Source organism: Pelobates fuscus, chromosome 2 (assembly GCF_036172605.1).
Source record: "Pelobates fuscus isolate aPelFus1 chromosome 2, aPelFus1.pri, whole genome shotgun sequence".
Lineage (NCBI taxonomy): Eukaryota > Metazoa > Chordata > Amphibia > Anura > Pelobatidae > Pelobates > Pelobates fuscus.
The window spans coordinates 237,711,376-237,855,554 of record NC_086318.1 but is presented as its reverse complement, the minus strand read 5'-3'; the positions used below and the strand labels follow the sequence as shown (position 1 = coordinate 237,855,554).

Genomic DNA, 144,179 nt, shown 5'->3' with positions numbered 1-144,179 from the left:
ATTCAATAGCCCTTTCCTATTGCACAGATTTTGAGCATTCCCTTTAATATAAATGCTGTCAGTGAATGAGCAATTGTTTACCCAGGTTTCCCTAGAAGAAGCCACGGTTGATTTGGATAGGTTAGCCCCTATTATTATTTTTTCACAGTCTAAATGCCCACAGCGTTTGACTTAGGCACCTATCCATTTGTAGCTTTAGTTCATCTACTAACAATTGCTAGATGTAATTGTTTCTATCACACAAAATCGATGACACATTATTGTCTCCCTATAAGTTTTTAGGATCGGAATTCTAATAAAAGTAAATTTTTAATCACACTACAGAATTGTAAATTATAACACAGATCCCATAGGGATCTTTTCTGTGACCCCTGGCAGTTGTTCTTTCCCTCCAGGGATCATTCGCTCTATAGTTTATCACACATTTGTGAGGGTTACCCCCTGTTGTGTTCCCTACACACACCCACTGGTTCCCTTAGGGGCACCAGTATACTCTTCAGTTTGAGAGGGGGCGTGTTTGTCAATAATGATGACAAAACACACCCTCTCTGCCCTGCCCTCTTCTTAGTGGGCCACTGTAATAAAAAAATACCCGGGCCGAATTTTTTTCCCAGTCCGGCCCTGCATACTGGTGATACTCGAAAAATTAGAATATCGTGCAAAAGTTAATTTATTTCAGTAATGCAACGTAAAAGGGGAAACTAATACATGAGATAGACACATTATATGCAAAGCAAGATAGTTCAAGCCATGATTTGTCATAAGTGCGATGATTATGGCTTACAGCTCATGAAAACCCCAAATCCACAATCTCAGTAAATTAGAATATTGGGAAAAGGTGCAATATTCTAGGCTCACAGTGTCCCACTCTAATCAGCTAAGTAAGCCATAACACCTGCAAATGGTTTCTGAGCCTTTAAATGGTCTCTCAGTCAGTAGGAATCACAATCATGGGGAAGACTGCTGACCTGACAGTTGTGCAGAAAACCATCCTTGACACCCTCCATAAGGAGGGAAAGCCTCAAAAGGTAATTGCGAAGGAAGTTGGATGTTCCCAAAGTGCTGTATCAAAGCACAATAATAGAAAGTTATGTGAATGGGAAAAGTGTGGAAGAAAAAGGTGCACAAGCAGCAGGGATGACCGCAGCCTGGAAAGGATTGTCAGGAAAAGGCCATTCAAAAGTGTGGGACTTTCACAAGGAGTCGACTGAGGCTGGAGTCAGTGCATCAAGAGCCACCACACACAGACGGATCCTGGACATGGGCTTCAGATGTCGTATTCCTCTTGTCAAGCCGCTCCTGAACAACAAACAACGTCAGAAGCGTTTTACGTGGGTTAGAGAAAAACAGACCTGGTCTGTTGCTCAGTGGTCCTCTTTTCTGATGAGAGCAACTTTTGCATCTCATTTGGAAACCAAGGACCCAGTCTGGAGGAAGAATGGAGAGGCACACACTGCAAGATGCTTGAAGTCCAGTGTGAAGTTTCCACAGTCTGTGTTGATTTGGGGAGCCATGTCATCTGCTGGTGTTGGTCTGCTGTGCTTCATTAAGTCCAGGGTCAACGCAGTCGTCTACCAGGAGATTTTGGAGCACTTCATGCTTCCTTCCGCAGACAAGCTTTATGGGGATGCTGACTTCTTTTTCCAGCAGGACTTGGCACCTGCCCACACTGCCAAAAGCACAAAAGCCTGGTTCAATGACCATGGGTTTACTGTGCTTGATTGGCCTGACCTGAACCCCATAGAGAATCTATGGGCCATTGCCAAGAGAAAGATGAGACATGAGACCGAACAATGCAGACGAGCTGAAGGCCGCTATTGAAGCATCCTGGTCTTCCATAACACCTCCGCAGTGCCACAGGCTAATAGTTTCCATATTGTTCTATGTACACTCCTTGTTTTATTGATTGCATGTAATATTCTAATTTACTGAGATTGTGGATTTGGGGTTTTCATGAGCTGTAAGCCATAATCATCGCACTTATGACAAATCACAGCTTGAACTATCTTGCTTTGCATGTAATGCGTCTATCTCATATATTAGTTTCCCCTTTTACGTAGCATTACTGAAATAAATTAACTTTTGCACGATTTTTCGAGAATCACCTGTACACTCTTTGACTCTAACCCTAATCTTAACTTCTATCTAACCCAAAACCTCCCTTACTCTAAAAAGACTTTTTGACCTAATCCAAATTTTAACTTCTCTCTAATCTTCAACAACTTCTTGAACCCTGATTTTGACCTCTGTAGTCCTAACCTGCATCATGCCTAAACCTTCCAACCTTGGACTTCGTTTTACATTTTTCAGTGTATATTTTTTATTAAGTGTAATCAAAAGTTTACATTGAATAAGACAATAAATAATCATACAGCAAACAATGACTATGGTACAGAGAGTACAAATTTGCCATGCACTGTAGTTTACAGCAATACATTCACAATCACTGTGTCCTTTGTACAATGCAAGAGAAAAACAATGCTACCGAATGCATAGGATGCTTCCTTGTGTACAGAGGCGTAACTACAAACCATGGGGCCCCGGTGCGAAAATTACCCTGGGGCCCCCATGGGTCTACCCCCCCCCCCAAACTACCCGTCTACTCAGTGGCGTATACACAGCGCATGGGGCCCCAGTGCGAAAACTGATCCGTGGGCCCCCGCCCCCGCGCTTACTCTGCGCAGGCCGGGGCCACAACTCATGGCGGCGGGCACATGGTCGCAGGGGTCGCAGGGCTGCGACCCCTGCGACCACGGTATGTACGCCAGTGCATGCAGATACACATACACTTAAAGGACCACTACAGACACCCAGACCACATCAGCTCAATGAAGTGGTCTGGGTGCCAGGTCCCTTTAGTTTTAGTTAATCCAGCCTCTAGTGGCTGTCTCATTGACAGCCGCTAGAGGAGCTTCCGCGATTCTCACTGTGAAAATCACAGTGAGAAGACGCTGAACGTCCATAGGAAAGCATTGAGTAATGCTTTCCTATGGGCGTTTTGAATGCACGCACGGCTCTTGCCGCGCATGCGCATTCGGAGCTGAGAGGCGGAGAGATCCCTAGCGCCAAGGGAGTCCGGAGGTGGAGAAAGGTAAGTGCTGAATACATACACACACACTCTCACGAACAGACGCATACACATTAGCTAACAGACACACACATTTACTGGCACACTCAGTGACAGACATACATACACACTCACTGACAGACCGACACATACACACTCACAAAACACACACTCACTAACAGACATCTAGCAGACTCACTGACACACAGTAACACACACACACACACACTCTAACACACACACACACACACACGTTTTTAAAAAAAAATTAATCCCCCCAGCCTCCCTACCTTTGGGAGTGCTGAGGGGATTCCCTGGGATCCAGTGGTGTCACCCGGCATCTTCCGGCTCCGGTATCAGTGCGGTGTGCGAGGGAGCTGAAGAGGGAGCACACGGGACAGTGCTCCTTCGCGAGCCAGCCAGCCTGCCTGAGGTGACAAGTCCCTGGGCCCCCCAGGAGAAGAGGCTGGCCATAGTGGGTACATACCGGTGGGCCGGGCCCGGTCGCAGTCGCGACCCCTGCGACCCCGGTATGTACTCCACTGCCTACTTCTCCCCTCCCACCATACATTTACCCCCCTCCCCGCACATTCGTGCAGACAAACAGATACACATGCAGACGCACAAGTAGACACACAGACATACACACACAGAGACACATACACACAAATACATGCAGACACACATGCGCACACACACACATACAGAGAAACATACATACATACAGACACACATACACAAATACACACACACATATAAAGACACATACATACAGACACACATACACTTACACACACACATGCAAAATGTTTAAAGGGACTATCTAGTGCCAGGAAAACAAACCGTTTTCCTGGCACTGCAGGTGCAGGTCCCCTCTCCCTTTCACCCCCCATCCCAAGTTGCTGAAGGGGTTAAAACCCCCTTCAGTGACTTACCTGTATCCAAAAAATACAATCTACAAATAAACATAAAAGAACATAGTGTAGTTGGTTTTAACACCATATAATGCGCTAGTAAAATTGCACTCACAGAAAGGAAGCGCAGTATAGGCGTATAGCAATCTTTGAGGACTTGACGGAGTCTCTGCAATCTTCTTTAAGACAATTTTCTGGAGCTTATGATCAGCTCCAGATTTATGCGCCTGGACAGTATGATCCCCGTCTGTGGATATGTTGATGGCCCTTGTGCGTCTTTGGGAGCGTCTTTCCCTGTTGTTGGAGTATTCTTGTAGTATGTGACAATCAGATATTCTCAGTATATAGGGAGGGGAATAAAAACAGAATATAGTGCTCTATGTCCGTAAGTAAAGGGAGCAAATTGCTCATATCCTAAGGGCTGTAGGACAGGAAAAAGACTTTTTCCTGTCCTACAGCCCTTAGGATATGAGCAATTTGCTCCCTTTACTTACGGACATAGAGCACTATATTCTGTTTTTATTCAGATTGTGTAGGAGATTGTGTGTGTGTTTGTGTGTGTGTGTGTGTGTGTAGAGGATTCAGAGTGTATATTTTATATGTTTGGATGTATTGTATGTTTGAGGGGTGCAGTGTGCTGGGTGTGTGTAAGACGGGTGCTGTGTATGTGTGTGTGTGTGTGAGGGTGTTCTTATCTGCCGTCACATTCTTTGTTTCTAATTGTCTTTGTTTGTTAACTCACTGAGGGTTAATAAATATATATATATATATATATATATATATATATATATATATATGTGTGTGTGTGTGTGTGTGTGTGTGTGTGTGTGTGCTGTATATGTGTGAGAGTGTGCTGTTATGGGCATATGCAAATATTGTATTTCTCAAACTGTGTTCTTTGTCTTTAAGAGATATTGCAAACTGACAAGGTGTTAGAAATGGAACATGTTGTTTTTCATACATATTTATTTACCCCTTAAGGACACATGACGTGTGACATGTCATGATTCCCTTTTATTCCAGAAGTTTGGTCCTTATGGGGTTAAGCAATAACCTCTTACTTACCTGCAGTGCATAATATGTTTACTCCATTCCCAGACAAAATACAATAACAAAAATGCATAAGCAAGCTTCAAGGCTATGCTATGACTCTTTCAGTGCATAATATACTGTGCTAACCCTAAGTAGATAAAGATGTTCAGACTTTAAGATGCCATCTTGTCTTAAGTCAGGGAACTTCCCATGACGTGTGCACCCTTACGTTTTTATGGCCTTGTATTTTTGCCAAGTTAAGAGAGGTCCCTAGAATGAACAAAAACAAAATAAGTTTTACTTTTTCATACATGAACTACAATAACCGTAAAATGAAGACACCTAAGGTATAAATAGGTGTACTTTTAAATGTTAAGACACAGAGAGAAGAGAGATTTGGAGACAGACGCTGCTCCATCTAAAAATGACAGAGAGGCTGACATGATGACATGTTCAGGAGGGTATGTTAATCTATTATTGATATTTGCAAGCATTTAGTTAATTTTTATAAACTCTGCTACAAATTATTGTAATGGATTTTGTATGTCTATATTCATATTTTTATATAATAAATATTTAAAAAGACAAAACTTTATTGCTTCCAAGGCAATCCTTATTTTATATTGTATTATCAATTATTTATATATGTTAATAGAGGATCTCTTACTAATTTTACCACATGACAGGAGGTTTCATATTTGCATAACTCTCTTTACTGAAAATCTCCAGCAGCACAGAAACAGAACGACCAATCAGAAAAAAATTAGTAGGTATACAAAAGGCCCTGTCTATGACATCACTTCCTCTTTCTTTGCTGCTCCAGCCTGACACAAGTCAGAGTATTTTGTCTCTCCTGATTACTTATCATTTAAAAGATTGTTTGTAATAATTTTTTCCTATTCTCTATTTGCTCTATACCTCCTGGCTTTCCTATAATTTAGTAATATATAGTGTTAGTAATATTTTAGGGTTATTTATTTATTTCCATTGTCTCCTTATTTTACACTGCCTGGTGTTTTTTTTCCCTCACCTTTTTAGGATCGGTTACTGCATATCACTGACTGTATGGGGACGGGTTGGAGGGAGGCTGGGACGCTTCTCTGCGTATTTCAGCGGGCCCGCGACTAGCGAAAGCTTTGCTGATATTTGCACTTGAACGGCGGCCATCTTGGATCTCGCGGGCATTGCGAGATGCACAGCGGCCATTTCTTCCCCTCTACTTTTACAGGTCGGCAATCAACCGATCTGCACCTTTAGCAATGTATTTTATAAGGATTTTGCTTCACTGTACACAGCTCAGATAAACTAAGATTCTCCCATACATATATGCTGGATGATTAAACACTGCCTGTCAGTTTTACAATACAGTACTACAATACCTCTCCACTTGCTGGATATGGTTTGCAAGCAGAATCATTACGGAAACTGACTGTATTACAGAGTACCCTTCACAGGGATACATATCTATTTATTGTACCTAGTGTACATTTTAAACGTGGGTGTCCTCTGGTTTTTTTTTCATGGCACACCACCTGGGGTGACCCCCCAGATATGCATGCAATGCCTGTAATGTGCCAATAATTATAACGTGGGTGTCCTCTGGGTTACCATGGCACACCACCTGTGGTGAACCTCAGCCAAATGCACGAGGGTCCTGCGGATGCAGAACTTAAGGGGACAAGCCCCCACACGCTTCTAGAATACCTCTGATGGTTAAACCCGTGCATACAGCTCTGGCGTACAACTGTGGTGAACCCAACTGACCAGACTAACACCACTACCAGACAGTCACGCCTGCACCACGGCTCTCAGTAGCCAGTTTAATCCCTTCAGGACGGAGTCAATAGTACACGTTCTGATCAAAACAAAACGTAAACAAAAACTGGAATTTGCGCTATATGTCTGTTCACCCGTAGTTCCCCTCTTTCATATTAAATACACCCACACTTATTATATATCATTTTGTTCAGGAGAAACAGGGCTTTCATTTCATATAAAATATTTGTATATAAAACAATTTATTATGAATAAAATTAAAAAAAACTGTGAGAAATTTAATTTTTTTTTTTAAATTTGTAGTTCCGCCTCACATTTTAGCTGTAAATGTCATAATACTGTTAGGTTTTACTGCAACAAAATGCACATATTTGTAATCAGCGATGTCTCACGAGTACAACAGTACCCCCCATTAACAGGTTTTATGGTGTTTTGGAAAGTTACAGGGTCAAATATAGAACGTTCCATTTTCAAATTGAAATTTGCCAGATTAGTAATGTTACCTTTGAGACGGTGTGGTAGCCCAGGAATGAGAATTACCCCCATAATGGCATACCATTTGAAAAAGTAGACAACCCAAGGTATTGAACGTGGGGTATGTTTAGTTTTTTTTAGTAGCCACTTAGTCACAAACACTGGCCAAAGTTAGCGTTCATATTTGTTTTTGTGTGAAAAAAGCAAAAAACTAATATTTGGCCAGTGTTTGTGACTAAGTGGCTACTAAAAATGACTGGACATACCCCATTTGCAATACCTTGGGTTGTCTACTTTTGCAAATGGTATGCCATCATGGGGGTAATTCTTATTCCTGGGCTACCATACGGTCTCAAAGGCAACATAACTAATCTGGCAAATTTCAATGTCAAAAAAATGAAATGCAAGCCTTATATGTGACTCTCTAACTTTCCAAAACACCATAAAACCTGTACATGGGGGGTACTGTTATTCTCGGGAGATTTCACTAAACACAAATATTAGTGTTTTAAAACAGTAAAACATATTACAACAATAATATAGTCCATAAAAGTGCTGTTTGTTTGTAAAAAAAATGCAAAAAACGTCACTTTTACTTAAAATATCATCCTTGTAATACAATTTACCAGTTTTAAACACTAATATTTGAGTTCAGCGAAGTCTCCCGAGTAAAACAGTACCCCCTATGTACAGGTTTTATGGTGTCTTGGAGAGTTATAGGGTCTAATATAGTGCTTGCGAATTAAATTCTCTGCACTTTCTCCCTGTGTTGTCAGGCATGTCAATCAAATTTTAATTAATCAAATGACATAATTATGTTAAAAAATTACTTAAATATACACGTATAATTTTAATATATATGCATTTATAGGTATATAAATTCTACGTGTATACTAATGTAATCTTTTATGTAATTATATGTATTTATCTCTATATATATATTTGCGGTTATTTGTATTTTATATATAGATAGATATATATAGAATGTCATTCTAAGTGTATTCTGTTTCCAATATATATATATTAATAACAAAATACAGTTAGAATGAAATTACATATGAATATATAATTTATTTTATATTTTGTTTCAATATTTTATTTATTTATTTAATTATTTTATTTATTTATTATTGTAATTATGCGTATATATATATAATATATATATGTAGATCTATTATATATATAATATATATACATATTATATATATGTAACGTCATTCTAAGTGTATTTTAATATTAATATATATACTTATATTAATATTAAAATACATTACGTATGACGTTACATATATATAATATGTATATATATTATATATATATATATAATATATATACATATTATATATATATAAAAAGGCATTTAATTTATTTTAGAACATTTTAATATTTTTTTTTTACACTACCTACCAGCAGGGGGACTGTCTAATATTTTAGACAGTCCCCCTGCTGGCAGATCCATAGCCAGCTATAGGGGGCCATGTGATCGCTCTTTGAGAGCGATCACATGGCCCCCGGGGGCCTCATTTGCCGGAGGGGGGCTGCCTGGGCTCTCAGACAGCCCCCCAGAAGAGGATCGCGGCGGAGGTGAGTACACCTCTGCTCCTGGGGCTGCAAGCCGTTACGGCGTTCTATGCCGCCGCAACGGCTTTAAAGCCCTTTAAAGCCGCGACGGCATAGAACGCCGTAACGGCGTTAAGGGGTTAAACTGATAGAGGCGATCCCTCTATACTTGGCACAATTCATACACTCAGACAATTTAAAATACAGGCAATTCAGGCCATTTAACCTAGGCGATCCCCAGTTGTACCAGGAGTATGGCACCCAATTGTGAACTTATTCACGCGCCCCTACTGGAAGAGGGTTTTTGGGGAGGGCTGGTCGGCAGCGGAGCCGAGCCACCAGTCGCTTCTGGGTGACAGGTTCCAGATCATACCCACAGTCATCGCACTTCTTCCCATCTACTGCACAGAGGACCGCCCCCTACAGAGGTGCAGATAGAGCCAGAGGCTTCAGAGGACGGGGACGCACTCGCTTCTCTAATGGTGAGTCCACCTACCTACCTGTCTCCAACTTTATAGCTGGCAGCCTGTCTCTTTTTTTTTGCAGAATTGGGACATGATTACCAAAGACGCCTGGATTCTTCAGACAGTACAAGGCTACGTCATAGAGTTTTACTCACAACCCATTCAGGTCAACCCTCCACCTCCAATACACATGTCGGCAGAACAGAACCACCTCGTAGATGAAGAAATCCGCACCCTCTTCAAGAAGGGCGCAGTGCAATATGCTCCCAGAGGGGAAGGCTTCCTCAGCAATATCTTCCTGGTCAAGAAGAAGACAGGAGATTACAGACCGGTCATCAACCTACGTTAACTGAACTCCTACATGGTATACAGACACTTCAAGATGGAAGGAATTCACCTTCTACAAGACCCCCCTTTCTCGAGAACGACTGGTTTACACGTCTGGACCTCAAGGACACATACCTGTCAGAATCCGTTGCCATAGACTGCTGGCGTTTCCTCCGATTCCGGTGGAGAGGACAAACATGCCAGTTTACATTTCTGCCATTTGGCCTCAGTTCGGCTCCATGGTGCTTTGCGAAGCTGCTGAAGCCAGTGATGGCTCACATCTGGACTATAGGCATGCAATGTTTCGTATACGTGGACGACTTGCTGATTTTTTGCGAATCCGCTTCCAGGCTACGATTGCAGACGAAATTTGTCGTTCACTTTCTGGAATCTTTGGGTTTCATAGTGAACAGACGATAATCGTCTCTCTCTTCCTCCCAGTTGGTTCAGTTCCTCGGTTTCGAGCTTCTATGTGGAAAGAAATCATACGTGCCCTAATTATGGATACGATGCCTCTCAGAATGCTTGCTCGGATTGTGGGACTCCTCTCCTCCATACAAGCGATATTTCCAGGTGCACTACACTACAGGGCCATGCAGCAACTAAAGGCGAGATACCTATGCACCGGTCACTCGTACGACCCCTGGATTCCACTTTCAACAGACGTAAGGACGGAACTCCAAAGGTGGCTACTTCACATACAAGCTTGGAATGGCAAAGCGATCTTTGGCTCTTCCCCGGATATCATCGTGGAGTCGGACGCCAGCCTCTGGGGCCTCCACAGGGGGTCCTTGGCATGGCGGGGAGACCGATCTACACATCAATCGTCTAGAATTGAACGCAGGATCCTTCGCCATCCACAGCCTAGCCAAAGACATGTCGAACTGCTGCATCCTACTCCGCATAGACAATATCTCAGCGGTACAATACATCAACCTCCTGGGCGAGGCCAGATCCCGGGCCCCACAGAGGCCACGAAGACATTTACAAATTTTGCCTATCTCGGAACATCAAGCTACGGGCGGAATACCTACCGGGAATCTCCAACCTGACGGCGGATTGGTTCTCACGCCACTGGCAAGACAACAGCGATTGGCAACTCAACACCTCAATATTTCAGGAATTAAAACAGTGGATCCACTACTGCTAGACCTGTTCGCCTTCAGGACCAACCACCAACTTCCAAGATACTACAGCTGGCTCCCGGATCCAAGCTGCGAAGCGGTGGATGTGTTCCTACAAACGTGGTCGAGCCACGGGGCATATGCGTTCCCACCGTTCTCCATGATATCCAGGGTGCTGCGGTACACGCGCACTCACAGGGTATCACTCCTTCTCATAACCCCACTCTGGCAGAGTCAAGCGTGGTTCACAGACCTCCTGGAGATGTCCCACGAGACTCCACTTCTACTACCAACCTTCCCTCTACTTCTGATGGGGCCATGAGGGGAACCTCACACCCTCGTCCTAGAGCTGAAGCTAGACCTAGTGGCCTGAATGATTTCAGGGGATCCCGGTCAGTTCATGGTCTATCACAACAGGCTAGAGACCTCCTATGGGATTCATGGGCTCCTGGCACCAGGAAGTGCTATATCTCCGCATGGTCCGCCTGGAGTAGTTGAGATTTCGATCCCTTTACTGCCCCTATCCCATTGATCCTCAACTACCTGTCACATCTGTTTTCGTTGGGTCGATCATACCGATCCCTCAATGTGGTTAGATCAGCCATATCTGGGGCAAACGTCCCAGTACAAGGCATTCCGGTGGGTCAAGATCCACTGGTTTGTCGGCTACTACGAGGTGTGAAATTGTCGAGACCTCCAGCACCGAAATATTCACACCTATGGCATGTGGATGTGGTGCTGAGTTTCCTTAGGGACTGGACGGATAACCCGTACCTCTCGCTGAAACAGCTTTCAGCCAAACTTACCATCTTATTATGTCTCGTCTCGTTCAGGCGGGTGGCAGACGTTAGGGCGTTCAACATGGATGGTATCTCCCTCACTCCAGAAGGTGTTACCTTCTCCATATCGCGTCGTACTAAGTCAGACTACTTTTTGGTTTTCTATCCATATTTTATAACAGACCCCAGATTATGTGTGGTCAGGACATTAATGAGATATACCGAAATCTCAGCCCCCCTCTGAACTACCTTGGTAGGTCAGCTCCTGATTTCATACGTAATACCTCATGGACCAGTGTCCACGACGACACTGGTCAGAACGGTCCGCTGGCTACTATCCCTAGCCGGCGTTGAATTTTGCTTTAGGGCCCACTCGGTCAGAGGTGCGGCCGCCTCACAAGCTTTATCGGCAGGAGCCTTTCTTGATGATATTATGCGTTGTGCGGATTGGACACGCGAGAGTACGTTCAGGACGTTTTACTTTCGTCAGACATCTCATGCTTCTTTCACTTTGGTTAATCCTCATCGTTAAAAATGCAAATATGAAGCCTCCTGTCATGTGGTAAAATTGAATATTATGTTAGCTTTAGTATACCAATAATCTTAATTTTAGTAATGACAGGAGGCGAATATTTCCCACCCTACTTGGCCCTCCCATATTGTAGGTTCTTTTAGACTATGATGGTGTTAATTAAGTTTTTTCTGAGGACTATATCTGAGCAAATTATTGTATATTTCATTGCCATAGTTGTAGGACTAATTGAATCAATTTTCTATTTCATATCATGCATAATGTGTTGTTTCATGCTTATAATTTTCATTATATGCGGGCAACTTGCCATTCCAGATACCTTTCACTTTTTTCTTTTTCTTTCAGTGTGATTGGCTTACACTCAAGAGAAATCTTTGCTTCCTGTGTTTCTACACAAAAGATCTATCGGGAATTGGAATACTGTTTTATTGAACTTATGTTTATGGTTATGTTACATGTGTTTATTAACTGTTGTTTTTCGCTACAAAGAAAGAGGAAGTGATGTCATAGACAGGGCCTTCTGTATACCTACTGACTTTTTTCTGATGCTGTGCTGTGTGTGTCTGAGGGTGCTGTGTGTGTCTGAGGGTGCTGTTAGTGTGCGTATGCTGTGTGTGAGGGTGCTGTTAGTGTGAGTGGGCTGTGTGTGTCTGAGGGTGCTGTTAGTGTGAGTGAATATGTTTATTTAAATATGTGTTTTTTATATATATAAAAAAAGTTGCCCCTCCCTTCTTACCTTTAGCCTGGGAGGGGGGTGGGGGGTGTGTGCTGCCATCCCTTAGTGGTGAGAGTGAACTCTAGCCTGCAGGGCTAGAGTTCACTCTCGCGAGATCTGAGCGTTGCTGGGGTAACCGTGGCAACGCTCCGACCTCGCGAGAAGAACCCGGTGGAGCCAGGGCCAGCTTAAGAGCCCAGTGGGCCTGGTGCTGAAAATTATGATGGGGCCTAACAGAATCTTATCGACCAAAAACATTAAAACAGTCATACCTCTCAAGTGTCATGTATCTGATGGAGATGGTATTGGAGGGAAACTCAAAGGATGCAGTTTTAAGAAAACACATACTCTATGCTAATTTCTTTCTAATATGCTTTCATCTTTCAAGTGAATCCGTACCACCTAACAGCAGTGTCCAGTGAAGCAATGGGGGCATGTCTGTCCAAAGAATTGGAAGGCCAGCCTGGCATTAGTGTCCCTATGTATCACAGTGTCAATGTCCCCATGTCGCCCAGTCCCCTAGTCTCCCAGTGTCTCAGTGTCCCCATTTCTCCCATTGTCCCCATGTCTCAGTGTGTCCTGTGTCACAGTGAGACATAGGGACACTGAGAGACCCAGGAACAATTAGACACTTGGGGACACTGGGAGACATGGGGGCACTGAGACACTTGGGGACACTTGTGGATACAGATATGGGGACACTGGGAGCCATGGGGGCACAGACACTGGGAGATATTGTCATGATCTTGTGCAGGTCAGATAGGAGACTTATGCCAGGGTTACTTTAGGTAAGGTACTTTATTAGAGTTTTTAGACATATTATGAAACTTGAATGAAAACAGACTTTAGGCAATATGCCACCAAACAGGATACTTGCCATAGAACAGGTTACTTGCAAATAATAATGAATGTCTGTAATTTCCAGGTATCAAAGGCAGGCTGGTAACAGTTGAAGGCTGGTTACAGAGGCAGGCTGGTTTGAAGTATAGGTAAGGGTGGAGCAGGTTATTGTTAGGAGCAGGTTTGAATGTAAGTCTGAAGCAGGTTCACAGGAGCCAGGATATGAAGTATTTCAATAAGAACAATGTAAAGGCCTTAAACCGGAGACTACAGGGTTAACCAACATTCTAACAATCATTGCTGAAAGTCTCTTGGAATTATGCAAAACTGTTTCTTTCTTACCTGCATATCACCTGAGAAAAAGACTGAGACTATTTTACCATCCAGGAAAAGCAGGAAACGAGAGCCGTTAACAAAGGAAGAAATACAAAAGAGACTTCAGTTCCTGGCTCCAGATTTACCTTCAAACCTGCTCCTAACAATAATCTGCTCCATCCTTACCTATACTTTAAACCAGCCTGCCTCTGTAACCAGCCTGCCTTTGTTACAACCCTACCTGGAAATTAGACATTCTTTATTATTTGCAAGTATCCTGTTTTTTGGCATATTACCTATGTGCTGTGTAGCTGCTCCCCCGCAGATAGAGAGAGGCAGGGAGGTATAAGCTGTAACTTCCTATCCCTGCCTCTCTTCACACACAGTGACCCCTACTGGCTGGTGCTGGTATTGCAGAGTAATCTCCTTTTATACTGAGAAAAATATCTGCATTTGTATTGCCGGTATTACTGCAATACTGGCACGGCCAGGCAGCCTCAAATACTGTCTGTGCTGGTAAAATGCAGACCTAAGAGTAGTGTGTGAAAAAAAATATATATTTTTTTTAAATGGGCCTATTCCATGGGCCTGAAGCTGCAGCTCCATCAGCCCCTATGTTAATCCGGCCTTGGGTGGAGCTGCTGGCTAGCGCAGTCCTCTCCTGCCTCCCTCTCCAGCCTCTCCTGCCTCCCTCTCCAGCCTCTCCTGCCTCCCTCTCCAGCCGGATCTTTGATCTCCACACCTGCCCACGAAGACACACAGCAGGGCCGGCGCTTGGTTAGCGCTGGCTCTGCATAAGCCGACAGGGGAGATCCTTGGCCCATGGCCATCGCGGCCCAACCGGCATTTGCCCGGTATGCCCGATGGCCAGTCTGGGCCTGATTGACACTTATTTAAACCTGTAGCTATAGTGTAAGGCAAGCATACCAATGAATATATTTGCGACCCACCTGCCCTGCAGCCACTTTGTGTTGTGGCTGCAACCAGCTGCAAGACAGGAAAGATATAGCCTGTCTGATCCTTGCCTTCCCTCCCAAGGCTGATCGCGTACTCCCGCAGGCCAGCCATTCCCCCTTCCCTTCTGCTCGCTGTGCCAGAGGAGTTTCTGGGGGGCAGTTTATTAGAATGGGGGGAGGGGGCAGTGTATTAGATTAGGTCTGCATGGAGGTGCTAAAAACTCCCAATGGAGATGCTGATTGGCTGCATAGGCCAGCATACATTCACAATTTCAGTCCCATTACCAAACTTTTCTTAATATTTCAAGGTAGTTGGACTGAAACATGGATTATATGCAAATGCAGGTCTCCTTAAAATAAATTCGCTCTTTTGTTTACTTTGAAGCTGTACGAGGACGTCTAGTGTCATTTAGTCAACTTTTTTTTTATACTGTACTTTTCTAAATAAACCTAAGTTTCTATAAAAACTGAATTTTTTTTTTTTTTTTTTTTTTGCAGACTACGTAAACGTAAACCTTGTTTATTTGGCCGGTATTGACCTTTGAGTTTGACATGCTTGGTGTAAGGCATGGCTTTGCTTAGCTCTTTGGCACCATCTAGTGGTTTCTAATGTTCCTTTCAGCAATAGTAAATGTATTCATGCTTACAATTGTTTGATTTTCCTGTTTTTTTCCTGTGGCAGCAATCCATGTAGATAGATCCTCCCCCCAGTCATAGCAATATCAATTATTTTGTTCTAAAAACTGACAAGTCAAGGAAGTGAATATGCTGCTATGGCAAATAAACAAGAACATGCTCTGTTTTCTTAGTTAACCCTTGCTGTATTATTGCAGTACCCAAGATATAAGGTGGGAATAGGCAAAGAGAACAATAGTGATGCAAACCAATAACTTTTATTATGAACATAGAATAACATTAGATAGGACCCAGGAACACAAATCAGGATGGAAGGAGATTGTGATTTAAGGTTGTAACATCTGATTAAAGTTTTAAGAGACTTCCAGGACACAGCTTGCCATATCTGAGATTTACCCAAGTTTCAGAGACTGACTTTCGAAGAGTGAGTGAGTTCCAAAGCTTTCAGGAATTCGTAATACTTTGACATAAGCTTTGGAAATAATGAAAATAATCAGTAGCCAGTGTGGAAGTAGATGCTGCTGTAGTTCAGTAAATACAGTTTACTAAACTCAATGTGTACATTCTTCTTCTGTGAAGAATACGTCTTCAACATACACTGAAATGTCCGTGTTCGGGTCCGGGGTCCAAAAATCGTAATGTTCGGTTTCGCTCAACTCTACCCATTACTACTGGGCGGCAGCAACGACCATAGTACACATCAGCCCAAATATATACAGTAAAAAACAAAGAAAAAAGTTACCTGTGCTCTTTCCCAAATCCCTATGTATATTTAAACAAATTGAGGTTTTTAGTTACCTCCAATGGCCATGAGAGGGTATGCCCACCTGCCACATCACACAGCTATGTTACAATGCTGCTGCCCATCCCATGTGTTCCCTATTAAGGGTTAATAAGCATGTAGGGATGTATATAAAAAATACCCCTTTCTGTCTTATTAGAGATATCTTTGCCAGAAGCTCAAGGAAGCAAGGTGAATGGTTAGAGTTAGGACCCACCTAAGAGGTCTGCCTTGACGTGGCAGGTGGGCATACCCTCTCATGGCCATTGGGGGTAAATAAAAACCACCATTTGTTTAAATATACATAGGGATGTGGGAAAGAGCGCAGGTAACTTTTTTCTTTGGTCAATACTAGAGATGCCATTTTTGACTAAATGACTGTACCCTGGAACAATATATCGGGAAACAGAGATTCCACTTCAATGTACCACAGAAAGGGAAACCAAAGTTGTAATCGCTAGAAGAGTAGAAATGACCATTTTATGCTTTAGCTTTATTGTTCTCAACAGGTAGGAAGATGTAACAAGATTGAATTTCTAATAGTTTGTCTGGGCATCTATGCCCAAAGTTTCTGGCAGATGAAGTTTGCAACAACCAATAATCTTTGTACTCTTGTGCATGCATGAGAGTACATAAAACGAAAAAAATTCTAGAGCATAGAATACTTCATAGATTTTCTCATTCTTGTGAAATAAGGAGCCACAGCACAAGAAAATGCTTATTCCCATGAACTGCCATAGATGGCCACTGATAAAAATTACAAGATTGGCTAATTAGAGCTTCTCCTACATGTTGTTAATAATTAGCAGGTATATAGACCCTATTTAGTCTGATGTTTTTTTTTTCTTCATAAAAACTGCATGTTTAGGAAGAACTAACTAGCGACAGTCTCACTTTAAGGTAAGAAATACATGGAACCCTAAGCAGTGTAAAGTCAGGAGCAGGGTCAAGCTGGACCACCAGGATACTGGGAAATTTCCCGGTGGGCCAGTGCAACCATAAGGTGGCACATTCGTCTGCCTAGGTTGCTCCAGCCTAGGGGTTCAATTGCTGAGTGACTGGCAGGAGGGGAGCGCACAGTACTCTGAGCTTCTGTATCCTCTCTCTGGTCTGACAGGAAGTGCTCTCTGGGAGCAACAAACAACTTCCTGTCAGACTAGGTAGGGGAAACAAAAGATCCTCTACCATGGTCCACCTGGATACGCTACAAGATGGAGGTCAGCGGGCACAGAGAGGGGAAGGAGACACATGGGGGGATGGGGAAGAGACACACAGAGGAGCTGGGGAGAGGGAATGAGACACACTGAGGGGATGAGACACACAGAGGGATTGTGGGGACTGAGATCCACAGGGAGCTCAGGGTGCTGATACACTGAGGGGCTTAAGAGGAGAAAGAGACACACAGAGGGGCGTGGTGGAGAAAGACACACAAATGGGGTGGAGGAAGCAGACACATAGAGGGGCTGGGGGGATAAAAAGACACATAAAGTGGATCGAGGAGAGAAATAGGCGCAGATGGGAAGGGGAGAATGAGACACACAGAGGGGCTGTGGGGAAAGAGACAAAGAGAAGGGCTGAAGAATCGTAAACAGAGACACATAAAGGGGGGGGGGAGGGAATGCATATTTGCCTGTGTCTCCTGTTCTCCCTGTACTCACTTCTTCAGTGGAGTATATGCTGGTGAGAGAAAGACAGGTTTTTCTTCCTATATATACATTTTGCTACCAATCTTGCTAACACATGTACAGATAGAAATTGAAATTGATGTGATTTTGACAGTAATATATATACCGTATTTATTCGAGTATAACGCGCACACGTGTATAACGCGCACCCCTAATTTTCGATTAAAAATCGGTATAAAATTTTATACCGATTTTTAATCTAAAATTAGGGTGCTTGTTATACTCGAATAAATAATACCGACCGCCGGGCTCATTACAAGCCCGGCGGTCCTGGGGGGGGGTGGGCAGCAAGCGTTTACTCACCTCCGTGCAGCTCCTCCAGCTTCCCAGTGTAAATCTCGCGAGACCCGCGGCCAGCTCTGATGACGTCAGAGCGTCAGAGCTGGCCGCGGGTCTCGCGAGATTTACACTGGGAAGCTGGAGCGTCAGAGCTGGCCGCGGGTCTCGCGAGATTTACACTGGGAAGCTGGAGGAGCTGCAAGGAGGTGAGTAAACGCTTGCTGCCCACCCCCCCAGGACCGCCGGGCTTGTAATGAGCCCGGCAGTCCTGGAAGGTATATTTATTCGAGTATAACGCGCACCAGGGCTGCCATCAGAAATTTTGGGGCCCCTGACACAGCTCAAGGTCTGCCCCCCCCCCCCCGAGTCCGCCCACAGGCATGCAGTGTCTGCAGGGCCGGTGCAAGGATTTTTGCCGCCCTAGGCAAAAGTAAAGTTTGCCGCCCCCCCATGTGACATCACAGTGCGCCACCCATATGATCTGCCATGTTAACTAACACAGTGCTGCAGTGCCGCCGTGTTTACATTAAAAGGCCTGCAAGGACAGGCTATAGACACCAGAACCACTACATTAAGCTGCAGTGGTTCTGGGGACTATAGTGTCCCTTTAATGTGAGGTAAATTAGAGATTAGTGCCACGAATAATATACTAGATTGCCTACTTACAACCAGATGAGGATGATGATGGGCTTCAGCTGCCGTCTGGCTCCACTGGTCTGGTGTAGAACAGGCTCTCTGGAGGCGGTTTGTAACTGTGGTCACTAAAATCAATGTTCTGGGAGAATGGGAAACAGCTCCATTTTTTGAGGGCCCTTTACACAGGGGGGGGGAGGGGGGATGTCCTGATGTGTGTAAGGAATGCATTGTGTGAATCTGTGTTTGTATGTGTAAGGGCTGCAAGGTGAGTTTGTGTATGTATGGGATGCAGTGTGTGTGTGTCTGTAAGGGATGCACTGAGTGTGTGGAAGGGGTGCATTGTTTGTTGCTGTGTGTAAGGGATGCATTGCTTGTGTATGTGTGTCTGTGTGTAATGCATTGTGTGTTTTTCTGTGTGCAAGGGGTGCATTGTGTGTGTGTGTGATGGATGTCAATCTCTCCCCATACCCCCGTCAATTTCCTTCTTCTCCCCCTCCCTCTCATTGCCTTCCTTCTTCCCCCTCCAATTTCCTTCCTCTCCCCCTCCAATTTCCTTCCTCTCCCCCTCCAATTTCCTTCCTCCCTCCCCCCTCAAATTTCCTTCCTCCCCCCTCAAATTTCCTTCCTCTCCCCCTCCCTCAAATTTCCTTCCTCTCCCCCCTCCCTCAAATTTCCTTCCTCTCCCCCCTCCCTCAAATTTCCTTCCTCTCCCCCCTCCCTCAAATTTCCTTCCTCCCCCCTCAAATGTCCTCCCTTCCTCTCCCCCCCACTCCCTCAAATTTCCTCCCTTCCCTCCCTCTCCCCCACTCATACAAATTTCCTCCCTCCCTCTCCCCCCACCCCCACTCAAATGTCCTCCCTCCCTCTCCCCCCCACTCACTCAAATGTCCTCCCTCCCTCTCCCCCCCACTCACTCAAATGTCCTCCCTCCCTCTCCCCCCCCACTCACTCAAATGTCCTCCCTCCCTCCCCCCTCACTCAAATGTCCTCCCTCCCCCCTCACTCAAATGTCCTCCCTCCCCCTCACTCAAATGTCCTCCCTCCCCCCTCACTCAAATGTCCTCCCCCCCCCCTCACTCAAATGTCCTCCCTCCCTCTCCCCCCTCACTCAAATGTCCTCCCTCCCCCTCACTCAAATGTCCTCCCCCCCCTCACTCAAATGTCCTCCCCCCCCCTCACTCAAATGTCCTCCCCCCCCTCACTCAAATGTCCTCCCCCCCTCACTCAAATGTCCTCCCTCCCCCCCCTCACTCAAATGTCCTCCCTCCCCCCCTCACTCAAATGTCCTCCCTCCCCCCCCTCACTCAAATGTCCTCCCTCCCCCCCCCTCACTCAAATGTCCTCCCTCCCCCCCTCACTCAAATGTCCTCCCTCCCCCCCTCACTCAAATGTCCTCCCCCCCCCTCACTCAAATGTCCTCCCTCCCCCCCCCTCACTCAAATGTCCTCCCTCCCCCCCCCCTCACTCAAATGTCCTGACACCCGGCGCGCGCGCGAGGGAGCACTCTCCCTGGCTGAGTGCTTCCTCTTCAGCTCCCTCGCGCGCCGCGTACTGATGCCGGAGCCGGAAGATGACGTCATCTTCCGGCTCCGACATCAGTACGGTGCGCGAGGGAGCTGAAGAGGAAGCACTCAGAGGAGAGTGCTCCCTCGCGCGCCCGCCGGTTGTCAGCAGGGTCAGCCTCTGGGGGGCCCTGAGGTGACCGGCTGCTGGGCCCCCCAGGAGAAGAGGCTGGCCCAGTGGGTACATACCGGGGTCGCAGGGCCCCCTGCGACCCGGTATGTTCCCACTGAATGTGGGGCCCGGACGACCTGAGCAGTCCGGGCCCCCCAGGACCGCCGGGCCCATGACAACCGTTGCGGTTGTCATGCCCTGATGGCGGCCCTGACGCGCACCCTTAATTTTAAATTAAAAATCGGTTAAAAAAAATGCGCGTTATACTCGAATAAATACGGTATGTATATCTATATATATATATATATATATATATATATATATATATATATATATTTGCGGTCAGGACATACCAGCCAATAGAGTACAAATATGTATTCATACTATACATTTAATATGAAAAAAGTTTGTTGAAGTGATTGTAGTGATTGTTATAAAGGGGATCGGTGGGAGGGTCACTTCACGCTGATTCTACAGGTAAGGGGAGGGATTGGTAGGGTTTTTATAGAGACTAAATCCCTCCCACAATTCAAGGTTTTCCACCTTTTATTTGTGGTCGGGACATACAAGCCGATAGAGTATAAAAATGCATTCATACTATACATTTAATATGAAATAAGTCGGTTGAAGTGTGCCGGAACCACCGAGAGGTTAGGCCTGAAATAAAAGAGGGCAAAAAAGATAATATGCAAATCAAACTTTATTTTAACACTTCTTAATATTACATTGCGATATTATAGAAGGCCAACCTAACTTCTTTCTCAGGTTGTGGCACATACTTGCAATAGACCAAAGATTTCCACCGTGAGGTACTCCTCACTTACCGAGGAGAGCGAATTGGTCAGTAAGTGAGGAGTTAAGGGATTCCCTGCTCTGGTCCGCTTGTCTATGTTTGGGGAAATTTCCCCGGTAAGTGCGAGCCGTCATGGAAATTAGAGGGATTCCCTTCTCTGCTGCGTTCGTCTATGTTCCAGGAAATTTCCCCGGATATAGACGAAACCAGTAGAGCAGGGAATCCCTCTAATTACCACGGCGGCTCGCACCTACCACTCCGCGAGAGAGCTGGTCGTAAGTATGAGCCGTCGTAAAAAAGGTAGATCGCAAAACGAGGACCACCTGTACACAAAAGTTTCATTAATATATAACATATATGTAATGAGTATGTATTTGCCCAGTCTTGTTGCTCGGTGCATACTCCAGCACATTAACATATTCAAAGTGAAGAGCACTCTCATAGGACTTCAAAATAAACAAGATAACGTCATTTTTTACAGCTGTGCAACCACATACTTTCACCATTTCAGTCCTATTACCAAACTTTCCTTAATATGTCAAGGTAGTTGGACTGAAACCTTGATTCTGTGCAAATGCATGTCTGCTTAAAATAAAATCTGCTCTTTTGTTTATTTTGAAGTCTTATGGGTGCTTTCTTTCATTTTAGAGTAATTTCACTTTTAAGTTATCTTCTAACAAGTCCTTCCTGATACAGATATAAATATGACATCAGAAATTATTATTATTATTAAATACATTATGTGCAGGGTCATCAAAGACACAGCTCTATAGCTCCAAACTTTCAAATGGCCAAAGAGGGACACTTTAGGGTTGTGAATAAAGGAGTGGCAAGGGGCATAGCTGTTCTGAGAAATGTTAACCCCTTAAGGACCAAACTTCTGGACTAAAAGGGAATCATGACATGTCACACATGTCATGTTTCCTTAAGGGGTTAAAGGGACACTATAGTCACCACACCAATTTTAGCTTAATGAAGCAGCTTTAGTGTATAGAGCATGACTCTGAAGTTTCACTGCTAAATTCTCTGCCATTTAGGAGTTAAATCACTTTCGTTTTTATTATTTACATACAAGAGGGTCTAGCGAGCTATTACCTGAACAGGAGGTAATAAATTCTAAAATAAACAGAATTTGCAGCAGAGGAAGTATAAAAATGAGATGACTCTTTACAGGAAGTATTTATGAAGACTGTGTAAGTCACTTGGATGGAGGTGTAACTTTGACTGCATTTTTAACTCATAAATGGCAGTAAAATGAGCAGTGAGACTGCAGGGACATAATCTATACACCAAATCTGCTTCATTAAGCTAAAGTTGTTTTGGTGACTATAGAGTCCATTTAATTGACTTACCGATAACTATTTATGCAACTAAAATGTAATTTAGTACAAGAACAATGTATCCTCTTTAAACAGACTGATTTCTAAACACATTTATTGTAGTCTGAAAGCACATTACTGTGAGTATTATTGTTGTAGAGCTCTGTTACACACTCAGACAAATATACAGCTACTAGAAAAAAGGGACCATAGAATAGAAAAGAGGGACAGATGGATTTGGGTTCAAAATAGGTACAGCCCTTCTAAGTTCGGAGCTATGCAATTCTCCTTGGTAATAAATATCACTTGGCCTGCCCTGTAGACCAGTGTTCCCCAACCCTCCGTGGATCAAACGGTACCGGGCCGCCCGGATCCAGGGGGGGGGGGGCAACGGGGCAATTGACCCTTCCCCCCCCCCCGAGATTCTCCCCTGCCGGGTAATGCAGGGCTGGCATTGCCCAAGTGCCAGCCCTGCAATGTGCCTGCGGACCGGAGGGAAGATCAGAGATCTCCCTCCCCGGTCTGCAGGCACTGTGCTGACAGCCGGCAGGGGAGGGAGTGAGAGAGGACCCGGGAGCTCTTACCTGCAGCTCCTCCGGGTCCTCCTCTCGCGAAATTTAGAGCGTTGCCACGGTAACCACGGCAACGCTCCAAATCTCGCGAGAGTGAACTCTAGCCCTGTAACTGGGCTAGAGTTCATCTCACCACCACTGGGACCACCAGGGATTCCCCACCGGACCACCAGGGACTAAGAAACGTCCCCCCTCCTCCCAGTAAAGGTAAGAAGGGAGGGGGGACATGAATATATAAATTTTAATAAAATTAAAAAAAAGAAAAAGCCTCCCTACCCTCCTTACCCCCCATACACACACTGCCCCATGCACACACTACACACATTGCCCCACAAACACTGCCCCCATACACACACTACACACACTGCCCCACAAACACTGCCCCCATGCACACACTACACACATTGCCCCACAAACACTGCTCCATACACACACTACACACACTGCCCCACAAACACTGCCCCCATGCACACACTACACACATTGTCCCACAAACACTGACCCATACACACACTACACACACTGCCCCCATACACACACTGCCCCCATACACACACTGCCCCACAAACACTTCCCCCATACACACACTGCCCCACAAACACTGCCCCCATGCACACACTACACGCACTGCCCCACAAACACTGCCCCCATGCACACACTACACGCACTGCCCCACAAACACTGCCCCCATGCACACACTACACACATTGCCCCACAAACACTGCCCCACAAACACTGCCCCATACACACACAGCACACACCACCCCACAAACACTGCCCCCATACACACACCGCCCCACAAACACTGCCCCCATACACACACTACACACACTGCCCCCATTTTTATTAACTCTCACATGAACATGCTATATACATTCAGTCTGCGTATGTGTGGGACCCTGAACCAACAATTTTGAGTCTATGTCTTTATGTGACTGTGTTTGTGATTTTCTGACTATGTATGTGTCTGTGTGTTTTTTTTAATATATGTGACTGGTTTTTTTTTGTCTTATTAAATCTAAACAAGTGGGCCACGGAAAAATTATCAAACGTTTACCGGTCCGCGGCGATAAAAAGGTTGGGGAGCACTGCTGTAGACAACAGAAATGTATTTCATTTTTGCAGAGGTAAGGTGGATAACATTTGATATCTTTACCCTTTAGGCATGTATAGTCTTAATCTGGATTTACTAGCAGGATTTATTGAATTGCAGCAGCAATTTGAGAGCACGATTCAGACATTGTAAATATTTTCATAGGAAAGTGGATATTTTCCTAGGATGCACATCAGAGAACAAAAGATTTTAAGCAATGCCCTAGTTTTGTCATTAAATTAACATTTGTGCAGTTGATGTGGGTCATCATCTTAACATCGTAATGACTGTTAAAATCTCTCTTTTTATGTCCAAACTGAACAAATGTTTCTGAGAGGGATCATCCTTCTTAAGACAGAGACGGAACGGCAGGATAAAGGACAGGCGTAGAAACAGCCAACGCATATTTTACATCTGGTTTTATTAATAAGAGAAGAATGCGTGCAGATGTCTTGGTTGAAAATCCAATTTTCAAAAGATTTGAGAGAAGAATTTTAGATTTTCTTTTAGATTGTTTTTTCTTCAAGACAATAATATCAGTACTGCTTAGCCCTTTTCAGAATTAATTGTGAATGCACCATTATGCAGGAACCTTTAAAAATCGCTACTTGCATGGTTCTTAAAGGACCACTATAGTGCCAGGAAAACCACATACATTCAATCAAAGAGTCAGCCTTAACCCCTTAAGGACCAAACTTCTGGAATAAAAGGGAATCATGACATGTCACACATGTCATGTGTCCTTAAGGGGTTAAAGGACCACTATAGGCACCCAGACCACTTCAGCTCAATGAAGCCCTCTGGGTGTCAGGTCCCCCTGGTTTTAACCCTGCAGCTGAAAAGGGGTTATTAGGTGTGGGTCCCCACCCTCGTGGCCCCCCTCCCGCTGGGATAAAGGGGTTAAAACCCCTTCAGCCACTTTCCTTAATCCAGCTAGAGGCTGGATTAACGCTCAATGAAAACATAGCAGGTTCTCTGAAACTGCTATGTTTTCAGCTGCAGGGTTAAAACCAGGGGGACCTGACACCCAGAGGGCTTCATTGAGCTGAAGTGGTCTGGGTGCCTATAGTGGTCCTTTAAGGCTGACTCTTTGATTGAATGTATGTGTTTTTTTTTAAGTATTACATTTTCGAGAAATAGTCTGAAATTCCAGTGTAAACCTGTAATAATTATGCAATACAGGAGTATGGATAATACATTGACAACTTCTAAAGATTAAGAAGTAATATAGACTCTGGTGTCTTATAAAAAATATATACACCCATAAGCCTGCCCATAATACACAACATATTTTACTTGCCTTACTGTTTTAGATTTGTGTATTAGCAAATATTTTTATATAATGCCTTATTCAGCATGTATGGCATGGTTGCATTATATAAAAGTAAAGGAAGTCACATATCTAAAATTTGATAAATTGAAAATGTGCTCTTTATGCAATGAAGTGTAAAATCTATACAGGGAAACTAAATAAAATTACAAACAATAATACTCTAAGAAGGTTGATTTTACTATAAGAGGGGTGTTGACATGCGAATAAAATTAGTTTACATTTTTTTAATTTATTTTTTTGTGCAAAGTAGGTACGGTACATACAGGGCCGGTGCAAGGATTTTTGGGTACATAGGCGAATATGTATTTTTCCGCCCCCCCATTCAAAAATAACATCTTCACCTATGTGCCTCTTAACCAGCCCCTCTCCCCGTCCATTATTGGTCCCCTCCCTTCCCTGTCCCTTAGTGTTCTTCTGACAGTCACACACACTCAATGACAAACACAGAGACTCACTGATCTGACACACACACACTGATTGACACTCATTGACAGACACACTGATAGTCACACACAGACTCAATGACAAAGATACTCTCACTGATTTGACACACACTGACAGACACACACATACACTGACACACTCACATGCAACACTCATACAATCACTCACAGACACACATACACTCACTCACGCACACGCTCACAGTCACTCACAGACACATACACTCACTCACGCACACACTCACAGACACACATACACTCACTCATGCACACACACAGTCACTCACAGACACACATACACTCACGCACACACTCACAGACACACATACACTCACTCACGCACACACTCACAGACACACATACACTCAGTCACTCACAGTAACACATACACTCACTCACGCACACACACATACAGACACATACTCACAGACACTCACTCACACACAGACACTCACACACTCAGACACTCACTCACACAGAGACACATACATACTCAGACACTCACTCACACACTCACTCACACAGAGACACACACACTCACAGACACTCACTCACTCACACACACAGACACACACTCACTCACAGACACACACTCAGACACACAGACACTCACTCACACACACACACACACACACAGACACACTCACTCACAGACACATACACACAGACACTCACTCACACACTCACACAGACACTCACACAGACACGTACACAGACACGTACACAGACACTCACACATACACTCACACACACAGACACTCACACACACAGACACTCACACACACAGACACTTACACACACAGACACTTACACACACAGACACTTTCACACACACAGACACTCACACACACAGACACTTTCACACACACAGACACTCACACACACAGACACTCACACACACAGACACTCACACAGACACTTACACCCACAGACACTCACACACACAGACACTTACACACACAGACACTCACACACACAGACACTCACAGACACTCACACACACACAGACACTTACACACACAGACACTTACACACACAGACACTTACACACACAGACACTCTCACACACAGACACTCTCACACATCACATACATATCACATATTATTTTAATACATAAATAATATCCACCCAGCCTCCCTACCTGGAAAGCTGGTGTGGATCATTCCCTGGGGTCCAGTGGGGCTGCTGGGCAGCGTGCGGCAGGGCTGCGATCAGGCGCTGCGAGGGATCTCCCTCGCGGGCTGTCTGCTGATATTCCGTCATATTCCGGCTCCCGCGGCATCAGCAGACAGGCAGCGCGCGAGGGAGCAGAGCAGAGAGGTTAGAGCTCCTTCGCAGCGCCTGATCGCAGCCCTGCCGCACTGGGGGCGGAGATGGTGGCCGGCAGGAGGGAGAGCTTCCCTCCTGCCGGTCACTGAAATCTTGCGCCCCCGGAGCCGGTGCGCCCTAAGGCGGCCGCCTGTGCCGCCTTATGGACGCGCCGGCCCTGGGTACATACAATCCGGATATGCCACAACAGCAATGCCAGGCAATATAGGATAAACATTAGTATGGCACAGAGTAAGATTGTACACATCTTTAAATATTTATCAGGCTTATGCAAAATACAGTTGCATGAAAAAGTATGTGAACCCTTTGGAATGATATGGATTTCTGCACAAATTGGTCATAAATGTGATCTGATCATCATCTAAGTCACAACAATAGACAATCACAGTCTGCTTAAACTAATAACACACAAAGAATGAAATGTTGCCATGTTTTTATTGAACACACCATGTAAACATTCACAGTGCAGGTGGAAAAAGTATGTGAACCCCTAGACTAATGACATCTCCAAGAGCTAATTGGAGTGAGATGTCAGCCAACTGGAGTCCAATCAATGAGATGAGATTGGAGATGTTGGTTACAGCTGCCATGCCCTATAAAAACCACACACCATTTCTGGGTTTGCTTTTCACAAGAAGCATTGCCTGATGTGAATAATGCCTTGCACAAAAGAGCTCTCAGAAGACCTACGATTAAGCCTATCTCCAAAAGCCTTGCTGTTCATCAGTCCACGGTAAGACAAATTGTCTATAGATAGAGAAAGTTCAGCACTGCTGCCACTCTCCCTAGGAGTGGCCGTCCTGTAAAGATGACTGCAAGAGCACAGCGCAGACTGCTCAATGAGGTGAAGAAGAATCCTAGAGTGTCAGCTAAAGACTTACAAAAGTCACTGGCAAACGCTAACATCCCTGTTAGCGAATCTACAATACGTAAAACACTAAACAAGAATGGATTTCATGGGAGGATACCACAGAGGAAGCCACTGCTGTCCAAACAAAACATTGCTGCACGTTTACAGTTTGCACAAGAGCACCTGGATGTTCCACAGCAGTACTGGTCAAATATTCTGTGGACAGATGAAACCAAAGTTGAGTTGTTTGGAAGAAACACACAACACTATGTGTGGCGAAAAAGAGGCACAGCACACCAACATCAAAACCTCATCCCAACTGTGAAGTATGGTGGTGGGGGCATCATGGTTTGGGGCTGCTTTGCTGCGTCAGGGCCTGGACGGATTGCTATCATCGAAGGAAAAATGAATTCCCAAGTTTATCAAGACATTTTGCAGGAGAACTTAAGGCCATCTTTCAACCAGCTGAAGCTCAACAGAAGATGGGTGTTGCAAAAGGACAATGACCCAAAGCATAGAAGTAAATCAACAACAGAATGGCTTAAACAGAAGAAAATACGTCTTCTGAAGTGGCCCAGTCAGAGTCCTGACCTCAACCCGATTGAGATGCTGTGGCATGACCTCAAGAAAGCGATTCACACCAGACATCCCAAGAATATTGCTGAACTGAAACAGTTCTGTAAAGAGGAATGGTCAAGAATTACTCCTGACCGTTGTGCACGTCTGATCTGCAACTACAGAAAACGTTTGGTTGAAGTTATTGCTGCCAAAGGAGGTTCAACCAGTTAGTAAATCCAAGGGTTCACATACTTTTTCCACCTGCACTGTGAATGTTTACATGGTGTGTTCAATAAAAACATGGCAACATTTCATTCTTTGTGTGTTATTAGTTTAAGCAGACTGTGATTGTCTATTGTTGTGACTTAGATGATGATCAGATCACATTTTAGGACCAATTTGTGCAGAAATCCATATCATTCCAAAGGGTTCACATACTTTTTCTTGCAACTGTATGTCAGTATATAGGTGAGGAGAGAGATATTGTGAGCCATGTTTGCATAAAAGGATAGAGTAGTAGAAGTTCAAGAGTAGTGATGCAGTGCTGGGATTAAAGAACAAGAGACAAACGCAGAGACTTGTAGATTTACCATGCAAAACATGTGCACTGTTGGCTGGATTAACTCATTTGTAAACATAGCAGTTTCTCTGAACCTGCTATGTTTACAGCAGGCAGAGGTAATCCTAGAGGGACCTGGCACCCAGACCACTTTATTAAGCTGAAGTGGTCTGGGTGCCTATAGTGGTCCTTTAATGGTGGGCCTGAGGACTCTCTCTTTTAAGTCTTTCTTTTATATTTATTGACCTTTTAATTATTGCTTTTTTTCTGTTCATTCAGCTGCATAAAGTAGGAATTAACAGTTCCTGTGACTACTGTCTAAAATGTAATACCTTAAAGGGCAATTCTTACTTCACGTAAGTTTTAATATTATGTTATCCCTTAATTTGAGCAATGATGTATTTATGTAGTGTAAAAATTAAATAAAATGTAGAAATCTCTATCTCTTTATCTTTCGACTGGGCACCTCAATTAAAATATAAAAAGTGGTGAACTTCAATAACGCACACCTCACAGCTAGGAGTGTCGGTACCTCTACCTTCCTGAATATAAAAATACACATAAATAAACATTATCATCAACACATCTTTCGCCGTCATCCTCAGTCTTCGTCCGTGCGAAGGCACCTCAGCTTCCAGGATGTAAGGGCTGCAGGGACTTTCCCTGGCTTATACACTATACGTCGGTGAGCGGACAGGCTTTATTATGGCCGTCTAAACACTCACTTCACCAAATCTCTAACAATAAAATTTTGTAATCCACAAAGTTCCTCGTTACTCCGACTGAGTCGTGCGTTTTAACCGGATCTTGCAGGGATTCTCTGGATCTGCTGTAACTTGCCAAGAATCGACTGCTGCTGGTTTAACCCTGGAGTGATGTATCCACGGAGTCACTTCGGCTACTTTTATCGCTGTAGGAGTAGACAAAAGAACAACATAAGGACCTCTCCACTTGGGCCCTAACGGTACATTATTCCACTCTTTAATCCACACTTGGTCTCCTGGATAGTAACTATGAACTGGGGGATAAATATTCACAGGTAATCTATCTTGTACCCATTTCTGTACCTCCTCCATAGTCTTACCCAACTCTACAACCTGCTGCCGGGTAATTCCTTCTCCCAACTGACTCAAATCCCCCCTTAAGTTACCAAGTACGGGAGGTGGTCGCCCATACATGATTTCAAAAGGAGAGAGGCCCATCCTTCTGGTAGGGGTACTGCGGATTCGCAATAAAGCTATGGGTAAGAGAACGTTCCATTTAAGTTGGGTTTCCTGACACATTTTAGCCAACTGATTCTTAATAGTTCTATTCATTCTCTCTACCTTACCAGAACTCTGGGGTCTATATGCCGTATGAAGCCTCCACTTTATACCAAGCATATGAGTCAGTTGTTGTAGGCACTGATGAACAAAAGCTGGACCATTGTCCGATCCTATAGAACAGGGTAGTCCATATCGGGGTATTATTTCTCGTAGCAGGAATCTCACAACTTCTCCTGCTTTCTCTGTACGAGTAGGACATGCTTCTACCCAGCCTGAATAGGTGCACACAATTACCAGCAGGTAACGATGTCCACCCGATTTAGGCATCACTGTAAAGTCAATTTGTAAATCGGACATGGGGAGTCCCCCCATAAACTGGACTCCTGGTGGCTTTACTGGTCCTTGTCTTGCATTATTTTTAGCACACGTTACACATCTTCGTACAATGGCCTGAGTCAAGTTGGACAATCTTGGTATGTAGAAATGTTTTCTGAGAGATTCTTCTGTGCTGTCTCTCCCAGAATGTGTCCCGTTGTGATAATTTTGGACAATTTCTACCGCTAGTGATGCTGGTATGACTATTCTTCCATCTTCTAGCTGATACCACTTGTTCTCCAAATACTTTCCTGGTTCAGTCTTTAACCACTCCTCTTCTTGAGCTGTATAAACTGGAGTCCATTGGGACAGTGGAGTTGGTACAAGAGCAGCTATATGCCCCACATATTCCTGTCTTCCTGATTCAGCAGCACGCTTAGCTGCACTATCTGCCATCCGATTTCCTTTGGTTACATCACCATCTCCTCTCAGATGCGCTCGACAATGTATGATACCGACTTCTTTCGGCTCCCACACTGCTTCCAATAGTTGTAGGATTTCAGCTGCGTACTTGATTTCTTTGCCTTCTGAATTCAGTAGTCCTCTTTCTTTATACAAAGCTCCGTGGGCATGAGTGGTTAAAAACGCATATTTGGAGTCCGTGTAGATGTTTACTCTTAAACCTTCAGCCAATTGTAACGCTCGTGTCAGTGCTATCAATTCTGCCTTTTGTGCTGATGTTCCTTTCGCCAGTGGCCGAGCTTCTATCACCTTGTCTATTGTTGTTACTGCATATCCTGCATAGCGGATACCTTCTTTCACATAACTACTGCCGTCGGTATAATATTGAACATCGGGGTTCTGGATGGGAAAATCACGAAGATCTGGTCTACTTGAAAATACTTCATCCATTACTTCCAAACAATCATGTTGACTTTCAGTAGGTTGTGGCAAAAGGGTAGCTGGATTTAAGGTGTTTACAGTCTCTAAATGCACTCTTGGATTTTCACACAACATTGCTTGATACTTGGTCATACGGCTGTTACTAAACCGATGATTTCCTTTGTAATCCAACAACGTCTGTACTGCATGTGGGACTCGTACATAAAGTTCTTGACCCAGAGTGAGTTTATCGGCTTCAGCTACTAGCAGGGCGGCTGCAGCTACGGCTCTTAGACAAGGTGGAAGTCCGCTGGCCACTGCATCCAGTTGCTTAGACATATAGGCAACAGGTCTTTGCCATGATCCCAAGTACTGTGTCAATACTCCCACAGCCATTCTTCTTTGCTCATGTACATACAGGTAGAATGGTCGTGTGTGATCAGGTAGACCTAATGCTGGGGCACTCATCAAAGCCTTCTTCACATCTTCAAATGCCGTTTGCTGTTCTTGAGTCCATAAGAAGGGGTCGTGCTCTGTACCTTTGATAGCTGCATACAGAGGTTTTGCCAGTATCGCGTAGCTGGGAATCCATATCCTACAGAAGCCTGCTGCCCCCAAGAATTCTCGCACTTGTCTTCTATTCTTGGGTATCGGTATTTGGCACACAGCTTCTTTTCTCTCTGGCCCCATAATTCTTTGACCTTCAGAGATATGGAATCCCAGATATTTGACAGTTGGCAAACACAACTGAGCCTTCTTTCTAGACACCTTGTATCCTGCCTTCCAGAGAATGTGTAGTAGATCATGCGTTGCTTGCTGACATATTTCTTTTGTAACTGCTGCTATCAACAAGTCATCTACATATTGTAACAATACACACTCTCCTGGGATGGACTCGAAATCCAGTAGATCTTGACTTAGAGCTGAACCAAATAGGGTAGGTGAATTTTTAAACCCTTGGGGCAGTCTTGTCCAGGTAATTTGGCGTTTTGAGCCCGTTACAGCGTTCTCCCATTGGAAAGCGAAAATACATTGACTTTCTGCGGCAATTCGGAGGCAAAAGAAGGCATCTTTGAGGTCTAAGACTGTAAAGTAAGTAGCCCCGCCCGGAATTAAAGCAAGCAGGTTATATGGATTGGGTACAACTGGATGTATACTAACAACTGCATCATTGACTGCTCTCAAGTCCTGCACAGGTCGATACTCATCTGTACCGGGCTTTTGAACAGGCAGCAATGGGGTGTTCCAGGGGGAAGTACAGAATTTTAGGATACCATACCGTATGAACTTATCCAGATAAGATTGGATGTTCTTCTTAGCCTTCTGCGTGATGTGGTATTGTCTTAGGCTTACTGGATAAACCCCAAGTTTTAATTCAATTTTAATAGGTGGAATATTGCGGGCCAGTCCTGGTGGGTTGTTCTCTGCCCAAACTCCTGGTATGTTGAATAAGGACTCATCACTCCTAGGGTTTTGGCTAGTCAACGCTGTATAAAGTCGCCACTCTTCTTCCTTTGGTACAGATAATGTCATAATACCTGAAGGTCCATTAAACTTTAAGGATGTTGTTCCATTTGGTAGGAACGTAATCTGCGCTTGTAATTTTGATAGCATATCACGTCCCAGCAATTGGACTGGACATTCAGGCATATAAAGGAATTGATGTTTTACTACGTGGCCTCCCAATGTACAGAGTCGACTTTTAAGAACCGTTTTTTCAGCACTTCTTCCAGTTGCTCCTATTACAGTAATAGTCCTTCCAGATGGAGGAGCAACTAGATTAGTCACCACTGAATGTTCAGCACCAGTGTCGATCATGAACGCACTCCTTTTTCCCCCTATTGATACATCGACCATAGGCTCCGCTCGACCAAGGGGGATGGAGCCCGGTCGGTATCAATAGTCCTCCATGACCGTGTCAGCCAATCCTACAAAGTCCCTGCCTTCTCTATCGCGGGACCTTTGCGCTGCTGGGAAATACCTATCTTCCCTAACACTTCCTCTGTTCCCATTGCTCCCTCTATTACCATTACTCCCTCCGGGGCCTCCTCTACCTCTCGCTCTGCCTCTAAAGTTTCCGTAACCTGCCCTGGGTTGGTCTCTCTCGTACTGCACTCTTTGTGGACACTCGTTCCTCCAATGCCCTTCTTCCTTGCAATACGCGCACTGATTCCTACTCAAAGGCTCCCTACTTCATCTACTATCGCCTCTATCTGGGCCCCGTCTATCTACGCCTGCGATCGCTACCGCTAGCATATCAGCCTTTTTACGCATCTTGCGCTCTTCCTCTTTCTTACTTTCTGTTTCCCTATTCATATATACTTTATTCGCTACCTCCATTAGTTGGGTGATGGACATACCTGCAAACCCTTCTAACTTCTGTAGCTTGCGCTTAATATCTCCGTAAGCTTGGCTGACAAAGGCGGAGTTCACCATTCGGGAATTATCTGCGTCTTCCGGATTAAAGGGGGTATACAAGCGGTATGCCTCCAATAATCGGTCATAAAAGACACTGGGCGCTTCATCACTTTTCTGAATCACCTCAACTGTCTTCGACATATTAATGGCTTTCTTTCCTCCAGCTTTCATGCCAGCAATTATAGCGTCTCTATAGGCTCTGAGTTGAACCATATCAGCACCGTTTACATTCCAATCGGGATCGGTGTTGGGATAATGTGTTGCAGCCCATGCTGATGGATTGGCTTGATTCAAAGTACGGGCTTTATCCTCTAGCGCTTTAATGGCCGCTTGATTAATTCTTGTCCTTTCCTCATTGTTAAACAAAGTCATTAATAACTGCTGGCAATCAGCCCATGTCGGGTTATGTGTCTGTACTATTGAGGTGAACAGATCGGTCATAGCTTGTGGTTTCTCAGTATACGAGGAATTGTGGGTCTTCCAATTTAAGAGATCGGTTGTCGTGAACGGGACATATACGAAGACTGGGTCTGCATGTGCCATTTGACCTGCGGCATCGATATAGGCTGACCCGGGATTCAGACGAAGAGGCATCTGATAATGTTTTAATTGTTGGGTACCGGTCAGTTGTCGGGTTTGTATGGGGCTACGTGGAGGGGCGTCAATTATGGGTTCCAGTCGGGGAGAAATAGGGCATGAGGATGTGGGAGCTTGGTTTTGGGAAAAGGTAGTAAATAAAACACTTCGAGCCGAGCTAGAAGAAGCTTGACCGGAAGTCTGAAGTGGCGCCAAATCAGGATATTCGGATCTAATGGGGGTTGGCTCTGATTCCGGAAGGGGAGATTTAGTACGAGAGGGGGTGGATTCTGTACTGGAGGAGGAAGCGGAAGTGGATGAGGGCAATGAGGGAAGGGTTGCAGGACTTCCTGCATTTGCGTCACTTCCTCTTAAAGGAAAGTAAGGGGGCGGCAAAGGGATCTCGGACTCAGGGGGCGTGTCCAAAATGGGTCGAACACCAGTCCTAGTGGACAAACAAGTCCTAGCCACCATGAGGCGACATTGCTCCTCGTGGCATGTCTGGATCCATTTTGGCGAGTCATTTACGGCCTGTCTCCAACAATCAATATAAGGAAACTGCCCGTAAAGTTCAGGCCTACCCGATACAGCCACGTGTAAGCGCTGTACCAGAGTTGGATCCAAACTGCCACGTGGCGGCCATGCCGCAACCAAAGTAGGCCACTCCCTAGTACACAAAGTGACCAAACGTACAGGAGACATTTTAACCCCAAAATCACAAGTTTTGAATCCCTTTTTAAAATTCTTCACCATACAACCTAAGGGATCCGGAATCGTTGACTGCGACGCGCCCATACTTATCAATGGAACGTCGTTGACAACGAATACTATGCACGCGTACTATTCAACAGTCACACCCGTTTCCTCTGGCAACAGCACCACGTGGTACAGTTACCAAGTGAAACGTATACAATAACACAATAAACACTCAGGGAATTCCCGTACACACACAGCTGTTACACCAGTCACTAGATAATCAATATTATGCCCTTTGGCGAAACTATACAGTCACCCACGCTATAATTCTCTATATACGAATTACCCGTCTATAACACACCCCAGTAACATCGTCTTTTACAAATAGCGGTTACAGTACGGTTAGCATAGGTCAAAGCACAATTTAAGGTCACAATACAATTATTAGTGGTTATGGTGTTAAACATGCAATGGACGACAATGATTAGTACTTATATACAGTGTCAGTAAATATACAGGGTTATGGTACCGTGCACTATAATACAGCAACACACTATTAACACTCTCGCTAGACGGCTGAGCTCGCGCTATCTAAGAAGATATGCACTTTACTAAACAATCTTTAACACATTTACAATTCCCAACTAAACTATTGGCCAGTACCTTGATGGACTACCTAAAACTATGTACACCCGTTTTGGTTAGCCACACTGCCCAAGCACCACGTATAGCGAGCTAGAGGACCGAATTTACACAGGCGCCTCTTAGTCGATTACTATCAAAAATCTAGTGGGTTCCAAATTTACACGCCTTCCCACTTAGCCAAGATAAGTTGAGAGCTAGCGAACCGAATTTACACAGGCGCCGCTTAGTCTCCCGGTCCCTCCGACCTAGCGAACGTAATATACACCCTAGAACGCTAGTCTAGACAAGACACCGGTGTCCGGCTAGGGCTATTTACACAGGACCCCGCCTGACTAACCAAATCAAACGGTCTGACTAAAGAGCGTTCGATTGAGCGGTGCGCCTTCGCTCCTTCCCTCCGACAGAGGGGGCAGATTCCATACACAAATAACCCCTTATGGGCCTACCGCACAATCGGTATACCCCTAGTGGGTCTGCCGTCTAAAACAGCAGTTGTCTTACCTCCTCGTTCCTGAACCTGAGTTCACACTCATCGACGGGGACACCCCAGCACTTCTTACGTAGAGGCCGATGATCTCCTGGACAACAGACCAGTGGCGCCGAGACGAAGGGAGGTCCACGCAGAAGTTCAGGGGTGCAGCCGTAGAGAACGTGGGCAAAGATAGACCGTCTCACGCCTCTGCCTCTCAGCTACCGTTGAACGATGAGCTTCCCGGCCAATGCACCAAATGATACCGGAGAAACTGGCGGAAGCAAAGCACAGAGAGATGGACACAGGTTTCTTCAGGAAGGAAGAGATTCTTTATTGGATCACCGATCGGGACTCAGAGGGACTAACGTCACCAAAATACAACAAGTTCTGAGCCCCGGACAATAGTGCAGGCTCCTTATATAGGCACATAACTCCTCCCATATTAAGCTCCACCCGCACATTCTCTTGACCAATCAATACAAGTAAGAATTAACTTCCTGCTTGACCGCATGGCCTGTCCAGCACAATGGAGGAGGGGAATACTACATCCTGTATTCTTGCACATGCTCCGTACACTACTGATCGTATCTTGCCTCGTGCAACCAACTGATCGATACGTCAGCATATGCACGTACACATGCCACGTGGTAATCTCGGCCTACTAAATTTATTTTTACCGAGATTCCACCACAACAATGCCACCAGGTGGGAGGGAGAGGGTTATAGCTTTTCCATTTTCTTTTTTTCTGTTTAGACTGTGGCCCGGAGAAGGGGGGTCCTCCGTCCTCCGAATTGGCTCATAATGCTTGGAGAGGGGAGGAATGACACAGCTTGTTTTGCACTCTCCCTGTATTCAGGGAGCTGCTCTGCATTTCAAAGAAAAAGAAAGAGAAAGAAAAGAGCCACCCTCTCTAAAGGAGAAGCATGTAATTAGAGGGTGGCTGAGGCTGATAGGGAGCTGGAATACTATAAATCCTGACAGCAGCAAACATACAGAAGCATGCTCTTCCCTATTCCATTACTATGGCAAGCTATGCTTTATATTGTAATAGAGCAGGGAAGCAGCATGAACTGCCTGTGTGATGGGTGCTGTGAGGAGTTACAACACACTATTACCACTACACCACCAGAGTAAATAAGTACGTGCTTCTAATATTGTGTGTGGGGGTATGTCTGTCTGCCAGGATTGATATGCATGTATGTGTCTGGCAGGGTGTGTTACTGGCAGTGTCTGTGTGTGTGACAGCGTGTGTATCTGCATGTATATGTGTGTATGTGTCTGACAGTGTATCTTGGTATCTGTGTGAATGTATATATGTCTCTGACAATATGTATAAGTGTGTGTTATTTCACTTATACCTTAATAAAGTTTTTCCACCTATTTTTTTTTCATTTTACCATATTCTGCAGCCCAACTAGCTATTAACCCCTTAAGGACCAAACTTCTGGAATAAAAGGGAATCATGACATGTCACACATGTCATGTGTCCTTAAGGGGCTACACATACTCTTTAAAAAAAAAATTCAACATGACATGGCTATTTTGTCCTACAATTTTCAATTCCTCCTTGAATAACCTCTTTGAACTGAAAAAAAAATCAAGCCAAGTTCTCTGTCAATACTGTGCTTGTTTGGTTTTGATGAAGTTATTTAAAAGGAACACTGAGTGTCCTGTTATCCTGACATAGTGTCAGGATTGCAAACATATATTCCTGACACTATAGTTCTTATAGATCTAGTTAGGTGCCCTGTCAGGAGTGTAGAGTGTAGAAGATGTTTGTCATGCCTAGTCCGTCTGCATCTTGTCTATAAGTCCACCACAATAGGGAAAATAGGTTAAATAGTAGTGTGGCATTACTCTCCATCGCTCTGTTTTTATTTTCTGGAATAAATAGCATCTGCATTTACAATAGTAAACATCCTCTACTATTTTTCCTTTGAGAAATAGATGTTTTTTCTTGCATAACTTATGTACGGTAATTGCATATAACAAGTGTATAAAATACAATACAAAAACAACAGTACACTGTTAAGCACCTAAGTGTATATAATGTTTTCACAGTGGACAGAAAAGTGTGATACTTCATTATGTGGAGTCGACAACCATAACTATTCTGATTACACAGATGCTACCTTCTTGGCTTTGTACGCTGCCTGTAAAACTGAAACCAAAATTTACAAGGCTGCATCTGCTGAGTAAACAAAACCATGGGTTGAATTTGATGGTCATGGGTTAGATTAACAACTATCCCCATTTATCCCATTAATATCAGATTATGAAAATATAGATGGGTCTTATGAAACCATGAAAAGCTGTGTTGCTAGGTGTGCATCACAATAGAGTTTTCAGGAATCGATGACCTGCAAACTTTCTTTGTTCTGGGGATAAGCATGTGGCGACCTCCCGGAAAAATATTTTGCCGCGCTAAAAACGCGTATACAGCAACAGTGTTTTAGCCAATCAGGTGATCAGGACAGCCGTGTAGCTCGCGGCAGCCCTGATCACCTCAGGTTTTAAAATCTGGATACTGCAGATGGTTAACTCATCCAGAGACAAAGAACCCCCTAATGTAGGATAGATATCAATGTACACAGTACTAAACATAATAAAGGAAAAGAGCACCAATGACAATGTAAGGGGGGAGGGGGTGGCGCTGGGGGGGGAGGGGGTGTAACAATGATTTATTTACTCAACCAAACATAAGCTTACTCCTATGAAAGGGTTATGTCAACAGAGTGGAAAGGCAATATAATAAAGTAACAATAAATAAGAAACATTTCTGAAGAACTGACAGTTAATAGTAACATATGAAAATGTAACAAAACAATCTTTGATCATCAAGGTGAAAAAACAAACCGTCTCTGTGAGAAATATTAGTATTGTATAACTCATAATCAAAGAGCTTCTGGAGGAAGTTTCTTAACCTCCAGAATTATTTAGGAGGATCCTTGGCCTGATGATCTTGTCTGTGTAGCCGGTTGTAATCTGTAAAGATAAACAAAATAAATATAAATAAATATAGGCGAAAAAGAAAACAAACACACAAATTTACTTTAATTAGAAGATTCCCAAACCTGGAACCTGGGGAGGGAGGGATGGGATCTTTACTAGGTGGTTATACTTATCCCTAAGACAAAGAAAGTTTGCAGGTCATCGATTCCTGCAACTCTATTTTGTCCTTCCGGGAGCTAGTGGGTTGAATAGCACGCTCCTGGTGGTGGTCCTAAGAAACTGTAAACGTTCCACTTCAGTTGGCCTCCAGTAAAACTTAACGAAAGTCTTACTGGAAGACCATCTTGCAGCTTTAAGGATAATAGGAAGAGGAAGGCCCCTCTGATAGAATGACCCTTAAAAACCGTGACATCAATACCCGCTGCAGACATAGCAGATAGCAGACAGTATCCAACCCCTGATTGTGTTAATCTTAACTGGTCGAAAAGATTTTCTGGAGGTGATAAGTAATTGCGTAAGTCGTGTCTGACTGGGGCAGAAAGATTCAAGTATGAATTTAACAAATTAACTAAATATAAACTCGGCTCAGCAGAATTCTGCACCAAATCTAGTTCTACAGGACCCGGGAAAATATGGGAAGTCTTCTGTCTCTAGCTAAGGCCGTCATCAGGGGGTGACAACCATAACAGTTGTCACGGGCCCAGCGGCCCTGGGGGGCCCGGCCGCCCGGACCCCACGTAGAGCGGCAAAACTGCCGCAGGTGCATCTGCACCAGGGCCCATCAGATGACCCAACATTTAGGGCCACCCCATGAGCCCTATATCTTCAGGGGCCCGGTCAGCGCTGCGGCCATGTAAATGCGGCTTTAAAAAAAAATTGCGGCTGTGTCTGTATGTATGTATGTCTGTTTGTCAGTATGTATGTCTGTGTGTGTGTGTGTATGTATATATCTATCAGTATGTATGTGTGTATGTATGTCAGTATGCATGTCTGTGTGTGTATGTATGTCAGTATGCATGTCTGTGTGTGTGTGTATGTGTGTATGTATCTATCTGTATGTGTGTGTATGTCAGTATGTATATATGTATCTCTGTGTGTGTATGTCTGTATGTATGTATATATCTAACAGTATGTATGTGTGTATGTATGTCAGTATGCATGTATGTCTGTGTGTGTGTATTTCTGCGTATGTATGTCTGTGTGTGTATGTTTCTATCTGTATATGTGTGTATATCAATATGTATATATGTCTGTGTGTGTATGTCAGTATGTATGTATATATATATCAGTATGTATGTGTGTATGTATGTCGGTATGCATGTATGTCTGTGTGTGTGTATGTCTGTATCTATCTATCTATCTGTATGTGTGTGTATGTCTGTCTGTATGTATATCAGTATGTATGCCACTATGTATGTATGTCAGTATGTATTTATGTGTATGTATGTCTGTTTGTATGTATGTGTGTGTGTCAGTATGTGAGTATTATGTATGTCAGTGTGTGTGTCTGTATGTCAGTATGTGTGTCTGTTAGTATGTGTGTATCTTTCTGTGTGTGTGTTTGTGTCCTTTTGTGTCTGTGTATTCCTGTGGGCGGGATTTGGAGGCGGAGGCCCAGACCTTGAGCTGTGTTAGGGGCCCCACAATTTCTGATGGCGGCCCTGCCTCTAGCTGCCAGTGCTAAAGCTAGAAGGGATGCCAATTTAATCGCTGTCCATCTTAGGTCATTCTGGTCATTGTCCAAATAATTAAGGTAGTTTAATAAAAGGTCCACGTTCCAAGTGGAAGGGTATCTCAGAGTAATAGGCCAGCAGACTGATAGCCCTTTGAATAACCTGAGGTAAAGGGCGTCTTGGGTCAGATTAGGCATTAGAAAATTTAATGCAGAACCTTAATCGTTAGTCTTAATCGTACTGACTGCTAACCCTGAATGATATTTGAGCATGAGGAATTCCAAAGCTAAGGGAATTGTGTCAGATTCATGGGAAAGGGTATTAAAGGAAACTTCCCATGCTTTAAATTCCTCAATCATCTGTTTGTATCTAGCCCTGGTCCTGCGCTGTAATGAAGAATTAACTATGTCTAAAACCTGGTCAGACAGAAGAGGAAGCGTTAAAAGCCTACCAGGGCTGCCATCCATAAGTTGGGGGAGCTTGGTTAAGAGATCCCTGGACCCTAGGAAGCAATATGCTGCCCAGCCTAATGGAACTGTAACGGATACCTTCCATTAATGGACGCTTCCTAGCTTGCGCCGAGGACCACAAGCACCGCACTGGACACCACAACCACCGCAGACTCAACAACCGCCGTAGCTTAACTGGAGTCTCGCTGTCTTCCTTCCAGCATCCAGGACCGTGTGGGGAAGACCTCTCCTCCAAGGAGAGCGTAACAGGAGCAAGCTCTCAAAATAGCTAAGTGATTAAAGCTCAAGGGAGTATGCAGCGCATAGCAATCCCCAGTGTGAATATAGCTGTCCCCTCCAATCACAAGACAAGGCTACGTGTTGAGGGTCAAGAAGAACTGATGTTTAATGGCAGGTACTCTGTTTTTATGCAGTGCTCCCCTGCAAGGGAGACGCCCACAGGCAATTAAGCATTAACCAACCAAATAATGGTTACATCCCACAGATTCCCTCCCCTCTGCTTGGGAGATAATTGAGTTTCTTACTGTATCTACTCAATTATCTCCAAGCTAAAAACTTATACTTTTTATGCATTTTTATAACTTTCTGATTTTTCATCACACAGGAATAAAGCTTATATTTTTATGAACAACACAACTTGGGAAAAAACATATTCAAAATTCGTACAAATCCGTTCAGGGGTTCCAGAAATATTAAAAAGTCTCTGTGGACCGACTGCACGCCTGTTTGCATGCCCAAAACAGTTTCACAGATTCAGGCTGTGCGGTCGGTCTAATTCTGCCCTGAAAAGTAACAAAGTCCCATGCAAAGGCGGCGTTCGAATCGTTGAACGCACTTCGACTTGTGTATGAAGTGTCGAAGTGAAACCGGGGTAGCGTTTCCGTGGTGTTCAGTTGTCTATTGGAGGTCTCTTTTACACCCAAAATAGTAGTGCGCTCTGCCACTGGGGAGTTAAACCAGTGTTCTCTCCTCCCTGTAATGTACTCTGCCGCTGGGGAGGGGAGCGGCTGGTTGGGGCTGCACGAAGCTGAGCAGGTGTTGGTAGTCCTTCTCCAGCTCCCACTCCCTTGTTACCAGGTGGGTCATGTCTTTGCTCACCTTGCATTCATCAGCCCATCCGGTAGTCGTAGATGTCCTAAAACCTAGACCCCTCCATGCTGCCAAGATCAATGTCGTCCTCCAAGGCATCCCATAATAAACCCGGGCTATCATAATCATCCCCCTCCGGTAAGTCGTGCTCGGCCGTCCAGGGGGTAAGTCGAACGGTATGCCACCAGAGGGCCTTGTATGCGTTGTCTAGCCAGATCTCTCGCCATGTGATATGATTACTGAACACAATGGGTAATATAATTATCACAGGCAGAGAAATACAGTTTTATAAAACATATCACAGTGACCCCAAAACATGCAATAAAACTACTGCACGATGTCTTTGTGCACCAAATACCGGCGAGGTGGCACTGTGTAGTAGTTTTAAACTATACAACAGGGGACACGTTATACAGTAATTATTTTTTATATAGCCTGTATATGTTCTGCGGAATCTGCATTAAACTGTATCTTCTAAACAACTGAACGGATCTGGGTGAATTTTGGATATGTGGTTCACCCAGATAAGTTGGTTCCGAGGATATACTTTTTATGGGGTTATTGTATGTTTTGGGGTCCCTGTGATATGTTTTATAAAACTGTATTTCTCTGCCTGTGATAATTATATTACCCATTGTGTTCAGTAATCATATCACAGGCAGAGGGGAGGATTTTGTGTGGGAGTGTCTGTGTGTATTGTACGGATTGATTGGTTGTATTTCAAAACCCTGTGAGCAGTACTATGTTTGTGGAGTGTGAATAAAAGAGGCTGTATGTGCCAGTACAGTCAGTTCTGCTTGACTTCAAAACTAAGTGTCTCGTTATTGGGGGAATTGGATTGTATGCTTTTTGCCAGGAGTGTAAGCTGATTGTATGCTTTTCCTGTTCAGCTGTTTACAGCATTCATATGCTTGAGAGCATTCAAATGCTTCTCCGGTTTGGTGTTTGTGGTGTCTGTTGCAGTGCTTGGAGTCCTCAGGAAGCACTAGGAGCACCCTTCAACGGAGGTACCCATTCGGGGTGCCAGGTTATCCGTTACAGGAACCTTTGGTTCCCTGATTAGAGATTGGATCAGGGGGTACCATGGTCTGGATGTCCAAATGAGGTACACTAAAACCAGATTGGGCACCCTGTCCCTGCGAAGTTTCTCTAACACCTTCATCAGAATAGATGGAGGTGGAAAAGCGTAAAGGCCCGGAATGTCATCCTTTGGAAGGACATCGCATCCATCTTCCAAGCACCTTTTGCCCAAGTCCTGGTTACAAATTTGGGAGTCTGAGCCGAGGTCTGAGATGCAAAACGATCTATCTGTCTCTTGCCCAGTCTGTGCTCTATCGCTGAAATAAGGCACTCTTTAACTGGACTGTAGCAAGGGACAAACGCTGGCGGGACAGGGAATCCGCCAGTTCGTTTTCCTCTCCTGGTATGTGAACTGCCAAAATTCAAACTTTGTGAATTCATCCTGAACCTTTTCCACTTTAGGAAAGCATTCAAAGCCTTGATGTTTAGTACTGGTCTCCAAGTGTCATCTGATTTTGGAATAGGGAACAAGGGACTGATCCAACCTGAAATTGACAAATCTGCCAATTCTATTCTTTCCTGAGCAAATGCCTGGGTAAGAGAGGAATCTAGAACTGGAGTTACCTCTCTGTCCAGAGCTTGACTCTGAGAAGGAAACTGAATGAGTTGTAAACCATTTTTGAAAATCTGAAGCACCCATTTGTCTGAAGTTATATCTGACCAATTTTCAGGGAAGTGAGGTAAACCACTTACTTGACTGCATGGGTCTTCGGTTTCCTGATGAGCCACATCTGGCATGGGCTCATCTGCTACTGCCTGGGGTTCTTGACTTTCCCCCATGGCGACGAAAGTGAGCTTGCTGAGTAACTTCCCAGCACAAACCTGTAGCCCTGTAGGAATGACCCTCGTCCGAAAGGGCTTATTGTAGCTTGGAAAGCTCATCTTTAAATCAGAGAAAGATCTCCTAGCTTTATATCGTCTTTTCACTACTTGTATAAAAGAGGGGTCAAATAGAAAGGAGTTTTCAAAATTAGGGAACTCTTGTGGCTTCGGTGCTAAATCAGACATCCCGGCTGCATGCAGCCAGCGGGTTCTGCGAATGTTAGAAATATAGTTCAAGGATTGACCGATAATAAGCACTGCTCTACTGGAAGCTTTTAGAAGTGCCATCTTGCTCAATGTTGCTCAACTTCCCTCGTGCAGTGGAAGCTGCAGAGCGAACCACCTCATTGCACTCCCAATCAATCTCCGGTGATCCATGTCTAGAGCAGGACTGGCTTAGGGAGGATGAATGAGCAAACGCGCTTGAGGTGGACAGTGAGGTACTGACAGCACTCAAACGAGTATTGTCCCTTTTGTGTGAAAACTGCTTTGAAACCTCAAACGAGGGAAAAGCACGTTTCACTTTTGGAGGTACTGTCCCTTTAAAACGTTGACTACTCAAACGAGAATGAGGGGAAAAGGGACCAAAATCAAGTTCATCCTTAGAACTTGAAGAGGAAAGGCAAGCCTTCTTTTTTCTTTTACTAACTGGGACTATATCCTCCTCAGAAGATGAAGATGATATGTCCCTAGCAAGGAAGGCTCTGTTATGGAGCCTTCTAACGTTGATGGGGCTGTCTCTAGGAGAGACATCCACCATATCTGTGGCAGATACAGAAATGGAGTCCTCCATCAACGCTGCCATTTTAAAATCTGAGGTGATCAGGGCTGCCTCAAGCTACACGGCTGTCCTGATCACCTGATTGGCTAAAACGCTGTTGCTGTGCAGGAGCATAGCACAAGCGTTTTTTAGCACGGCAAACTATTTCTCCGGGAGGGTGCCACATACCCACCAGCTTTGCTAGGTGGTTATACCTCCCGGAGGGACAAAAGGTAGCAGTTGCAGTCCAATCACCTGGCTCTAGAACTTTTTACCAGAAGGTGGAGGTGCAGATAAATATATCAAAATTTACTGAGTGTGATGGACAAACTAGCTACAGCAGGGCAGTTCCTGAATGATCAGTTAATAAGAACTAAATCCCTCAGACAAGAACTAAAGCCCTCAGACAAAGAAGGCAAGATGAAGGAGAGATGGCTTCTGGAACAAACTTCATGGGCAGCGGAAGCAAGCTCAGCAGCTAGTATTTTAAATACCAATCAGCAAAAAGAGGCTACCCTAGAAAAATGAATCATTAAAATTATTCAAATGTATTAAAAAGACCATGTCCAGAAGGAATGCAGGAGCAATTTCAAGCCAGCTAACACAGAACTTTTAACACACTTCCTGAATGAGGAAGAGGTTTTTGTGTCAAAAACACCCAGTAATCACTGGATTACCAATATCAAGGCATCAACTGATATAACGTTAAAAGAATGGAAAAATGAGACAGCGCTTACTTAACTTATAGGCAGCAACCTTAAAAGGAATACCTCAAACCCTTTAGAATAAGACAAGTAAAAACAATAAAAAAGGATGCGCCACAATCAGTAATAAAAAGTCCAGTTAAAAGGAAAAAGTCAAAATATTTTATCCTTACAAATGGTCTTTGGTGATGAGGTCTTCTACTATTGTAGAGGATCCGCTTTATATGAAAGATAAAAAGAGAGAAGGACAACCAATGGTGCAGAATGTAAAATTCAAATGTAGACGTAAAAGAGTAATAATATAAAACTCACATTTACCAGAGCTAATAACCAGCTCTGGGGTGAAGCGCATACAGCGGTTTAATCCCCGCTTGCAGGATATAAATGGATTCCTCTCCGTCACTAGTGTCCAATTCTCGGATAAAAAGAGACAACCAATAGTGCACACTGTATGGTAATGTTGATAAAAGAATAAAAGAATGTACTTACAAGGCAAGAGCAGACCAACTGCTCTGTGATGACAGCGTGGGTGGATTTATCCCCACCTAAGGATTTCTTTAGGTACAGGAAACTTCCAAAGATGTATTTCAAAGGTTTTACATAAAACCAATAAAAGGTGAATAAGATAATACTAAAAAGCCAGGGTAAAAAAGATTGTGTCTATAAAAAAGATAATTGGCACAATAAAATGACCAAAAATACTTTAATATATATAAAAGAACACAATATTAAATATCCATAACGTGTTTCGTCAAAAAGACTTTTTCAAATGGAATAACTTTTTCCATTTGAAAAAGTCTTTTTGACGAAACGCGTTATGGATATTTAATATCGTGTTCTTTTATATATATTAAAGTATTTTTGGTCATTTTACTTGTGGGCAACGGTGTAAAACTTGCGTTGTGGGGAAAGCGTTTGAGGTCCTCAAACCCAAGCAAACCCACATTTCACTTAAGGAAGTCCTTTAAGTTAATGCATACTGATTTATGTGGTGCCAGCCAGCATCAACTGGAGGGAATCATTATTTATTCTCTTTTATGGATGATTTCTCTAGACGCGCCATGACCTACAAGTATATCAGAATATAGGGCCCAATGTCCATCAGGTTAATATTTAGGGTGTAACTTGTCTGGTCACAGGTGAAACACGGGAAGTTTCTGTGTTGCCTTTACAATTTGGACATGGCTTCAGATAATTTTTGTGTACACAGACACGTTATTGATGTTTGTGGTTCCAGATTATAGTGTCACTATTATTATAATTCCAGCCTGCAAATTCAGATATGAACAGGCCCTAGGCCTAGAAAACCAGGTGTGTGTCTGTGACATGTATTTGAGCTCACTGTCTGATTTTTGATAGTGCTTAGTAAATAGTAAATGCATATGTATGGTTGCTCAAATAAGTAAAAATAATAGGAATTAGAATGACTAGTTCTGTTGCTATTTAGAAAATTACCCATCCATTTTAAAGATATTAGTTGAAAAAAAACCAAACAATTGGAAATATAGAGGATACAAAGTACATTATCCATACTTAAAACCAGTTTGTCTAATGCTGTCTGAAGGCAGCCTTAAAACGGATAACAATAAAAATCTAGGCCATGGGATAAAATGGAAATGGTGAGGCACCTGCTTCATCCTTAACGATGAATATACTCTACAATTATTCCAGTTAACTTGTTGGTTTTGTTATTTGATGTTACATACAATATTATAGTGTAAATGGATGTACTTAAACCTCCTCAGAAGCACTATTTACTGTATTATTTTTATCTATCTATCTTCCATGTTCACACAGCATCTTATTTGATTGTCCCTCTGAGAGCTTTATGCTTATGCATTTCTTAATGGTTTAGTTTTGTAATATTCTTTTTTTGTTACTCTTGGGCTTTCTTTATTGGGCTGCTTATGGGGCTGGAGAGCGGGCATATAGTTAGGCAAAAGAATATGGATGGAACCTTATGCTTCCTTTTGATAAGGTCAATATACCTTGAAGGATGTTTAAGTGTTCGCATTGGGATCAAGTTTATCCAGCAGACTATTTACAGAGCTGGGAATAAGAAATTCCAGATACAACAGCCTGTGAAAAAATAGGAAGTTTAAACTTTAGATATCACTTTACAGGAGATGTGTAGGGAGACTGTGAAGGTCACATTCAGAGAGATGTGACTATAAACAAAGTGATTTACCTCCTAGATCACAGATAATTGAGCAGTGAGACTGTAGAGACATGATCTCATGCAGGACCGTCTTTAACGCAGGGCAAAGAGGACAGCTGCCCTGGCCCAGTTACTCCCGGGGGGCTCTAAGCAGCTGCACCATGGGCCCCGCTGGCCTCAACCATCCCCCCCCAGCTGGTAACACGCACACTAAGGAGGCCCACCGGGTGACCCATGCACAAAGGGCAACCTAGTGGGCTTCTGTCAGCAGGGACCCGGTCGTGCGTTGAGGTGCTTTAACAGCACGACCGGGCCCCTTGCTTTTTGGCAGCCGACTGGGAGTAAATGATGGCCGCGCGTCACTTCCTCCCACAAAGAGAGGAGCGCGCGCTGGACAGAAGCGTAGGCAGAGTGGTATGAGTTTTCAAAGTTTCCCACAGAAGCAAGTCTTCTTCAATCTGTTTGTCAAAATTATATCTCACAAAAACCAACAAAACTGAAAGTCCTGCAATATCTGTGGACTTGTCTAATTGCAGTTAGTACCCATCACATTGATGCAGTTGAGAAATTAGTTCAGTATGAATGTCATCGGCAAGATCATGAATACGGCGCAAAACTGTGTTGTTGGAAAGTGGCACAGCTTAAATTTTTTTTACACATCTTCTCAATTAAAATACAAATATGTGTGTGCTTCTCCTGCAAGTGCTATGCGGTAACTCACTCTGTAAGATGCCTCTGTGTTTTTTTTTAATTAGCAATTTGACATTTTTTTGCTCATTAATTGTTTACTCTTCTGATACTCCTTTAGCTTTCGCTTTTAAAAAAGTCAATGTCTTTATCTTTGTACTCTGCGTGGTTTTGCTCAAAATGACAGCCTAATTTAGCAGGTGCTAATGAACTGTTTGGCAATATTTTAATGCAAAGTGCGCATTGTGCTTCAGGACAATCTTCATTTCTGGCACTTGTGAATCCAAATGACAAGTAGCTGTCATCATATTTTATTTTCTTTGTTTAACAAGAAGAATGACTAGCATTTTTTTTTTTTTGACTGGTCACTTGTCTCTGCTATTTGAGGAACAGTAGATACAACTATTTCGGGCATGTTTTCTGGATTTTTAGTTGTATCGTCTTTCTCAGTTTCTATAAGTGCCGAACAGGTAGAAGTAGTAATACTTTTTCTCTGAAGAGTTCCCTGCTTTAACCAGCTTTCCAAATTCATAGTTGTTTATTGGTAAAAAAATAAAATAAAAAAACACTTTGAAAAATAAAAATCTCACAACCTGAGTGAAAAGGATGGTGATTTTGATAACTCTCAGTTTTGAGAACTGAACTTAAGCAGGATTTTTGAGTTAGACGTGGAGCAAAAAGATTTGAACACTTTGAAAAATACAGTTAACAGTTTTTTGCCCCTCACAGAGTAATTCAATGCCCCTGACAGAGCCTTTTAATGTCCCTAGCAGATAATTTCAATGCCCCTGACAGTCTTTCAATGCCCCTGGCAGAGCCTTTTAATGTCCCTTACAGAGCCTTTTAATGTCCCTAGCAGAGAATTGCAATGCCCCTTACAGAGTCTTTTAATGCCCCTGATAGTCTTTCAATGCCCCTAACAATCTTTCGATGCCCTTCAAAGAGTCTTTCAAAGAGCATTTCAAAGAGTCTTTCGGTGCCCCTCAAAGAGCCCCTGACAGAGAATTTCAATGTCCCTACCTAACAGAGCTTTCTATGTCCCTACCTAACAGAGCTTTCTATGTCCCTACATTACAGAGCTTTCTATGACAATAACAGAGCTTTAACTATCAGCTCCACTCTCTTTCACTCCTCTGCCACTAGTGATAGAAAATGGCTGATGGCTGGGCGGGCTCTCACAGCCAAACTAAGTGGCTGGCTGATGGCAGGGCGGGCTCTGATGGCAGGGCGTGCTGACGGAATAGCAGGTAGCGGCGTCCATCTTGGATGTGGCAAAATTGGGAAACGCTGGTGTATGTCTGTGTGTGTCAGTATGTCTGCCTGTGTGTGTCAGTACATCTGTCAGTGTGCGTGTGTCAGCATATCTGTGCGTGTGTCAGTATGTCAGTGTGTGTCAGTATATCTGTGTGTCAGTATTTCTGTCAGTGTGTGTGTCAGTATGTCTGTGTGTGTCAGTATATCTGTGTGCCAGTATGTCTGTGTGTGTGTGTCAGAATGTCTGTCAGTGTGTGTGTCAGTTTGTCTGTCTCTATATGTGCCAGTATATCTGGGTGTATGTGTTAGTGTGTATATAATTGTGTGTTTCGGTGTATCTATGTATGTGTCTGTGTATTTGCATGTGTGTCAGGTTGTGTATTTGTGTGTCAGTGTGTACATGTGTCTGTATATCTAGATGTGTTTCAGTGTGTATATCTGTGTGTGTGTGTATATGTGCATACATCTCAGCATTCACACACTAACCCTACACACAAATACACCCCTGCATTCAAACTTCAACACTACGTACAAACACAAGTCTGTGTTACACAGCAAAATTATATGTAAATACCACCCTGCATTCAAAAGCCAACACTACACATAAATACATGCTTGCAGTCACGCCGACACCACATACAAACATATTCCATACAAAAACCTGTTTACATCCAAACACACAAAAACTGCTTAGTACATGCAAACATGGGTAAATGGTAGAGCCCCAGCTGTCAATGCATTTCTGGAGTTGCACAACAGATGGGGATCTACCTTTTAATCACCCGTGCGATAGGGAGGCCCCCAAAAAATTCTTGCACCTCTCTACTTTAGGTCCGCCATTGTGTTGGGGTGAAGGACGTGATTGCATGCCTGGGGAGGGGGTACAGAGTCAAGGGGGCCCAAGCAAATGCTTTGCCCAGGGTCCAGGCAATATTAAATACGGCCCTGATCTCATGGGCTGCAGTGCTTATAGTATTCCTTATAGTTTCCCTTAAGGTGTCCCTTTAAGTAGGTTTGTATCTCGTGACTCGTCCAATCATTTTGCTGCTTCATGCAGCAGGTGTTGACATTGATCATGATCATACTATTGATCTCATTCATGCTATTAAACACAATTTGGATCATTGCCACTCGTTGCTCGAGACTTAACTGTGATATGGTCAGTTATTCCTCACTCTGTGTGGAGATTGTTGCATCATACATTAAATTAAATTATTAAAAAGGAATAGACATAAACTCAACCTAGCTCTCATTTTGTCAGGAGACTTAGGGGTTCTACTATTTTCTACAGGGAGATGGAGGGAGAGTATTCTGATCTAATCAGGGTAGATGGAGTTAATTTCAGTTTGATTGGTTTGGATATGAACTATCTAAAGCTGCAAAGAGGTATTGAAATTGTGCTGGCACAATCAAGATGACTGTCCTCCTTGCCAGCTCAGTACTGAATTAAAAATGAAGCTTTGCCTTACAATGGCTTGGGGAGTTGCAGGCTGATGGCATAATGCAGACTGCTTTGGACTCTTGGTCACTGGTGACTAAAAACTGTCTGCCATTTGTATTGTAGCTGGTGAGTTACGCATATTGATGTAAGCTATAAGCCAATGCCCTTTCCAATTTATTGTGTTACTTGTTTCATTAGTTGGGTGAGGCACCAAGCCTGTTTTTGGCAACATTTTATTTGTTTGTTTGAAATAAATGCTTTTACATTTATCCTTATTCCGGTCATCTTCTGATTCCTGTATCCTATCAAGAATACAAGGAAAGAGGTTGTTATAGCCCCCGCCCCCCAACGACACTGCAGAGGCACACTTTAAAGTGATTTCATACTCTGTATTTTGTGAGTGCAAAGTAAAAGCTTGTATATCTTTTATGTTAAATATTATCACACTATGCATTCTTAATTGTATATTTTTAGGTTATACGGCTGTATCCCTCTGTTTTCTACTTTGTTTCATGTGGTATCCATCTGAGAAGGCTAACCTGGGAAGCTGTATTTCAATTTTATTTGTTTGTTTTTACCTAGCACTTTTTTGGGTGTTATGTTGGTGTTTTTCAGTATATTTAAATGGTAGGGTCAGAGTTTGGTGTAAACAACATAAACTCTTGGCTCTATTTTGTTTTGAGGCAATGATTCATGCTGGTGATATCAGTGTATTGATGTATGGCATATTTTATTGTCACTCATTAGGCTTCTTAATACTATATGAGCTGAGCATAGCTGAATTGGGTGTAGCTAGTACCAACATGTTTATAAATAGACATTACTGTCCCTATATCTGCTAATTTTGAGTTTACTGATATACTGAAGTGACTGTTACCTTACTTTTTAGTTTGCTACCTGCATCATACCTATATCATGTCAGGGTAAGGTGGAGATGGTATTTTTTATTACATACAACTTCTAAAAAAATAAATAAAGATGTTACTTTTACATTTTTAATAGTACTATAATGTTCCTAGACCCATATATATTTCCTACTTGTAATTCAAAACTGAAATGTCAAAAATTAATATATTTATCTAAAGTTTTTTTTAATAGAATGTATGTCGACAGTGATATGATTTTGGTATTGGTAATGCATTATGATATTGATCTCAAGCTTTCAGGCAGTGACATAAAGAATCAACTGACAAGTGGTGTCATTAAGCAGTTCCTAAGTATGGTTCTTTCATGAGTAAAAGGGGTGATTAGATTAACTTGAACTCTAGATTACAAGATCTGATAGTATGTTTTATGCACAATATATGTTTTCTGATCGATTCTCTGTATCATTCCCCTTCCCCCTTGCCTTTATTGTTCCCCCTCGACTATATCTGCTTTTGTCTGTCATACATAATATGTTGTTATTCCTTTTTTATTGTAATATATATCTATAAATGCCCAATGTCTTGCACTCTCTTCTCCCTAACCTGTTTGTGCCTCAGTGCCAAACTGTAGCCTTTCTTTATAAATCCCCCAAAAAGTGCACGCAAAGGACGTGTAGTCAATCAATTTTTGTTTATCTGTGCAGAATATACAGGTGAATGTTTTGACATTTAAATCCCTGATGGACCTATTTCAAGTAAATACATTTTTTTAAATTAAAGTGGCACTGTCACACTGAACTTACCTTTCTCTAATTGCTTCCTCTTCTCTTCCTCTCTCTGTATCTGTCCTTCTTTTCTTCCTAACTGATCTAGACTTTGTCTTGTGTATTTTTCCTGCGCTTGACCAGCTTTGACCCAAGGAGGAGCTTAAGTCCATTTCCTGTTGTCAAAGAAATGTTCCCACCAAACTCACTCTGTGATCTTGCGATGCCTCCTTTCACTATTCCTGAACGACCTGTAATTTAGACAGGGCGCCAACGAAACTAGTGAATTTAGTTCCAGCAGAATGTGTATAGTTTGTTTATGCCCTGCGAGTGGGGGCTATTAAACTAAATTGGGGACCTATTGCCTCCCCCCAGCCCCCACCCATGAGTGGCGGTTGGGGGCCAAAAGTAACAAAAGAGGAGGCCTATTGTTTCCCACCAGCCCCCACCCATGAGTGGCAAGTGGGGGCCCTCAGTGACAAAAGGGGCGACACCTATAGCCAGCCCCCCCCCCCCCCCACAGTGGCAAAAGGTGGGGGCCCTCAGTGACAAAAGGGGCGACACCTATAGCCAGCCCCCCCCCCACAGTGGCAAAAGGTGGGGGCCAAATGTAAATAACCCCCCCCCACCAATGACTAGGGGTCCCTAAGTAACCCTCCCCAATAAAATAAAAGCCTACCTATCCCCTTCACCATGAAAAATAGTGAGGGAGGGGAAGAAAAAACGAAATGCCTGTAAAAAAAATAAAGCTATCTTCACCCAGCAAGGGCACCACACAGACTGAGCTCCCCAGGGCTGGGAAAGACTTATAAAGCCTCCCCATGCCCTGCAATTTGACCCAGAGTGCTTTGATAAACCAACAAATAAGAGTGCTCTGATAGGTAAATCTTGAGCCTTACCTGATTGGTAACTTGCAAGGCTCAAAATGTACCTATCCAGAGTTCCCCCTTTTGTTACTAAGGGTGGGGGCCTAGGGAGAGGGAGGAGACAATAGTCCCCCCATACAGAATCTGTAAAACATCCAATTTAGAAAGAAAATTCTACATCTGTTTTTTTATTCTTTTCAGAAAGTAGACCCACGCATGGTAAAAAGATTTGGTTCACCTGATAATTTTTCCCTAAATTTAAATTTTGTTTGGATATCCGATGCTCATTCTTGTAAATGTTCAATCCAATATCACTCGTGAAAAAATATTTAGGGAACCCAAACCAAACCAAAAAGGGACTGAAAAACAGGCCCATCAGTGTACTGCATAATATGTACATAAAATGTGTACATTTTTTTGTCATTTTGTTCACAGGTCAAGTGAGAAAATGAAAATAGATATACCGTATATACTCGTGTATAAGTCGATCTCATGTATAAGTCGAGTGCAGTTTTGTGACCAACAATTGTGAAATATGCAATGCCTCGTGGATAAGTCGAGGGTAAAACTTGGGGCTATGAAATTCTGTGAGTTTTATAATTATATACACACACACTCATACAAACACACACTCTGCATTATATACACACACACACTCATACAAACACACACTCTGCATTATACACACACACACTCATACAAACAATCTGCATTATACACACACTCATACAAACACACACTCTGCATTATATACGCACACTCTGTGTGCATATATTGAAGAGTGTGTGTATTTGTGTGAATGCAGAGTGTGTGTGTATATAATGCAGAGTGTGTTTGTATGAGTACGTTTGTATGAGTGTGTGTGTTTGTATGAGTGTGTGTGTATATAATGCAGTGTGTGTGTGTGTGTGTATGAGTGTGTGTGTATATAATGCAGAGTGTGTGTTTGTATGAGTGTGTGTTTGTGTGTGTGAACTGGGTGATGGCCAGGGAGCGGGGCACTCACTCCCTGGTGGTCCAGTGGCATTGGCTGTGTAGGAGGGGGGCTGGCAGAGAGCTGTAACTTACCTTTCCTGCAGCTCCTGTCAGCTCCCTTCTCCTCCAGTCCGGTCAGCCCCACATGTCAGCTCCACTGTAAGTCTTGCGGTCTGAATGCCGCGCGCAGTGTTGCTACGGTAACCCATGGCAACGCTCTGACCCCGCGGCTCTCGCAAAACTTACAGTGGAGGAGAAGGGAGCTGACCACAACGGAGGAGAGAGAAGGAAGCTGACAGGAGCTGCAGGAAAGGTAAGTAACAGCTCGCTGCCAGACCCCAACAGGAACGCCGGGCTTGTAATAAGCCCGGCGGTCCTTGTCTGTATTATGGCAATGTAAGTTGCCATAATACAGACATTGTCTCGCGTATAAGTTGAGTGGGGGTTTTTCAGCACAAAAAATGTGCTGAAAAACTCGACTTATACTCGAGTATATACGGTATCTATATCTATATTATATATTTAAGAAAAATCTATGAGTTTAGATTTTTTTACTGCTCCTCACAACTTGTGGAAGAATTTGTGATACAATTTTCACAGACATTTTCTAATGTCTTTATATTATTATTATTGCCATATATGGAGCACAAGCAGATTCTGTAGCGCTTTACAATATTATGAGAGGGGGGACTTAACTATAAATAGGACAATTACAAGAAAATGATCTTATAGTCTATAGGAGGTGAGATATAAAACACATTAGTACATTAGGTTATAATTATTCGGTGTAGATTGGGAGGAAGAATCTTAAATTACCTTACTTGTCTCAAATGTTGCTAGACTAGAATGTTACTAGGCTCGAATGCTAGGCTAGTGGATATTGTATATTAATAGTTGTAATAGTAATTCCAGGAAATATATAATCCAATAGTGTGTAATCGTGTACTGTTTCCTTAATGCAGTTATTATTTTCCTGCTCTCTTTTCTCTGTATTGATTGGTTTTCTTCCCAAAACTGAATGGAGGTATTGCATATTTCATTCTATTTATAGGATAACAGAGTGCATATATCCAAAATATACACAAGTAGTGTTCACTATTTTCAGCAGTAGCTACTCCATGGCTCTGGTTTATAGCTGTCCGTTCCCAGAGATGGAAGGCATGTGCTCATACCATTATATTGTTGATGTATGTACTAATGTGGGACTTTGTACCGTCATGCAGGGCCGCCATCAGGGGGTGACAACCATAACGGTTGTCACGGGCCCGGCGGCCCTGGGGGGCCCGGCCGCCCGGGCCCCACGTGTAGCGCATGCTGATGGGGCCCATCGGGTGGCCCACTCACTTAGGGCCACCCCATGGGCCCTGTATCTTCAGGGGCCCGGTCAGCGCTGCGGCCGTGCAATAGCGCGACCGGGCCCCTTTAAAAAAAAATCCCAACCGCAAAGTACTGCTGGGAGGAAGTGGCCGTCACTTCCTCCCAGCTCCCTCACCTCCCCTCAGCACCGCGCGGGAGGCAAGAAAGACAGGCCGCAGCCCGCAGGAGCCACGCCGACTCCCATCAGCCACAGCCTTCCACCTGCAAATAAAGGTAAGAAAAATTAGCTGTATTTGTGTATGTATGTCTGTGTGTATGTTAGAATGTCTGTATGTATGTTAGAATGTCTGTGTGTATGTTAGAATGTCTGTGTGTATGTTAGAATGTCTGTATGTATGTTAGAATGTCTGTATGTATGTTAGAATGTCTGTGTGTATGTTAGAATGTCTGTATGTATGTTAGAATGTCTGTATGTATGTTAGAATGTCTGTGTGTATGTTAGAATGTCTGTATGTATGTTAGAATGTCTGTATGTATGTTAGAATGTCTGTGTGTATGTTAGAATGTCTGTGTGTATGTTAGAATATCTGTGTGTATGTTAGAATGTCTGTGTGTATGTCAGTATGTCTGTGTGTATGTCAGAATGTCTGTGTGTATGTCAGTATGTCTGTGTGTGTTAGAATGTCTGTATGTATGTTAGAATGTCTGTATGTATGTTAGAATGTCTGTATGTATGTTAGAATGTCTGTGTGTATGTTAGAATGTCTGTATGTATGTTAGAATGTCTGTATGTATGTTAGAATGTCTGTGTGTATGTTAGAATGTCTGTATGTATGTTAGAATGTCTGTGTGTATGTTAGAATGTCTGTATGTATGTTAGAATGTCTGTGTGTATGTTAGAATGTCTGTGTGTATGTTAGAATGTCTGTGTGTATGTTAGAATGTCTGTGTGTATGTCAGTATGTCTGTGTGTATGTCAGAATGTCTGTGTGTATGTCAGTATGTCTGTGTGTGTTAGAATGTCTGTATGTATGTTAGAATGTCTGTGTGTATGTTAGAATGTCTGTGTGTATGTTAGAATGTCTGTGTGTATGTCAGTATGTCTGTGTGTATGTCAGAATGTCTGTGTGTATGTCAGAATGTCTGTGTGTATGTCAGTATGTCTGTGTGTGTTAGAATGTCTGTATGTATGTTAGAATGTCTGTATGTATGTTAGAATGTCTGTATGTATGTTAGAATGTCTGTGTGTATGTCAGAATGTCTGTGACTGTCTGTGTGTGTATGTCAGTATGTCTATATGAATGTATGCCAGTATGAATTAATGTATGTCTGTGTGTATGTATGTGATGTCGGTGTATGTGTGTGTAAGTCCTCATGCATGTGTGTCTGTATGTATGTATGTTAGTATGTGTCTATCTGTCACCAGTGGCGTACACATGACCCATGGGGCCCGGTGCGAAAATTGATCCATGGGCCCCCCCCAACCCCCCGCGCTTACTCTGGCGGCCTGGGGCCGCAACACATTGCGGCGGGCACCTGGTCGCAGGGTGTGCAGGGCTGCGAACCCTGCGACTGCGGTATGTACGCCAGTGCATACAGATGCACACACTTAAAGGACCACTACAGACACCCAGATCACATCAGCTCAATGAAGTGGTCTGGGTGTCAGGTCCCTCTGGTTTTAACCCTGCAGCTGAAAACATAGCAGTTTCAGAGAAACTGCTATGTTTCACTGAGGGTTAATCCAGCCTCTAGTGGCTGTCTCACTGACAGCCGCTAGAGGCGCTTCCGCGATTCTAAGACACTGAACGTCCATAGAAAAGCATTGAGTAATGCTTTCCTATGGGCGGTTTGAATGCGTGCGCGGCTCTTGCCGCGCATGCGCATTCGGAGCTGAGAGGCGGAGGGTTCCCCTGCGCCAAGGGAGTCCGGCGCTGGAGAAAGGTAAGTGCTGAAGACACACACACACTCTCACGAACAGACGCATACACACTAGCTAACAGACACACACACATTTACTGACAGAGACACACTCAGCGACAGACATACATACACACTCACTTACAAAACATACACTCTCACTGACAAACACACACTCACTAACAGACATCAAACAGACTCACTAACACACACACAAACACACTCAGTAACAGACACACACAGTAACACAGTCACTGACACTCACTAGCAGACACACACTCACTCACTGACACTAGCAGACACACACACTCTAACACACACACAAACACACACAGTAACAGACACACACAGTAACACACTCACTGACACTCACTAGCAGACACAAACACTCACACACACTCACACTAACACACACTAACACACACACTAACACACACTAACACTCACACACACACACACACACACACACACACACACACACACACACACACTCACACACACTAACACTCACACTTACACACACACACACTCACACTAACACTAACACACACTAACACTCACACACTAACACTCACACACTAACACTCACACACTAACACTCACACTAACACACACTAACACTTACACACACACACTCACACTAACACTAACACACACTAACACTCACACTAACACACACTAACACACACTAACACTCACACACACACACACACTAACGTTTTTTTGTATTTAATCCCCCCAGCCTCCTTACCTTTTGGAGTGCTGAGGGGATTCCCTGGGGTCCAGTGGTGCTGCTGGGCTCCTGGGGGTCCGGTCACCCGGCGGGCAGTCAGGCTGGCGGGCGCGCGAGGGAGCACTCTCCCCTGAGTGCTTCCTCTTCAGCTCCCTCGCGCGCCGCGTACTGATACCGGCGCCGGAAGATGACGTCATCTTCCGGCGCCGGCATCCCTACGCGGTGCGCGAGGGAGCTGAAGAGGAAGCACTCAGGGGAGAGTGCTCCCTCGCGCGCCCGCAGGACCGGCCAGCCGGGTGGCAGCAGGGCCAGCCTCGGGGGGGCCCGGAGGTGGCCGGCTCTAGGGCCCCCCAGGAGAAGAGGCTGGCCCAGTGGCTACATACCGGGTCGCAGGGGCGGCCGGGCCCCCTGGTGGGCCGGGCCCGGTCGCAGCCGCGACCCCTGCGACCCTGGTATGTACGCCACTGTCTGTCACTATGTATGCCTGTGTGTCTGTATATGTGTGTATGTCTCAGTATGTGTGTGTCAGTACGTATGCCTATATGCGTGTATTTCTGTTTCAGTATGTGTGTCTGTTAGTATGTATTTTTGTGTGTGTGTGTGTCTGTGTCCTTTTGTATCAGTGTGTGTTTTTGTGTCTGTGTGTATTCCTGTGGGCGGGATTTGGAGGCGGACCCTGTGGGCGGGATTGGAGGCGGGCCCCAGACCCTGAGCTGAGTTAGGGGCCCCAAAATTTCTGGTGGCGGCCCTGCCGTCATGATATGACTGCATTGGGAGAACATCTAAGTTCCTTTTCTTGTAAAACATCACTGAGGAGCTTTTGGCTGATCAGAAACTATTCACAGTCCTTCAGAATGTGGACTATTTTACAGAAGAATTATAATATTGTACTAAGTTGAGAAAACCTTAAAGGAAAACTCCAGTGCCAGGAAAGCAATCCGTTTTCCTGGCACTGGAGGTACCCTCTCCCTCCCACCTCCCACTCCCCGGTTACTGAGGGGGGGAAAACCCCTTCAGTCACTTACCTGAGGCAGCGACGATGTCCCTCGTCGCTGTCTCCTTCTCCGCGCCGCTCCTCCTACTGTCTCCGTCGGCCGGTGGCCGAGACTGATCCCACCCACCGGCCGAGGAGACCTAATGCGCATGCGCGGCAATGCCGCGCATGCGCATTATCGCTCCCCATAGGAAAGCATTGAAAAAGATTTTCAATGCTTTCCTATGAGGAAATGAGCGACGCTGGAGGTCCTCATACAGCGTGAGGACGTCCAGCGACGCTCTAGCACAGATAATCTGTGCTATGAAGGAGGAAGTGACCTCTAGTGGCTGTCTAGTAGACAGCCACTAGAGGTGGAGTTAACCCTGCAATGTAATTATTGCAGTTTATAAAAAACTGCAATAATTACACTTGCAGGGTTAAGAGTAGTGGGAGCTGGCACCCAGACCACTCCAATGAGCAGAAGTGGTCTGGGTGCCTGGAGTGTCCCTTTAACCCCTTAAGGACCAAACTTCTGGAATAAAAGGGAATCATGACGTGTCACACACGTCATGTGTCCTTAAGGGGTTAAAGGAACACTATAGTGTCAGGAATAGAAACATGGTAAAAACGCTGCTTAGGTTCCCAGATTCCCTTTGCCTCCCTTTAGAAAGTTATTTTACTAACCTTGTTTCCAACGCTGTGCTGCTGGAGCTGGCTGAGATCATCAAATTTGACAATCTTAGCCAATCCAGTGCTTTCCCATAGGAAAGGATTGGGAGGCTATTGTGCTTGCACGGCAAAATGCTATACTGCGCTAATTAGCATCTCCTCATAGAGATGCATTGAATCAATTCATCTCTGTGGGGAGTGTCCAGCATCTCCATGCAGAGAGTGGAGACCCTCAACGGCAGTGCTGCACTGCCCCAGGAAGCACCTCTAGTGGCTGTCTGAGTGACTGCTACTAGAAGTGTTACTAGGTAGCAAAGTTTCTCTGAAAAGGCAGTGTTTACATTAAAATGCCTGCAGGGACATGTAAAGATAACAGAGCTGTACCTTTCAAATCTTTTATTCCCAACTGAGGTGGTTATTCTGGTACAGATGTTACCAAAGTATCTAATGTTATGGTTTGTTTCTTGTACACCTCTGTCTACAAAACCAGCAACACAACATAGTCAGCAATTTCCTTCCTAGAATTAACTGGTTTTAAGATTGTCTCCTATGCAATCTATGTTTACCATCCAGACTTTGACCATCTATGTCCACTACAATACATTGGCACTAAAGTCCGAGAGAGACTTATGGCTCAGCAATTGAACAGCTCATTAAATATAGACACGTCCTAACATGCTCATTCAGTCCAGTGTTATCACTAGGCACTCATGGCACCATAATGAGTACATGCATTGAGGCTGCATTGGTTATGGTGCTTGGAACGCTACTATAATGTAATGATGTTATATATAATGTCATAATGTTAGGTTTGTGTGAACGTTTGCTTTTTCATTTCACGATTTTAAAAATACTAAAGTGAGTGCTTAACATTTACATTCACAACATTTTTTTGTTATCTTTCATAAATAGAACACTATGATGCGCGTTTTGTGGTGTGACTTTTGTTCCTTTGCTTGTATAAACAAGGATAGGCTGCAGCCAGGTAACATCAGTGAAGGGCAAGAGTTCAAGAATCGTCTACTTCATCTCAGGAACTGCAGGGCTTTAATATTATATATCCAAGCGAGTAATACTAACCCATTAAAATGCATTTACTATATATGGCAATGGCATGTACAAAACAATAGCTTGGTTTTAAGAAGTCCAATTTCAGACCTAACATCCCAGCTTACCATCTATATTATGCAAAACAAATAACATGACATGAAAGCGTCTCTAGTACTTCATTCTCATCCACTAATCAGTGTATTTAAAGTAAAATAATTCTTCATTATTTGTGGATTGTGTGTCCTTTAGTTTGGTTATAGCAGGAGTCATGATGACTGTATATTTGAAATTCGGTTGATGTTGATGAGCAATGATTTTGAATTCAAAGCTTTTTACATAGTCTGGTAGCTCTTTAATTGTGTAAATAGCACTTCTATTAAATATTAAACATATCAATCAAAGGATCAATACAGGTATATTAGATTTTCTAGAAAAGAATAGCAGTGTCACTGTTATGTCCAAAATAACACTCGAGCACAAGAACATTGGTAGATCAGAGGTTAAAACATAGCTTCAAAATAAGCCTGGAAAAACAGATAAAAGGTGCCAGCCACTCTGTGCATGTATGGACCATGCGTGTATCATTATTTTAATGTCTTTTTACTTTTTTTGAAAACATAATGTATAAAAAGCCCTTTAAGATTTTAAGCTGCAAAACAAAGAGTTGTCTTTGGACTTGCAGGTCCAGCTGAAGCCCAGCTCTAAGGCTATAAACTGTGTATTGACATTATTTGCTTGATCTGCGCGGCCTTTCTTCATAGGGAGGCAATGGATCAGGACATATACTAATGCAAGAGTCACTTGATGTCTTTAAAATTGCCTCTTCATAAGGTGGAGGTAAGCATATTGTTAAGAAAGAAGCATCAGGTACCAGTGTACAATATTGAAAAGGCTCCATGCTCCAAGGCAAAGTAGAAAAGAAGTCAATTTCCCTATCTTGTATATTCTCCTGGAGACTTATGGCAAAGATTTGTCCCTGTGGGATCTTACGTCTACATCTCCGATACAGGAACAACACAAAGAAACCTATAACAAGCAGGGCTGCTGTTGGTAATATAATACACAGAAATGGCTTTAAATCTTCTTTGGTTGAACTAACTTCATTTGGATGCTTGCTCTACAAAGAGAAGAAAGAATGAAATTAAACTTCATAAGTTTTATTGCAAACACTTGCAAAGCCAGCCATGGCATAGGCATGTTATTATTTACCTCCTGCCTAGTAACATAAAGTAATACAGTAGTAACAAACCCTTGCAGACATTTTTCCATTTGGCTTTTTGTCCACTTACCTTCAGATCTATTACTGCCTAAGAACTGTCAAGTCTTAATCTTCTGAGGTTCATCAACCTTTCACAACCAATAACTCACATCAACTTTCTTAAAGAACAACTGACACCTCAAAACTATATATATATTTTTTTTAATCAAATTGCTTTTATTAGTTTTTTCCCCCAAAGGGCATCAAATATTGCAACATACTTTGTAGCATAGCATATTATGTTCCACAATTCAAAACATATAAATACAAATCTGTGGTGCTATACAACATAGTCTCGTGTACAGAGTAATGATATAAGTGCGTACATTCCGTAAGGTTTCATCTGACACTATGAGAATTTCACTTTCGTTGAATAACATAATGCTCCTTAGTGGGGGAGAACTCGGAAAAGAAAAGGGGTAAACCTAAAAAACATGGAAAATATTAGGTTGATTAGGCACGAGGGTGAGGGGTACATGAGATGTACAAAAAAGTCAAGCAAATTAAATAAAAAATAGTTGAAACTACAGTACATGTGGTTTTTTTTTTTGGACAAGCACAGACGAACTGCAAGCCCAACATCAGTTATGGGGTGTAAAGTTTTCTAGAGAAGTATAATTTACTTGACCAAATGTCCCATGCCTCTTTCCAGAAGTCTCTCTAGTTGGTAACTACCCTAATCATGCTTTAATATTTACAGTTTATGGATATAAAATTAAAAACTTCAGGTATCTCTAGTGATGTAGTTGCTGCCCAATTTCTTGCTATTAAAGGACCACTATAGTGCCAGGAAAACAAACTCATTTTCCTGGCACTATAGTGTTAATAGGGTGATATTTTGGGTTTTGTCAGAGAAGATAGTGTCACCACTGTTACCATGTAACCATTGGTGAATGTAGAATGGTTTAGGGTATGCATGCTCAAGAAGGTACTGTATTTCTGATGGCAAGGAGGATTATGGGGGCAAAATGTGAATGAGGGCATGAAAAAACATAACCAAGGTCTGTACAAACTTGCCCATCAACAGGGTTTGGTACCAGTGTATGATACTATATGGGATGCGTTTAAGCAATACGTACTTTACATCTCTATAAAACGGGGGATGGCAAATAGCTGTATCGTTGTTTTTGTTATTTAGTATTAATCAATATATGCTAACAAAACAAGAGATATGTATATAACACACGTGCTCCCCAATATGTAAAAGTATATAAAATAAATTTACCAAATGTATGATTGTAAGAAGAACCCTCTAATCTTCTTGATAGAAATGTAAACAATACAATCTACAAAAAGAAATAAACATAGAAAAACATAGTGTAATAAATTAAAACACCAGAAGTGCGCTGATTCAAATTGCACTCACAGGATAAAAGTGCAGTACAGGCATATAGCGATCTTGTGGACTTGACGGATATCTGTAATCTTGTTTTTGACCTTATTGAAGAGGGAGAGACACACAGGACATATTGCACCAGTATAATATGAAACAATATTATTTATTAAATTGCACTCACAATAAAATGGTTGAAATCCAGCATATCTAACATTTAAGGGTTCACAGTGTCGACATCCTTCCTCCCGTAGCAAGTATTGAGAAAAGCCGGATAAAACCACATAAAACAATCAATAAAAAGACAAATCAAATAACAAGAATGAAAATTAAAATTAAAATTCAATAAAGTGCTGTTGTAGTCCCTCCTGTAGTCCCCTGTAGTCTCGCCCGAAACCGTACTTCCTCAGGGGAAAATAAAGGTCTGTAATGAAGTTTTCTCCGTCCGTCTTTTTAAAATAGATGTTAAGTATCCCGCCTTCTAAATGGCCAATCACGTTGCGTCATATTGAATCACATCATCTCTATCCAGTTCATGAGTTCCAAGCCTCTTTTTCATATCAGCTAGCAAATGGGTATAGAGACATGCAGGGCTGCCATCAGGGGGTGACAACCATGACTGTCGGCCCGGGCCCAACGTGTAGCGGTGGAACTAGCACAGGTGCAACTGCTAATAGGGCCCATCGGGTGGCCCAAGCATTTAGGGCAACCCGATGGGCCCGGTCAACGCTGTGACCATGCAATACAGACATACATTCATACACACAGACAGACACATACTGACATACATACAGATAAATACATAGACATACATATGCATACATACACATACTGACATACATACAGATACACACATGCATACTGACATACACACACACATAGCTAATTTTTCTTACCTTTTTTTTGCAGAAGGGGGGCTGGGGCCGATGGGAGTCGGTGTGCTACTCTCGTCCTCGCAGCCTGTCTCTCTTCCCTCCCATGCGTAGGGAGCTGGGAGGAAGTAACCGGCCGTCACATCCTCCAAGCACTACTTGCGGCTGCAATTTTTTAAAGGGGCCCGGTCACGCTATTGCATGGTCACAGCGTTGACCGGGCCCATCGGGTTGCCCTAAATGCTTGGGCCACCCGATGGGCCCTATTAGCAGTTGCACCGGTGGTAGTTCCACCGCTACACGTTGGGCCCGGGCCGCCAGTCATGGTTGTCACCCCCTGATGGCAGCCCTGCATGTCTCTATACCCATTTGCTAGCTAATTGGTAGTTTTCAAAAATTTTCGGATAGTCATTCATCACTTATGAGAGGTGTTGTGTCATATCCAGAGTATCCTCAATTAATTTTATTTTCCGTTCTTTCTTTCCTATCCGGAAAGAAAGAGAATGAAGAGGAAATGAATGGCAGGAGGAAGATAGGAAAGAAGAACAGTGGTTAGGGTGAGGAGACAAAAGAGAGAGGAAAGAAAGAGAATGAAGAGGAAGAAAGAATGGCAGGAAGAAGATAGGGAAGAAGAACAGTGGTTAGGGTAAGGAGACAAAAGATATAGGAGAAAGAAGAGGCAGAGGGGAGAAAGAGGTTCGCCGTGAAGAGGAGGTATAGGGCAGTTCCCGGGCACCCAACCTGCAGACACTGTCAGCCCCATCCATGCACTCTAGTCTAAGTTGACTCGTTAGTGAAGGATTCCCATGGCTCCCATACCTTGGGGAAAGTCTTACTTGGGCAGTCAGCTTGTTCATTAAATAAGTATCTTTAGGTGTCAGTAGTACCGTATCGATGGGTGGCATTTCTCTGCTTATCCAAGACTGAGATATTGCTCTTCTGGTTGCCAGAGTAATTTTATGGATCAGTTTTTGTTCCGATCTTGGCCACCCGTTGAGCATTCTGGATAGTAAAAATACCCATGGGCCAGGAGTCACTGTTTTTTGAAAGATGTTCGTCATTAATTCGCTCACTTTGCCCCAGAGGGTCTGGACCCAGGGGCACTCCCACCACATGTGTCTGTACGTGCCTTTATGTCCGCATAGTCTCCAGCATTGGTCAGTCAGTGTTTTGTGCATGTGATAGAGCTTAACTGGGATGGTATACAACTGGAGCATCATTTTGTACGATTACTCTTGCATCGTAACACATATAGAAGTTTGCCCGTTGGCCTCCCAGATGTCCTGCCAGTCCGTGCCTTCCAGTGTCTCACCTAACTCTGCCTCCCATTGGTCTGTATAGTGTTGTCCCCCCATTATGTTGTTGTGGTGCAGAGGTGTGACTAAAGCCTTGTTAAAGGCCCTTCTGATAGGATTCTCCTTCGCAGATCCTTTCAAAGAATATTAGCTGTTTTGATGTGTGGTAGTTGGGCAAAGTCCCTGACTTGTAGGTACCAGAAGTAATCAGTTGTCAGCCTTGTCCTCTCCTGCAATTCATTATATGGGATAATAGTGTCACCTTTATATATTTGATAGATTCTTTATATATTTGATAGATTCTTTATATATTTGATAGATTCTTTAGAGGCCTGCAAAGTCTTTATCTCTCATACCAGGTATAAATGCTCTGTTGCGTAATAGGGGCATTATGGGGGACTGTGATTTGGTTTGGTCATATTGTTTGGCGCACCTGTCCCACACCCGGAGGGAGGTGAGAAGGGCTGGGCAATCAGTTCTTAACAAAGCTCTCTGATCTCTGGGAAACCAGATATAGAATTGTGGGAGTTCTGCTCCCATCAATAGTGTCTCCAGATGAGCCCATCTGCGTTCATCTGGTGGTGAGTGCCACATTGTAAATTGCGTCAATTGTGCTGCGAAGTAATAAAAATGCAAATGCGGGAGGCCGAGTACACCTGCCAATTTAGGATGAAATAGAATATTACGAGCCACTCTATGCCTTTTCCCCTGCCACACAAAACTATTGATAGCCTTTTGCAATGTGGCTAGGTCTTTCTTAGTCAGATATATGAGCAGTGCCTGAAACAAGAATAGTATTCGAGGGAGTATGTTCATTTTGACAGAGTGTATCCTGCCAAGCTACGAAATCAGTTTATCTAGCCACCTTTCCAAGTCTGCCATGTTAAACATGGTGGTGTAGTTGAGGTAAAATAGCTTTGTGGCGTCCCCTGGTTATCTGATCCCCAGGTATTTAATAAAGTCTCAAACCAGTTTGATGAGGTAGGTATCCCCAACGAGTGCCGTATCCGCTGCCGAGAGTGCTATTGGGAGTGCACTGGATTTTTCTGTGTTCACCTTATATCTGGCAATTGCTCCGTATTAAGTTAAGGCAGCCAACAGGGTTCACAGAGATTCCATTGGCTGTGTCAGGGTGAGGAGGAAGTAATCTGCATAGCCTGAGACTAGGAATTGCTGGCCCGCGATATCTACACCTTTAATATCAGGGTGGTCCCTGATAATCTGAAGTAGGGGCTCCAGTGTTAGGACATACTGTTCCATTACTCAGGGGCAAGGGTGTATTGTCTGCTTCGGTAATTTTTTATTTGTACCACTGTCTTTGTATACAATGCCCGTACTGCAGTGACGTAGGGGTTCGGAAACCCCATGTGATGTAGGAGACCGAACATGAAAGGCCATAAGACTCTGTCAAACTCCTTCTCGTGTTGAGAGACAATATTAGAGAATGCTCTCAAGTCATTGTAAGTTTCCAGACGAGATCGATATTCCGCCATGTATTTTCAAAGAGTTGTCTACCAGGCAGGGCCAGATTAAGAGCCGGGTGGGCCTGGGGCTGACAATTATGATGGGCCTAATTACAGAATCTTATCGACCAAAAACTCTAAAACAGTCATAACTCCCAATCGTCATGTATCTGGCGGAAGTGTTGCTGAAGGGAGACTCATAGGATGCAGCTATGAGAAAACACACACTCTATGCTAATCTCTCTCTAATTTATGCTTTCATCTTTCAAATAAATCCATACCCCCTAACAGCAGTGTCCAGTGAAGCAGGCAGTCAATGGGTGGGGTAAAAGGGTGGGCCACTGACGCAAATCATGTAATCAGAACTGCCAAAAGAGGCTAACATGTCTTAAAATGAATTGGAAGGCTAGCCTGGCATGAATGCATACTATGCAGACAGCACCCTGAGCTTGGCATAAATGCATCTAATGATGAGTTCGCTCCACGCTTTCTAAGGACTGTCCCTTAGCACTGGCTGGTCCATTCCTCTCCTTACCTCCTTACTAGCAGGTAGAAGCTCCTGGTATATAGTCTTAGACAGAGAAAAGGTGGATGTAGTGAATGTAGAAGAAAGGGAACATGCCACAGTGTTAGAGAGACTGAAGCAGCAAGAGCATTTGCATTGTGCTTTACTAATTTCATTGTCAGCCATTTCACACAAGTTTTGTTCCCATACATCCCTCTAAAGATTCCATACTTAAGCAAGAGTATGTGAAGGATAGTTACCTTTCTTGGAAAAAAAAATACCAGCCTTACTAATTTGCATAATTAATTATGTATGCGTGTAAATCACAAGGAGTGACCTTAGAGAAAATTCTGTAAAATCACCAAAAAAACAACTTACATTTATTCTGCTGAATAAAATATGGATTACTCCCCGTGTCTTCCTGTCTCCCTGTGTCTTAGTGTCCCCTAGTTTCCTAGTTTTCCAGGGTCCTCATGTCTCACAGTATCCCATAGTGTATGTGTCCCCTATGTATCACAGTCTTTCAGTGGCCCATGTGTCTCAGTCTCCCATGTGTCCATATTGCCCAATCACTTGGACACCAGGGGACACTTAAAAGACATGGGAACACTGTGAGACATTGGGATACTAGGGAACACTGGGAGACACTGAGACATAGGGACACTGGGAGCCATGCGGACACTGAGACACTAGGGACACTGGCTGGGAGATATAGAGACACTGAGAGACTTGGGGACATTGGTAGACATGGGGACACAGACGCTAGGGACACAGTGTCTCAGTGTCCCCATGTCTCCCAGTGTCCCCAAGTGTCTCAGTGTCCCCATGTCTCCTTGCAGCCTTTGTCCCTTAGTGTCTCACAGAGTCCCCTAGTGTCCCCTGATCTTCCAGTGTCCCCAGGTCGCCCAGTGTCCCCTAGTGTCTCAGTGTCCCCATATCTCCTTGCAGCCTTTACCCCATCCCTCACTTCCCTGAGCTGTAGGCTGTCTCTGCATGCTGGGAGCTGCTGTCTGGACTCTCTGTGCTGTGTAGATGCTTCTCCGTGGATCAGTGAGTAGTAGAGAGATGCAGGGAGAAGCTATAACTTTCTGTCCCTGCCTCTCTCCACACACACAGCGACCCCTACTGGCAGGCGCAGATATTGCAGAGTAATCTCTGTTTATACATAGAAATGTGCCGCGATTTGTATTGCAGGTTTTACTGCAATACTGACACTGGCCAGGGAGCCTCAAATACCATAAAATACCAGCCAGATGGTAACCCTAAGAGTAATGTGTAAAAAAAAAAAAAGTAATTTTTTTTTTTTTCTACAAATCAATGGGCCTATTCCATGGGCCTGGGCCTAGAGCTGCAGCTCCATCAGCCCCTATGTTAATCCGGCCCTGCTACCAGGGACCAATCCCACTTGGTCCGCATATATCAAGCGTCCGAGGAAGGGGTTGAGGTGGTCTGCTAAAATTTTGGCAAATAGTTTTGCGTCATGATTAATCAATAAGATGGGTCTATTTGCCTCCGGTAGTGTGTTACCCCTACCTAGTTTGGGCAACAAGACTATGTTAGCCAGAGCCATGTCCCCATCCGGCGCACCCCCTGTCATTAGGTAATTGAAGAGGAATCCCAAATGTGGTCCGAGTTCTTCTCTGAACACCTTATAGTATCCCTGCTCAAAGCCATCTGGGCCTGGGACTTTATTGCTTTTTAGTGACAATATTGCCAAGTCTATTTCCTCATCTGTAATCGGAGCTCCAAAGGCTGACACCGCTTTTTGGATAGTCTTGGTAGATTTATTCCCTTTCGGTAGTCTTGGATACTTTCCCTGGCCGACGTTGTCACAGTGCCACTCTCCACTGTAAGATTGTAGGGAGATTTGTAATAGTCAATAAAGATTTGCGCAATCTCTGTTGGGGAGTGTTTGATTGAGCCATCGTCAGCTCAAATTGCCATATATGTACGTAGTGGGGAATCGCGATGCAGGATAATACATAAACTAACCCCATTCATCCCTCCAAAATAACGACAGACAACGTAGTATGGATGAAACAGGCCACAGCATTTATTATAACATATGATAAAATACTGCATAACACATCCATAATTTATTTAATAATTTCTCTTCTTTTCTGTAACCAAAACGTTAAACGTAAATAACCATAACTTAACATATATATATATATATATATATATATATATATATATATATATATATATATATATATATATATATATATATATATATATATATATATATATAACTTAACACATAGTGTTATACAGTGAACCCAACCATCCTTGCCAATAAACAGACCATGCTCCTATGTGCCACTTCCTCTCACCTCCCCCCTTGGCATAAACTCATTTCCTTCCAGTACCTGCCACCAGTCGAACTTATCCATGCTCGATGGGCACGACATCCCAGGTAACCTAAGGTTAACCCTTTTGAGCAGGGGAGGTTGAGACCTGCAAACTTGTTCAACTCATTCCATATCCTTAAACATAACCCCTCAAACTTAATTGGCAAGGACATAACCCCGGCTTGCTGCGACTAACTATACTAATGGGGCGGGCGGGTGGGAAGCTGTTTGCTGACCCGAATCCCAAGTGGCACTGAGGTAAGACCACCCCCTCACTAACTCACATAGAACATAATCCCACCCACACATTCTTTCCAAACCACTCCCATGCATCTATCCCCACACTCATACATGTGCCCTTGTCTGCTTAGCTGCGCTATCTCCCCAGGGCCTTGTATGTACGTAGAGGGGAATCGCGATGCAGTATAATACATAAACTAACTCCATTCAACCCTCCAAAATAACGACAGACAACGTAGTATGGATGAAACAGGCCACAGCATTTATTATAACATATGATAAAATACTGCATAACACATCCATAATTTATTTAAAAATGTCTCTTCTTTTCTGTAACCATAACGTTAAACATAAATAACCATAACTTAACATATATATATATATATATATATATAAAACTTAACACATAGTGTTATACAGTAAAGCCAACCGTCCTTGCCAATAAACAGACCATGCTCCTATGTACCACTTCCTCTCACCTCCCCCCTCAGCATAAACTAATTTCCTTCCAGTGCCTGCCACCAGCCGACCTTATCCACGCTCGATGGGCATGACATCCCAGGTAACCTAAGGTTAACCCTTTTGAGCAGGGGAGGTTGAGACCTGCAAACTTGTTCAACTCATTCCATATCCAAGGACATACCCCCGCCACAAATCCCGCTGTTTTACACCTAAGATCAGCGGGGGACCCCACCAAAACCCCCCATGGCCTGTTCCACCGCTTCCTGAAGGGCGAGATTAAAAAGGTTGAGCCCAACCTCCGTTAAGTGCACTCCATCCCCCCGAAATAGATTGGCCGCATCCCGTTCAAAAACCCTATGGCGAACAGGAATCCCCCAAACCCCCAAAACAAACTGAAAAACCCGTCTTTTCAACCTACGGCGGCAGCACTCCATGGCACTGTGGTTCCGGGCGCACCGCCAGAAGTTACGGGCAATGACCTCGGACCAAACCAGGCGCACGTTGGGAAACAAAAGTAAAATGCACGCCAAGTCCCGTTTCACTGCCGACACCAAATCCCATATGGGCACCGAACCCAGGTCATTCCCCCCCAGATGGATCACCAGGACACTCGGAATCCCCAGGAGATGGGACAACTGAACCACCTCAGGGAGGAGCCACACCCACCTCATGCCCCTCATACCGAACCACCGAACCTCCGCTTCGGAAGACGTAAAACCCAACCACTCGCCTCCAGGCCGAACCACTGCACGCTGCCTGGCCCAATAAACATAGGAGTGTCCCATGATCCAAATCCTGGGGGAAACTTAAGCTGCGGAGAGAAATCAAGTCAGTAGACCAGCCGGGCGAACATAGGAAACATAACGTCTTGACTCCCACCTCCCAATTCTTTGAACCACCTGCGCTGGCCTGCCAAGTCTAGAGGCCTCAGTAGCCACCCCAATAAGAAATGAATGCCCCCCGAACTACCTGCTAGCAATTCCCAGAAATTCCAGCCCTAAACGGAACACTCTAATAAACTAAACGGACCCATTTGCCCCTCCCCAATACATCAGTCTTCGAGCGGCGAATCCTGAAGGAAATCTGATCAGCAGTGCAAGCAACTTCCCCAAATAGCACCCCACCTGCTGCCGACTGGGGCACACCAGCTCCCCAATCCGCATGGCACCGAAGAATGCCAGGGAAAAGGCCAAGTGAAAGAGCCGGACCTTGAACTCAAAATGGCAAACCCTATGTAAGGCATCACGCAGATTAGCCAAGAGAGTACCTGAGACAGGACGCCTCGAGTCTTGCGAGGACACTCCCCCCCGCCTCAAACCTTTTAGGGCCTCGCGTACTATAAACGCTTTGGTAGCGTATTCCCAACCCTGCAACTTGAACAGGAAGCTGAGCCCCGCCAAGAGCGCAGAAATGGCCGAGGGGGACAACTCAGCAGCCTCCCAGTCCCCAAGGTGAAGAACCAGACCCTGCAGGCGAGCGGGCGAGTCCTGGAAACCCCACAGGACAGCTCCCACCCGTCCCATTCCCTCCACACAAAGTTATAGCGGGCCCATGTGGCCGCCGAGACTGACCCATGGACCAACTCCATCAATCTGTCAAACCCAGCGACCACATCTCTGCTGGGCACGGGACACTTCGGCTTGCGGAGACACTGCCCGAAACACGTCCCACTGTGAACGAGACAGAGCATCGGCCATCACATTGCGAACACCCGGGATGTGTACAGCCCTACAAGACACATTAAGCCCCACACAGCGCAGAACCAAGTGCCGCAGCAAGCGTACCACGGGGGGAGAGGAAGCAGTCAACTGATTAATAGCCTGCACCACCCCCAAATTGTCGCAATGGAAAACCACCCGTCTGTCCTCAAGCAGGGAACCCCATACCTCCAAAGCCACCAGAATGGGGAAGAGCTCCAGAAAGGCAAAGTTCCGAGTGAGCCCTGCCATAAGCCAAGCCTCTGGCCACGAGGCAGCGCACTATTTTGAGCCCAGAATGGCCCCAAAACCCACCGAGCCAACCGCATCGTTAAACAGGTGGAGATCAGCATTAGAAACCTCCGGGGCCTGCCAGTAAGTCCTACCATTATACGAGGCCAAGAAGGAATCCCAGACAGCCAAGTCAGCCCGCAAGGGCCGCGTAAGCCGGATAAAATGGGCAAAATACGACAGGCAAAATTTAGTTTCTCCAAAAGAGATTGCAGGCAGCGTAGTTGGATCTTACACCGCCCCATAGCCCATGACACCGCTAGACGGACATTCCCCGGCCACCGAATCGATTTTGATGCCCAGAAAACTAAGGCATGTGACCGGACCCACTGTTTTGTCATGAGCAAACAGAACACTGAATTGCTGAAACGCCTCCCAGAGGACCCAAAGCAGCAGGGCACAGACGTGCGACTTCGCCGGCCCTACACACAAGAAACCATCCAGGTAGTGCAGGAGGGAAGTGACCCCTGGTTCCCTCCATACCACCCATTCCAGAAAAGTGCTAAAGCACTCAAAATAAAAACAGGACAGAGAACAACCCATAGGGAAGCACATATCCACAAAGAACTATCCGTCAAAGGCACAGCCCAGGAGATGATGTCACTCCGGGTTTACCGGAAGCAGCCTAAAAGCAGATTCCACATCCGCCTTAGCTAGCAATGCCCCTGGGCCAGAAGCCCACACAATGTGAACCGCTGCATCAAAGGATGCGTAGGAGACCCTGCAAAGCTCAGCCGCGATGTCATCATTCACCGAACCCCCTGGAGGGCACGACAAATGGTGAATCAGGCGATATTTATCGGGTTACTTCTTAGGCACCACGCCCAAAGAAACCAGCAAATTAGGCATGGGGTGGTGGAAAATGGGCCGGCCATAGGAGACCTCCTTATCTAGTTTTTCCCGTACCACCTGAGGGAATTCCCACACGGACCTGAGGTTCCGAACGGAGAGCAGTGGAGGGCGCTCCGACAAGGGGATACAAAAACCCTGCTGAAACCCGTCCAGTAGGATTCGCGCCGCAGCCCGATTCCTAGAAAGGTCGAGCCACGGGCGCATTGCATTTACGATTACCAGGGTTGTCGCCCTTAGCCCCCTTGTCCCCTTTCTCACCAGTTTTGCCCCGTTTGAAACAGCGGGAGGCAGGATGGGCCCCACCGCAACCGGAGCACTTGTGCTTAAACTGGCACGAGTACCCACACTTACAGTGACTGTCATTAAACTTCCAACAACAGCCCGGCCTCTGGTTGGGGGCCAATGGGGAGGAGGATGTGCCCCCACTGGCCTCCCCAAGAAAGGACGAAAACGTGACTTGCGGGGGGGCCGGACGGGTCATAATTGAGAGCCAGAGGCCAATATCCATCTGGTCCCACAATAGTGAGGGACGCACTGCCAGCCGTTGCCGAAACTGCTCATCGTACCTCCACCAACCCAGCCCCATATAGGTGCGACAAGCGTTCCAGATCGTGTCCTGATAACAGAACCACGCAGAGCACTTCTGGGGAGACTTCTCCCCCCCACCACGCTGGCCAAAATAGAGAACGCCTGAATCCAATTCCCAAAAGTTTTGGGAATCTTCCGATAGCGGTACTTTCCCCTATCTTTCTCAGACTCTTTACTGTCTTTTTCCGCCACGGGAGGAGCTTCCTCCAATGGCAGGAGGGAAAATATTTAGACAAACTCCCCTTTCCAAATTCTGTCCCTCATCTCCTGCTTCAAGTGCGAGCCCGAGGGCCAGACCAGCACATGCATGCAGCGCCACGTGCCACGTCCGAAACACCCGCCTCGAGACAAGCGTCGCCTGCGGTAGCACCAGAACTGGACACCGCGGGTACAGGGGGATGGTGGGGAAGGGGAACCCCCCAGCCCAGGACCCAAAGCACTAAAAAAGGAGGGAACATTGTACTCACCGGTTTCAGACTGGCGGTTCAAACCTGGCACTGCACTCACAGAAGGCTGAGACAACGAAATAGGGATTCCAGCATCCATAGAAGTCATCAGATGTGTTTCACCTGCTGGACGGATACAGTAACTGCAGCTGAGTGCTGAAAAGAGAGAGCAGTGGAGAGGAGGTGAGCCCACGCCCCACAAGACCTGCAGGGGGGAGAGGGGGCCCAGGCAAAGTAGACGGGGGAGGAGAGGAGAGGGGACCCAGAAAGGATAGGAAAGGGACCAGGGGAGGGGAAGACCGGAAAGGGGGGAGACAAGAAAGGTGGAAGGGGGAGGGGAGGCCCAGCAGAGATGGGACGGGAGGGAGGGGAGCCCAGGAGAGAAGAAGGACCAGGTGGCCCTGCCAGGGGTAAGCTGGGCCCCATGGAAGATAAACAGGTGGAAACCACACAGAGGGAGGAGTGGGGGCAGGGGAGACAGACCCCTAGGAGCCTTCCTCACTGGCAAGGGGACCCTCCCGGACCTCCAACGGCGGTACTGAGGTACCCTGCGCGGCCCTCGAGGGCCTACTTACCACCGGTGCCCCAGTGGCAACCCCTCCTTCCTGCCGGCCGCAGGGGGGCTTGGAGTGTAGCCGGGCTGGAGAAGGTTTCCGGCCGTCCACTGCCACCGGCCCGCGATCCACTGCTGGCGGCCGGGGCGGGAGGTGCTGGGGATGCCGTCCTTGTGACCGGAGCCCGCCGGGTAGGCCGCGCCACCCGCGAGGCATTAGAAGGCCACACATCCGGCCTCACCGTAGTAGGCCGCGCCATCCATCGGGCCTGGGCTCCTACACCTCAACCAGACCCGAGGAGTAGTGTCTGGGGAGAGCCTGGCTGGCGGGCGAGAACGCCAACTGGTGCTAGTGCAGTCCCCAGGGGTAGGGGCAGCAGGGGAGACCGCAGGGGGTGCTTCAGGAGGAGGTAGGCCGCGGGGGGGGGGGGGCCACACCGGCAGCCATACCTTGAGTAATGTGAGCAAATTGCTCCCTCAGTTGCCGGCCACCATCCAGCGTTGCAGCAGCCCTGAGGGATGCCAAGAACGCCTCAATGTCCATCCCTCAAGCTGTGAAAACCTACATGCTCAGGACAAACAGGAGCAGGAGGGCAGGACGCTGTTTGCTGGCCCGAATCCCAAGTGGCACTGAGGTAAGACCACCCCCCCACTAACCTTTGAACAGGATTCCAATGAAGTGTCATCAGAGTGCCATGACTTGCAGGATAATGGATTCCTAGAATGTCTCCATGAAGAGATTTCAGATATGATAGGACCCATATTGAACTTGGTATATATAAATCCATGAAGAATAGTATATAAAGTGGAAGATGAGAAAACACACAGATTGTACTGGAATTCTGTGAAGTGCAACTAGTGACTTTGGAGAAGTCTTTATCTTTACTGTATAATAAAGGAACCTGCATGCTCTATGACCTGAAACCAGACCAGCTGACATGATATTTAAACATAGAGGTGACATAATGTCTGTGCTACCGTCTGTGCATTTCATCCGATATGGAATTTGTCAGGACAACAAAAAGACCCCAGGGCCTATGAGCATATATACCTGAATTCTCCTTTTCCAAAAATTAAAGTAATTGCAAATAAAGAGCACTACCATAACTGGAGGAAGGGTCCACAACAAAAGACGGAAGAGGGAAATGAGCCCTAAATTAAAATAAATTATGAAAACATTTGTGATAAACTGGCTTGCCAGACATAGGGTATACAGACAGAAAAAAACGATGACTGTAAAATTATTTTAGACTATAAAAGAGATGCTTATAAAACAAATTACTTAATTAGTTGAATGAATAATTACTGCCAAATCATGAGCGAGAACAATTTAAAACATTTCAAAGAAAATGATTACATGTGAAATAAAATAAAAATATGTTTAGATTTAATTTTTCTAAACCAAGTTTCAAATGAATCAATTTTCCTAGTTGAGCCTCTGGGAGGAAGTGTTTCCAGCTCATTAGATTTACGACAGGATTGATGTCCAGGAGGGATAAGCCACAAGGTAAATGATTTAGTCAAACTATAAAAATGGTCAGAGTTGTGGCAACTGACATTTAATGTGGATAAGTGCAAGATAATGCATCTTGGGCGTAAACACCCAAGGGCAGATTATAGAATGTTTGATGCAGTCCTAACCTCAACATCTGAGGAAAGGGATTTAGGGGTAATTATTTTAGGTGACTTAAAGGGACACTATAGGCACCCAGACCACTTCAGCCCACTGAAGTGGTCTGGGTGCCAACTCCCATCACCCTTAACCCTGAGCATGTAATTATTGCAGTTCTTATAAACTGCAATAATTACCTGCTAGGGTTAACTCCTCCTCTAGTGGCTGTCTACCAGACAGCTACTAAAGGGACTTCAGGGTGCTTAGATGACACTTGGTTGTCTAAACGATGCTGAACGTCCTCACGCTATGCATGAGGACTTCCAGCGTCGTCGGAATCCCCAAAGGAAAGCATTAAATAATGCTGCGCATGCGAATTAGGTCTCCCCTGATGGCTGACGTCGACTGGGGAGGAGCGTGGGCGGAGCAGAGCCAGCGCCGAGAGACATCGGCCTCGGACCCAGGTAAGTGACAGAAGGGGTTATTAACTTATGCATCACAAGGGTGGGCCTTGACAGAAGGGGAAGCTATAGTGCCAGCGCATGACAATGACCCAAACCACATAGCCAAGGCAACAAAGGGGTGGCTAAAGAAGAAGTACATTAAAGTCCTAGAGTGGCCTAGCCAGTCTCCAGACTTTAATCCCATAAAAAAAATATGTGGAGGGAGCTGAAGGTTCAAGTTGCCAGCCTCAAAACCTTAGTACTTGGAGGGGATCTGCAAAGAGGAATGGGACAAAATCCCTCCTCAGATGTGTGCAAACCTGGTGGCCAACTACAAGAAATGTCTGACCTTTGTGATTGCCAACAAGGGTATTGCCACCGAGTACTAAGTCGAAGGGGGCAAATACTTATTTCACTCACTGACATGCAAATCAATTTATAACTTTTTTGACATGCATTTTTCTGGATTTTTTGGTTATTCTGTCTCTCACTGTTAAAATACACCTTCCATTAACATTATTGACTGATCACTTCTTTGTCAGTGGGCAAACGTTCAAAATCAGCAAGGGACCAAATACTTTTTTACCCCGGCGTAGTGTGTTACGTGTCCGCGGGGTCCTAATTCGCCGCGGGGAGACTGCCTGGGCTGCAGACAGTCTCCCCACACTGGGAGAAATGCCAAACGCTGCTGCGGGAACTACAGCGACCGGGTGAGTAAACACATTTCTACTTGTCAGGAGCTGCCACATCAGGAGGTTGAAACAGTCTCTACCTGTGTCCCAATTTTTACGAGTCATGAGGAACTTTTCTGATCCCATAAGTATGGAAGTTCAGGCAGGGCCGGACTGGGAATTAAAAGCAGCCCTGGAAAAAAAATATTTACCAGCCCCATAATGCGTTTCGCCAGCATAGTGTGCAGATACAGAGTTAGAAAAGATAACTTAAAATTAAAAATTATTACTCCATGTGGAAAAAAAGCACATATAAGCTTAAAAAAAAACAAGAGTGCAGATTTATTTTAAGCAGACGTGCCTTTGCATGTAATCAATGTTTCAGTCCAACTACCATGACATATTAAGGGAACCTTGATAATGGGACTGAAATGGTGAATGTATGTAGGGCACAACTGTGAAAAACTGACGTTCTCTTGTTTATTTTGAAGTCATGTGGGTGCGCTCTTCACTTTCAATATGCTATTTTGCTGGAGTATGCACCTAGCAACAAGAGGCCAATATCTGCTCATTACATATAGTACACATCAATGACATTTCTCTGTGTATTATGCATATATAAATGTACATTAATATATGTGTAAATATTAAAGGCATAATTATTTATATATATCTATCTCTTTCTCTCTCTTGTGTCTCTTTCTCTCTCTCGTGTCTCTCTTTCTTTCTCTCTCGTGTCTCTTTCTCACCTTTCTCGCTCTTTCTGTGTCTCTTTCTCTCTCTTTCTGTGTCTCTTTCTCTCTCTTTCTGTGTCTCTTTCTCTCTCTCTGTCTCTTTCTCTCTCTCTGTGTCTCTTTCTCTCTCTTTCTGTGTCTCTTTCTCTCTCTTTCTGTGTCTCTTTCTCTCTCTCTGTGTGTCTCTTTCTCTCTCTCTCTCTGTCTGTTTCTCACCTTTCTGTCTCGTTCTCTCTCTTTCTGTGTCTCTTTCTCTCTCTTTCTGTGTCTCTTTCTCTCTCTTTCTGTGTCTCTTTCTCTCTCTTTCTGTGTCTCTTTCTGTGTCTCTTTCTCTCTCTTTCTGTGTCTCTTTCTCTCTCTGTGTCTCTTTCTCTCTCTTTCTGTGTCTCTTTCTCTCTTTCTGTGTCTCTTTCTCTCTGTTTCTGTGTCTCTTTCTCTCTCTTTCTGTGTCTCTTTCTCTCTCTCTCTGTCTCTTTCTCTCTCTCTCTGTGTCTCTTTCTCTCTCTCTCTGTGTCTCTTTCTCTCTCTCTCTGTGTCTCTTTCTCTCTCTTTCTGTGTCTCTTTCTCTCTCTTTCTGTGTCTTTCTCTCTCTTTCTGTGTCTCTTTCTCTCTCTTTCTGTGTCTCTTTCTCTCTCTTTCTGTGTCTCTTTCTCTCTCTTTCTGTGTCTCTTTCTCTCTCTTTCTGTGTCTCTTTCTCTCTCTTTCTGTGTCTCTTTCTCTCTCTCTGTCTCTTTCTCTCTCTCTGTCTCTTTCTCTCTCTCTGTCTCTTTCTCTCTCTTTCTGTGTCTCTTTCTGTGTCTCTTTCTCTCTCTTTCTGTGTCTCTTTCTCTCTGTTTCTGTGTCTCTTTCTCTCTCTTTCTGTGTCTCTTTCTCTCTCTTTCTGTGTCTCTTTCTCTCTCTTTCTGTGTCTCTTTCTCTCTCTTTCTGTGTCTCTTTCTCTCTCTTTCTGTGTCTTTCTCTCTCTTTCTGTGTCTCTTTCTCTCTCTTTCTGTGTCTCTTTCTCTCTCTTTCTGTGTCTCTTTTTTTCTCTCTCTGTGTCTCTTTCTCTCTCTCTCTCTGTCTCTTTCTGTGTCTCTTTCTCTCTCTTTCTGTGTCTCTTTCTCTCTCTTTCTCTCTCTCTTTCTGCCCTTTCTCCTACCGCCCCCACCCCCCCCCCCCCATTTACCCGAGAGGAGTCAGGGGGGCCGGCCGTGCTCCACGCTGGAGCTGCCGGGCTGCAGCCTCGCCGGTCCGGCGGCACTCTTAATGCTGAGGACTGAAGGAGGAGGGAGCATGTCTCTCTACCATGCTCTCTCGCGGTTCTCACAATTCACAGCAGCTGCTGCTGTGAATTGTGGGAACCGCGAGGGAGCATGGTAGAGAGACATGCTCCCTCCTCCTTCAGTCCTCAGTGTTAAGAGTGCTGGCGAGGCTGCAGCCCGTCTGCTCCAGCGTGGAGCACGGCCGGCCCCCTCTAAGTGTGCCATTGGACCGGCCACCCGGTGGCACATACCTGCGCAGCCCCCAGATGCCGCGGCCCACCGGGAAATTTCCCGGTATCCCGGTGGGCCAGTCCGGCCCTCAGTTCAGGTCAGAGATATGCTTACAAAGTTCCTGGAGAGGGGGTAGCAATGGAAAGAAATGAAATGACTCCTGTTCAAAAGTCTGCATACCCTTAGTTCTTAATACTGTGTATTCCCTACTTTATCATCAATGCCAGCGTGCAGTCTTTTGTAATAGCTGTCTATTAGGCCCCTACTTCTTGCAGGTGGTATAGCTGCCCATTCTTCTTGGCTAAATGTTCCAGGTCATGCAAAATCTTACAACTGTCAAATAGCCTCTGAATATGGCCAAAAGGAAATTTGAGACTCCGAACCCTGGGGTCTGTGAGAACATTTACAGAATTATTTTCCCCCAAGCTTATAACTCTAAGTCGCATCAGATAGCTAGGTATATCCAGAAAGAAATGGCAAATCGTTCATAATGATTAATCTTTACCAGAGATTTTGTCCAAACCACACATGTTAGGTATAGGAGAGGACCAATCTACGTGATGTGCTGGTCCACACTTATTAGTTCTTCCAGTGCCTGATAAAACAGGTATTCACAATTACAGGCTGCTTCTGATATCTGGGGTGCACAACTTGTAATCGCATGGTGCCTGAAAAAAAACCTTTATCATCTGTTTCCTGGAAAATAATTTTAAATCTGTTATCTAATTACCTGCACCACTGAATTTGTGATTTATATGATTTCATGCCTGTTGTGAATTTGTACATATTGGCAAAACAAAAAACTGCCAGAGGGAATGATTTCTCAATCATAGGGCATCCATAAGAAATGCTGTACCGGACCATAAGGAAGCACCTCCAGTGGCTAGACATTTTTTAGCCACAGGCTAAAAAACTGACCCTTTTTTACAGTTTACTAGTATAGATCACATTCCTAAATTACGGAGAATTGAGCTATTGAAACGCGAAGCCTATTGGATTGATGAATTGGGCACTGTCGTCCCCAGGGGACTGAATGAACAAATGTCATTACAATGGTATGTACCTAAGCAATAGGTCCTCTTCATAGATTGGTATCTCTGGGTGCTCTGCGTAATTTGATCTGATTTAGTGTTTGGTGTGCTTGCTTTACCCATTCGGGTTTAAACTAATGTTTCTTCTAATTTACTATGCATCAATATAACTAGATATTGTTAGGATGTTGATTAATGTTTAAAAAGCCTTTTTATGCTTTAAGTAATGCAAGAAGGCTTTGCATGTATATTTTATTAGGATTAATATGTCTGAGGTTAAGGCCTTATATTTATGTGTATGTGTTGGTTTCTATGGATGGATTAATAAACTGAGCAAATTTCACTTTTTAACCTGTGTTTAGCTGTGTTATGTTTTGATATGCTATGATTTATTTAACAAAAATAATACCAAAATGGAGAAGCAATGTGTGAAAAACTAAGTACACCTTGTGATTCACTAGCTTGTAGAACCAGCAATTTAGCAGATATAATGAAGTTATATCAGACAGATGGCCTCATGTTTTACTGTAGAATACTTTGGTGTACAGATAAGTTAATGGTTGGCTCAGTGACTGCAAGGTTTCCAGTGCCTGTGGCTGCAAAACAAGCTCAAATCATCACCCCTCCACCACCGTGTTGGTATGAGGGGTTTGTGCTGATATGCTGACAGTTGGTATGAGGGGTTTGTGCTGATATGCTGTGTTTGGCTTTTGACAAACATGGTGCTGTGCACTATGGCCAAAAATCTCCACTTTGGACTCATCTGGTCTCGTCAGTGTTACAGAAGTCTTGTGGTTTGTTAAGATGCTTTGCAAACCAAAGCGTTCTTCTTTTTAGAGAGAAAAGTTTTTCTCCAGGCAACCTTTCCAAACAAACTATCCTTGTTCAGTCTTTTTCTAATTATACTGTCATGAACTTTAAAATTTAACATGCTAACTGAGGCCTGTAGAATCTGAGATTTATTTTTTTGCATTGCACAGTCTGACCTTGGGGTGAATTTTCTGGGACGTCCACTCCTGGGAAGATTGGCAACTGTCTTTAAAATAATTTTTGTTATGTCTGTCTGTCTGTCATGTAGTAGAATGATGACTTTAAATTGTTTGGATATAACCAGGGCCGGCGCCACCTGTAAGGCGACCTAGGCAGCCGCCTAGGGCGCAACTTACCAGGGGGCGCCGGATCCCTGCACCCGGTGTCGCTCCTCATGCTGCGCCGCCTGAGCGCTCTTGCAAGCCTCAGGCGGCGCAGCACTGCAGCATGGAGGGCGGCCGGGTTTGAGTGACCGGCAGGAGGGAAGCGCACAGCGCTCCCTCCTGCCGGTCTCTCCATGTAGCGTGTCCGGGCGGCGCGGAACGCGGGACAGGAACCTTTGTTTCCTGTACCCGGCCGCCGGCAGAATGACAGGAAGTGCTCACTCAGTGAGCGCTTCCCTTCAGTCCGCCGGCGGCCGGGTACAGGAAACAAAGGTTCCTGTCCCGCGTTCCGCGCCGCCCGGCCACGCTACAAAGGCAGGAGGGGAGGGTAAGGACCACTAGGGGTGGGAGGGAAGGGGGGGGAGGGGGGGGACCACTAGGGGTGGGAGGGAAGGGGGGGGAAGGACCACTAGGGGTGGGAGGGGGGAAAAGGACCACTAGGGGTGGGAGGGAGGGGTGAAAAGGACCACTAGGGCTGGGAGGGAGGGGGGGAAAAGGACCACTAGGGCTGGGAGGGAGGGGGGGAAAAGGACCACTAGGGCTGGGAGGGAGGGGGGGGGAAGGACCACTAGGGGTGGGAGGGAGAGGGAAAAAGGACCACTAGGGGTGGGAGGGAGGGGGGGAAAAGGACCACTAGGGGTGGGAGGGAGGGGTGAAAAGGACCACTAGGGGTGGGAGGGGGGGGGGAAGGACCACTAGGGGTGGGAGGGAGGGAGGGGGGGGAAAGGACCACTAGGGGTGGGAGGGAGGGGGGATAAGGACCACTAGGGGTGGGGGGGGATAAGGACCACTAGGGGTGGGGGGGAGGGGGGAAAAGGACCACTAGGGGTGGGGGGGAGGGGGGGGAAAGGACCACTAGGGGTGGGGGGAGGGGGGGAAGAGGACCACTAGGGGTGGGGGGGAGGGGGGGGGAAAGGACCACTAGGGGTGGGGGGGAGGGGGGATAAGGACCACTAGGGGTGGGAGGGAGGGGGGATAAGGACCACTAGGGGTGGGGGGGAAGAGGACCACTAGGGGTGGGGGGAGGGGGGGAAAAGGACCACTAGGGGTGGGAGGGAGGGGGGGGAAAGGACCACTAGGGGTGGGAGGGAGGGGGGGGAAAGGACCACTAGGGGTGGGAGGGAGGGGGGGAAAAGGACCACTAGGGGTGGGAGGGAGGGGTGAAAAGGACCACTAGGGGTGGGAGGGAGGGGGATAAGGACCACTAGGGGGGAGAGAGGGGGTATAAGGACCACTAGGGGGGAGAGAGGGGGTATAAGGACCACTAGGGGAGGAGGGGAGATAAGGACCACTAGGGGAGGAGGGGGGATAAGGACCACTAAAGGGGGGCGGGGTAAGGACCACTAGGGGAGGGGGGAGGAAGGTAAGGACCACTAGGGGAGGGGGAGGGGGGAGGAAGGTAAGGACCACTAGGGGAGGGGAAGGTAAGGACCACTAGGGGAGGGGGGGAGGAAGGACCACTAGGGGATGGGGGAGGAAGGACCATTAGGGGAGGGGAAGGTAAGGACCACTAGGGGAGGGGGGAGTAAGGACCACTAGGGGAGGGGAAGGTAAGGACCACTAGGGGAGGGGAGGGGAGGGGGGGGGGTAAGGACTACTAGGGGAGGGGAGGGGGGGTAAGGACCACAAGGGGAGCGGAGGAGGGAGTAAGGACCACTAGGGGAGGGGGTGAAGGAACACAGGGGGAACGGGGGTGGGGAGGTAAGGACCACTGAGGGAGGAGGAGGGGAGGTCCACTAGGGGTTTGGGAGAGGGAGGACCACTAAGGGGTTTGGGAGAGGGAGGACCACTAAGGGGGGGGAGCTGGGAGTGAGAAGACCACCAAGGGAGAACTGCAGAGAGACAGGGGGCCAAGGGAGAGCACTAAGGGACAGAAGGGGAGAACATGGAGGGACAGAAGGGAAGGGGAAATCAATAATTGACCGGAGGGGAGAGCACTATGAATTTTAAAAATAAATAAATACAGCGCTGCTCCCCTCTCAGTCCTTATCCTACCCCACAAACCCTCTCTTTTACACTACACACATACACAATGCATCCCCCCTACATACACACACACACACACACACACACACAGAAACATACAATGCATTCCTACTCACACACAGACACACCCGAAACACACAATGCATCCCTTACGTTCACACAAACACTCATTCTCTTAGACACAGCAACTACATTACATACACAGAAACAAACTTTGCACCCCTTACACACACACACACAGAAACATACAATGCATTCCCTATACGCAAACACACACTGCATCCCCTATAAACACACTACATCCCTTACACAAATTGCACGCATAAAACATCCCCAACTCATGGATGGGCCATGTAGGTGGATTTATGGGTGGGCATTGTAGGCATACTCACGGTCAAGCTCTGGGGGCCCAGACCTTGAGCTGTGTAAGGGGCCCTAAAAAATGGAGCTGCTTCCTGTTCGTTAATTGTTGTGCCTAGGGCGGCAAAAATCCTTGCACCGGCCCTGGATATAACCTTATTACCCTTCCCAGTTTGATGGGCAGCAACCGTTGCTTTTCCAAGATCATTGCTGATGTCTTTCCTTCTTGACATTGTGTTAACACACACATGAATGCTCCAGACCAGAAAACTGCTAAAACTTTGGCTTTTATAGAGGCGGTCATACTTGCTGATGATCAACTAATCAATTACATTTGATTTGCCACACCTGTATTCTACGTTGCTTCTTAATTCATGGACATGGAAGCAGTAAAGGTGTACTTATTTTTGCAGACACAGCTTCTCTGTTTTGGCTATATTTGTGTTAAAAAAATGTGTTAAAACACTGTGTTATGTCATGTGTTGTTGTTCATCTGCGGTTATAATTACCAATCTTTAAGACCTGCTAAAAACAGATAATTGTCATTATGCCCTGATATGTAAAAGAATAGAATTCAAAGAGGGTGTACTTTCCCCACCATATATATATTCATTCTAAATTTATTTGTATATTATTTATACAGGTGTGCTCAAAAGTTTGCATACGCTTGGAGAATTGGTAATATATGTGCCATTTTTAAAGAAAACATGAGTGAGCAGGCAAAACACATTTCTTTTATTTCATATGGAATTCATATTCAACTGTAGGTTATAACAGAATGGCACAATCCTAAAACAAAACATGGCAACAAAGAAAAAAATTAAATGACTCCTGTTCAAAAGTCTGCATACCCTTAGTTCTTAATACTGTGTATTGCCTACTTTAGTTCTAGATTTCAATAGGGACTCCAAAAAAGTTAAGCCCATTATCAATAAGCATTGTCACCTTCTAAAAAAAGATAGGGAACTATCGACTATTATCCCAGATAAAAATTTTATTACGTTTAGGGGCGCACCTAGTTTAATTTTTTTTTTTACTTTTAATCATCCTAAAAGAGACATTTCAAATACTTTTAAAATACTAATAAAAAAGGTTTCTATTCATGTGGGGAGTTCATGTGGGGAATGTGCTAGCTACAAATGCAGTAGAAATAGGACTAAAGGGTATTAGTAAATTCAAAACTAAGTATAAAGCAGAAGAATTTATTATCAAAGATTTTATTACCTGTTTTACTAAGAATATAATTTATCTTTTAATATGCCTATGTGGGTTCCAATATGTTGGGAGGACCATTCGCCCTTTACATAAAAGGATATATGAGCATATTAACAATATCTGAATAGGCTTCGATCAACATAGCGTCTCTGCACATTTTAAGAAGTACCACAATAAAGACCCTAGTGGCTTAACTTTTTTAGGGATACAAATAGTTAAAAAATCCTGGCGAGGAAGAAATTACATACAACAGATAGGGAAAGAAGAGATGAAATGGGTACACAATTTAGAGCCGCTTGAACCTAAAGGACTTAATATGGAATTTGATTTATATCATTGTTTATACATTTTTGTAAACAATGTTTAGAAATGAATAATTTTTTACAAACAAATATTTATTACTGCCCATTTTATACATATACTATATTACACCATCAGATATATATTGTTTGCAATATTAATGCCCTTTGTTTTCTCTCCTTCTTAGTAGGTTCTTAGTGTTTTTAATTTTTTACTTCCATATGTTTTTATGTGTATTTTGTCTTTCTTTAACTATATATTATGTATTTTGATGTTATATATATATATATATATATATATATATATATATATATATATATATAATTTTTTTAATGTAATGTCTGGGACACTTCATTATTTCGTGATTTTTGTCAGAAACAATGTTAAGGTGATATGCCAGAAAAATTGTGGACTTTGTACATTTGCATTAAAATATGACTTTGAGAGCCAATGACGAAGAGACCATTACACACCACGTCCATTATGGCAGCTTCAAAAGAACAGGACGGCTGAACTGTGACGTGATCTGAGGAAGCCGCCCAGGCATAACGTGGTCTTACGAAGCTCCGGTTCCCGGAAGAACTCCCTGCAGTACTGACAACTTTGCAAGACCGCTAGTGCTAGTCGCAGTTTTGACAGACTGTACTACTAAGGGGTATGAACTTCTACATGGGATAAAGAGCGGTATCACATTCATGTGAACTTTCATTTATGTGGAAATAAAGCATATTTTTATATTCAGCTGCCTTCCTGATTACCTGCCAATATCCAGTCCTGTATTTAGGACTAAAGACAGAGACGTTAGAGCAGACTTTTACTGCTCTCTCCTTGTGAGTTTTATTTCATTTTTTCCCCTTTTTCTCTTTTATGTATTACCGTATTTTTCGCTCCATAAGACGCACTTTTTCCCCCCCTCAAAAGTGAGGGGAAATGTCTGTGCGTCTTATGGAGCGAATATGAAGCTTTACTTACCTGTCTTGTAGCGTTGGCCGGCAAGAAAGGGCGCACCGTGGTACTGGAACTTCAATTTCAGGTTCCGGTTTCCGGAGGGACTGAAAGGAAGTGCGCACTCAGCTCAGTGTGCACACTTCCTTTCAGTCCCGCCGGAAACCGGAACCTGAAATTGAAGTTCCAGTACCGCGGTGCGCCCTGTGCTGCCGGCCAACGCTACAAGACAGGTAAGTAATTATGGGACAAGGGGAGGGGGACAGTATGGGAGAGGAGAATATGGGAGAGGAGAATATGGGAGAGAAGAGGAGACTATGGGGAGGGGGGGGATGAAGACTATGGGGAGGGGGATGAAGACTATGGGGAGGGGGGATGAAGACTATGGGGAGGGGGGGATGAAGACTATGGGGAGGGGGGGATGAAGACTATGGGGAGGGGGGGATGAAGACTATGGGGAGGGGGGATGAAGACTATGGGGAGGGGGGGATGAAGACTATGGGAGGGGGGGGCACTATGGGACAGGGGAGAAAAAAAATATTCTGAACAAACTGTCCCATAGTAAGAAACACTATGGGACAGTTTGTTCAGAATATTTTTTTTTCTGGGTTTCTTCCTCTAAAAACTAGGTGCGTCTTATGGTGAGGTGCGTCTTATGGAGCGAAAAATATGGTACGTTCCTATATATCCCTGGAAAGGAATATTGTGACACTCCTATTTTAGGATACTATTAGTAAGTTTCTATTTATCATTTAATACACTTGTGAATTTGTACACTTACTTAATTTATTGATTTTGTACTGTTGGCACTATATTGTGCAATGCACTGACACTTTTGTACTGTGTTGCACTCTTATAGATTTTAAAGGTATAGCGCACTTTTTTTATTTTGTATTCAGTTGATTGGGTGTTTTTTTTAGCTATTTCACTGGTAAGGTGCTGCTTTTTTACACGCACATATTTTACCATTGTATTTTACATTTTAGCGCCTTCTTGCTTGTTTCTTTTTTTGTGTATATTTCTTGTATGTTTTATAGAGAGCAAAAAATAAAAGAAAAACAAGGTGCAAGAGAGTACGGAGAATAGACAACAGTTCCAAGTAGCCTGCCCTTTGGCAGACCTCACACTGGTTATAGCTCATCTTGTGTCATTTGCATATCAGACTGATCCCACTAAAAAGCTCAGTCCAGATCCGAAATGCAGCTTGGATCTCTCTGTACGAGAGATACAGCAACGATACACGATTGTTTAGGCCAGACATAGGCAACCTTCAGCACTCCAGATGTTTTGGACTACATCCCCCATAATGCTCTTACACCCATAATGCTGGCAAAGCATCATAGGAGGTGTAGTCCAAAACATCTGGAGTGCCAAAGATGGCCTGCGTGCAGCGCGGAGCGTTGCCATGGTTGCCATGGTAACCTGTGGCAACACTCTAATGGCCGCGGAACTCACAAGATTTACATAGGGGAGCTGAAGGGAGCTGCTGGGAAGGTAAGTGAGAGCTTGTTGGACCCCGCAGGACCGCCGGGCTTGTAATGGGCATATATTATCGACAATATCGGCATCTTTATAGAAAATACAGAATAACGGGCGATAATATTGTCCAGACCGATAATCGGTCAATCCCTACTCTGGGGGGCCCCAAAGCAGCTGCCAGGAGCGTCAGTCCCTAACTCACAACAGCCTCAGCCACCACTCTGTACACCAGGGAAGGCACCCTTCAAGTTTGGAAACGGGATGGTAGGTTTAAACGTGTGTGAATATCTGTCAGTATGTCTGTGTGTGTGTGTCAGTATGTCTGTCAGTTATGTGTCTGTGTGTGTCAGTATGTCTGTCAGTGTATGTTTCTCTGTGTGTCATTATGTCAGTCAGTTATGTGTCTGTGTGTGTCAGTATGTCTGTCAGTTATGTGTCTGTGTGTGTCCGTATGTCTGTCCATATGTCTGTCAGTGTATGTGTGTGTCAGTATGTCTGTCAGTTATGTATCTGTGTGTGTCAGTATGTCTGTCAGTGTGTGTGTCAGTGTATGTGTGTCAGTATGTCTGTCAGTTATGTGTCGGTGTTTGTCAGTGGATGTTTCTGTGTGTGTCAGTATATCTGTCAGTGTGTGTGTGTATGTGTGTCAGTATGTCTGTCAGTGTATGTGTCTGTGTGTGTGTATCAATATGTCTGTCAGCATATGTGTGTGTCAGTATGTCTGTGTGTGTTTTAAAATATCTGTCAGTGAATATATGTGTCAGTATGTTTGTACGTGTGTGTATGTATCAGTATGTCTGTCAGTGTATATGTTTGTATAAGTATGTCTTGCACCTCTCTACTTTAGTTACAAAGAAAGTTACAAATGAAAAGAAGATATGCAGGTACACATGAAGTGGCCCTGGATCCCCTACTTGGAAATATAGTAGTCAGTTGCAGGTATTATAGGGAAACATTTTAACCAAAGTTAAGGTTAGGTATCTATAGATTAGGAAGATACACAGTACACCCCAGTGCAATCACAATCTTATAAGGTTATCTCATATGTCTAGAAAAGAGACTCATAGTCTCAATCTCCTTCCTGGTTAAAAATGATTTAAAAAGAGCTTTATTAAAATGTCTCTAGTAGAGTATAAGAACCAGGAATGGTATGGGTGGTATCTGAATATAGGTGGTTAGGTAGACATTAGACACCTCTATTGTACATCTGCCAATATACTAAAGGGATATTCAGATACCACCCATACCATTCCTGGTTCTTATACTCTAGTAGAGCCATTTTAATAAAGCTCTTTTTAAATTATGTTTAACCAGGAAGGAGATTGAGACTATGATCAGAGTTTCTTTTCTAGACATAGGAGTTAACCTTATAAGGTTGTGATTGCACTGACTGGGTGTACTCTATAGCTTTCTAATCTCTAGCTACCTATTTTTGCATATAGATTGTTTTTTCGTAAACATTTCAACACTTCAATGACACGGAGAAGAGGAGAAAATTAAAATATCATCTAAATAAATGACCACATATTGGTCAAGGAGATCACAGAATATGCCATTGAGAAAATGCGAAAAGGAGGCAGGGGCATTACTCAGCCCATAAGGCATGACCATGTATTTGTAGTGACCATAGCGGGAACAAAATGCTGTTTTCCACTCATCTCCCTTACAGACTTAAAGCAAATGAAAAGCACCATTTAGGTCCAGTTTGGTGTATATTTGTGCTGTTTGAAGACGTTCAATAAGTTCTGGAATAAGGGGTATGGGGTACTTATTCTTTTTTTTTTTTTTTATTCTTTATTTTTGCAGTGCTTATAATGGTTACAGGTTGACATATGGTACCCCAACGGCATTCCATACGTTGATTGCTAAACATTTGTTACAGTGGGTATTAGGTAGACAAAGCACTTTTTTTTTGTTTTATGTTGCATATCAAACAGGTTCAAACGTAGATTGAGATTACAAATTATATGAAGGTAACAGATTATTAGGCATCGCTTATGCGGTATAATATGCTTTAAGATATAGTTAGCTGCGCTTAAGGTGACTAAGTAAATTATGTGATCAACGTTATGCTTGACGTCAGCGTTTTACAGAAAAATATGCCAGGTCGCATGGACGCAGAGCATTGCTTTATAAGAAAGGAGAGTGTGGGAATAAGCCAACGTGTTGGTGTATAACAAGCTTAAATTGCCATTTTAGATATGGCCAGATAATAAAACAGCGCGGTGGAGGTAGGCGCCAGTAGGCAACAGCGTGGGAAACTCTGTAAAGGGTGTAACAGCGGTAATTAAGACATATTAATGCAGCGCGCAATTCACAACAAATGGTGCATAAACTGAGTCTGATCAGTTGGATAGGCCATAAAACGTCCTTGTGTGAGTCCCGCAGGCCAAGTCTAGGTAAGAACATGCTAGGGGCATATAGGGAGACCCTTACATGTGGAGAGTTCATCAGGGTGGACCAAGTCTGCAGAGCCATCTGTGCCTGTGCCGGGAGACAGTCCGAGACCTCGTGCCTGTTCATCCAATGCCCAGTCTGTTATGCGGTCGTTGGTCTCTCCGCTTTGGGCTTGCATCCCGTCGGTGTGGTCCTGTCACAGAGGTTTGAGGTGATATTGTGTCTGGGTGCCTCGTGGTGATCCTTCGCTCAGGGCCGCCATCTTGTGGGGCTGCATGTGTCCTGTTGGTTTTATTTTTTACCTCGTCTCCTGTCGCCACCCGCTTTCTTTGAAGATTAACCAGGTGAGTACGTGGCTTGGTGACAGGCACTGCTTTCTTGTTCTCCGGGAACATAAGGGCTTCCAGCTTGTCCCAGAACGCCTGGAAGGTCCTGTTCAGACGGTGCTCTACATCTAGCTGTTCAGTGCATGCTTTAGGAGAGGTAGCTGCCTCCGCCATTTTAGTTGTTGTGCCTCCGCTTGTTTCAGGCCCCTGCATCTCCTCAGCCTTTTCGCCGGGTCGTTCCAGGGTCTCCTGAGGGTAGACCGGGATAACCCCCACCGGTCCAGGGGGGGGGGGGGAGGTTCGGGTTGGTCGTTGCCGCTGCTAGCACAGAGTCGGGTGAGCGGCCGTCTCACCTCGGCTCGTTCAGGCATAGGCCGCAAGCCTCGGGCTGGTCTATTCAGGTTCCGGGGTGCTCATGTCGGGTATCGCCGTGTGGAGCAGCTTCCCCCGATCTCGAGTGTGGCTATTTGTCGCCGGAATTTTGCAGGTAGTGGGGGATTTTGCCCCGAAATCTGCTGCTAAGCGCAGGAGCTCCAGCCAGGCACGTCTGCTCGGTTTGGCCGGCAAGCTCCGCCCCCCGGGGTACTTATTCTTGATGGTGATGTGATTGAGATGTCTACAGTCCACACAGGGTCGCAGGCTTCCATTCTCTTTCCCAACAAAAAATATCCCGACTCCAGTGGGGGAATATACTCTTTAAGGATTAGTAGTTCTTTTTCATATAGGAGGTATACTCTACCAAAAGGGATAGGAGCTCCTGGCAATAGATCAATAGGACAGTCATATTTTCTGCAGGGAGGTAAATATTCTACTACCCTATTATCAAATACATCTTGATGTGCATGGTAGGCCTCAGGAAGGATGACTTCTTGTCCCTTTTCCATGTTCATTTCCAATATGGAGTGTACAAAGCCTTTCACTGTTGTATCTACCAGACGAAGTTGAGAGCATTGGGGTGAAGAGAACATCAAGGATCCAGTGGACCATGTAATCATAGAGTCATGTGTCTGTAGCCAGGGGATCCCCAAGATGACAGGAAATAGAGAAGGGGGCGAGATCGAAGGGCAGAGTCTCTGTGTGTTTTCCTATTTTTACTAGAATAGGTTCGGTCTGTTTGGTGTGTGGACCAGAAGGCAAAAAGGACCCATCTACAAGCTGTATTTGCAGTGGAGAGGCTTTATTCTGTACAGGTATAGATAGGGAACATGCAAGAGTTGAGTCCAGAAAACAACCACTGGCCCATGAATCCATCAATGCTTGACATTCGTAGTGCTTGTCATTCCACTGCAAGGAAAGCGAGACAGATAAGGGAGGAGTCGTGGTGACCAGAGTTGAATTTCTTACCCTGTAAATTCTTCAATTTCTGAGGGCAGTTATTCACCGTGTGGTTAGAGAGCCCACAATAGTGACACAAATTCTCTCTCCTTCTTCTTTGCAATTCAGCAGGAGTTGGTTTTCTTGAACCAGGTTTCACGCACACTGCACTCTTCACACACACTGCACTCCTCACACAAACTGCACTCCTCACTCACAGACTTCAGCGCTCACACACATTGCTTCTCTCAGACATTTCACCCCTCACACACACACTGCACCCCTCACACACACACTACGGTACCAACACCAACTCCCATAAATCTTGTAGGCCCCCTAGACAGACATGCAATGAAGTGCCTAAACCCCAGAGAGATATCACAAAGAAAGCCTACAAAAACTAGGATGCCATGTAGTCAATTGCCAAATGTGTTTGTAAACTGTTTATTCTTCTCATCCTTAGAAACCTCTGTCTACTTGGCCTATCAGCAGTCTCCCAATCTGACAAAACCAGCATAATAAGATCAATACACTTTGGATAGATTCGGTTGGGACTGAGGGAGACTTTGGAGCAGAACTATGGGCACAAAATAACTCCTCCAACTGGTCCAGAATCTTGGACTTCTGCAGGGCCGGATTTACATACCAGGTGCCAGTAGGTACAACATTCTAAGGCACCCCCTGCTTTCCAACCTAAACAAAAGGCAGATAAAGTAAGTATGACAATGTTTAGAAACATCTAAAAAACATATTATTTGCAACTTTATATATCTAAATGTACATGCATATTTCTGCTCTGCTTATAATATATTGTGTTTGAATCTGTGAGCATAGAGAGTATATGCAGCTGTGTAAATGCAGACAGGGTTCACATTAATGTTAGAATGGGTTAGGGCAAGAAGTTGAATGTTAGAAAGGGTTAAAGGAACAATATAATGCTAGGAATAAAAACGTAATCTAAACACTATAGAGTTGGGCTAGCTATTTAGGTCCCCAGCACTGCTCAGAATGCAGTTAAAAACTTTTAAATTAACCTATTCTCCATTTTGATAATCTCAGCCAATCCCATGCAAACCACAGCACTGCACCAATCAGCATTTCTCACAGAGATCCATTGAATCAATACTTTGAATAAGAAATGCATGTTCTTGATGTGCCCTCAATTCTTCTCCCCCTTTCTTTAGGTACTGAAAACCACACAGGTGAAATTAACTAACCACTCCTTTAATTAAAGGAACACTATAGTGTCAGGAATAAAGGGGGAATTTCACGGTGGGCTGCAGCACCTGGGGCCAGCTGGAAGCCCTGATGTACTATTTAAATAATTTTCCTTCTTACTGACAGCTTTTATCAGTCCGAGGGAAAGAAGGAGGAAGGTGCTGGGGGCTGCTGAGGCTGCATTTAGACTGCCAGGGTACCGGAGGGAGCACTGAGTCTCCCTTCTATACCCTGCCCCCAGACTCAAATCCCCACCTCTGTACCCAAGCTCCACCCTGTATAAAAGCCCCACCCCCACCCACATGCTGCTGGCCTCCCAATGCTTCCACAGCTTTCCGTGACAGGTAGGCTTCAGCCCATGACAGTGATTGTGTGTGTGTGTGTGTATGCCTGCTAGTGAGCGAGGTTGTATGGGTGTCTTGTCTGTAGTGAGCATGTGTTTGTCAGTGAGCTTGTGTGTGTAAGCGAGTCTGTCTGTAGTGAAGCATGTAGGAAGCATGTGTGTGACAGTGAGCAAGTGTGTATCAGTGAGCAAGTGTGTGTCAGTGATCTTGTATGTAGTGAGCATGTGTATGTCAGTGAGCTTGTCTGGAGTGAGCATGCATGTGTCAGTAAGCTTGTCTGTAGGAAGCATGTGTGAGTTTGTCTGGAATTCACATGTGTGTATCAGTGAGCTTTTGTGTCAGTGGTCTTGTCTGTAGTGAGCAAGTTGTGTCAGTGAGCTTGTATGTAGTGAGCATGTGTGTGTCAATGAGCTTGTCTGTAGTGAGCGTGTCAGTGAGCTTGTCTGTAGTGAGCTTGTGTGTGTCAGTGAGTGTCGCTATCTATATGTTCACCTGCGGGCCCTGGCTACCTGTAGAATGCAGACGGGGACCAGCCAGCACATCTTAACTCTCCAGCTGCTCCTGCCTGTAAGTCTCGCGAGCTCTGCGGCCGGCAGAGCGTTGTCACGGGTTACCATGGCAACACTCCGTGCGGCAAACAGGCACAGCTCGCGAGACTTACAGGCAGGAGCTGCTGGAGAGTTAAGATGTGCTGTCTGGTCCCCGTCTGCATTCTACAGTGGCTGGCTCCCTCTACCAGACCACTGGACCACCAGGGATGCGATCTCCCCCCTCCCTGGCCTGGTAAGAAGCAGGGAGGGGGGAATAAAATGTAAATGCCACCAAAAAGGCTCCCCTCCCACCCCCCACATGCAGCCCCCTATTTTACATACAGCTCCCACATTTACATACACTAAAACCACAACACACACTGCATACACACACTAAAACCACAACACAGACACTGCATACACACACTAAAACCACAACACAAACACACACTGCATTCACCATACACACATTAAAACCAAAACACAAACACACATTGCATTCACCATACACACACTAAAACCACAACACAAACACGCACTGCATTCACCATACACATGTGTGTCAGTGAGCTTGTCTAGGGAGAGCATATGTGTGTCAGTGAACTTGTCTGTAGTGAGCGTGTGTGTGACAGTAAGCTTGTCTGTAGTAAGTTTCTGTGTGTACACCAATGAGTTTGACTGTAGTAGGCTTGTGTGAGTGTTAGAGTTTGTACTAAGTTTGTGTGTGTGTGTACCAGTAAGCTTGTCTGTCAGTGAGTCTATTTGTGTATATCAGTGAGCTTGTGTTTTTATGTCAGTGAACTTATGTGTATCAATGAGATTGTCTGTCTGTGAGCCTGTGTATCAATGAGCTATATCAATAAGCTTGTGTACTTGTTGAGATTGTAATCTAATTTCACTCATTGACATGCAAATCAATATATAACTTTTTTGACATGTGTTTTTCTGTTTTTTCTTTTTTTGGTTATTCTGTCTCTCACTATCAAAATACACCTACCATTAAAATTATAGACTGATCATTTTTTTTGTCAGTGGGCAAACGTTCAAAATCAGCAGGGGATCAAATACTTTTTTCCTCACTGTATGTATATATATTTATAAATATATATATATATATATATATATATATATATATATACACACATACATACGCCCTGTTCCAAATTTTTATGCAAATTCTATTTAAGTGTCACAAAGATTAAATATTTTGTTTTTCAGTTTAACTCATGGATGGCATCGTGTCTCGGGGCTCTTTTGATCACTGAAAACAATCTCGGACACCTGTGATAATTAGATTGCCAGGTGAGGCCAATTTAATGGGGAAGAAAAAGGATATCTCTGCTGCGGAAAAGAGTGAAATAGTTCAATGCCTTGGACGAGGTATAAAAACATTAAATATTTCACGAAAATTTAAGCGTGATCATCGCACTATTACGAGATTTGTGGCTGATTCAGAGCACAGATGGGTTCGTGCAGATAAAGGCACATGGAGGAAGATTTCTTTCAGATCCATGCATCGGATCAAGAGAGCAGCTGCTAAAATACCATTACATAGCAGCAAACAGATATTTGAAGCTGCTGGTGCCTCTGGAGTCCCACAGACATCAAGGTGTAGAGTCCTCCAGAGTCTTGCAACTGTGCATAAACCTTCTATTCGGCCACCACTAACCAATGCTCACAAGCAGAAACGGCTGCATTGGGCAGAAAAATATGAAGACTAATTTTCAAACAGTCCTTTTCACTGATGAGTGCCGTGCAACCCTGGATGGTCCAGATGGATGGAGTAGTGGATGGTTGGTGGACGGCCACCCTGTTCCAACAAGGCTGCGACGTCAGCAAGGCGGTGGTGAAGTCATGTTTTGGGCCAGAATCATGGGAAAGAACTGGTCCCCGAAGGTGTAAAGATGACCTCTGCAAAGTATGTGGAGTTTCTGACTGACCACTTTCTTGCATGTACAGAGTAGCAGGGCCGGACTGGCCCACCGGGATACCGGGAAATTTCCCGGTGGGCCGCGGCACCTGGGGGGCTGGAGGGAGAGAGGGAGTCCTGCTCCCTATATTTTAATAATATTGCGGCCGCCGGCCGCATTGTCGGTGCCGCCGGGTGGCCGGTCCGGCGGCACACTCTGAGGGTGTATACTTACCTTGTGGCCGGCGGCCCCATCTCCTGTGCTGACAGCTGTACCTGCTGTCAGTATCAGTGAGTGAGCGGGGCGGCCGCCTAAGCGATCCGGCGGCACACTCACTGATACTGACAGCAGCATAGCTGTCAGCACAGGAGGACTGAGGGAGGGGGCGGAGCTAACGACCATGCTCCCTCGCGGTTCCCATAATTCCTAGCATCTACACATCATAGAGTAATCACTACTCTATGATGTGTAGATGCTAGGAATTATGGGAACCGTGAGGGAGCATGTCGTTAGCTCCGCCCCCTCCCTCAGTCCTCCTGTGACAAATTAAGCAGGTACACAGAAGGGGAAGGGTGGGCAAATAGAGGGGAAGGGTGGGCAAATAGAGGGGAAGGGGGGCAAATAGAGGTGAAGGGGGCGAGGAGAAGGGGGGGCAAATAGAGGGGAAGGGGGGGCAAATAGAGGGGAAGGGGGGAGGCAAATAGAGGGGAAGGGGGGTAAATAGAGGGGAAGGGGAGAGGCAAATAGAGGGGAAGGGGGGACAAATAGAGGGGAAGGGGGCAAATAGAGGAGAAGGGGGGGGCAAATAGAGGGGAAGGGGGTAAATAGAGGGGAAGGGGAGAGGCAAATAGAGGGGAAGGGGGGGGACAAATAGAGGGGAAGGGGGGGCAAATAGAGGGGAAGGGGGGGCAAACAGAGGAGAAGGGGGAGACAAATAGAGGGGAAGGGGGGCAAATAGATGAGAAGGGGGGGCAAATAGAGGGGAAGGGGGGTAAATAGAGGGGAAGGGGCGAGGCAAATAGAGGGGAAGGGGGGGACAAATAGAGGGGAAGGGAGGCAAATAGAGGGGAAGGGTGGGCAAATAGAGGGGAAGGGGGGCAAATAGAGGAGAAGGGGGAGACAAATAGAGGGGAAGGGGGGCAAATAGAGGAGAAGGGGGGAGGCAAATAGAGGGGCAGGGGGTAAATAGAGGGGAAGGGGGTAAATAGAGGAGAAGGGGGAGACAAATAGAGGGGAAGGGGGCAAATAGAGGAGAAGGGGGGGCAAATAGAGGGGAAGGGGGGCAAATAGAGGGGAAGGGGGGGCAAATAGAGGAGAAGGGGGAGGCAAATAGAGGGGAAGGGGGGTAAATAGAAGGGAAGGGGAGAGCCAAATAGAGGGGAAGGGGGGGACAAATAGTGGGGAAGGGTGGGCAAATAGTGGGGAAGGGTAGGCAAATAGAGGGGAAGGGGGGGCAAATAGAGGAGAAGGGGGAGACAAATAGAGGAGAAGGGGGAGACAAATAGAGGAGAAGGGGGAGACAAATAGAGGAGAAGGGGGGGCAAATAGAGGAGAAGGGGGGAGGCAAATAGAGGGGAAGGGGGGTAAATAGAGGGGAAGGGGAGACAAATAGAGGGGAAGGGGAGAGGCAAATAGAGGGGAAGGGGGGCAAATAGAGGGGAAGGGGGGTAAATAGAGGAGAAGGGGGAGACAAATAAGGGGGGAGGCAAATAGAGGGGAAGGGGGGTAAATAGAGGAGAAGGGGGAGACAAATAGAGGGGAAGGGGAGAGGCAAATAGAGGGGGAGGGGGGGACAAATAGAGGGGAAGGGGAGAGGCAAATAGAGGAGATGGGGTAGGCAAATAGAGGGGAAGGGGGGAGACAAATAGAGGAATAATAGAAACACAGGGAGAGGGGGGACACAGAGACTGAGGGGTAATAGAAAGACACCAGGTTGGGGGGGGACAAAGAGACAGAGGGGTAATAGAGAGACATAGGGCAAGGGGGGACAAAGAGACAGAGGGGTAATAGAGAAACAGGGGATGGGGGGGACAAAGAGAGGGGTAATAGAGAGACACCGGAGAAGGAGGACACAGGGGATGGGGGTACAAAGAGACAGAGGGGTAAGAGAGAGAGACACAGGGAGGAGATGGGGAAGAGAGACACACAGAAGGTTTATTGGGGTGACAAAGAGACATACAGTAGGGAAGGGGGACAAAGTGACACAAGATTTGTGGGAGGCAACGCTGGACTGGGGAAAAAGAGATAGAGAGTGACTGGGAGAAGAGAAAGAGGCACACAGTCTGGAGTTAGAAAGAGACACACAGATGAGATTTGGAAGGGGAGAAAGAGACAAAGTGTCTGGGGCTAAGAACAACACAAAAGGAGCTGGGGGAAAGAGAAATACAGAGGCTGGAGAAGGGTAAAAAGAAACACACATGGACTGGGATGAAGTAAAAGATGTACAAGGGTCGCTGTAAGAGAAAAAAAAGGAGACAATTGGAGACAAGATACACTAAACGAGGTAAAGGTAATAGACGTAAATTGATGTGATCCTGACAGTAATACACACATATATATGCATGTATATTGATGTGTGTATTAGTAACATATAACTATGCCTATACTATTTACACATATTGTAATATACATTTATATATGCATAATACACACATAAATGTCATTAATATATATATATATATATATATATATATACACACACACGTGTGTGTGTGTGTGTAATGAGCACGTATTGGCCCTGTCTTGTTGCTAGTTGCATACTCATGCACAATAACATATTCAAAGTGAAGAGCGCACCCATAGAACTTCAAAATTAACCAGATCACTTCATTTTTTTTAGTTGTGCAACTGCAGACATTCAGCATTTCAGTATCATTACTAAAATGTCCTTAATAGGCCAAAGTAGTTGTACTGAAACATTGATTACATGCAAATGTACGTCTACTTAAAAAAAAAGGCGCTCTTTTGTTTATTTTGACGCCCTATATGCGTTCCTTCGTTGGAGTAAGAGTTTTCAATTTCAATTTATTTTTTCACCCTCTATATCAGCACACTATGCTGTCGCGACGCATTATTGGGCTGGTATAGAATTTTTTTCCAGGGCTGATTTTAGTTCCCAGTCCGGCCCTGCAGAGTAGTAGAATAATTTAGCTGATTATCTACAGAAGAAAAACACAATACATAGTGTGATATTGTAAACGATAATAAGTAATACTCAATTTGAAAGGAACTCACGAGATTTAGATGTTTAAAACGCCTTAAGGTGCCTCCCCTGTGATTTTTTTGGGGGTAAAACCAGATCTCCCTCTTGGCTGGCAGTGATGTGACCAAGGTATGGAAGTGCAGACTCAGGAAATGGTTAAAAATAATATGTTTTATTTTATAAAAAGTAAAAAACAAACAAGGTTCTTTTTAAAAAATAAAAATAAAATACTGTTATCATTAGGAGGTTTGTTAAATAAAATTTGAATTGTACTCTTGTAGTAGTTGATAACATGAGAATATGCTGACTGTTATTTACATCAATTATTTAGCTAAATGAGAAAAATATAATTTGCATAATAATTTGGAAAAGGGTGTATACTGTATATATGAAAAGGCGGAGCTTGTAGTTGTGGGAGGGGTATATCCAGCCTATAATTTCACAGGCCTCCCCTTCCTCTGGGCTGAGATTTCCTGGTTTAGTACAGAACCGTCTACTTCCGGGTTCAAAGGTCATCTACCCAAACTACCTGAAAAACAAACAAGCTGGTCTTCGCCTAGTGAGGCCTATGCAAGTATTTATTTTACCTGACTCAAGTAAAAAATCAAACAAACAAAAAAAACAGCCCTCCCTCAAAGTTTATGGGCACTGCCTCATCCGGCCCAGCCGCTGTGTTTCCTGTTGCTGTTCACGTGTTTTTTTTCCCCATCAAAACCGTAAGTTTGTTAGATTTAGTCTGTGTTGGGCCACGCTATCACTGACATTCCACACGTATTCAGCCCACATTTGGCCTTTCAAAAACTTGGTGGCATTAGCATTTCAGTCCATATTCCTTCCTCACTCGAATATGGCGAATTTCACTACTAATGCAAATATGGCTTATTTCAATCACAGCATCACAGTGATACCTCAATTCGGTTCATGCATTCTGCTTACTGTATTTGAACATATCGTATTTTATAATATGCAATTTAGTTAGTCACCCTACGTTCTTTTGTATAATAAATGCTATGCCATATTCCGTTTTCATATTTGCAGCTTATTATTGCCAGCCCACATGGCCTTTGTTATACTTATCAGTACAGTGGGACCTCGGTTTACAAACGCCTCGTTTAACATAATTTTTGGTTTACAAATAAAAATCCATAAAAAATAATGCCTCGGTTTACAAAATGTTTTCGCAATACAAAGCAAGTTTCCCCAGGAAGCATTTCACCTGGGAGGTTTATAGCACCGCCCCCTGCATGCTGGAGCCTGTGGGTAGCACGTGGCCTCAAGTGTGGAGGTGTTCGAGCGGCTTTTGCATAGAGTTTTGGAGCCATTCTGGAAATTTTTTCAGTTGTTTTGGGACTTTTTGGTGCATATCTTAAGCTGTGGAAAGGTAGGGAGCTGAGCTTCGTCGTTTGGATGCATTTTATTGTGTGTTTTGCATTGTGGGTTGGTTTCCATGCCAGCTCATTTTGACTTTTTTCTGACCTCCAGAACGGATTAATTGGTTTTTAATGCATTCCTATGGGAAACCGCGTTTCGGTTTACACATTTTTCGCAATAAGAAACATTCTGGAGAACGCATTAAATTTGTAAACCGAGGTCCCACTGTATTTGTTACTTATGTTCACTAGGCCTCAGTACCTATATATGTTTTTTTCATGATTGCCCTCTTAGTATTCAGGTACTCATGGGGCCTACACTGTTTAGTAACTATGTGGCAAAATGTTGCTACTAACTGTCTAAATTTATGTCAGGCCCAAACTTGGGCCTATACATGTGTTCAGCATTTATGGTACAGCCTGTTAATAATCCGTCTTATTTCACTGTCTGTCAATACTTACATTGTTTTTGCCTTTTCTGGGCTCAGCACAGGCTTAGTTAATCATACTTTAAAATTATGTTGTTCATAATTATGACTGTTCTATGGTTATACGGCCATATACATGGCCCTCATCTAAATGTTATAGTCACACTTCAATCAAGACACGCTGTGGTGGAATCTCAGTAAAAAATAAATTTACTAGGACAAGATTGCCACGTGGTATGTGCACTTGCATATGTTGATGTATCGGTCGGTTGGTTGCACGTGGCAACGATACAATCAGTAGTGTAAGGAGCATGTGTAGGAATACAGGATATACGAGTATTTCCCCTCCTCCATTGTGCTGGGCAAGCCATGTGGTCAAACAGGAATTTAGTCTCTATTCGGTTGATGGATAAGAGTATGTGTAGGTTGAACTGATTATGGGAGGAGCTACATGCCTATATAAGGGACCTACACTGTATGATCAGGGCTCAGACTTTGCTGTTTTTTGGTGACATTAGTCCCTCTGAGTCCCGGTCGGTGAATCGAATAAATAATCTCTTCCTTCCTGAAGAAACCTGTGTCCATCTCTCTGTGCTTGGCTTCCGTCAGTTTCTCCGGTATCAACGCCATGAACCATGTCTGCCACTTGGGTGTCATAAGTAAACATACTTAAAGGGACACTCCAAAAAAAGGGACACAAAAAACTAAAAACTGCTTAGTAGATATACCTCAAATGAAAACATGCATATTTAAAAAAAATTTTTTTTGTTTTTTTGGGGGGATTATATTTACAAGTGTGTCTTAACCAGCCCTAGAAACCTCTAACACATGGTACTGGCATTCGATTCGACCGTCACTAGCCTCACATTAATGCATGTTACTCTGCTTTTCTAGCAGTTGCTTTCAACCCTATTCTTCCATACCAATCAGGTATGCATAAATCTTAATCATCCACCTAGGCATTCCACAAGTATGTCTTATAAACGTATCTATTATATATAAAAGATAATAATTAAAAAAAAAAATTATGTTCACCATTTCACGAGCTAGATGTAAATCTATGTCTTATAAATTCTGTCTCCTCCTACGTTTAGCGTATGGCTATCACGGCCTCAAACCAATTCAGCACTATTGCATTCTAGTGGCCTACACCTCATTCCTGTTGTAAATTTAGTTTTTTACCCTCCGTTCAACTGGCTCAGTAAGTAAGTATTGTATAACTTTTAACATGTATTTTCTCTACAACCTATATGTGATCTACCAATCACACCCCCCCGTTACTTTTATCACAGCCTCGCGTAGCCGCCCTGCACCTCAGGACTTACATTGGGCCCCTTCTAGGCCTCATATGCATAGTCCTTGCAAAAGTCCCTCAATGGGATTTTGCAATGTCCGTTTTATGTGACCCTCAGTGAGCAACATACTATGTTCCTATTGCAGCCCTTCGTTGGGCTTTTCATTTGCCTAACATCTACTTACAGAGGTTGCATGCTACCCTACCCCACCACACTACACAGTATTGATAAACTAATCATACCTTATATTTCACTAGGTCATCCTCCTGGAGAAACTGTATTCCTCATCACGTACGTTGTCCCTGCCCCATGTCAAACACTCTGGTTCATCATCACCTACATAGGAAACAGCCTAAATATACACACATGTTGCAAACGATTGAGTGTCATCAATACTATCCAGATCTTGATTCATGGAATACCTTTAAACACGGTCCTTACTTGACCTTCACTACATTCGCTTCACTAGGCCCTCTATGGGCAACCCAATACAACAAAAATTTGGGCTTGAAATAAGTATACCTGCTTCACAAGGGTTATATATGTCTTATCTTACTTCGTTCAATTATACGCTAGGTCTACACCAACCCAACCTATATGGCCCTCCTCATCCTTACTCCACATATTAAGCCGCCTTGGTCTAGCACGGTATTGACAACGTTACATATGACACCTACTTCTAGACACTTAACAATCTATCATGTTGGGTATTTATATCATTATCCTTTGATCACAGCCTCAGGCGGCCCTCCACTATGTACAGCGATGCCACCCTGGTATTCATTACAACTCTTCCTACTACTACATATATCAAACAACAAATGCATCATTCATGGCCTTTACACAACTCTTACAACCTTGATATGTTTATTCCACATTTGTTCGTTCCATACATCCATACCCTTCATACAGTCCTATTTTTTCCATCCTGGTCAGGACTTACATTGGGCACTCTCAGCCTTTTGCTACTAAACCTCTACACGTGGCCCTCACTAGGCCTTCGCTCCATTCGGTTACATACGGCCCTTTTCGGGCAAACTAGTACGATCCAATTTCGGCCCCCCATTTGACCATTTACATACAACATTTCCCTGCTTACGAGGGAAAACTACAACCCCTTCATATCACATTCTACACTGCCACGCTAGGCCCACACAAAAGCCCCTCATTATGCAATTATAGGTATCCAGGCCTCTTTGAACTCTCTATTTTACTTAAATTAGTATAACCCACACCTTCAACTAAGGTGCTTACTAGACCTCATAATTTCGAACACTCTAGTAAGCTAGAGATGTTTTGGTGTTTAATTACTTAGGCTATTCCTTCTCACACATACTTTAGATCCTTCTAGTAGAAGGACGTACAGTGGAAACTCGTATCTATATTCAGTTAGATCAGCTATCTCTTTAGCATACTCATTTTGTTTGGCTTAGGTATATACATATTCATAAGTTCCCTTATTGTTCTAGGTTCCCACCATCCTTACATATCAACACAGGTGCGTTATCTCAATTAGCACTTGCATCATCCTGGACATATCCCCATTGTGTCTTTAGGTTCCTCTCTATGATATTCCTTTCTCAAGCTCAACCCCTCTAGTTGGGCAAGGTACGTATGTTCCAACATACTTTCTTTCAATCCATTATGTTTCTATTCACCTACATTCCTTAGGGATAAATCAAAGGGTTTGGTGCGAGACATTTTCCAGTATGTTCATAATTCAGTCCCACGAGGCCAACACCCATCCTCACGCGGACGTATTCACCCATCAGCCCAACTCATAGCTAGAGCCTCGCTGCAGCCTCTACAGGTTATTAGATAGGGCCTCACAAGTTATGGCCACTCATTTGAATATCTTACTTATCACTGAGGGGCCAACATTCGCACCAGTTCTTTCGGTGGCATCAGTCCCTCGACCAAAATCAAAGTTAGAGCCTCTCTGAGCCACTTGGCATTTAGCAAGGCCTCACATTCCCCTTGTAAATCTAATTTATTCGCCATCCGGCACTTAGCGAACTGCCAGTTGATAGAGGGCTACACTCTAATCAAGATGCCCATTACATTTACTCATTGTTTATTCATCATAGTATGTCTCTCACCACGGAACTAGAAGAGGTTATTTTATTCACAAGTACCGCGCCAGACCCTCCACCCCAGCTAGCCCATTGTACTCTGGTAAAGTATCAGGAAATCACTAACACGGTTCCTACTTGCTGCCGAATTCATGCATAAAGACTTACCATTCCCAGCAACAGTACTGAAGCCGAGCTGTACAGACTCATGATTTAATGTAATTGTGGTAACCCTCTCATGGCTGCTATTGACTGTCTGTGAGTGCTATACAATACATTATCATGACATATTTTTGACTGTTGAGGAACCTATACTGTAAAACATTCACAAGCCCATGGCCCCATTTCTTCATGGGTATTCTGTTACTCCAAGATATACCATAGGCCTATACCTGTAATATAACTAGGTGTACATCTTGACCCATTGTCAATACAGCCCTGCCCCTCACGGACAGTGTCCAGCGCATCAGGGAAGACTGATTCATTCACTGGCAAAGGTTCATTTCCCCACTGACCAATGATTACCCTGTTATTTTAGACTGGGTTTGCAGCCATTATTAAGGACAACTGGTTCTTTGAAACATGGATGAAAAAGGAATAAAGATAAAGAGCTGCGCCAAGGAGAATCAATGAAAAAATAACAATATTAATAACGATAAGTCCAAATAAAAAAGTCTTATCTACGAATGCTCTTATGGAGGATGCGAAGTCTGTAGATGCTTGGTCAGGGGAAAATATATCCTCGCTATTCACCTTCTTGTAACTTCACTCGTATACAAAAGATAAAACAAATAGAGAACAGGATAGTACAATACGTCTGGTAGTAAAATAGCTAAAATTTAAAAAGCTGGTATAAAACTCACATTTATAAGAGCTATAACTCGCTCTAGTGTGGAAGGCGTACAGCGGTACAATCCCCGCTTATGGGATATAGGGAAAATTTCCTCCGTCAATGTGTGTTCCACGCTCAAAGAAAAAAGAGAGACAACCAATAGTGCCCACTGGATAAAATAATGAATATAAAATACGTATAAAATGGTACTCACAAGAGAGGAGCAGACCGACTGCTCCTTGGAAATAGCGCTGGTGGTATTATCCCCACCTCGGATTACTTGGAGTCCGGGGTAATAAAAATGCCAGGTAAAAAACAGGATACAGTGTATTCAAAAAAAAGATAAATGGCACTAATTTGAAGTGACCAAATAATCTTTAATATATTAAAATACACAATAAAATATCCACAAACGCGTTTCGCCAATATGGCTTTATCAATATGGAGAAAGAACCTGATACCTGACAGAGAAAGGTTTAAATAACAATTCAAAACTTTAAAATTGGCGCCAAAATTAAGGACAGACAATCAGAATTCAAGTAATGAGCAAACAGAAAAGTACATAAAATGTTTTAATTATTTTAGCAGACATACAATTTAATAGGCTTTATAAATCTTATTGGGTTTTAAAACATTAAAAACGAGGTCTAATTTGGTTACAAATTATTTTAGTAATGCGGTCATGTGACCGGCATAATGACCGCATGGGGTGCTGGGATATGTAGTGCACAGACGTCGGCGCGCACTGCGCAGCCGCCGACGTCTGAGGGGATAGAAAAAAGAAAACGTCGGCTCGCATATAGTTGCGGCCGACGTTATAACAAGGGGGGCGTGGTAAAACATGACGACGGCTCGCGCATAGCCACGGCCGTCGTCATATGAATCCAGCTAAACAATGAAGCCGACGGCCCGCACGAAGCTGCGCCCGTCGTCATGGAGATCTTAAAAAAAACGTCGGCTCACACTAAAGGTGTAGCCGGCGTGGGAGTGAAAATGGCTATGCCTGATACACTGAAAAGTGTCATCAGGCATAGTCCTAGAGGCATAATAAGTAAAAAATAAGAACAATATTAAAACAAGTAAGTGATAATTGAAGAGTACATATAAACAGTATATTACAAATCAGATACTAATATTAAAAGTGATACAGTCCATAAAAACATAATAAAAAAAGAATATAGTTATAAGAAGTTGAACAAATCAAAATCAACATTAAGACCATGGGGTGTAAGAGTTTGAAGATTATAAACCCATTCCATTTCAGTTTTACCTAAAATGGTTTTAATATTACCGCCCCTCCATGGAATCTTACATTTTTTTATTCCAATACATTTCAACAATCTTGGGTCTTTATTGTGTTTAATAAAGTGTTTGGATACTGAATGATTTAAGTATCCATTTTTAATGTTTCTGCAATGTTCGCTTAATTGCGTTTTTAAGCACCTTGTAGTCATTCCAACATATTGGAGGCCACAGGGGCATTCAAGCAGATAAATAACATTTTCCGTTGAACAATTAATAAAATCATTGATTTTATAAACCTCATTTGTCATTTTTGAAATAAATTGGGTAACTTTGGGAGGAACAGTGGGATCAGTACTTCTACAGACAATACACATTTTACATTTACAAAAACCTTTTATTTGTGGGAAAAAAAGGATAATGGGGATGAATTTATTACTTTTTTAGTAAAATTCTTGGTTAGTATTGATTTGAAATTTGGTGCTCCCCTAAAAACTATATTAGGACGTCCTGGTATAATTTTATTGAGAGTTTCATCTTGTTTCAGAATATGCCAGTGTTTTTTTATGATTTTTTTTACGTTGCAGCATTTATTATTAAAATTAAAAATAATAGGCAAAGGCATAGTATTATCAGTATTTTTCAACTTGTATTCTAAAAGTTAATTTCTGCCTTTTTTTTTGAATATTTTCAATAGTGTCAATTAGTTCTATTTCAGAATAATTTTTCTCAATAAATTTATTTTTTAGAAGGTTTGCTTGTTTGTTAAAATCGCTTATTTCAGAACAGTTTCTCCGAAGTCTTAGCATTTGACTTTTTGGAGCACTATCAAGCCAAGGTTGATAATGGCAACTAGTTTTATCTATGGCAGTGTTTACGCAAACTTTTTAAAAAACGTCTTTGTATGTATTTTTCCATTTTTAATAAAAATATTAAGATCTAAAAAATTGATTTGTTCCCTGCTGTATTCATAAGTTAAAATTATACCTCTATTATTTATATTAAGATTATTCATAAAAGAATTAAGATCATCTTCAGAACCATCCCAGATAAAAAAAAAGGTCATCAATATATCAAAAAAATGAGACTAGGTTCGCTCTTTAGTCATGATCATTAAAAATAGCTTGAGATTCCCAATCCGCCATGAACAGATTGGCGTAACTAGGAGCGAACCTAGTTCCCATAGTAGTCCCTCTTGATAAAAAGAGTTTCAAAACCAAAAATAATTATTTTTTTAAATAATATTAATGCCCTCTAATATAAAATCAATTTGTACATCAGCAATTTTACCTTCTTTTGTTAAAATATCTTTGATAGCTTGACAGCCTATCTCATGAGGTATAATTGTATAGAGTGACTGGACGTCACATGTAACCAGTATAAAACTTGGTTTCCATATAAATTTGTTTAAGAACTTTAAAAGAGCCATATAATCTTGCAGATAAGATCTCATAAGTTTGACTGAAGGTTGTAAGAGGGTGTCTATGTATTGTGAGAGGTTGCATAGGAGGGAACCTATGCCAGACACAATTGGTCTCCCTGGTGGTAAAGTTTCATTTTTGTGGATTTTAGGGAGAAAGTATATGACGGGTATTACAGGAATTTTTTTATTTAAAAAAATTGAATTCATGTTTATTTAAAATCCCTAAATTTAAGCCTTTAACCCCTTAAGGACCAAACTTCTGGAATAAAATGGAATCATGACATGTCATACATGTCATGTGTCCTTAAGGGGTTAATAGCTTGTATTTGTACAGTTGGATCTGATAAACGTTTTTCATACACAATAGTATCATTTAGTTGTCTGTGTGCCTCTTCTATATACATCTGGCTGGATAGTATAACTATCCCTCCTCCTTTGTCAGCTGGCTTGATTACAATATTTTTATCTTCTTGAAGTTCTTTTAATGCCAATTTCTCTGTGTGTGTAAGATTCTGAGGATCATATTTATTATTCTTATTTTTTTCTAAATCTTTTACTACTAGTTTCTCGAACATAGTGAGGGGGCAGATTTAAAGTGGGCAGGATAAAAAGTAGATTTCTCTCTGAGGTGTGTATTGATAATTGAGTGATTGTCTGGTGTTGTGAGAGGGGGTGGAGTCGGATTTAAAATAGTGTTTTTCTCTATAAAAAATCTTTTAAGAGTGGCATTTTGGACAAATTTATTGACATCAAGGAAAGCTTTGAACGATTTGAAAGAATTAGTTGGAGCAAATGTGAGACCTTTTGTTAAAACTGATATCTGTGCACTTTTTTTTGTGCACTTTTTTTTGTGAAAGGTTAAAAATGCCATTATTCGTATTTGTATTATCTTCTAGTCTTTCTTTTTTGTTCGCGCCTGCCACTTCTTCTTCCTCTAAATTTAAAATCCTTTTTTGTGATCGTGAGGGGTATGGTGTTTGAGCTAGTGTAGTGGGGTGAGTTCTGATTTCTAAAAAATCCTAATATAGTTTTTAGGGGAGCACCAAATTTCAAATCAATACTAACCAAGAATTTTACTAAAGAAGTAATAAATTCATCCCCATTATCCTTTTTTCCACAAATAAAAGTTTTTTGTAAATGTAAAATGTGTATTGTCTGTAGAAGTACTGATCCCACTGTTCCTCCCAAAGTTACCCAATTTATTTCAAAAATGACAAATGAGGGTTATAAAATCAATGATTTTATTAATTGTTCAACGAAAAATGTTATTTATCTGCTTGAATGCCCCTGTGGCCTCCAATATGTTGGAATGACTACAAGGTGCTTAAAAACACGATTAAGCAAACATTGCAGAAACATTAAAAATGGATACTTAAATCATTCAGTATCCAAACACTTTATTAAACATAATAAAGATCCAAGATTGTTGAAATGTATTGGAATAAAAAAATGTAAGATTCCATGGAGGGGCGGTAATATTAAAACTTTTCAGTGTATCAGGCATAGCCATTTTCACTCCCACGCTGGCTACACCTTTAGGTGAGCCGACGTTTCTTTTAAGATCTCCATGACGACGGGCGCAGCTTCGTGCGGGCCGTCGGCTTCATTGTTTAGCTGGATTCCTATGACAACGGCCGCGGCTATGTGCGAGCCGTCGTCATGTTTTACCACGCCCCCCTTGTTATAACGTCGGCCGCAACTATATGCGAGCCGACGTTTTCTTTTTTCTATCCCCTCAGACGTCGGCGGCTGCGCAGTGCGCGCCGACGTTTGTGCACTACATATCCCAGCACCCCATGCGGTCCTTATGCCGGTCACATGACCGCATTACTAAACTAATTTTTAACCAAATTAGACCTTGTTTTTAATGTTTTAAAGCCCAATAAGGTTTATAAAGCCTATTAAATTGTATGTCTGCTAAAATAATTTTATTTTTTTATGTACTTTTCTGTTTGCTCATTACTTGAATTCTGATTGTCTGTCCTTAATTTTGGCGCCAATTTTAACGTTTTGAATTGTTATTTAAACCTTTCTCTGTCAGGTATCAGGTTCTTTCTCCATTTTGATAAAGCCGTATTGGCGAAACGCGTTTGTGGATTTTTTATTGTGGATTTTAATATATTAAAGATTATTTGGTCACTTCAAATTAGTGCCATTTATCTCTTTTTTTTAAATACACTGTATCCTGTTTTTTACCTGGCATTTTATTACCCCGGACTCCAAGTAATCCAAGGTGGGGATAATACCACCAGCGCTATTTCCAAGGTGCAGTCGGTCTGCTCCTCTCTTGTGAGTACCATTTTATACGTATTTTATATTCATTATTTTATCCAGTGAGCACTATTGGTTGTCTCTCTTTTATCTTTGAGCATGGAACACATCACTGACGGAGGAAATTTTCCCTATATCCCATAAGCGGGGATTGCACCGCTATACGCCTTCCACACTAGAGCGAGTTATAGCTCTTATAAATGTGAGTTTTATACCAGCTTTTTCAATTTTATCTATTTTACTACCAGACGTATTGTACTATCCTGTTCTCTATTTGTTTTATCTTTTGCATACGAGTGAAGTTACAAGAAGGTGAATAGCGAGGATATATTTTTCCCTTACCAAGCATCTACAGACTTCGCATGCTCAATAAGAGCATTCGTAGATAACTCTTATTTATTTGGACTTATCGTTATTTATATTGTTATTTTTTCATTGATTCTCCTTGGCGCAGCTCTTTTTCTTTATTCCTTTTTCATCCATTATTTTTTAAGGGTATTTGAGGGATTCCCTTATAGGGTTGCTGCCTATTTGTTATTTAGCGCTTACTCTCTTTTTCCGTTTTATTCTTTGAAACATGGCCCGCAGAGACATGAAGTCTACTCTTTTAGTAACCCTCAGCTCTCGTTGTAGGAGGAAATCTGTCAATTACTACTCATTTACTACTCATGGTCATGGTAGATTGCTGGCACACGCGTCTCTCTCTGCTTATAGCAACCATTTATATACCAGAACTCCGGCCAGTTTAATAAGTTCACTTCTGAATATTGAATCGTCAATCTGTACTCCATCAATACCATGATGACATTCATATCTTTTTTCCACCCCATTCTTCGATTAGCTAACAAATACTTAAACTTATCTCAAACCCATCTGCAGACATATACCTCCATACTATCAACAATAAATGGTGCCAGGTCAACATAGTAGACCAATTGTCCTATGCTCTCTTTGAAGTTTACACGGTAACCACTCACTACATCAAATTCATCCTGTACGTCAGGACACAATTCATAAAACTCTGATACAACCCTTCAACATATTCAGGTCATTCTTTTAGAATAAGCACTGCTTCTACAGCCTTTAGTAAACATCCCAGCGCACATTATAAACTGGGACATTGGAATCGTCTGCATACACCAGATATCCCTCAAACAGAGAGGGAACTGAGACAGGCATTTAAAGTACTGGTTATGTAATGTCAACACGTACTAAGGATTAAATGGTTAACTTTTTGTCCTCTTTTACAGGCCTACCCGAACGTCTGTTTCGGCACACCACAAATGACTTATGCCACTACTATAACTCGTCTTATTGTCCCCGACTACACATGGAAAGGCAGAGCCTGTAATTGTGGGAGGGGTTTATCCGGCCTAAAAATTCACAGGCCTACCCTTCCTGTGGGCTGAGACTTCATGGTTCAGCCCACCCACTGCACTCTTTATTAAGCATTCACTTTTACAGGCCTACCCGAACGTTGGTTTCGACACACCACAACCGACACAACTACTATAACTCGGCTTATTGTTCCCGACTACAAATATATATATATCTCAAATTGTAGCTCCAACTTGAACGCCTGGCCGGAACAATCCCCACCTATGGATATAGTGTGGTTTTTGGTGCATGCATTCACTCAAATGGTGGAAACATAAACAGCTCTGCTGATATGGGCTTAGAATATTAAGGTGTAGTGCCCACTTGTAGGGATAGATAATGATCTTTTCCCTCCAGAAATATAGGAGAAAAAGGAAAAAAGAAAAACTAAAATAGTGTGTACCGAAGGCACAGAATACAATTAAAGTGGTAAGAAATGTACTCACATTTGATGGAGCAGATGTGGACTGCTCTATCCCTCGGGCTTGGGTGGTACAATCCCCACCACGGATATGGTAGTTCATGTAGAATAGCAGCAAAGGTTGGCCCAATAAAAAAGTACTTTTATTTAAAGGTAATTAATATAATATATAAAACAAGAAAAAATACACTCAAAGTGAGCTGGATAATAATAAATACACATAACAGGAGATGCCTTTACTCTTTGAGTGCTATGATGATGGCAAGGAGTTCCCTCTTGCCGATATCGTATCCTTTCAGCCTTAGACATTTGCTTGGAAAAAACCCCACAAGGATTTGTGTGGAGGTGGGAGGAGGGATAAGGTAAGTACTGCCACAATAAGAAATTCAGAATTAAAGGGATACTATCAAAACAATTTTAGCTTAATGAAGCAGTTTGGGTGTATACATCATACCCCTTGCTGTCTCACTGCTCAATTCTCTGCCATTTAGAAATTAAATTACTTTTATTTCTGTTTACACAGCCCCAGCCACACCTCCTCTGGCTGTGACTCACACAGCCTGCATGAAAATAAAAAAATTTAAGTCAGATGTTAACTTGCTTTAGAAGGTTTTATCTCCTGCTCTGTAAAGTGAACTTTAGTCTCGAACTGTAGGCTCCAGCAGGCTATTTAAATAGTTTGAGATGAGAAATTCTAGATTAAACAGACTGTGCAATATACGAACCTAAAATATCTAGTTTCCTTTTTAGAAAATATTTAAGAAGGCTGTGCAAGTCACATGCAGGGAATTATGACTAGAACTGAGAACTGTATAAATAAAGTGATTTAACTCCAAAATGGGAGGGAATTGAACTGTGAGACTGCAGGGGCATAATCTATACACCAATAGGCTTAATTAAGATAAAGTTGTTTTGGTGCGTATTGTATTCCATTAAGCATACTGCCACATAAAGGAAGTTTAAACATTTCACATCTCTGAACAATAGATGTGTAGGGAGACTGTGTAGGTCACTGCAAGGAGTGACAAGCAGCTACAGAAACAAAGGGCTTTAATGCCTAAATGGCAGATAATTGAGTAGTGACATTGCAGAGCATGAGGTACGCGAGGGGCCTGCCACTATAGTTTCCCTTTAAGTTGTAAAATCTAAAAGCACATGGGTACCAGGCGATTTTCCTGTCACAATTATAACTTAGTTCAAGTTAAATACCCTAATAGAGATACATGAACAATAATTAAACAAATCAGAAATTGTGAGGTATTTATCCTAGGGTTGTGCTGGCACGCCAGACCCATACTAATTTGCTGAGTCATACTAATTTGTTGAGTCTAGGTATTGTAGAAATCATGTGTCTAGTAACTGACACTGTAGAAAAAATAAAGTTACAAAGATACATGAAAAAGCACAATTAGCAATATTGTCACTATTTCTGAATCAGTTTGTCATTGTATGTGTAGTGATCTCTGTTCATCCATCTATGTATTTTAGTCTGTGTTTCTGTCTGTCTTTATATGTCATGTTATGTGTCTGTCTATACATTTGTCTCTGTTTAAGTGTGTTAGGACAAATGTTTTTTTGCATGACATACCTTCCTAACAAAACGTGTTTCTTTAACCATAAACATAACCTTTCATTATACAAAGTTCCTCTGTACTCAACGGGCATAACAGTCATCATGCTGACTTGCTCTCCATATGTTCTATATTTCATACACTTTGACAGATCTGAATTTACAGCTGAACTAAAAAAAAAACGGATTTAACTGTGGAACTGGATTGCAAAACAGTCAGTTCATATAGTTCATTATATATAAATAAAATGTGCAGTAAATTATGAGTGAATTTGCATATATAATTATTGGAAGACTAACTGCTGGAAAATAAGTGAGAAAGCTATGAGGACTGTATTTATTTTAGAAAGAACCAGATTATTAATGTTTAGTGTAAATACATGCATAAACATAAATATAAAATGACTGCTTTATTTTATCCTTTCATCCAATGTGTGGAGAATGTGTGGCCTGTGTCAAGGGGAATGGTAAGTGTTTGAAATTCTATTTCACATTACCGTATATACTCGAGTATAAGTCGACCCGAATATAAGTCGAGACCCCTAAATTTTACCCCTATTTTACCCCAAAAAACTGGGAAAACGTATTGACTCGAGTATAAGACTAGGGTGGGAAATGCAGCAGCTACTGGTAAATTTCTAAATAAAATTATATCCCCCCAAAATGATATGAATTGAATATTTATTTACAGTGTGTGTATATAATGAATGCAGTGTGTGTATGAGTGCAGTGTGTTTGTATGAATGCAGAGTGTATGTGTGATGCAGTGTGTGTGTGTGTGTGTGTGTATGAATGCAGTGTGTGTATGAATGCGCAGTGTGTTTGTGTGTGTGATGCAGAGTGTGTTTGTGTGTCTGATGCAGAGCCTTGGTGGGGGCGTGGGCATTTTTATAATTTTTTTTTAAATTATTATTATTTTAATATTAAATTATTATTATTTTTATATATTACATTTTATTTCTACATTATTATTTTTTTAATATTATTAATTTGTTATTTTTATTTTATTTAAATTTGTATTTATATTTTTTTCATCCCCACTCCCTGCTTGTTATCTGGCCAGGGAGGGGGGCTCTCATTCCCTGGTGGTCCAGTGGATGGGCTGTGCAGGAGGGGGGCTGGCAGAGATCTGTTACTTACCTTCACAGCAGCTCCTGTCAGCTCCCTTCTCTCTCCTCCGGTCAGCTCCCACTGTAAGTCTCGCGAGACTTACAGAGGGACTGGACCGGAGGTGAGAGAAGGGAGCTGACAGGAGCTGCTGTGAAGGTAAGTAACCGCTCTCTGACAACCCCAACAGGACCGCCGGGCTTGTAATGAGCCCGGCGGTCCTGTCTGTATTATGGCAATGTAAATTGCCATAATACAGACACTCACTCGAGTATAAGACGAGTTGGGGTTTTTCAGCACAAAAATGTGCTGAAAAACTCGTCTTATACTCGAGTATATACAGTATATTATAAGGGAAAAATTAGATCATGCATTGGGTTAGGCACTAAACTAATATTTTAGTTGAAGAACGGTTAGTGTCAAATGTACTGGCCATCCCACTGCCTCTGAGTTTGATAAAGACCCTGTAGGGTCAAAATGTTGCTGATTTTGCCCCAATAAAGCTGTTATTTTTTTTTTTTATCCCGGAGTGCCAGAACCGTTATTTATTCTGCATATCCCACTGCCACTGTCATGGTGAGTTTTGGGCACTTTGGGGTTTTGAAGTAACAATCTAAACACATAAAGCATATAGTTTGCTGAAGTGCTTTATGTGTGAAGATTACATCCTCTATTTCATTCTGTAAAAGTGCAAATTTCTGCTTTATGTGGGTGTTTTTGTAAATGCACTTAGAAATTTAGTAAAATCATGTATTTTAAAGTAAAAAAATTAAATTTGAAATTTTGAAGGCAGACATTTTTTTAGAATTACTATTTAGTAAATAACCTGATTCCAATTTTAATGGCTTTTGGCAAAGTGTATGCTACTATTTCAATTACAGTACATAAAATATGCATAATAAACTTTTAAGAGACTTCAAATAAGCGTTGCTTGCAGAACCATGCTTACCGCCATCAAAGCAAACCTTTTAAATCTGTTCGTTCTGTTAGTTAGCATTTAAAGGAACAATATAGCTTTGGGAAAACAAACATGTATTCCTAAAGCGTAGTAACATAATTTTGCTCCCTTATTGTACAAGAGTAATACTTTGTTTGGCCCAACATAACAATATGCAGGTAAAAAATACTAAAATATTCCTAAAAACTATTTATATCTATATGTACTACCTAAGGCTACTAAACTATTAAGTTTCATCAAAATGCATTCATAAAAAACACCTAAAATTGCATCATTTGAATATACAAGTTAAAGTGCTGGGTACCACATTTCCATTTTACCTTAACCTAAGTTGCTCCCCAGGCCCCATCCTTATTGATTTCCACTATAGCCACTATACTGCAGCCAATATACTGAGCAGAGAAAAAAAGCATTAGTAAGATACACCAAAATGCAATTAGCCCCAAAAACAACATCACTGAGATGAAGTTGTTTTGAGTTTTTTGATGGCTTTGAAATACTATACTGTCAATAAAAGGATGTTTATTGATGGAGTCAAGGAAACCGCTCAGCTCACACTGATATATCATTGGTTTAGCTACACTGTTCCTGTAAGCCTGCACCTGAAAACGTTACAATTTTAGAGAAACTGCAATGTTTTCATTGCAAGGTTAAGACCTCCTCTAGTGGCTGTCTACCAGTCAGCCACTAGAGGCGCTTCCTCCTGTTTCATAGAGTTTAACAATGGACATCCTCACACTGTGCATAAGGACATCCAGTGTCTTGCAAAACCCCATAGGAAAGCATTGATTCAAGGCCTAATGTGCGTACAGTGCTTTCTATGCATGCATATTAGGTTCCCCCTTGCAAGAACATCTAGGAGGTGGAGAGAGAGCCATTGCAGAGGAACTTCAGCGCTGGAATTAGGCAAGTATTTAAGGTGATTCTAACCATTTGGTTACCGCCGGGTCATGGGGGCTGGGTAGGAGCGCGGATGGACCCTGCAGTGTTAGGAATACAGCATTGTGTTCCTTTAATGGGGTAGAGTTAGCAAAACTAAATAATTTTTGTGTTTGAATGTGTAGAAAGGCACAGTGTGAATATGAGGTTTAAAAAGAAAACCAATATAATGCTCATAAAAGGACATTCCAGACACCTAAAGCACTTAATCTCTATGCATACATGATTAAATGCATGCATGCTTTTATTAGGGGTATATCTACTATACAATATTTGTTTATTTTTGTATTTTTACAGTCGAGTCACAGGGACACTATAGTCACCTGAACAACTACAGCTTATTGTATTTCTTCTGTTGAGTATGATCATTCCCTTAGGCTTTTTGCAGTAAACACTGTATTTTCAGAGAAAATGCAGTGTTTTCATTAGAGCCTAGGGATACCTTCACTGGACACTCCTCATATGGCTTGTAAAGGTGCTTCCTGGGACAGCAACACTGATATTCAGTGTCTCCACCCTTTATATTTAAGGGGGAAAAGAGGGGCTATATGGTGTTTTTCACACTGTAGGGTCAGGAATAAATGTCTGTGTTCCTGACTCTATAGTATTCCTTTAAGGTTTGCTGATGCCCAATGTGTTTCTTTGATTATTCAGTCTGATATCTACAGCATGTGAAAACTTTTTATTGCTAAAGGCCAACTTCAACTGAATTGGAGCCCATGCCAGAGGGTCAAGTGCATTAAACGCTATGGTAATAGGACATTGTAAAGATGTTAGAACAGGAAGGAGCAGAAACAAATGGGGATGATAAACACCTGTTACTGTAACACTCAGGGCCGGCGCGTCCATAACGTGGCTCCCCCAATTGCAGCCATCAACCTACTTAAGCTACTAACCCCCCATCAGAGACCACACAACTTTTCCTAACCACCCCAATTGCAGCCCATACCCTCCACTAAAGCCCCTAACCATCAACTAGAGCCCCTCCCCCCTACTACAGTATGTAGCCCCCTAACTCCTCAATTACAGCCCCTATCACCCCACTACAACCCACTACCAGTGCCCCTCCTGAGATCAGGATCCACCCTGCTTTGTATCCCTGTGTCTGTATGTCTCTGTATAACTTGTTCTGTATGTCTGTGTGTGACTGTGTCCGTTTGTCTCTGCATGCTTGTGTATGTATGTCTCTGCATACCTGTATGTTTCTGTATGTCTTGTTATGTATGTCACTATATGCTTGCATCTTTAAGTCTCTGTATGACTGTGATGATTGGGGAGATAGATTCAGTATAATGTATGTAAAATGTATAGGTTAAATGTGATGAGGAGAACACAAGGTGGAATGTAGAGACAACGAAGAGGGTGATGAATTAATCTGAAGAGAAATGAAGAGAAGAGGCAAAGATCAGACAGAAGGAGTGACTACATTTTAGGGAAGAAATAACACATTGAATGGGTATTATATTATAGATGTTTTGGATCTGAAGCCAAATGCTACATGTGGGCATAGGCGTGCGCATGGGGTGTGCCTGGGCACACCCTAATCCCTGTGGCCCGTGCATGGATCGAGGCCGGCAGGGGAGATCACAGGTTCTCCGATGTCGGTCCATGCAGAGCCGGCGCTATCCTAGCACTGGCCCTGCTGTGTGCCTCCATGGGCCGGTGGGGAGATCAAAGATCTCCCTCACCGGGCTGCAGGGAGGGAGGCAGGAGAGGACCCAGGGAGCTCTGGCCAGCAGCTCCGCTGGGTTCCTATCGCGAGGTTGGAGCGTTGCTGCGGCAAAGCTCAGATCTCGCGAGAGTGAACTCTTGCCCTGCAGGCTAGAGTTTACTCACCACTAGGACCACCAGGGATGGCAGCAAGGATCCCCTCTCCCAGGCAAAAGGTAAGAAGGGAGGGGGGCTATTTCCTAATCTGCCCTCCCCCCACCCCCACACACAATCACTCCAAACAAATTCACACAGCACACTAACAGCACCCTCTCTCTCTCTCTCTCTCTCACACACACACACACACAGCACACTAACAGCACCCTCACACACAGCCACAGCACACACACAGTACCCTCACAGCACACTACCAGCACTATCACACACGCACACACAGCACCCTCACACCCTCACACACACACACCACCCTCACACACACACCACACCCTCACAGCACACTTCCGGCACTCTCTCTCTCACACACACACACACACACACACACACTCACTAAGAGCACCCTCACAATACCATCCTACACTTATCAGTGTTTGTTTATTCTGTACTATAATGAGCCCTTAACACAAGTATTAAGGCCTTTTGGCCTGTAATTGTGGGAGGGGCGTATGACACACCTCTTCCCTACTTAAGGGACACCCCTTACCTGGCTCCATACCGTTCGAGGTCAGCGCTGCATCACCCAGTGGATACCAAGTGATTTCTGTTGTTTGCCTTCTTTGGACTTAGAACCATGACATTAGTGCAGCGGGGAAGCATGGGACCTCAGGCCCATTATTTTATTTTCAGAAGGAACTCCGTTTCCACACATTTTCCTCTGAAGGGAAGAAAACCGCATACAGTGCAGGTGCATTCATACAGAATACGGGCCATTTTCATATGCACCGCCTTATTTTTTTACATTCAAAATACTCTTTATATAATACCATGTTTACCCTTTTACATGAGGCAAACATGTTTTACAGATTGACACACTGCCAGAATTCAGCTTAGTAAGACAATAACAGGCAGTACGATCCCGAGTGATCTAGGTATGTTTAAAATGTCATTGCTCTGTGTACGTTCAATGTTATTAATAATTTATAATTGGTAATATTTTGGTATTAAGTATTGCTTTATCTTCTAGAACAGAATCAATTATGTTTAATAGACAATTATTCAGATTTTTTTGTTGACTTTACTATGTTTACTTTTTTTTTAAATATTGCTTTGATGTCTCTGCTGTATTACCAAATTCTCATCTATAAAAATGTTTTTTATTTATGGTTGCATGTGTATATTCTATTGTGTGCACTATAATTACACCTGTGGTAGCAAAAGTGCAAAGAGATAGTTTGCAAGGACTGGCCAAGTCTATATTTTCAACATTCGAAGGGTCATTTTCAGAAGGTAAAACACTTTAACAACAATTTAAATGTGGTGGTGCATGGTTAAAAGAGGGATTTGATGAATTACTGAAAGAAGGAGAGCCTGAGAATTTTGCATACTTATTTTTTTAGGACTTGAGCCCTGTTCGAAAATGTTTCTGTGTTATTAAAATTCAAAGTTTTTTTTACCCTGATATCTCTAATGTTTTTCTTTTCCTGGTGTTGATAATTTAGTTACATGTTGCACTTTAATACCCAATTAGTTTAATACCTGCACCACCATCATTCACTCTAGCCTTACTCTATGACTGTACTTTTGGACTATAGTATACAAGTCTGTGGTCAGCTCGATATAACTCATTGTAGAATAAACTAACCAGTTGTGATACTTCAGTGCCAGTATATTCAGGGCCGCCATCAGGGCATGACAACCATAACAGTTGTCATGGGCCCGGCGGTCCTGGGGGGCCCCGAGCCCCACATACTGCTGCAGTAAGTAATGGCTGAGCTGGGGAGTTAAACAATCTCCCCAGCCAGCCTGCACTCAGCAAGGGGCCCGCATAGCCGTCCGCGGGCCCCTGCTGCTCCTAATCATGTCCTCCGTGCAGGGCACACTGAGGGACAGCTATAGGGGCCTTCCAAAGACCCCACTAGGCTGCCCCTCAGTGTGCCTGTCTCCAAACACAGCCTCACTGAGCTGCCTGTAACATTGCTCAGGGCAGCTCCGTGCAGCTTGTTCTGCAGGAAGTGACATCATCAGTCACAGTGCAGAGTGAGCTGTGCGGAGCTGCCCTGAGCAGACTTACAGGCAGCGTGTCAGCATTGTGAGGTTCCTTCAGAAGAGGACCACCAGAGAGGTAAGGTTTGGGAGGGTTTTGGGAGCCTCTACCCCCCCTTGCTCCCACTGCATCCCCTACCCCCTTGCTCCCACTGCATCCCCTACCCCCTGCTCCCACTGCATCCCCTATCCCCCTTACCCCCCTTGCTCCCACTGCATCCCCTACCCCCTTGCTCCCACTGCATCCCCTACCCCCTGCTCCCACTGCATCCCCTATCCCCCTTACCCCCCTTGCTCCCACTGCATCCCCTACCCCCCTTGCTCCCACTGCACCCCCTACCCCCCCTGCTCCCACTGCATCCCCTATGCCCACTGCTCCCACTGCATCCCCTATGCCCCCTTGCTCCCACTGCATCCCCTACCCCCCTGCTCCCACTGCATCCCCCTACCCCCCTGCTCCCACTTCATCCCCTACCCCCTGCTCCCACTGCATCCCCTACCCCCTTGTTCCCACTGCATCCCCTACCCCCGTGCTCTCACTGCATCCCCTACCCCCCTGCTCCCACTGCATATCCCCTACCCCTCTGCTCCCACTGCATCCCCTACCCCCTGCTCCCACTGCATCCCCTACCCCCCCTTGCTCCCACTGCATCCCCTACCCCCTTGCTCCCACTGCATCCCCTACCCCCCTTGCTCCCACTGCATCCCCTACCCCCCTGCTCCCACTGCATCCCCTACCCCCCTGCTCCCACTGCATCCCCTACCCCCCCTGCTCCCACTGCACCCCCTACCCCCACTGCATCCCCTACCCCCCTGCTCCCACTGCATCCCCTACCCCCCTGCTCCCACTGCATCCCCTTCCCCCCTGCTCCCCCTGCTCCCACTGCATCCCCTACCCCCGGCTCCCACTGCATCCCCTACCCCCCTGCTCCCACTGCATCCCCTACCCCCCTGCTCCCACTGCATCTCCTACCCCCTGCACTGTGCGCAATGGTAGGGTTTCGCTTTTGGTAGTGGCTAGTGGGCTACCCAACTGCTCCCACTGCAGCTCCTATTACCCTTTGCACCCACTACAGCCTCTATTCCCCCCTGTACACTCTGCAGCCCCTTCCACTCACACCCTTTACAGCCCCTTCCTTTCGGCACCCTCTGCAGTCCCTACCCCTTTGCACGCACAAACATAAAGTAACACTATAGTTACCAGAACAACTACAGCTTAATTTATATTATACAGCTTAATGTAGTTGTTCTGGTGAGTATAGTCTACCACTGCAGGGTTTTTGCTGCAAAGACTGCCTTTTCAGAGAAAATGCAGTGTTTACATTGCTGCCTAGGAACACCTAGGCGCTTCCTGTGTCAGTGTTGCAAAATGTGCAGCACTGACATTCAACATCTCCATGCTCTGCATGTCGACGCTGAACGCTTGTCATAGAGAAGCACATAAATATATATATATATGTGCGCAGAGGGCCCCCTGCTACCTGTACGACGAAGTGGGGGCCCAGCAGCAAACTCTGTCCTCCTTTCCAGCTGCTCTCTGTCTAACTTTCCTGCACCCTGCGGCTGCCAGAGCGTTGCCACGGGTTACTATGGCAACGCTCCGCACAGCACACAGGCCTGTCTCGTGAGATTTAGTCAGAGAGGAGCTGGAAAGGAAGACAATGTGTGCTGCTGGGCCCCCTCTTCAATGTACCGCGGCTGGCTCCCTCCACCATGCCACTGGATCAACAGGAAATGCGATCTCCCCCCTCCCTGGCACAGAAAGAACCAGGGAGGGGGGAATAAAATTGAAATATACACAAATAAATAAATAAAATAATACTCCCCTCCCCCCCTATTTTACACACACACTGAATCCTTACAAGCACACTCTGCACTACACACACACTACATTCACTCAACACACTCTGCACTACACACACTACATTCACTCAACACACTCTGCACTACACACACACTACATTCACTCAACACACTCTGCACTACATTCACTAAATACACTCTGCACTACACATACACTACATTCACTAAAACACTCTGCACTCACTACAAACACTGCATTTACTAAACACACTCTGCACTACACACACACACACACACTACATTCACTAAACACACTTTGCGCTACAGACACACTACATTCACTATACACATTTTGCACTACACACACACACTACATTCACTATACACTCTGCACTACATTCACTATACACTCTGCACTACATTCACTAAACACACTCTGCACTACACACGCACTACATTCACTAAACACACTTTGTACTACACACACACTACATTCACTATACACACGTTTCACTCACTACAAACACACTACATTCATTACAAACACACTACATCCACTACAAAAACACACACTCTGCATTCACTATACACACACCTGCATTCACTACACACACACTCTGCATCTAATGCATGCATACAAACATTACATACATTACACAAACGTACAATCTGCAACCACTATATACACTGCATCCATGACACACATACTGCATCCACTATACACACTGCATCCACTATACACACTGCATCCACTATACACACTGCATCCATGACACACATACCGCATCCACTATACACATTCTACATCCACTATACACACTGCATCCATGACACACATACCGCATCCACTATACACACACACACTTCATCCTTGTGGGCGGACTCGGGGCTGGCCCCGGGGGCCCAGATCTTGAGCTGTGTCAGGGGCCCTAAAATTTCTGATGGCAGCCCTGAGTATATTTATATATATATATATATATAAAAATAAAAATAGAGTGAGAGAGACTGCACAAAATCATTACATTTTGGATAGATGAAAACTTTGGTATATACAGAATACCATGCACTCCAAATATAGTCACCTACCCTATCTCAGACATGTCATTGGCATGGACAGCTGCGTATAAGACAATATACCACTACTTATCCAGTGTTTCAATCTTTCTGCATATCTACAGCCTATACACTAAAGCTTCTACCCTGTACCAGACTGAACAGATTGTAATTAAATATCAGCTAGACGAGGGCATCCCAAAAGCTACTTCCAGCTGTTCTCCAACTACGATCCTATGATTCACAGCCAGCCGCTGGTTAGAAATATTCCCTTTTAACAGATTCACTGGAACCTTAGAACTGATAAACTGCCGCACAAAATTCCAGTTCTAATAAATCTAGTAGATTGTTCATAACTGCGTGGCTAATATATTTGTTTCTGAAATCCACATATTTCGATAGTAAGGCATATATTATTTTAGTTTCAATAAATATATAATTGCAAGATATATTTTGCAATATACACATGAAAAAAAAAAAATTAAGGAAAAAGTTGTTTTAAGGACACACTGTAACACCGAGTTCCGGGTGTTAAATTTATATAGTACTCATTACTATTTTTTTTCATCTGTTCTTTTCTTTAGGAAATATTTGACCGATTACCCTTAGGAAAACTCGTGTTTAGTAATAGTGTTGTGTTCTAGTAGTGCATGTTACATAAAACTATTATTATCATATTTATTAAAAAATAAATCAGAAAAAGAATACAACAAACTGACTCAATAATATTAACTTTTAACAACTATATCACATAATAAATTAATCCACATGCATGACCAATGGATCATCCTTCAAAAAAATTAAAGCAGTGAAGGACTATCTGCAATAGATGGATTTATCATGCAAGACTATTGGTATTCACCAGCTCAGAAAATATATAGGAAAAATAAAATCAGAATGAAATGGGTAATTGAAATGACACGATTAAAAGAAAAATAATGCTTTGAAATATTTTAGAAAATCATTCACATCCAGTCCCACAGTTTGCATACTAGAAATATCCTAGATATGGAAATTATGTATAATATTGATTATTATTATTTTGTGTACGTAAATTAAATTCTTATGCAGCCACAGATACAACCTACTGTTCCTATTTTCTAAAATAATTTAAATAAATTATTAAAGTACACTTAAATACAGATAACTATACTTACTACTAATAACATAATATGGACCTACCTGCAGTTCTGTGTCTACAAGTGGTATTCCAGGCTCACTTGTCATCCAGTCATAAGTGCCCCTTCCAGCATGCCCAAATTTACTCCAGCTGCTGCCCAGGAGCCACCTCATGTTTCCAAGTGATGCTGTTGATGCCTAAATCACTCACAACAAGGCTCTGAGTTTCCCACAATTCCTCCTTCGCCTGCCCTGACACAGCTGGAGGCCTGTGAGCTAATGATCATTGGTATAAGTTCTTTCTTGTTATTAACAGCAGTGGGGGGGTGGAAGCGTGGCTATTCTATTCTATCAGCCCAAGTCAATCTCTCTGGATTTGCTACGGTGGCCTACATTACCAGAGAAACTGGCATCAGGTATCAGGAAAGGGCAGTGTAGTGATTGGATAGCTTTCTGCATTAGGATTATTAAAGGAGAATTTGCCAGTGCATGGTCTGAATCCGAGCAGATAAGATTCTAAATTTAGACCCTGTAGTAAAATAAAAACAATAAATAAATAAATAAATAAATAAATAAAAAACATACAAGCAAAAACCAGTATTTAAAGTTATATAGCGTGTGGAGCTCAGATGTAAACAGCATAGTGTGTTCTACAGAGATGAGCAACAAAGGTCATAAGCATCAAGGGCACAGTCTAAGTGGCATGCTGAATTATTTAGAACCATTAGCATTTAGATGTTAATGATAAATCTGTGGAAAGCTTTTAGCCTATAAGAGGTTCTCGTTATTTGGAAGATACGATTACGCTCAGGCTGCAAAAATCCGGTCACACAGTATTGCAAACCACAGTGTCCCTAAAGAGTAGGCTTTAACCCATTCTCTACCAGGCAGCGATGAACTCGATTCCTTGCTAGTTTCCTTTGTTGACTTTCTTGAGTCTCAAATGCCATGTACCTTTTTGCAACAATTTCAAATGGTTGAATAGCCTGCCGTGGAGCAGAAAATAGATTTATGTTAGAACAAAAACTAATTTTCTAAATGTAATGAATTATGTGTTTGTGAGGTCATGCTTCAAAACAAACACTCACATGAAAAATAACTGAAATAAAACATATCGAAGGGCAAACTAATCCTTTGGATTTTTTCATTTTGAAAACATCAATTATTAATACATGGGTCAGAAATTTGTTTCTTTGTTATTGAAACATTCATATTCTTAGCAGTAGTTATGTGTTATTTTTTATTATTATTGTTTTTTTTTTTTTTGTGTTTTAAAGAAACATAAATTCAGTCATATTGCCACATAATCAACATAAGTTAAAATGTTTAGAATGAAAAATTACAATAGTACTTGACGAGGTGAATATCACTATATACATTAAATTGGAAGGCGTAGCCTGAAGTTGTGGGAGGGGTTACCTGGCTATTTAAACTCAGGCCCCCCCTACACCACAGGACTGATGCTGCCTGGTTCATTTCTACTTCCGGTTCAAAGGTCATCAACACAGACTGCCTAAAACTCCAAACAAGCTGGTCTGGGCCTACTGTGGCTCCCACGCTGATCGGACCAAGTTTTTCCCTGCTCCAACAACTCCCATCCTGCTGTTCCAGCCACATGCGGTCAGAGACTCCCACGCCGATTGGTCCAAGTTCTCCCTGCTCCAGCAACTCCCATCACGCTGTTCCAGCCACATGCGGTCAAAGACTCCCAAGCCGATTGGACCAAGTTCTCCTTGCTCCAACAACTCCCATCACGCTGTCCCAGCTACATGCGGTCAGAGACTCCCAAGATGATCGGACCAAGTTCTCCCTGCTCCAACAACTCCCATCATGCTGTTCCAGCCACATGCGGTCAAAGACTCCAAAGCTGATTGGACCAAGTTCTCCCTGCTCCAACAACTCCCATCACGCTGCTCCAGCCACATGCTGTCAGAGACTCCCACGCCGGTCGGACCAATTTGTCCCTGCTCTAACAACTCCCATGACGCTGTTCCAGCCACACGCAGTCAGACTGCTCTCACCTCCTCTCCAGAACTGGCCGTTCGTTCCCGCCGGCGCTATGAGACCCCTTACCAGCTTCCCGGGCCTTACCCTGGACCAAACCTCCGTGTCCACCAAGTCTGGGTACTTTCCAGCCGCATAGCTGACCTCTCACCTCACCGCAAGCTTCCGAGTCAAGTTGTTTGTTTCCTGTACCAGTCAAATCCACGAACCGTGAGTCTGCCTGTATGGGCCAAATCCATGAAAACACAATTGTTCACACGTTTACGTTCTTACATGCCGTCCATTCTGGACTTTTTCCCGTTCAGGACTTAAGTCAGTTCACCTACTCCTGCCTGCTCTGTTCCATTCCTATTCACTAGTTTCTTTTCGTCAAATTTCTACCGAACTAGTCTCCAGTCTATCTCAGTTACATGCTTCCATCTAGCGGCCACCACAATCATAGTACCAATTAGTTAGTTTTACACTGTTCCCTAATACATGAATGTCCAGGTTCTTTTTTGAAAGTATTTAGCCTGCTACTAATTATCCTTACATGCCCCCTGTAGTTCGGTTATGTTTGCTATATTTCTTGTTATTATTTACGATTGTGCACGGATATGGTCAGTTGAGACTCTAAAAATAAAAAAAATAAAAAACTTTCCATTCCTCGTCAACATTTCTTTGGAATCTGCCCCATAGTGGCCGCCTACAAGGCCTGGGGAGGTATGAGTGGATAGGGGAACCTGTCAAGTGCTTTTCTGACAATAAAGCAGCTGGCTATACCCACATTCCATGGCTTAATACTGCACTAACTCGCCTCATGGCATTTGGCAGATTTCTGGATTGAGCTGCCCTCTCTGATTATTACAACAAGTTTACCACCGATTACCATAAAACCGATATTCGTTCACTAGTCGCCATTGCGACACTCCTCTCCTTTTTGCCCACACAGTTTATAAAATCTCTCTTAACACTACAAAACTTACCTGGCTGGCTACACCATGTCTTAAGTGCCCATCCTAGTACCAAACAGTTCACATCCTCTTACCATATGTAATACGTAGGGACAATCCTACGGACAATAAGGTGCCGGTCAAAATGTCAGACCTTTACAGGTTATCACTCACAGGACCAAATCTCAATATGCCCCTATTTAACTGCAGGGCAAACCACTCACTACAGCTAAATTCATAATGTACCTCAGAACCCTCTTAACTAGGCAGGGACTCAACCCCAATGCCTTTTCGGGACATTCCTCCAGAATCAGGGCAGCATCAGCTGCTTCCAGACAAATGTCCCTGCTCACACCATAAACATTAGGACACTGGAAATCCACAGTATAATACTAGATACATACCACAACCAGAGCTAGAGTTGAGTAGGACAAGCCTTTATGAATCTTGCAACGTAAAGATGTGTAATAAGGTATCTTATTCAACTTTTTGCCCTCTTTTATTACAGGCCTACCCGATACGTCGGTTTCGGCACACCACAACCGACTTGCTCATATATCTAACTTATCATGTATACGGCTTTTGTCCCCGACTACAAATTGGAAGGCGTAGCCTGAAGTTGTGGGAGGGGTTACCCGGCTATTTAAACTCGGGCCCCCTACACCACAGGGCTGATGCTGCCTGGTTCATCCCTCCCACCTCTCCCCTTATACATATTACTATTACAGGTGGGCCCTCTTTTATTACAGGCCTACCCGATACGTCGGTTTCGGCACACCACAACCGACTTGCTCACATATCTAACTTATCATGTATACGGCTTTTGTCCCCGACTACAACTAATTGTATACTGTTAACATCAGAATCATTCCCAGAAATTGTTCCCTGTGATAGTAAATCAAAGCCAAAGCAATGCTTATTTATTCCCTTTTGCTCCTGTGACTACAAAACACGTGGGATTTCACCCCTGATGACATTAGACAAGGTTCAGGTAAGTAATTTCATTTTAATTACCAACATATCCACTATCAATGCATGACTTTCATCTTTTGGAAATGTACAGTCATTCTGTTGTGCAAAGTCTATGGTGTGGCCTTATCATTGGTAGTGCAAGACAATGCCGCTCAAAAGTGCCAGCAGTGGGTCTTGGTCAATGTCTATCTCCCCAAGGCTGCTTATTAGTAGGATCACTGTGCTCCAGAACATGGCATTACTGGGGCACTCCCACCACATCTAGAGTTTAGCAGAGTCTAAATACACTTAAGACAATTCTATCTTATAAATGTACAGGTGGTGAATTTCTTTAAAGGGACACTCCAGGCACCCAGACCACTTATGCCCATTGGTCTGGGTGCCAACTCCCAGCACCCTTAATCCTTCAAGTGTAATTATTGCAGTTTTTCTAAACTGCTTAATTACCTTGCAGGGTGAAGTCCTCCTCTAGTGGCTGTCCATAATCTATGAATAATGCTTTACTACAGGGAGGTCTAATGTGCGCGCGGTCATTGCCGTGCATGTGCATTAGGTCTCCCAGTCGGCGGGGGAGGAACATGGGCGGAGCCTGACCCAGCGCCGAGGGACATCGGCGCTGGATTCAGGGAGTGACTGAAGGGGTTTTAACCCCTTCAGCAACAAGCGATGGGAGGGAGGAGGCACTGCAGGGTCCTGCAGTGCCAGGAAAACTGATTTGTTTTCCTGGCACTGGAGAGTCCCTTTAAAGCACTAAAACCCAGCTTCCATCTTTCTGCAGCAATCTTTGAAGCCCAAAGTGAAAATCTTTCCCAAAGTGAAAAACATTGACTATAACCTATCAAGGGGTATATAAAGCATTAGTCAGTTTTTGAATTTCATGTGTTGGAAGTAGAAAAAGATCTGAGTGACTTTGACAAGGGCCAAATAGTAATGGCTAGATGACTGAGTTGGATATTTCCAACACAGCAAGTCTTGCGGGGGGGTTTCCAGGATGTAGTGCTTAGTAACTACCAAAAGTGGTGCAAGAAACAGGCATCAGGGTCATGGGCGCCCAAGGCTCATGTGGGGAGCAAAGGGTAGACTGCATAGACTGATCACACAGAAGAGTAACTGTAGCTCGAACAGCTGAAAAACATAATGCTGGCCATGATAGAAAAGTTTCAGAACACACAATGCGTCACAGTTTGCAACATACTGGTCAATGACCTCTGTCCACCACTAAAAGCACCTTCAATGGGGACAGAACTGGACCATGGAGCAATGTTATATACATTCTCTTGCGTCCTGTTTTTTTGCTCTCCATAAGTTTAAAGGGTAATCCAGACGTGGACCCCTTGCTCACGGTGCCTAGAGAGATAACAGCTCTTCCTCACTGATGATGCCTAACAAGTCTGAAACGATCGTCTGGGGTTGCTGTGTCTCTCGTGCAGAGGGTACTTGCTGGCATTTCGGATCTAGACTGCCTGTATGGGTGGGACTAGTCTGATATGTTTCAGAGATGTTCCCTCTGTAATGGCACAAGATGAGCTAAAGCCAGCTTGAGAACTGAGCGGGGACCCACCAAAGGGCAGGCCATTTCCAATGGGGACAGAACTGGACCATGGAGCAATGTTAGAAGGTTGCCTGGTCTGATGGATCACTTTTTCTTTTAGATCAGGTGGCTGGCCAGGTGCGTGTGCGTTATTTACCTGGGGAAGAGATGGCAGCAGGATGCACTATGGGAAGAAGACAGGCGGGCAGAGCCAGTGTTATGCTTTGGGCAATGTTCTGCCGGGAAAAATTGGGTCCTGGCATTCATGTGGATATTGCTTTGAAATGTACCACCTGCCTAGAGATTGTTGCAGACCATGTACACCCCTTTATGACAATGTTCCCTTCATGCAGTTATTTCTTTCAGCAGGATAATGCACCCGGCCACACTGCGAAAATTGTTTAGAAATTATTTGAGGAACATGACAAAGAATTCAAGGTAGAGGGTAGTAGATAGGCAGCGCCAGTAATAAAGAGCAAAGTAGATAAAAATAATAATAATATAGTCTAAGTAATTAAAAGTCCAGTAGTAGAGTTCAAGAATGTCTTTTGGGGGATTGTATCTGGAAGCCAATGAAAATGTAGAATATGGGATAACAGCTCTGTAAGTTGAAGATGTTCTTACACTCCATATGTGAAAATAAGAGACAACTAATGGTGCAGTATATTCAACAATCAGGTGTTATTCTGGTAAGAGTCTTATATGATCCTACTCTTGTTTTATAGAGCTAATGGACTAGAAGGTCATTTGAAATAAAAAGGAACAGCAATAGTGTTCTCTATTTAAAATCAGAAAATAAATGATAAAGTGGTACTCACATTTACACAAACAGGCGGACTGCTCAATGTATAGGGCTTGAGTGGTATAATCCCCACCTAGGATTCTTTGGAGTAATGTCTTACTGGAAGAGGATACAACTCAGAAGCCAGGTAAAATAAGTAAAATATAATAAAAAAAAAATGTAAAATGGCAACCCTCAGTGAGGAAGTGACCAAAATACCTTTAATAAAATACAATACAGTTTAACACAGTTTACTCTTTATTACTGGCGTTGCCTATCTACTACCCTCTACCCTATTGCTTTGTCTACCTGTAAGGCCTTCTGAGGGAGCCTTACTACCCTGGTGTGCTGCCCAATTATCCATTGTTCTATCTGTACCAATACCTTGAGCAAGGTGTTGCTTTTGCCTCCAAATTCCTCAATCTGATTTAAAATCTGTGGGATATGCTGGAACAACAAATCCGATCCATGGAGGCCCCGCCTTGCCACTTGCAGGACATAAAGGATCTGCTGCTAATGTCTTGGTGCCAGATACCACAGGACACATACAGAGGTCTTGTGGAGTCCATGCTTCGACACATCAGAACTGTTTTTGGAGCAATATTGGGCAGGTGTTTTTAATGGTGTGGGTGATTTTCCTTTTCCGGCTTAGGTCTTGATTTAATATTTTTGGATATACTTTCATGACTTTACTTTTTTAAATTTTTTTTATATTTTTCTATTTTTTTATATCTGTGGCGGACCTTAAACTATCCCCTTTGGTTGCCTATACCTATTCACAAGGTCCGTACCCTCCTTGTTCATGGACCGAATGGAAGATGTGTGATCCTCCCTTTTATACCCTTCAAACACCGACCACCCCTGGCTCGTTGACTTCAAAGGAACAAATAGTTCAAGTGCTTTCTCTGGGTGGCAGCCATTCATATAACCGAACACACGTGCTCTAGTGAATGCCGGCCATTTTTGTCTTTCGAACACATGGTCGTCAAGTGTCTGGAACTCTTTGATGGCTACACGATCCTGCGAACTCCGGAGAAACTTGTACCACTGCCGGTTCCTCTCCCAGACGAGTTAAGAGAACACCATTTGGGAGAAAGGAACTACCGAACAGGGGGAACATTCACTCCCTAAAAGCCAGGGAGAGCGTTCATTGACTGCTGCCTCTTTTCTCATGGAACTATTTTGGGCTATCATCTTGTGGCTGGCCAGTCAGAACTGAATGGATCTAAACACTATTTGGGCACTCAGATCTGGGCTATTTGGGGATATAAGATTTGTGAGGTTCCTGTATAATTTAGATATGTTTTGGGGGTATTTTGTGTAAAATTGTATGGTTTCCTGTAACTGAGAGATAATTGAGTTATCCTTCTTTTGAGCCAGCACTACATAATGTACAATTTATTTTTTGAAAACGACTACCCTTTGTGTGGGTTAGAGTTAGGGTAGAAGATTGAGTGCCACGTTTGTAATATAGAACATTAGATTGAGATTAAGCATTAATTAAGTATTTAACTAGTGGTCATATGTCGTAAGGTGCATAAAGTGAACAAGGAAATAGCATCTGTTTCGACAAAATGCATTTTTTGAATTCTTTGCATACAAATATGGGAAGCACAAAACCCCACTGTACGTGTTTAATCCAGTTTTATTGTTGAGATGCACCAATCGCATAGTAAACTCTGCATGTTAATGGGGAGGAGTTTTTATCATACTAACTTTTAGTAAATCTAACCACCATTCTTTTAAAACGCGTCTGTAGCACACTGTTGTGTTTCACGGCACATTTCTGTATCTACTTCTTTGATCCACAGCGACGACAACGTTTCAATACGTCATCACGCACTCATTATGGGTCAAAGGTGTATCACACTAGGTCTGCACATGCACGGAACATGGCGGGGAACGCCGAAGGTAAAGCACAACACCTGGGGTAAGTCACTTATTCTTAATAGGTATGGGTATATATTTGTAATTGTTTGTTGTCACTATTGTACCACTTTATCCTGAGGAAGGTCCCTGCGAGGACCGAAACGTCGATCATTTTTTGTATGGAATAAAAGCATATCCGATTTAGAGACCGAGAGTGCAGCCTATACTTTGAAACCCTCTTGGGGCAAATAGCCGTATATATGGAGTAAGGATCCAGCATAAGCGTAGGATAGTATAAAGGGAGCAAGTCGGTTGTGGTGTGCAGAGACCGACGTTACGGTAGGCCTGTAAATAAAGAGTGCCCACCAAGGAGTAAGAAAGTAAAGTAAATGGAAAGAAAAGAGAAAGTGTTGAAATGAGGAGTGGGTGGGAGGGTCATTCTGCTGCTGACCTCAAGTGATATGAGTCATGTAAGGGGTGTCCCTTATATAGGGGAGTGAATTAATTTAAGCCCCTCCCACAAGTACAGGCCAAACGGCCTTAATACTTGTGTAAGGGGGCAAATAGCCGTATATGGAGTAATGATCCAGCATAAGCGTAGGATAGTATAAAGGGAGCAAGTTGGTTGTGGTGTGCCGAGACCGACGATACGGTAGGCCTGTAAATAAAGAGGGCAAAAATGAATAATTAAAGATTTAATACAGTCAACAAATATATACAAATTAACCAGACATTTCCTTAAATGTATTAGAGTATTTAATTCCTGGAAGGATTTTGAAGGTAGGAATCTAGGACCGCAAGTGGACACCATTTGTTGTGGGTAGGATAGTATGTTATCTCTACTGTTGGTGCGTGTTGCCTTGTTTCGGAATGTGGTAGAGCCAATAGGTAATGATATAGGTGTTTACGTACGTGGGATCGTTGAAGACAATGATCTGTCTGAGTGGTGGTGAGGCCGGCTGTTGTGGTCGTGACTTAAATATGAATATTAATCTCTTAATACATAATAATTAAGCAATACGAAACAACATTAATATTTTTATAGTTCATGGTATTATGGTCGAATATGTGGATAGAAAATACACAAAATGTTGTAATATTAAATGTATATTTAATATAACTATAATGAATAAACAGATGCTAGCAGAATGTCAATTTACCACAATAATTATACAATACAAAACTACAACATATTACTTGCAAAAGGTTGCTAAATGTTATACAAAAGGCTATTTACAATTGCTATTGCTACAATGGATTCATATTACTTACAAGGCCCCAGCCCTTTGGCTGGGGTTAAGTCTGAGCTGGTACTACATCTTAGGTCCAGTCAGGTACAGGCAAAAAGAGACAGAGTTTCTCCTACATCTGGTTTTTATTCAGTGTAAGTAGGCTGGCCTGTGATGTCACTGCCAGAAGCACATGTCTTCCTACACACTGCCCCTAGTGGTGCCTCCAAAGCATTACACTAAATATGCTTTCTTTATGATGTAAAGTCATTAATTAATAGATACCATTACAAACCACCCTTTGACTTATGTCATAAAACAAGCATTTATAAAACCAGTACATTTTGAATCTTCCCCATTTTAACACAACCTGCCCTACAACAAAACCCACCTTTTGAAGAACGATACCCATTAATTATTACCCATTCACATTTTATTGCTTATATAAATGTTCACCATTGAGCACATGCATTACCAGTTGGGAAACCTTGGCCTAAAGTAGGCACATACCCACCCTTATAATAATGAACAACTCAAACTGTGATGGAAGGCTCCACTTCAAAACCATGTTTTGCAACATACAACAACAACACAAAGTTTTCAATTGCAATACAATCATAAAAAATAAGAGAATAGTATGCCCAAAATCATAGCATAGACATGTTAAATAGACACAATAAAATAAAACACATTCAATAGCTAATCACAGGTCAACATTTAAACACTGGTCTCCATCTTGTATTCTATCTGTGATTCAATGTCCACCCATGGTTTCTGCTATATCTGAAAAAAGTAAGAAAACAGATCAGGATTACTTTTCCTAGTCACTGATAGCGTATTCTGCCAAATCCTTTACTTAGCATATATACACATATAAATAAATTCCTTCAACTTTTCATTTTATAAACAATTTGTTCAACAAGGTAACTTTCTTAATTTTCTACTCGGCTCTTAAAATAAACAATCAGCTAATAGCTGCTTTCTGCATCCTACTTGCAATTCAGGAGTACACAAAACAAATTTCTAGCCAACTTAAACATGTTTAATAACTCTCCACCCTTTGGATAAATTATAGAGGAGTGAACCACAACACCGTTTCCGCCTCTGATGAAAGACTATAGGTCAATATGTCTCAAAGTTCAACACTTCTGACAGCTATGAGTGACTCCCTATTAATTTTCAGGCTTTCCACGGACATGTCTGCACCTTGCGGCTAAGGGCCTGCACAACTATCCACCCTGTGGTGGCAGTGGCTTTCCGCATGGGGTGACCGCCCCCGCAAAATTATAGAGTTGCAAACATACAACAACCTCTTTTCCGGCTCGATTAAAGGTTATGGGCCAATATGTCTGCAATTTAACCAGTACACTCACGTATCACTTATTGTATATTTCCTGGTCTCTCAGGAATTTCTATTAAATAGCTTATCCCCTTCTCAGGCAATATACAATGAAAACTAGTCACCAAGGGTCTCTATGGTCATGATAGGCCACCCTACCACTAGTGTAATACGTCCTTATTTTATATATTTCTTGGTCTCTCAGAGATTTTGCATTTCCCTTTCCCAGAGCAATATATATAAACTATTACTAATAAGTTACAAAAGGCTACTTATAAGTAATACAGGATAGAACTGCACAACAACTATTGGGTATGCTCCCACTTCTCCGGACACGTATATTCATATGATGGAAATATTAAAATCCGTTATATAGATGGCTTCTAAAAGAATATAAATCTCAATCTGAGCCCATACACTTACTTTGTTAAAAATGCTAACTTGTTAAAATATTCTAACCAGACCAAATAGGACAACAAGGAATTATTTTACCATTTTTTCTGTTCATTTGTTACCACTTCCTGAACACATATCCTGTAATTCCTTAGTCCTGGATATGAAAGCTGAAAAACACTCCACAAATTGATTAGTTTAGGTGATTACATTTACAAAGCAATGCATCCTTTACTATGCAGTTTATTTTCTCATACAGGTAAGACTACCCGCCCCCAACAAGGACAAATTCTCCCTCAGCTGCAGCTGAAAAGGATGGTCTCTTACATCACCAACCATCCCCCAAACACGTGCTTCACTGTTTTGACTAGGATGTACACTACATGTTCACACAGCTATTAAATAAAAAGTGGTCTTTCCTTCATGAGTCAATCATATATATATATCCATACTAATATTCCATTTATACGCTCACATAAATCTATTATTCGCTCAATCTGCTTTACTAAACGTATCTTTTTCTTGACTACTAATTTAATCAGTTTAGTCCAAATATCTTTTCAACTAAACAAATCCTTGAATGCCGAACAAATGTAAATTTGTACACAAACAAACAGGATCAAGTAACCAGCAATAAAAACCTGGTGAACAAGTTTAGTGAAAAGTATTTTTCTATGCAAATGGTATTCACACCATGTGGTCAATGGTGGATTGAAACCCACATGGTCAGACAAAAAGTAAAATAGTTTTTTTTTTTTTTTTTATATATATAAAAATGACCAAAGATTGGTAAAACGTAACAAGCAACACAATAATTCATCACTATGTTCTACAGCAAGAGATACCTTAAAAACAAATATCTAATCCCTATCTGCTATCTGCATGCATTCAATTAAAACCAAATCATCATTCATTTATTCATTTGTATACAGACAGACAATTTACTGTATGATTTTAAGCAAAATGCATAACATTTATATTTTCCCCAATATTCAAGCATAACCCTGCTCGCAGCGCCATATGTTGTTGTCGTGACTTAAATATGAATATTAATCTCTTAATACATAATAATTAAGCAATACAGAACAACATTAATATTTTTATAGTTCATGGTATTATGGTCGAATATGTGGATAGAAAATACACAAAACGTTGTAATATTAAATGTATATTTAATATAACTATAATAAATAAACAGATGCTAGCAGAATGTCAATTTACCACAATAATTATACAATACAAAACTACAACATATTACTTACAAAAGGTTGCTAAATGTTATACAAAAGGCTATTTACAATTGCTATCGCTACAATGGATTCATATTACTTACAAGGCCCCAGCCCTTTGGCTGGGGTTAAGTCTGAGCTGGTACTACATCTTAGGTTCAGTCAGGTACAGGCAAAGAGACAGAGTTTCTCCTACATCTGGTTTTTATTCAGTGTAAGTAGGCTGGCCTGTGATGTCACTGCCAGAAGCACATGTCTTCCTACACACTGCCCCTAGTGGTGCCTCCAAAGCATTACACTAAATATGCTTTCTTTATGATGTAAAGTCATTCATGTCATTCTTTGTGTGTTATTAGTTTAAGCAGACTGTGATTGTCTATTGTTGTGACTTACATAATGATCAGATCACATTTTATGACCAATTTGTGCAGAAATCCATATCAATCCAAAGGGTTCACTTTTTCTTGTAACTGTAAATTGAATTTGTGTGTTTAACATGTTCGTTAGGCTAAACTATGTTTGACTGTTCAGTTAGACGTAAAGAAGAAAACTATTTATTATGCTAATGATTCTTTCAGGCATTTTAATCATGCTGTAAAATGTTTTTTAAAAAGCTGGCGTTTTCCAGCACGACCTAAAGAGCCGGTACATGCCGTTTTTCCTGCAACCTGGGCTGCAACGGCGGGAAAAAAAGGCTTGCGGCCTACCACCTACCCCAGGGCCTCAACCTCGAGGAGTGGCAGCACCCGTACCAGTTCCTGGATGCTCAGACAAAGTCAGCCACAACCATCACAAAGATCACAAGATCACAAAGACCCCCACAGGGGACGCCAGGAGACTCCAGGGATATCGGCTCCATACTTCAGAAGCAGGCCCAAAGAAAGATGGCGACGCCAGAAGCAGGTACAGCCACCAACACTCCCCAAAGTCCCACACAGGAGGAAACACAGCCTCAACTTGAACAACGGAGCTGTGCACAATTAGCTCCACCTTACCCTGACCTCTCCAACTTAGCCACCAAGGAAGACATTCGGGCACTACTAGCGGACTTCAGACAGACCTGGACAGCAGATATAGCTGTGCTACAGACAGATCTGCAGATGGTGACAGACAGAGTCCGCGCCACAGAAGACGACATCATAGACGTAAAACAAACGGTGTCCACTATGGGCGAATCGCTCCAAGAAGTGCAGAAAGCCCAACAAACACTTTCCCTACAACTTACTATGCTAGATGACCGCTCCAGACAAAACAACATGAAGATCAGGGGGGTGCCCGAGACCATCTCAAAGGAGGAATTGCCCCACTATCTGAGGCGCCTGGTGACTTCACTAGTAACACCAACACAAGCCAAAAAAGTAACAATCGACAATATATTCCGCCTACCCAAATCATCCAGGGCCCCATCGCAGGCTGTCAGCGACATCCTTATCCACTGCACATCCGCCCAAGACAAGCGGACACTCCTAGCGGCACTACGAGACCGCACGCCCTACCAGTTCGAGGGCTCAGACCTGTCATTTTATCAAGATTTATCACGACACACCGTACAGTGGAGGCGCACAATGACCCCAGTGACAAGCCGACTTAGAAATGCCGGAATAATGTACCAATGGGGGTCACCAAGACTACTCAGAGTGCTCCACAACGGGAACACACACACCTTATCTTCGACAGAAGAAGCCCCAGCTCTCTTCAGGACATTGGGACTAGCCGCACCGCCTGACGACCCAGCAAACACCCACACTTGGGACCCGGCGACGGTAGTCCCCTTCACCCCAAGACGCAGACAGGAACCACGGAATGGGACTTGAAAGACTGCCAGACAAGGCCCACACAAACAACCAAAGGCCGCACCCGCACTACATTAGCCCCAACACTTCTGTTAAGAGTTAATACTTCTGTTCGAACTGCCTACCTAGGCCAGCCCCATACCAGGGTGGTCATGTTTTACCCCCCCCCCCCGCCTCCCCCATGGTTAGGGGAACAACACAAGCCTACCTACTCGCACTCAGCCACATAGGCCCCCAACGAGCCATGCACCTGATCTCCAGCCACCACAGTCATACAATGCCGGTACATTTTTGTTTCATAAACTATACCAAGCCCATAGGCAGTGCTGTACTCTACTCTACTGTATCATACACTGCGCCACTAAACTACCCTTAAGTATGGCTCACTACACACAAACCACACTCCTGTAACCTTAAGAGCGACCAGCTCTATCCTACGCATAGTTCGCTCAACAAGTAATGCCACACACAACGCCCACACGACCGATAGCCCCTTACAGTATAACAAAAGGGTGGGCTGATAAGCTACGATCCGGCCACACTTATATTAAAAAAAAAATAAAAAAAAAAACGTGCATTGCTTCTCATGTTACTTAAAAGCTATCACCCACTTGAAGATCCACTTGTGTTTAACTACTGTTCTGTTAGTACGCTAAACCTGTTAATAAAATTGTAGACAGTTAAAAAAAATATAAAAGGAGGCAGACACTCATAGGAGAGGTTGTGTTATGTTAGCATGCTCCCAAGCTGTATGAAAAATGTACATCCCCTTCATTCTATTCTGTATCCCATTTAACATGTGCCTCAATAAAAGAAAGATTGACAACAAAAAAAAAAGCTGGCGTTTGCCCTACGTTTTGGACCTGTACTAATATGGCTGCTTCCAACTCCTGACCCTTTGACTGGGGGGGTCTGGGTGTCATATGCTGCAGCCAGGAGGGCCCCCTTTGCAGAGGACGTGCATTGTGGGGGTGTCTCCTGCTTTGGCGAGGTGCAAGGCTTCTCCTGCTTTGACGTTCCAGCTGGTGGCTGCGGTAGCCGGCTGCTCGCTTTCTGGTACATCCCACCGAGGCCTTGCTAGTTTCTCCCAGATTCATGGAATACTTTTGGAAACGGTCCCTATGGCGCGTTTGTGCGAATACTTTAATTATTTTTACATTGCGTTTGCTGGTTTTCACACAAAAGAAGTGTCCTACTTACATTTTATTCGATCCTCGTTCTGCACACAAATATATACATACAATATATCACATGGGGAAATGTTTTCTATTCTAAATTACAGTCCAATATCAGAAGACTACCGTATATACTCGAGTATAAGCCAAGTTTTTCAGCACATTTTTTGTGCTGAAAAACCCCTAACTCGGCTTATACTCGAGTCACTGTCTGTATTATGGCAATTTACATTGCCATAATACAGACTGAGGGCTGTGTGCGGTTACTTACCTCTCCTGCAGCTCCTGTCAGCTCTCTCCTCCTCCGCAGTGGTCCGTTCAGCACCTCTGTCAGCTCCCAGTGTAAGTCTCGCGAGAGCCGCGGGGTCATAGTGCGGCTCTAGCGAGACTTACAGTGTGAGCTGACAGAAGAGCTGCACGGACCGGGGCGGAGGAGAAGGGAGATGACAGGAGCTGCAGGAGAGGTAAGTACTCTCTGCCAGCCCCCCTGCCCTCCCCCCACTGTACTGCCAATGCCACTGGACCACCAGGGAAGGAGAGCCCCTCTCCCTGCCATGTATCAAGCAGGGAGAGGGGACGAAATTATTTTTTTTATAATAATAATAAAAATAAAAATAATAATAAAAATAAATAAATAAATAATAATATAACATTTTTTTTTTAAAATAATAATAATAATAAAAAAAATATTAAAAATGCCCACCCCCCACCAAGGCTCTGCATCACACTCTGCTACACACACACACTGCACTCATACACACACACACACTGCACTCATACACACACACACTGCACTCATACACACACACACTGCACTCATACACACACACACTGCACTCATACACACACACACACTGCACTCATACACACACAATGCATTCACACACACTGCACTCATACACACACTGCAGTCATACACACTGCACTTATACACACACTGCCCCTGAGCGGCTGTGGGGGCCCTAAATAAAAATTGGGGGGGACCCTTTTTTTTAATATTTTTTTTTAACAGTGAGCAGCCACAGACTGCTCACTGTTTAATAGACATGCCCCTACTCGCGGTATAGCGAGTAGGGGCATAATTTACTAATACTAAGTAATTTTTACTTAGTATTAGTAAATTTGGCTGAAAGACCAATTTAGGTCTTTCAGCCTTTTAGTAGATAGCTCCCTAATACCGTGGAAATTAGGGAGTTATCTACTTATTAGTTCCTGTCATTACACTGACTGGCTTAGTAACTTACATTTTATATGAATGTGTGTTACTTGATTGTTGTAAATGTTGCAAATGCTTACAGCTGAATCCTGACTACGCTTGTATACTTTTTATTTCAAATTGTATACAGTGTAACATTCTTCTTCTTTCACTGGGTAAATATATTCGTACTTAGTCAATACTGTTCTTCGGAACTTCGGCACTTTGACACCTCGGAACTTTGGCAACTTTGGAACTTCGACACTACTACACTTCGGAAATTCGGTAATTCCGGAACTTCGGGACTTCAGCAATTCGTCAATTAAACTATTCGGACATTCGGAAGCACCCGAATGTCCGAATTATCTGAAATTCGGTCGAATTTTAATTCAGACCGAAACGAATTGCACATGTCTAGTATATAGTGATCATGATTTTTAGCGATATCCAATATTTTTAAGGTGGTCCCAGTGCCACCACTCATATCTGGTGTCACAATAGCTTGCATTTAAAAAAAAAAACAACTTTTTTGACTGTAATATAACAGCAGTTTCCTTCACACGTGTGCGTTTCAGGGCCTGCCAGGGCACAGTGTCACACCAGTGCAACTCATATCTGGTGTAACAGTAGTGTACATTTTAAAAAAAATACAGGGGGCTTTTTGTCACCTCTCGGGGACCCTTGGTGTTGTACGTGGCTGGGTGGAGGAAGAGACCTTCAATGACATCAGTAAGGACAAGGAACGGGACATGGCTAGCTTGGTATCCAACCTTGTGCAAATGGGGAGTTTGCGGTTGTGCAAATGGACTGTTTGCAGTTGTTTGCGGTGCGTTAAACGAGGAGTTTGGTCTGTCACTGTGAAGCAGGCGTAACCCTTACACTACCTGATCGATACAACATCATACCTGATGTTTTAAAGCACGTTATTCCAAACAATTTAGGTTTATGCCCTTTATGGATTAAAACCAGACTCTGCATCAACTATGTAATTTTCCATGGGAGTTTTGCCATGGATCCCCCTCCGGCATGCCACAGTCCAGTGTCAGTGTGTATCAGGGGTTTTGAGGACAGGTGTCAATCCATATCTGCCAAGTGACCCTATGTAGGGGGAACAGTCCCTATTCTGCTCTGTGTCAGTGTGTATCATGGTCTCTGTGGATGGTGAACAGTCTCTATTCTGCTCTGTGTCAGTGTGTATCAGGGGTTTTGAGGACAGGTGTCAATCCATATCTGCCAAGTGACCCTATGTAGGGGGAACAGTCTCTATTCTGCTCTGTGTCAGTGTGTATCAGGGGTTTTGAGGACAGGTGTCAATCCATATCTGCCAAGTGACCCTATGTAGGGGGAACAGTCCCTATTCTGCTCTGTGTCAGTGTGTATCATGGTCTCTGTGGACGGTGAACAGTCTCTATTCTGCTCTGTGTCAGTGTGTATCAGGGGTTTTGAGGACAGGTGTCAATCCATATCTGCCAAGTGACCCTATGTAGGGGGAACAGTCTCTATTCTGCTCTGTGTCAGTGTGTATCATGGTCTCTGAGGACGGGGAACAGTCTCTATTCTGCTCTGTGTCAGTGTGTATCAGGGGCTTTGAGGACAGGTGTCAATGTTAGGTGATTTCTGCCCTTTATGGATTAAAAGCAGACTCTGCATCAACTGTGTAATTTTCCATGGGAGTTTTGCCATGGATCCCCCTCCGGCATGCCACAGTCCAGGTGTTAGTCCCCTTGAAACAACTTTTCCATCACTATTGTGGCCAGAAAGAGTCCCTGTGGGTTTTAAAATTCGCC

At 43.5% G+C, this 144,179-nt stretch overlaps 1 protein-coding gene across 1 annotated transcript; it reads right to left on the bottom strand.

Moving 5' to 3' along the window:
- Positions 1–62,443: 62,443 nt before the first annotated feature.
- On the bottom strand, positions 62,444–126,124 carry SMIM28 (small integral membrane protein 28). Its single transcript, XM_063441206.1, has 2 exons — positions 126,014–126,124; positions 62,444–63,029 (listed from the first exon to the last, which is right to left on the bottom strand). The coding sequence occupies exons 1-2, from the start codon at positions 126,122–126,124 to the stop codon at positions 62,640–62,642; spliced, it is 501 nt and encodes a 166-aa protein (XP_063297276.1). The 3' UTR covers positions 62,444–62,639.
- Positions 126,125–144,179: the final 18,055 nt, after the last annotated feature.

What these genes read in the sequence shown, in the direction of transcription:
- SMIM28 (XM_063441206.1), bottom strand. Translation starts at nt 126,124, where the DNA reads ATGAGGTGGCTCCTGGGCAGCAGCTGGAGTAAATTTGGGCATGCTGGA. An exon ending in TTGTAGACACAGAACTGCAG is followed by an intron (nt 63,030 to 126,013) that starts GTAGGTCCATAT and finishes TTCTCTTTGTAG; the next exon opens with AGCAAGCATCCAAATGAAGT.